Source organism: Carassius carassius, chromosome 30 (assembly GCF_963082965.1).
Source record: "Carassius carassius chromosome 30, fCarCar2.1, whole genome shotgun sequence".
In the NCBI taxonomy this organism is placed as follows: Eukaryota; Metazoa; Chordata; class Actinopteri; order Cypriniformes; family Cyprinidae; genus Carassius; species Carassius carassius.
The window spans coordinates 14,840,818-14,961,298 of NC_081784.1; the positions used below are offsets into that span (position 1 = coordinate 14,840,818).

At 36.3% G+C, this 120,481-nt stretch overlaps 6 protein-coding genes, 2 long non-coding RNA genes and 2 pseudogenes across 9 annotated transcripts; 7 read left to right on the top strand and 3 right to left on the bottom strand.

Annotated features, from left to right (window-relative positions):
- Positions 1-5,256: 5,256 nt before the first annotated feature.
- LOC132110709 (ras-related protein Rab-4A-like) lies at positions 5,257-13,346 on the top strand. The gene is made up of 8 exons (XM_059517547.1): positions 5,257-5,412; positions 5,853-5,933; positions 6,050-6,164; positions 7,905-7,967; positions 8,133-8,287; positions 10,330-10,425; positions 10,516-10,659; positions 12,068-13,346. The coding sequence occupies exons 1-7, from the start codon at positions 5,397-5,399 to the stop codon at positions 10,629-10,631; spliced, it is 642 nt and encodes a 213-aa protein (XP_059373530.1). The 5' UTR covers positions 5,257-5,396; the 3' UTR covers positions 10,632-10,659; positions 12,068-13,346.
- A 611-nt stretch (positions 13,347-13,957) lies between these two features.
- On the bottom strand, positions 13,958-18,067 carry LOC132110713 (centriole, cilia and spindle-associated protein-like). The gene is made up of 4 exons (XM_059517550.1): positions 17,943-18,067; positions 16,943-17,266; positions 15,858-16,141; positions 13,958-15,232 (listed from the first exon to the last, which is right to left on the bottom strand). The coding sequence occupies exons 2-4, from the start codon at positions 17,247-17,249 to the stop codon at positions 15,056-15,058; spliced, it is 768 nt and encodes a 255-aa protein (XP_059373533.1). The 5' UTR covers positions 17,250-17,266; positions 17,943-18,067; the 3' UTR covers positions 13,958-15,055.
- Positions 18,068-18,717: 650 nt separating this feature from the next.
- LOC132110711 (actin, alpha skeletal muscle 2-like) lies at positions 18,718-22,151 on the bottom strand. Its single transcript, XM_059517549.1, has 7 exons — positions 22,005-22,151; positions 20,781-20,920; positions 20,347-20,671; positions 20,083-20,244; positions 19,479-19,670; positions 19,216-19,397; positions 18,718-19,129 (listed from the first exon to the last, which is right to left on the bottom strand). The coding sequence occupies exons 2-7, from the start codon at positions 20,907-20,909 to the stop codon at positions 18,986-18,988; spliced, it is 1,134 nt and encodes a 377-aa protein (XP_059373532.1). The 5' UTR covers positions 20,910-20,920; positions 22,005-22,151; the 3' UTR covers positions 18,718-18,985.
- On the top strand, positions 21,741-24,941 carry LOC132110716 (uncharacterized). Its single transcript, XR_009424672.1, has 2 exons — positions 21,741-22,986; positions 24,405-24,941. It is a non-coding gene; the product is annotated as an uncharacterized LOC132110716 (long non-coding RNA).
- On the bottom strand, positions 23,386-30,238 carry LOC132110710 (ATP-binding cassette sub-family B member 10, mitochondrial-like). Its single transcript, XM_059517548.1, has 13 exons — positions 29,529-30,238; positions 28,975-29,175; positions 28,563-28,765; positions 28,133-28,267; positions 27,795-27,941; positions 27,520-27,655; positions 26,373-26,468; positions 26,054-26,263; positions 25,859-25,938; positions 25,591-25,771; positions 25,436-25,479; positions 25,311-25,345; positions 23,386-24,624 (listed from the first exon to the last, which is right to left on the bottom strand). Exons 1-13 carry the CDS (start codon positions 29,920-29,922, stop codon positions 24,372-24,374), a joined length of 2,115 nt encoding a protein of 704 aa, XP_059373531.1. The 5' UTR covers positions 29,923-30,238; the 3' UTR covers positions 23,386-24,371.
- LOC132110717 (uncharacterized) lies at positions 26,057-27,068 on the top strand. Its single transcript, XR_009424673.1, has 2 exons — positions 26,057-26,195; positions 26,676-27,068. It is a non-coding gene; the product is annotated as an uncharacterized LOC132110717 (long non-coding RNA).
- Positions 30,239-33,703: 3,465 nt separating the features above from the next.
- LOC132110715 (unhealthy ribosome biogenesis protein 2 homolog) lies at positions 33,704-35,242 on the top strand. Its single transcript, XM_059517551.1, has 4 exons — positions 33,704-33,829; positions 33,958-34,134; positions 34,768-34,832; positions 35,040-35,242. The coding sequence occupies exons 1-4, from the start codon at positions 33,704-33,706 to the stop codon at positions 35,122-35,124; spliced, it is 453 nt and encodes a 150-aa protein (XP_059373534.1). The 3' UTR covers positions 35,125-35,242.
- On the top strand, positions 35,162-36,000 carry LOC132110323 (unhealthy ribosome biogenesis protein 2 homolog; annotated as a pseudogene).
- LOC132110712 (unhealthy ribosome biogenesis protein 2 homolog) lies at positions 35,740-40,351 on the top strand (annotated as a pseudogene).
- Positions 40,352-50,940: 10,589 nt separating this feature from the next.
- Positions 50,941-118,454, top strand: LOC132110718 (polypeptide N-acetylgalactosaminyltransferase 2-like). 2 transcript variants are annotated; one of them, XM_059517552.1, is made up of 16 exons: positions 50,941-51,206; positions 88,038-88,125; positions 91,081-91,234; positions 103,304-103,402; positions 103,996-104,063; positions 104,481-104,546; positions 105,635-105,756; positions 108,146-108,233; positions 109,884-109,971; positions 111,336-111,439; positions 112,621-112,747; positions 113,371-113,463; positions 113,674-113,757; positions 114,091-114,235; positions 115,649-115,765; positions 115,853-118,454. In XM_059517552.1, exons 1-16 carry the CDS (start codon positions 51,111-51,113, stop codon positions 116,006-116,008), a joined length of 1,695 nt encoding a protein of 564 aa, XP_059373535.1. In that variant the 5' UTR covers positions 50,941-51,110; the 3' UTR covers positions 116,009-118,454. The 2 variants fall into 2 exon arrangements, with proteins under 2 accessions (XP_059373535.1, XP_059373537.1); XM_059517554.1 differs by having other exon boundaries at positions 50,942-51,206; positions 114,091-114,217.
- The last annotated feature ends 2,027 nt before the right edge of the window (positions 118,455-120,481 follow it).

A 120,481-nucleotide genomic window follows, 5' to 3' on the forward strand; every position in this document is an offset into this window, starting at 1 on the left:
AATCCCTTGCGTATATATTTCATCTTAGAAAGTTTTTTTCATCTACAGTCGAGGTCAAATGTTTTGGCAGTGACATAAATTTTTTTGTTTTGTAAAGTTTTCTGCTTAAGCTGTTGTGGTGTTGATTCACATTGTTTTTAGATTATTGTGTAGAGTAATCAGATGCATTTTAAATAATTGCTAAAAGCTTCATTGGCCCAAAAAATGTACTTTTCACAAAAAGACAAATTTCACAGTTTTTTGATCCTGACACAAAATGACCAGCTAACATTAACTGACTAATCATATCAGCAGCACAAGTGAAAGTGTGAATGAGTACTACTCGGGTAAAATCACTATCATATTAATAATATTGTAAGAGCAGACTGATTACTCTTGTTAGCAGTGGTTACTTTCAAAGAAACACATGCAGCCATCATAGCTTTGCATCAAAATGGCTTCACATGAAAGGAAACTGCTACAAAGAATATTGCACCTGAAAGAACCATTTACCAGATCATCAAGAACTTCAAGAAGAGAGGTTCGAATGAGTGAAGAAGTCTTCAGGACGTCCCAGAGTGTCCAGCAAGCAGCAGGACCGTCTTCTCCTGAGGAGTCATCTACAGAATCGTGTCTTCAGCAGTGCAGAGCTTGCTCAGGAATGGCAGCAGGTTTGTGTGAGAGCAAGACTTTGGACAACGACCTGGTGTCAAGAAGGGCAGCTAAGAAGCCACTTCTCTCCAAGAAAAACGTCTGAAATTCTGCAGGAAGTATAAGGATTTGACAGCAGAAGATTGGTGCAAAGTTATTTTCTCTGATGAAGCTCCCTTCCGACTGTTTGGGACATCTGGAAAATCGATTCTTCAGAGAAGAAAAGGTGAACGCTACCATGAGTCCTGTGATGTGCCAACAGTGAAGCATCCTGAGACCATCCATGTGTGGAGTTGCTTTTCAATCAAGGGAGTGGGCTTGCTCATAATTCTGCCCAAAAACACTGCCATGAATAAAGAATGGTTTCAAAACGTCCTGCAAGAGCGACTTTGTCCAACAATCCAAGAGCAATTTGGTGATGATCCATGCATTTTCCAGCATGATGGAGCACTATGTCACAAAGCAAGAATGATAAAGAAGTGGCTCGAAGATCATTACATTAAAATTTTGTGTCAATGGCCAGGCAACTCCCCGGATCTCAGTCCCACAGAGAACCTGAGGTCAGTCCTCAAAAGGTGAGTGGACAAGCAAAAGCCCAGAAATTGTGATCAACTCCAAGAATTAATAAGGCAAGAATGGATCGCCATCATTCAGGATTTGGCACAGAAGCTAATTATCAGCATGCCAGAGCGAATTGCAGAGGTTATGAAGAACAAGGGTCAACTCTGTAAATACTGATTAATTTTTTTTTAATTGCCAATAAAAGACTTTAAAACTTAAATGCTTATTGTTTATCAGTATACAATAGAAACATGTGGGAAAATATTGTACAAATACTGAAGCAGCAAACTTTGCAAAACACAAACTTTGTCACTGCCAAAAATTTTGGCCATTACTGTAAATATCATAACTCAGTTTTCTCTCTGATGACATATGCCAGACTTCTCCAATCATTTCACATCTGTCTTTATCTCTATCCATTTCACTCAAATGTAAGAAATGATCTGTTGCTACTTCCATTATATTGAAAAAATTTACAAAATAAATGCAAGCCACAAAGTGTTATTTTGTGAATTGAAAGTAATAGAAAAATACAATGAATACCAGAGAAGCAAAACATTTTAAATATTTTACTTATAATTTTTCCAAATCAAATCAGTTTTTTGAACATTCCTGTGTCTCAGTGGTAGAGCATTGCATTAGCAGCACAAAAGGTTGTGGGTATAGTTCCCAGGGAACACGCATACTGGTAAAAAAAAAAAAATGCATAGCCAATGTACAGTGTGTCTGATAAATGTAACGATTAATCTCACATCAAATCTTTTGAATCCGTTAACTACAAAGATCCTTACTGCAGGGTACATGGGCAATAGGTGGCCATGGGTGAAGTTGTGAAATCGCACCAAAGTGCACTATATGTGTCATTAACTGTATACATAATGAAGTGATTGAGTGGACAAGTGATTGATTTTGAAAGAAGCTTTTACTTTCTTGAACAAGTCAAACTTTTCTATGCAAACTTTCAAAGAAAGTAGTCCAATGACTTAACATCCAATACAGGGTTCATGTAAGCTTAGTGTCTAGCAGGGGCGGACTGGCCATCGGGAGCACCGGGACATTTCCCGGTGGCCTGGCGGTCATTCTGGCCTGCCGGCTGCCGCTGTGCAGCCGATCAGACTGACGTGCAATAGGCTGTTAATGTAGGCAACTGCGAATTAATTGACGGTTTTATGAATCTACGAATCAGTCGATCACGGAGTGAAAATGACACCACCACATGACCAAACATCAGCGAAGCACTGCCTAATCGGCTATATCCAGAGGCAGGCTTTATCTTAGAAAATCGCGCAAAAAATGGAGCGTAAACGCAAAGGAGGAGCAGAGAGGGAACATATAAAAAGGAGAAAAGCCATGGCCACAGACGCAGCATGTTGCTGCAAAATCCCAGCCATGTTCGCCAGTAAGGGAGCAGGTCGGTCAGAATTACATTTATATTTAGGGATGGGACGGTTCACTGAAAAAACCGAACCGTTCAGTTCACCACACACGGTTCGGCACGCGCTGAGACCGCTGTTCAACTTAAATCTGACAAAGCATCTGTAATATGGTTTACTATAAATAGCATGTAAAACAAACATGGTTCAGCTAATATATGTTTCTGCTGATGGAAGCGCATTCTGGATTCCCAGACATTACAACAGCGATGAAAAAAAAGAAACCTCTACAAATCATTCACTCTTGTTCAATACTAATACGAACACTGAATCAGTGCATTCTCTTAAAGTGACAGTCTTTATATTAATCGAACAGCAACAATAAAGAAATCACTCACTGCTATTGATTAAAAAACTTTTTTAACTTTAATAAAGAATAATCTTTAATTTATACTCCAAAATGCAATGCTGTTTTACATTTGATTACTTTATTTAATTTCTGTACCTAAAAACTAATGCAAGACCTACCTAAAAAAACCCTGAAAGTTAGTTTATTTTATTTGTATCTTTACTCTTTTGTATTTATTTGTGCTGTTGCTTGTAGTTAGAATATTCTTAATAATATGATAATATATATATATATATTTGAAAGTATAGTTTTTCCATAAACATAGCACATACAACGGTACCGAAACTGTGACTCTAAAACCGTGAAACAAACCGAACTGTGAAAAAGTTGAACTGTTCCACCCTAATATTTACATAATAATTTTGCAGATGGACGCTTTCATTCAAAGCGACTAACAATAGATAAAATCTATTTAAAAAACAATATTTTTTTAGTGCCAAAATTGACCAGAAATTGATTTTCCATTTCTAGTCTACAATATGTAGCCTCGTGTACAATGCTTATTTATTTTGAAGGTGACGAAGGAAGCAACAGTAGCACTAGTGCTGCTAGTGCTCCTGCTATTGAACAAGAGGGGGTGGACAGTTCAGCTTTTGAGTCAGAGCAGGAACCTTCAGCTAAAGTTTAAGCTATAAACAAAACGAAACATGCTGGCTATACTCTTAGAAAAATATGTGCTTTTATGATTTATAAGGTCATCAGTAGTAGGACTGTGATCATTGGGACATACAATTGATGGCTGCATAATTAATATAGATGATTGAAAGTGCTTATTTCATATTGCAGAGAAACTCAATGTGCAGAGTGAGAGAAAGGGGGATTAAGGGAAAGATGATAGAGACAGTGAATGCCTTGATACTTCTTGATGCTTCATTTGATTATTTTGCCCGTCCACAGTCTAAGGATTTTGATTTATTTTTTAAGTATAACCCAATTCAAACAACTGAAAGAGCCAAAGAGTTTAGCAGTCTGGTGGACACATGAATTGGCTGGTGGTGACTGCAGCAACAGAGGTGGCCTGGGGTGAAGTCAAATTCCCGGCCTGATTTACTGTCCCAGTCCGCCACTGGTGTCTAGTGAAACTTTTCTTCCTTTTCACCAAGTTAATCTGTCAAGCCTCTAAGTAGCTTTCGCCTTTTCTGGATACAACACAACGGTGTGGTTGTGATTTAGAGCGTGCTACTTAGTCCCAGAATTAAATCTTTAGCATTAGACTGTACAGAGGAGCCCTTTGAGATCAGATTCCTTGTTCAGTCATGTATCTTTGACATATATAGTGACCCAGGAAGGATCTAAAACAAACATGACATGTAAACATAGAAAAGAGATCTGTAGCCTATACGTCCTGATGCATTAGGCAGTGAATCCAGGACCAATGCACAGCAGTCTGGAGAAGAAATGTGGCACTTCTTCTGCAAACTGCCTCGTTCTTTGGTGTTGGAATGATATTAGATTTTCTAGAAGAGCTTCAAGTGTCTCAGCAGGAATGCATTGATGGCAGTAACAGTTGGCTCTCAAATAAGAACTCTCACACTTTTTTTTCCTGTTGATTTCAAATGAACTAATTTTTAATTGAAAGGAAAGCATGAACTGATTATACCATCATAAAAAGATTAAACAAAAATATTTTATTTAATACCCGTTGTTTCATATGCTCCACATTAAGTTTGTATTTATGTAAAAAAATCCATCAGTCATGAATGACATGCGGTCTACAAGTTATAGAGGGCAATTTACATCAACCATGAAGAACTGTTGACCAAGCATGCATAATATGCTTTCAAGTATGGAATCTGGATTTCATTTAGAAAGTTTTGACTCCACTACACTATTTTCCTGATCAATCCTGTGTAGTCTGTGTTGCAATTATGGATTCTGGGGTTTATGTAAGGGTAACGTACAATCACAATGATAAAATGTGTATATAAAAACAAAATACACTTTATTAGTTGTGAAAGGTACAAGGAGATCAGCCCTGTAAAATGAGTTTTAATCATCATGAGTTAGTGTATTTTTTTCAGAACAGATGCAACTCGTACATATGACTAGCATCACCTCTAGTGGTTACTTAAAAGAGCTTGGAGTTTTGCAGTAAACCAGATTTAAATAATGCATGAAGGTTTTAATAGAAATTGCACAAAAATACATTTTGATTTAAATACATTTCTGTCAAATACACCAACAACAAAAAATACAAAACATAATAAATAAAAAATAAATAAAAATCGTGCTTTTTTAAATTGTCATTTTGCAAGGAATCCTTGACTTTTACTTTGAAAATCTCAACAGGAAGTAGTTTCTACACAAACTTCCGACAAGGATGCGCGAAACCCTCGAAGAGATTTCCCTTTAGTTGATATCCTTGTTGATTTCCTTGAAAGACAGAAACACAGTGTAAACAGTCTAGAAACCCAGCGCCAGTCATGTCAGAGACATACGGTAGGGTGACTAATTTTCCTTTTCTCCTGCCACACTTCTTATCGACAGCATAGCGTAAATTTGAGCAGGTGTCCCGAGCTCATTTATCACAGTGTTTGCTTACAAGCTCTGCTCAGTGCCAGCAGCTATCTGTCTGCCATATGTTTCATCTGTCGACGCCATTCATATAAGTGTCTATTAATCTTTGATTAGTGAATTAATACAGTAATGACAATAACAGTTACTATAGAAAGGCCGTTATTTATTTGGATATAACTTGGGTGTCATGATATATGTCTTTGTATATATTATATTATATTATGACAGAGTGTTAATAGCCTGTAACGTTAGTCTGATTAATGTTTTATGTAGTACTATTCTTATACTTTTTAGTTTATTATGAGACTTCTGTGCACTTCTTGACAAAACATCTTAATTGTTTTTGTTTTCCTCCCCTCTAGATTTCCTGTTTAAGTTCCTTGTGATAGGAAATGCAGGGACTGGAAAATCTTGTCTGCTTCACAATTTTATAGAAAAAAGATGTATGTCAGTTTCTGTTTCTTCTGTCTTGCCATCAAACATTGAGAAACAAATCTATGAAATATCACAGTTGTCACTGTTCTGATGCTGATGTTTTTTGTCTTTCTTGTTCCTCCAGTCAAAGATGACTCGAATCACACTATCGGGGTTGAATTTGGCTCAAAGGTAATCAGTGTGGTCAATAAATCTGTCAAGCTCCAGATCTGGGACACAGCAGGACAGGAGCGTTTCAGGTGTGTTCATAGGGCTGTTTCCTATTTCTGTATCTGTTTCTCTATTGGATTGGCCATGTTGTAAGGACCACTGTAAGATTTGGCTTATGATGATCATTTCTAGATTTGTTCTCAGGCAGTCAGATGGTGGAGCATTTGGTGAGGGAGTGATTCAAGTCCAGATTGAATGTAGGAGTTTATAGTACCTTGTGCAGATTCATTTGTCAGTGCTATTAACATGCTCTTAATTTACACTGAACATTTGCCAGCAGCTTCCTTAGAACCAAAATAGCCTCAGTGCATTAAACCGCATTTTTATTTATTTATTTATATTTTGCTTTGTTTTGTGTATTTATACGTATCTTTGAGGCTTAAAAAAAAAAAAACTACAACTTTATTTTTATCTTTACTTTATCTTGAATTTAGTTATTTTTTAAAGCAACATTTTTTATTTTATATACATTAATTTTTTTATTATGTATATTATTATTATTTATTTTTTTAATTAATAGCTTTAGTTAACAATAGCAACACTGCACAGTGCCCCTGTGTGAAAGCTATTTTTCTTTCACTAGTAAAGTTAGAGTTATGTAACTTTATATAAAAAAACACAAGATAGCTTAAAGCAAAATATTATGCAGTTGGTGTCTTCTTCAGACAGCACTGAGAAGAGCTTTTGTTTTTTGTCTTTTATTTTTTTGCTCTGTTTGCTGCTGCAGCTCATTTTACACATATACATAAAATATTGTCTCGCATGTTTATTTCAGAATTATGAGGCTTACTACCTCATAACAGAAAATATGTTGTAGTCATTCAGTAAAACATGCTATAGTTGTTGAACAGAAGTGTGTCAGTCCAGCTAATGCTGTAGGAGGTCTGAGCCATACAGTCCTGCTATTGTGAGCAGATGTGATTTGACTAGCGTTCAATAAGAAGGCCCTATGATGTTATCTAGACCGCAGGATGGCTGATTGCTGATATAATACCAATATACAATCCAGAGTACTATTTAATGTCAGTAATGTGAATGTTTTAGCACTTACTTTGTTTTAGCACATGCATTTGCTTTCTTCAATCTAGTACTTTTCACAATTTAATTAATTCGAGATGAAAAATAAATCTCACCCTACATTTTTTCCCCCATTTATTATTCTGTTTGAAGTTAAATGTGTTTGTAAATGACAGTTCAGCCTTTAAGCAAGCATGTATTTAGCATTTACTCAAAATTAACTCAAATACACACTGTTACAAAGTTTGGTGTCAGTAAGATGTTTTTAAAGGATGCCTCTTATGCTCATCAAAGCTGCATTTATTTGATTAAAAATGCAGTAAAAAACAGCAATATTGTGAAATAGAATTAAAATTCACAATTAACTGTTTTCTAGTTTAATATATTTTAATATATTATTTATTCCCATGATAACCATGTTGAATTCAGCATCATTACTCCAGCCTTCAGTCTCAAATGATCCTTCAGAAGCCATTGTAATATGCTGATTTGGTGCTTATTACTGATTGATTTATTGCGTCTTTGCTGAATAAAAGGATTAAAATAATCCCAGCTTTTGAATGCAAATGTATTTGGGGAAAAAGAAGTATTATCTATTTCTGAAATGTATTGTGAATGCCAGTTTTCTCTAAAATGACCAAATATCAGCCACATAATTGTTTGGCTGGTATATTGGTTTATCACTAGATTTTACTGTCTGTTATCACAAACTTCTGCTGATGTTACAGAGGCTTAATTCTTGTTCTCCTCAGGTCTGTAACACGCAGCTACTACAGAGGGGCAGCAGGGGCTCTTCTCGTGTATGACATCACTAGGTAAAATCACATTTGTTTATCCAGTGCTTCTGCATAATATTGTGTATTGCTCTTTTTTTTCTTTAGATATTCATATATTTCTGGACATTTACCTAGAGCTATACTATGGTATGTGTTTTTAGATCCTGAAGTGTATTGATTTTTCACACATTCTGTCTCTGTTAGTCGAGAAACATACAACTCTCTGACCAACTGGCTGACCGATGCCAGGATGCTGGCCAGCCAGAACATAGTGATCATACTGTGTGGAAATAAGAAAGATCTGGATGCTGACCGTGAAGTCACCTTTCTGGAGGCCTCACGCTTCGCTCAAGAGAATGGTGCGTATATCAAACAAGCAGTTCCCGTCTGGTAACAACTGTAGTGAATTGTAATGGCACCCAAATAGTTGAATGGTTGCCATCAGAATGAGAGTTAAACAGCTGATAAAAGCATCACAATAACCCTAAAGTAATCCACATGACTCCAGTCCATCAGTTAACATCTGGTGAAGGGAAAAGCTGTGTGTTTGCAATAAACAAATCCATTATTAAGATGTTTTTAGCTTTCAGCTAATATACAAGTCTTCTATAATATCCTTTAAAGCAGCACTATGTAACTTTTGGCGCTCTAGCGGTTAATAAACAAAACTCCATGCATCCCGCGGAAGAACATTCTAACCGGAGCTACTTCGCTTAAGTTTCTGTCTATGGCGATTTACGCAGGTATGTGTTACTCAGCAGTGGTGACGACCCAAACAGGCTACAATATTCTGAAGATAAGCACTTAATATAAGTGTACAGTAGTAATTAGGGTTAAGATAAAAATATGGTTTGGAAGATGAATTCATGATGTACTCGCTCATTATATACATTTTGCAAATTTTAAACACAGAAAAAGTTAGATAGTGTTGCTTTAAAGGTATATACAGGTGCTTCTCAATAAATTAGAATGTTGTGGAAAAGTTCATTTGTTTCGGTAATTCAACGCAAATTGTAAAACTTGTGTATTAAATAAATTCAATGCACACAGACTGGAGTAGTTTAAGTCTTTGTTTCTTTTAATTGTGATGATTTTAGCTCACATTTAACAAAACCAACCAATTTACTATCTAAACCAATTAGAATATGATGACATGCCAATCAGCTAATCAACTCAAAACACTTGTAAAAAGGTTTCCTGAGCCTTCAGAATGGTCTCTCAGTTTGGTTCACTAGGCTACACAATCATGGGGAAGACTGCTGATCTGACTGTTGTTCAAAAGACAATCATTGACTCCCTTCACAAGGAGGGTAAGCCACAAAAATTCATTGCCAAAGAAGCTGTCTGTTCACAGAGTGCTGTATCCAAGCATGTTAACAGAGAGTTGAGTGAAAGGAAAAAGTGTGGAAGAAAAAGATCACAACCAACCGAGAGAACCGCAGCCTTATGAGGATGGTCAAGTGAAATCAAATCAAGAATTTGAGTGAACTTCACAAGGAATGGACTGAGGCTGGGGTCAAGGCATACAGATGTGTCAAGGAATTTGGCTACAGTTGTCATATTCCTCTTAAGCCACTCCTGAACCACAGACAACATCAGAGGCGTCTTACCTGGGCTAAGGAGAAGAAGAACTGGACTGTTGCCCAGTGGTCCAAAGTCCTCTTTTCAGATGAGAGCAAGTTTTGTATTTCATTTGAAAACAAAGGTCCTAGAGTCTGGAGGAAGGGTGGAGAAGCTCATAGCCCAAGTTGCTTGAAGTCCAGTGTTAAGTTTCCACAGTCTGTGATGATTTGGGGTCAAATTCCTCAGCAGTGCCACAAACTGATCACCTCCATGCCATGCCAAATAGAGGCAGTAATTACAGCAAAAGGAGCCCCTACCAAGTATTGAGTACATGTACAGTAAATTAACATACTTTCCAGAAGGCCAACAATTCACTAAATATTTTTTTTATTTTTATTATTAGTCTTATGAAGTTTTCTAATTTGTTGAGATAGTGATTTGGAGGGTTTTTGTTAAATGTGAGCCAAAATCATCACAATTAAATGACCCAAAGACTTAAACTACTTCAGTCTGTGTGCATTGAATTTATATAATACACGAGTTTTACAATTTGAGTTGAATTACTGAAATAAATGAACTGTTCCATGACATTCTAATTGTCATTGACATTCTATTGAGATGCACCTGTATATCTGCTTTCATATTGTAAGTGTACCACTAGAGGTCACTACAGGATAGTAATACTAACATAAACATGAAGAGCCCACTAGACTCACAACTGGCTGCCCTGAAATCACTAGGGCTTTTTCAGAGGCTAAACAGTGATTGGTTATTAGTAATTAAACAGATTGTTTATATCTATAATTGTAATTATAATTGTTTATATCTTTGCTTTCAGAGCTCATGTTTTTGGAGACCAGTGCTCTAACAGGGGAGAATGTGGAGGAAGCTTTTGTCCAGTGTGCTCGGAAAATCCTTAACAAGATAGAGTCAGGTACGAAAATACCAGTGCCAGTTTACTGTGGCTTATAAGCTTAGAAAAACATTTGAATCTAGCTGCTGTGCTTGTCATTTGGTTGTGTAGGAGAGCTGGACCCAGAGCGGATGGGTTCAGGAATCCAGTACGGAGATGCAGCGTTGCGGCAGCTGCGTTCTCCCAGACGGGCTCAAGCAGAGAGCGTGCAGGAGTGTGGCTGTTAACACTGATCCCAGTCAGCTGACCAACCAGGTGAAGGTCCAGAGGGTTTAGTTCCTCTTTCTACTTGCTTTTAAGATCCAAGGTTTTAATATTAAAAACTGTCCTGCGGGGTTTCTGTACCTTTTTTTAACACTGTGAAGTGCAATCATTTATGTTATGTTTATTATTTGATACTATTTTTCTACTTGTTGCTAATATTTTAACCTTGATATCTTAAAGAAAAAGGCTGATATGAGTGTGACAGTTTTAAAAGCATGAGAGTAAGAGAGTGCTGTTCTTCCTCCACTGACACTCTGTACCACTCACAACAGCAGCATCCACTAACAATAGCTGTGCTGCATTCAGACTTCATCAGATATTTTGTTTGATACTGATACATGTCTCAGAATATCCTTCCCTGCATTTTAGATTTAAGTGTCTTGTTCAGTGTGGTGAAGGTTATTTTCTGTTCAGTCTCCTTTTCATTTCAATAATTGAATCCTTAATCATTGAATAACTGATTTTATTTTTGTCTTGTGTCTTGTATACTTTTTCCTTTTAAATTTCATACATTGAGTCACTTAAATGTTACTAATGTAAGAATCTAAGGTGAAATTTAAAAAAATATATAGGTCTGAAAATATTAAGGTAACATATTTATGTGGTAATTGTTTGTAAAAAAAAAAATAATAATAATTTTATATAGATTGTTGCAATGAACTAAGTGAGATATCACAGAAAATACTTTACACAAACCTTTACTGGTTGTTTTTTTTGAACGAGGCCCAATTTTTCCAGTAACTTCATTGTGCATTAAATTCTGCTCAATAACACTTTACAGTTAGGTTCTTTATGTTAGCAAATGCAATACTTTTACAGCATTTACTAATCTTGATTCATGTTGATTTCTACATAAATTGCCACTCAAAAGTTAAAAAAACTTTTTTAACATTGATAATAAGAAATATATCTTGAGCTGCAAATCAGCATATAAGATTGATTTCAAATTTGACACTGAAGACTGGAGCATGATGCTTATAAAATTAGCTTTGACATCACAGAAATAAAATTCATTTTAAAATATATTATATATGCAGCATTGGTGAGTATAAGAGACTTCTTCCAAAAAACATAAAAAAATCGCACCAACCCCAAACTTTTGAACAGTGTATACTAATTCAGTTTTTACATTTACGGTTGTATAAAAAAAAATCATGTATTCGTAAATGAACCTAGATTATTATATGCTTTAAAAGTGTGGTTTCATAATGTGTTATCTAATGGTAATGAACTGAACTGTATTATAAAGTGATACCAAAATACTTCGTGAGACATCATTTTAGCTTTATTCAAAGGTTTTCCATACATTTTGTCTAAAAATCAGCACCTTTCACCGATGTCTGTAAAAGGATGTTGATAGCTGCCCCACAGCATCTCTGCTGTATTTGGCATGCCCTAGCAGGGAGGAGCTCTCTTCAAGAAGAGGTGCTATTTTTATCACTGACACCCACCAAATGCTGCTCAAGTTTGCCTCTGCACGCTTTACAAATGAGTGACAGTGATGCAGCACCAGCACACACACATACAAATGACCAAGTGTTTCACCTTCTCCAGGCCTTGTTGAGGACAAACAAGTCCTTCAAACCCCTTCACCCTCTTATCAGTCAAATGCCACATGAGAAACAGTGTCAGGGGAAAGGATATATTTAACTCCAGATCCTCCAAATGCTTTCCAGGGTTTCTGAGGGGCCTTATTTGGAATGCGAGCTAGAAATAGCAATCCGAGCTGATTAGGAAGCAGCTCCTTCAGTTTGTAGACTAGAAGAAAGGGCTCTGAAAAGACTGCCTATGTGATCACCTGCACTTTTTCTGTGTCCTTTGGCCAAGGCAGGTATTGTGAACATGAGGAGGACATCAGTGGGGAGTTTAACGTACGGCTCATCATGGTGGAGTGACTGTTTCCCTCACCTTACTTTTACTCCTGTTCTGACATGCTGGGGGACCCCCTGTGCTCCAGAAGGCTCTGGAGAATGTTTACTGCCCCCCTCGGGCTCAAGCCAAGACATCCGTGGCACCCAAAACCCTGAGGGTAGATAAAAGACCCGGCCCCTGTCCCTGAGAATACTGCACTGAGCCCCTGTCCTGCCTTTCCCTCTTCCATATGTAGATGTTGTGTAGAGAGTTTCTATTATCACCGTGGAGCATGTTTCATGGTTGCAGTGCTATGTCATATTCATAAATGATTATATAAAGCATATATATAGCTTGGGCATACTGCCTCTGTAAATCTTATCAATGGAGTTTATCGTGCATTATCTTGCTAGCACATTGTTTCCTTTTATTTGATTTTTTCTTTCCATGTGTATTATAAATTTTTTGGTTAGTATGTTTTAGGAAAGGATGCTATGTTTGTTTAAATTTAAGGGCCAGTGCACCCTTGCCTTCATAACGCACTGGAATACATTGTCAGAATGAACAGCTTCAAAATCAGTGTTTCATGCTCTATATTTATTGTAAAGCATTTTTGTGCTGCAGTCCCATTTTAAGGCGTCTGTTGGAATGGCACTATTTAAACTGATATATGGTTTCGAAAAGATTTTTTCGTTTTTTTTTCTTTCGAGGAAATGTATTTTCTTAATTTCCCTCAACTTGTCACCTGTACTTACATTTATATATTTTTAAGTGAACATATCTCAAATATGCTTGCACCGAAAATTAATGATAAATCAATGTGACCCGACTTCATAATGTGTCATTGTCTTTATATGAAGATTTTATGTTTGTAAAAATGTAAAATGGGAAAGTTGCCAGTAGTCATGATTAACGTTTGCACTGAATGGTAGTTGGTTCTTCGTTTTTAATTAACCTTGTGTCTACACTTTACATCGACCTAACAAAATAAAAAAATAAAAAATTCTGTAGCACTGATGTAAAGAATTCAAAACTTAATCAAATTTACAATTTAGCTGCTGAATGTAAACTCAGTGTTTGTAAAACAAAAGAGCTTGAAAAAAGCTTGTCTGGGCAAGCTCGCAGAATCCTGATGTCCTGGAACAGCGTGTTGTAATGAGTTGGCAATTAAAAAATCTGCCTTGTATATTGGTGAGTAAAAAGTTTCATATAATACTGCAGAAAGCTTGTGAACAAACTATCCTTACCTACAAACATGAGAACTACTTTTACATCCATAATACCCTTATATAACAAAACAAAAAAAATTATTTTACTTTAACATACTATTAACAGCAATGTTAAGACTGAAAACTGACAAATATACTACTAGACGGTGTCCTCGTAAAGAAAGTGTTAAAAAGCTATTATCACATTTACATCTCAGTTTCACAGGCAGTAATCTAAAATCTTAAACTTTAATACCCTTCAAAACTGCTTCCATAGCAGACAGTGGAATGGATATTAATCTCATAAATCTAGCTCATAAACATGGCTTCATTTTTTTAACCCTAACACCAACACTATTCACATAGTACATGCCATAAATCACCATTCAGATATGATATGGGAAAAAAATACCTGTACATTTGTTCATACAACACATTTGTTCAGAGATGAGTCAAAATTAGTTCAATACCATTATATAAATGGTGTACAAATATCCCAATATCATTTCTTAATAAATTACATAAAATACAAGAAATACCTGAGTGCTACTAAAAACCAAATATCATCACATTGAAAGTTATGCTTGATGGACAGCTAAAATTAATTTGGCTGTGTATGATCTCATTCAAACTTGATTTATAATTTTGCAGTGTATGTTTTATGCTTCAGATACCAGTGACTTTTTGATATTACTGTTTTGATACAATAAATACTACATGGAATGCACATTCAGTGTAAATACACAAGTAAAATATAATACATCTCATATCAAAGAAAGCAGATATTAATATAATAGATCGATTGCCAATTTGAGACTATCACAAATTACAAAGATTCATGTTGGCGCAAAAGATTTCTGTAAAAAACGGATTTCTTTATATTAAACCTAACTACTAACACAATGTAGATAATACACAACGTTACAATAAATAAAATTATGTGTCTATAATTGTCTGATAATTACTGAACATTTAGTAGTTGGCTAAGAGTGCAAAGAGACACTGGTAAATCGCATGGCCTGCACAGCTCACAAATCTACACAGCTCACAAATATCATGCAACAATGCAAGTGTTTGTTTAACAATTTGCCCTGAAGCATCAAATTATTGTGTTTTCATGTTTGATATGTACCAGTAAATACAACATATCCATGGTGTAAATAAACCCCTAAGAAAACTTGAGTTATAATTTATTGTGGCCCATTCTGGAAGACGGGAAGTGAGCTGGACAGATGCGCCAGTCATCTGCCATGTGCAGTATTTTGGTTCGATTAGTCTGAGAGGTTTAGACAGACGCTGACATTTTCAAAGGATTTCAGAAAGCAATACTATCGAGAACGAGCTGAAAAGCAGCGCATGTACTCTGTGATCCAGGGGTTGAAATCCGGGACAACCTTATTTCTGTTATTTTCGAAGTCAGCAGATCTGGCTCTTTGTTTGTCAGATCTCTTTATCTGTTTTTCCACCTCTCGTCGGGTTCTTGCTCGCATCGCTGACTCATGGATCTAGAAAGAAGAAACACTGCATGAAGTATGCATGAATAACGATAAGCAAATGAGTACTTAAAGGAATATTTTACCCAAAAATTATAATTCTGTCATCATTTACTTACAAAACATGACTGGACCAAATTGACTTTCAAAGATTTTTAAAATGATATAATCATATAATGACAGAGTTTTTCATTTTTGGGTGAATTATCCCTTTAAAGGAACACTCTAAAAAATAGGAAAAAATAGGCCCATTTTCCAACTCCCATAGCTTTAGCTTAGAAAAAAGCCTGAAAATAGTCCCCAGCAACTCTGCTATTGCTGCAACTACACCAAATAGCTGTGGACTATTTTCAGGCACTGCGTAATATCACTGTAATACTGCACCTGTGGTAAGACAGCAAAGTTCCTTGATCATTATTCCAGAATTAGAGTATATTTCCTAGCCATATTGGTTCCTAGTTTCTAGCCTATTTTTTTTTTTAAAGTGACGTGTTCCTTTAAAATCCCAATGATGAAAACTAAGTAATTGTTCATATCTATCTAAATGAACTATTTATGTTAACCAAATTGTAATAGTTTAATTATTTTACTATTTTTTACTGGTCAGATATGATATGCTTCCTGAAAGGATCCTCACCTCTGCAGTTGATGCTGCAGGACCAACATTATGGGTTTTCTTGGAAGCCATATCTGTCTGTCTCTCTCCCGCACCATACAGAGCAAAAGGGTGACGATTTTCTTTTTCAGGGTCTTTGGTTGCATGAGGCTTGACCTTCGATCTTGTATACTTGTGTGAGGGGAGGCGTTTGCTCTTTGGTGAGTTCAGGATATGTGTGTCAGTTTCTGGATTGAGAGCAGGAGAGCTTTCTCTGGCTCTCTCTCCCTCTTGATGACTCTGCTCAGCAACTCTGGCAACAAGCTCTGTTGATGAAAGAGAGATCTGCATGGAATCTGATATTTTGAAAAGTGTTTTAATAAAGTAGTTTTCATTAAGTACCACAGTTTATTGTCTTATGCCTTACCATTTAGTTTTCCATTGCATTTTGCACATTATTTAGCAAATTATGCTAAACTGTGCCAATTAACATATTTCAATAAGGTAAAGTGATCAGGTTCTGTAATATAAATGAGGTTTAGAGTGGGCTGAAAATTATCATTTTTAGCATTAAACTTAAGTGTCAATGATACTACAGCTGTAAAATCAATAAAAAGTATAAATCATATTTTTGTTACCACAAATATGAAATGTTAAAGGAAAATTAGAAATTCACAATGATTTTTTTAAATGTCAGTGCAAAATGAATAGAAGTACTAGAAAACCTATTAATTTTATATGATCAGGTTTTCATTTTAGTTTAAATTGAAGTAATTTTATGTACTTTTGTGACTTATAATTTTTTTATATATATTTCTATTTAGCTTTCATTTTAGTTTCAGTAATGTAATTACAGAAATCAATAACTTTATCAGTTCCTGAGGCAATTTTCGTTCAGGGTTTTAGAATTTAGACAAGATTTCAAATGTAAACAAAAAAATCTATTTTTCTAATTCAAAATTTCTATTTTCTAATACTTTTATAATTTATTTCAACCAACGAAAACTTTCTTTTTTTTAAAGATTTAGTTAACAACAGCATCACTAGAATACAAACTATTTTTATAAAAGATAGGAATAATTTAAAAGATTAAAATAATAGAGGATAGCCTGTATGTCGGATCTTACTGGTGTGTGCAGCGCCTCTGTCCAGATCTTCTTCTGCCGGTGGTTCTGGTGTCACACAAGCAGATCGTTCTGCTTTCTCATCATGGATCCTCTCAGGTTCAACTTTATTCCGACTTAGAGGAGTAGATGTACCACTGGAGCCTGTTTCGCTCCCCCATCCTCCCCAGATCCAGGGCTTGTGCGCTTGCTCCAACAGCCGTCTTGACAGTCTGTACTTCAGCAAATCCTCATAACACTTTGCGTAAGTGTCCCATTTCGGATCTTTAAATTTCTTCATGTATTCTGACCTAATTCGCTTCGTCACCATATTTCACTATCGTTCGACTGCAGAAAAAAAGAAATTGTACATCATACAGAGAATTAGTAGTCTACTGAAACTGAATTATGCATTTCTGAGCCCACTCTCTCTTGAATCCGCCCACTTCTCGCGGCAGACATTTAAACCAAATCACTATGGCAACAGAATTCTAATAGGCAAGTGAAAGCCAATCGCTGGCCAGCTGTGAATAGCGCTGCTTAAACACGCCCCCTTCACATACACACACCTACTTAAACTATGGCGTCATCTCAGAGATCTCCGAACCTCTTAACGTATTTATTTGTATATTAGGGTTTATAAGGTGACGCTAAACTTGAGTGATGACTTCAATAATAGTTAACTAATCCAAAATATACGAATAAGACATTAGCGAATTATAATACGTATAATATTTAATAGGTTGACATCGACAGTATGCTGAACGAGAAATGAAAGAGCTTGTAACATTAAGTGGTCAACGTTAAATATCAGCGTGTGACACAAGTAGCACCTGAACGAAATCAAACAGCGCGCGGTACAGTAGTTTAACGTTACACAGATGTTAAAGCTACATTCTTACGTCGACTAGTGTTTAAAGCGATTGTTGATGTGACAGCAGTGAGCGGAGGCGAGTTAAGTGTTGATTCACGCATAAACACCTGTCGACACTAATCTGAGCCGTTCTTGATCATGTTTACTTACCGTTTTGTTTTAGAGAAGGACGAGGGAAACAGATTGGCGCTTGTTGTCTGCAGACGTCGAGCTTGCGGTTGTAGCTCCGCCCAGCGGTGAAGACAAGACGCTGCAGATCACGAGAACACAGCAACAGGTGTTGTTGTCTACGGTTAAAGCTTGACCTCCCAAAGGAGGTAGAAGAAGAAGGTTGAGGGGGCTTAAATGTCTTTTTAAATTATACATATAACTATTTATATCTTTTGAAAAGCGTTCCGAACGGTCAAAACACGCTACATGCGCTAAATACATTTGAGAACATCACCATAGCAACAGATATCTATCAGACTGTCTGACTGTGTTTATGGTGCTTTTGCAGTATTGCTTATTAGCAAATTCACATGGCTAAACCAGATCAGCTCAAAACTCAAGTTATTTTTCAGAGTCACCTTTGACCTCAAAGAATTTAAACCATGCTTATTTTAGTTTGTCAAATTCTTAAATAAATTCTGTCAGTGCTTGAAAATTTTAATTAAAAAACATTCTAAAAAGGGTTTTAGGAGGGTTAAATGAGCCTGTGTGACAATTTGATGACTTAATTTTTCTAAAACAAAATAATTTGTACAATAAGCAAACTCCGCTGAGAACTTGACTGTATTAGCTTAGCTATGTTGTAATTAGAAAATAATTACAGTAGTGCAACTTACTTTTTCTAACTAGAAATTTCCTAGATTCCCGCTCTAGATCACTTTGCTCTAGTCTGCAGTCAAGTCTAACAATTTATTAACACAAACACGGCACAAAATCCAAATACCAAATGATAGACTTTAATAAATTAATTACTCTTTATGTACAGATTACAGTCTTGTGATTGATAACATGGTGTAATGGTCTTCTGTATCTTGATCGTGTCTGTTTGGACAATGCTGGGGCCTGCCTCATCGTGGTAATCCAGGGTATGTTCATTGAGTTACACATGGGTACAAAATAAATCTGTACCAAAGCTGTCCCGTAATGATGAATGTATTCTCCATTATTGCATATTCCACAGTAAATAGATGCAGATGATCGATTTAGAAGCACTTGCGGTGGACAATGCTGGGGCCTGCCTCATCATATTCCTGCTTCGTGATCCACATCTGCTGGAAGGTGGACAGGGAAGCCAAGATGGAGCCACCGATCCAAACAGAGTATTTACGCTCAGGTGGGGCAATGATCTGCCAGAATAAGGAGACACATGAACAGGTTAGTGATGCATTGTGGAGAATGGGACCATGTTAAAGGATAACCACAGATGCATTACCTTGATCTTCATTGTGCTGGGGGCCAGAGCAGTGATCTCCTTCTGCATACGGTCAGCAATACCTGGGTACATGGTGGTACCACCTGACAAGACATTGTTGGCATACAGGTCCTTCCTGATGTCAATGTCACACTTCATGATGCTGTTGTAGGCGGTCTCATGGATTCCAGCAGACTCCATGCCTGTTTAGAAACACTTTATTAATACAACTAGAAGCTGTATGGAAAATTCAGCACTTTATAATATTGTTTGTCTTTACGCACCAATGAAAGAAGGCTGGAAGAGGGTCTCTGGGCAACGGAAACGCTCGTTACCAATGGTGATGACCTGGCCGTCGGGCAACTCGTAGCTCTTCTCTAGGGAAGAGGAAGAGGCGGCAGTGGCCATCTCATTCTCAAAGTCCAGAGCCACATAGCACAGCTTCTCCTTGATGTCACGGACAATCTCACGCTCAGCTATAAACAGAGTTTTAAGTAAGTCAGTTGTTTCAAACATAGCAGAACACATAACAAATGGATGCGCCATTATAAAATTCTGGCCAATACAGACAAGCCAAAGGTTGTTGTTAATTATTAGAGTTTTTTTATTAAGATTTTATAAAAAAAAAAAAAAAAAAGCAAAAAGAGAATTGAGCATGCACAATTATCCAATATTACCTGATATACACTACCATTCAATTGTTTGGGGTAGGTAGGTGTTTTTAAAAGAAGTCTCCTATGCTTACCACAGCTGTATTTATTTAATCAAAAACTTTGAATGGCAGTGTATATCCAACAACGACCGACACAATAAATTAGTATCAGTCTGTATTACTTGAGATAAACAGAAGAATACCACACAGAAATGACTGAAACTGCATTTTCCTACCAGTTGTGACGAAAGAATAACCACGCTCGGTCAGGATCTTCATGAGGTAGTCGGTCAGATCGCGACCAGCCAGATCCAAACGCATGATGGCATGGGGCAGAGCGTAACCCTCATAGATGGGGACATTGTGGGACACACCATCACCAGAGTCCAGCACAATACCTAAAATATAGAAAGAAAATGGGTCAGAAAGAATTAGCACATTTTGTTATATACAACATATATGATTATTGTGAGTGTTTAATGTTAAAATGGTTGTCTCACCAGTGGTACGGCCAGAAGCATACAGGGACAGCACAGCCTGAATGGCCACATACATGGCTGGGACATTGAAGGTCTCAAACATGATCTGGGTCATCTTCTCACGGTTAGCCTTGGGGTTTAGAGGGGCCTCGGTCAGCAGAGTTGGGTGCTCCTCAGGGGCGACACGGAGCTCATTGTAGAAGGTGTGGTGCCAGATCTTCTCCATATCATCCCAGTTGGTAATGATACCGTGCTCAATGGGGTACTTCAAAGTGAGGATACCCCTCTTGCTCTGAGCTTCATCTCCGACGTATGAGTCCTTCTGACCCATACCCACCATGACACCCTGGAGGAAAAAATGGGTATTTTTAATGTCACAATATTTAAATGTTGCAATAGCTTATGCTTATCCATTTGAATGATATTTACAAAGGGCAAAATGCAGCTGAACAAACCTGGTGACGGGGGCGACCAACGATGGAGGGGAAGACAGCTCTGGGGGCGTCATCACCGGCAAAGCCAGCCTTGACCAGGCCTGAACCGTTGTCGCACACAAGGGCAGTAGTCTCGTCGTCGTCACACATCTTGTTAGAGTCTAATGAGGAACATATCAGTACACTGTCATGGCAGTCTCTAATTTTTTCATGATTTAGTGAATTGGTGGCTAATTTTATGAATTCATACAATCTCATTCACAGATTTTAGTACAAACTGCTTACACCCGCTGGTGGTTAGGTTTAGGGGTTGACCTCTATGCTTTATTTATAAAAATTATTATAAAAATCATATTTCTAATAATTATTATTTAAACAGTTTTCATATGAATCCCATCATATGAATTATTACAAAATCATACATAAATTGTAAAAATATTAAATTTTCTAATGAGATTGAGAACATTGACAATTATTGGATTGGTTGCAGCTTTATGCAAAAAGATCATTTAAATTAAGTGATGCACTCATCAATTTATACACTGCAAAAACTATTTTCATTGTTATTATAACGTCTTTATTTCCATTCATTAAACAGTATATAGTCATAATATTTTCTGTCCTTTGAACTTTATTTTGAGTTTTATGAGTCAGTTTCATTACTCATTTTCTGTCACAGTTTTTAACTTTATTTTTTTCATCAGTAATGCAATTCAAAATGTTTAAAAATTGCAATCATGACTGCAGTTATTATAGCAGATAACTTATTTGCTTATAAAATTTAAAATATAATGTTTAAGCTTGGTTGACCTTTTTTTGTGTACAACAAGGGTAAAGCAGTGTATATTGCAACCAGTGGCGGACTGGAACAGTAAATCAGGCCGGGAATTTGACTTCACCCCAGGCCACCTCTGTTGCTGCAGTCACCACCAGCCAATTCATGTGTCCACCATTCACTATATTTTACAGAAGTACACATTTATTTTCTAATATATGATTCTTACATGCTGTCACATTAAGTATACAAACGATCAACACTGCCAGTGAACAACTTCAAAATATACAAATCACATATTATAAATTAATTAATGAAAACATACTTTTGCTAGGCTATCTTATAACTTCTAGCAAACTCTTTATCTATATCTTGAAAGGCAACTAACATTTTATTTGAAGACAAATACAGTAGGTTAGTTGCCTTACACGTTTTTCTGTTGGTCACTAGTAGTGCATGGGTCGTCTTACCTTTCTCTGATGAAGCTCAGTGCATAATACAACCGCTAGTGGATCCAGTCACGGACTGACCGACCCATGAAAACCTTATATACTCTTCGTGTTTGTCCCCATGCGCATTATTGAGCTCATGTATGTTCAGTTGGACTTATTCCCATCCTTCAACCATATTAGGCCCTGGCAGGGTAAGCTAGGTTGACTTCCTAGTGAAGCGGCGTGTCTCCCACTGTCTCCAGGTTCATAGTTAGCATGACTGTCCTTTTATGGTTTGATAGTCTTGTTTCATTACTGGCCCGGCAGGATCTGTTTATGGTGTGTGGGCTGAACTGATGTTGCTACTAGCCTTGTCACACACTGGTTCGTAGTATATTTCTATCAATTGTAAAATAGCACGTCTAGAGATTTGTGCACAAAGCCAATATTCAGTGGCATCCTCATATAGTTTGCGCAGTGTTGGCAAAGCAAAACAGTATCTCAACAGTTGTATTAATTGTATTATAAGCGGTTTTTACAAGCTAATAAGTGATTCATTGGCGCAAAGGGTTGATATAAAAGCCTCCCCGGCCAAACATATTTCCAATAATCATAAACGAAGTCAAAATTAATTGTAGTATTGATATAAGCTTAGGATACTTAATATTCCTTTTATTTAGTTTCATTGATAACTTGATAGGTATTTATTTATTATTTTTCTCTGACCTCTATAGTGTAAATTCTATGAAAATATAAGTTTTAAAATAAGAAATTAGAAAAAAATAATAATCCGTTTTGTTTCGCAAATCTATTTGGTTTTTAAAGATTTTTATTTGAAAACAAGACAAAAAAAATACATTAAAAAAATGCTGATTATGGTTCTTTATTTATTTTTTCTCCAGTGCAGGGAGATGTGTGGCTGCCCAGCATACTTTACTCAAAAGAGGCCCGTCTGTGCGAGCAGATATCCTGCCATAGCTGGCCCTTGAGCTTATGTTGAGCTGAGTGGCAGTCACTGAGGGTAAGCAGCTTACTGCTTCAGCAAACAAAACAATCTGAGCTACAGTTTCCCTGCTTCAACCTAATCAACGATGGAGATTCAGTTTCTGAGGTTAAAGGTTAAGAGAATTACAATATGGGCAATTAATCGAACCACTTTACTAATTAGGTGTAGTAAAATTCATACTAATGTATGGACAATAACTATTTGAGACAGAATATAGATTACTAAAGTTAGTTGCTTGTATCGACAGTACTTCCAATTCTGATTGAGTTTTTACCTCTTTCATTTAACCCACTATAGCTCTCACTGTAGGATTCGAAAATAGCTAGCCATTTATTTTCAACTGTCAACAGCACCCTCTTTTGGCGACTAAAATAATTTAGATGTTATTATGACAGGCGTGTGGACAGGGCAGTGTTTTAAGTAATCAATGTTTCAAGGTAATTTATTAAGAGTACAGATAAAACAATAGAAAATAAACAAACAACAGTCAAACATATACATTTCACAAACTGACACCTAATAAGTTACCACACTAAGCATTAAAATCTTCTAAAATTCTGAATAAATTTAATCTTATCCAAATTATATATATGTATAAAAAATGTCCATTAAAATACCTCTGTCATAGTGTCTGTTCTCAAATACAATATATATCCTTTTTTTTTTTTTTTTTAGAATGGTCCATACTCCATACAGGTGCTCCTTCTAAAACAGCATCTTCATTACTGACACATAACAATGGCACTGTAACTGGGTAGGGGTTGGATTACATCCCAGTAAAATCTTTGAAGTTTATGATCTAGGCACGATTCACTGACATCTGTGTCATTACCAAAAGTGATAAGAAAGGACAGACACACCATTGTTTCTGTAATCACCCTCACAAAATGCTTCATTATCTATATTACTTATGAAACATATGCAGAATGAATTTGTGTACATGAAATGAATTTTCATAAACCATTCTTGTGTACATTTTCCAAATGAAACAAATGAAATGGTTTACTAAGGCCCTAGGTACACTTAAATAAACTTATTATCACCTGTTCCTTAATGAAGGACTGACATGATTTATTACAAGTAATGTAGTAGCATCAAGTAGCTTTCTCATATTTCAAATCGAAAAATCTGTGAAAGCATAAAACTATTTAAAAAGCAGTGTTTTTTGTAGCTCGGATGAGTATTAAATCATGTCTGCAACGTGTATGCTGTGACTGTCTGCCATTGTAATTAACAATGATAAGTATACAGCTGGTTTCCAGTTACTTGGCAGTTTATGATAAATAGCTACATTTCAGTCTTAGTTATTTCAGAGTGCTTAAAACACAATCAAACATATCAAAAACCTTTAAACATTTGAATTTATGTGCGCTCACTCTGTTGTCTTTAAATTACACCTATTAAGAGAGAGCATGTTTCTGTTTGGCCTGCAGGAAGGCCTGCTTCTCCATCAGTTTGCGGAAGAGCCCCTGGTCGTTGGCAAGGAGCTTGGTGTGGCTGCCGATCTCCATCACACGGTGCTGGTCCAGCACAGCCACGGCATCAGCGCTCTGGATGGTAGAGAGTCGGTGAGCGATGATCAACACGGTGCGACCTTGCATCAGCCTCTCTAATGCCTCCTGTACCAGAAACTCATTCTCTGCATCCAGAGCACTGAAACAGAGACCAGGGCACGTCTTATTATAAAGTTATTCTCATCGTGACATAAGACATTACTCTAGAAACAGACGCATTTTGTGGTTTCTATTTTTAAAGATTTCAAACATGAAGCGATGTTAATGTTAAAGTAAAAAAAAGAACATAAACTGCATTGTACATCTCAGGATAAATTAATGAAGGAGTTAATAGGTTGATAGTCTGACCAGTTTGAGAATTCGACAAGTTTGATCAATTCTTTTGTACAAAATCATGGCAAGAAGGTTGAATTGTAAAGATCGTACAGTACTATTCTTAATGAAATATGATAAAGTGATGATAAAGTCGAGTCTTTGACGTCTTTCTACAACCCTGAAATGATGATGTCAAGAAGACACTTTTTTTTTTGGAGTCATTAATTTTTTTAGAAATGGAAAAAGACTACCGGTATATAAAATATAAGATTTAGGATTTAGTTAAATATATGAGATTTTAGTAAAAGTATTAAAAGATATATATAAGAATAAGAGTAAAGACTAAAAATCTAGCTTTTACTTTGTAAAATGTATTTGCTAATACTATATAAAAAGTGAGAGGAATTTAGAAAGTTATTTGAGAAGATCTCAAAGACTCCTAATCTATTAGCTTTTTTTTTTTTAAGTATAAGTTAATTTGTAAGTTGAAATATTCAAACAACATCTCACCTTGTGGCTTCATCCAATAGCAGTATCTTTGGATTCTATGAAATGCACAAGAAGATAGATTTAGTGTTCCTTTGGTAAACAACAAATATTTAAAATTCAGTAAAGTACTATAGAGGACAGATTACCTTGAGCATGGCTCGTGCTATAGCAACTCTTTGTTTTTGTCCACCTGTCCCACAAATCAATGTAGTAATGCATAAATTGTCGGGTGAATTACAAACAGACAAATTTGTCCTGTTACAGACATACATTTTACAAAAGGACCAGAGGTTATTCATACCTGACAGCAATACCCCCTTCTCTCCAACCACTGTATCATAGCCCTTAGGGAATTCCTGGATGAAGTCATGAGCATTGGCTATCTGTGCTGCCCTGTAGATGTCTTCTACTGTGACCCGACTTGGGTCTGTCGCCCCATAAGCGATGTTCTCAGCAATAGAGCAGGAGAAAAGAACTGGCTCCTACAACAAACACATTCACACACAGAATTAAGTTAAATGGAGGCAGGAGATTGTCTGAATTTCTTTTTGCTTTTGGGCGTTTCTTACCTGGCTTACAGTACCGATGTGACTCCTCAGCCAGTAAGGATTCAAGTCTCGTATATCATGGCCATCAACAGTGACCACACCTACGTTTAAATCGAAACTACATATTTATTTATACATTTTCACTGCTGTTATATCTTACCTATCAACATACAAGGTATCAACATTTTACATTATGTTCTTACGTTCAGTTCTCACCTGAAGCAGGATCATAGAGCCGTAGCAACAGTGACACAAGTGTGGATTTGCCTGAACCACTGGATCCCACTACTGCCATTACTGACCCCGCTGGCACATACAGATTCAGATTTTGAAAGATGGGTGAATCCTTCCTCGTCGGGTATGCAAAACACACATTACAAAACTCCAGTTCTCCTTTTAACTGCTCTGGTTTTAACACAAGCCCCTCTAAAGAAGAAAAAGACATTTACGGCACTGCTGTTCACATGAAAAGTTAAATAATTTTTCATAGGAACTAATGTGCATTTTAGGCATTATTTTAGGAAATTCTTTTTACCACTGAGAGGAAATTCAGGTTTTCTGTCCATGAGTTCCCACAGACGAGTACCAGCACCAAGCCCCTTCATCAACTCTGAGTAGAATGAGCTGAAACCTTAAATTAATCCACAGAAAAATTACAAGTTGTACTTTTAAAAACTTCTACACAGGGCAAAAATTACAGCTATTACAGCAACTGGTTTCTACCTACGAATAAGACCCAGTGTGAGATGCTCAACCCCCACAAGAGTGGTTTCGTTGGGAAATCCCAGAACTGTGTTGAAAGAAACCTATTCTTTGTCTACTCTCATGTTGCACACAGACTACAAAAATTATAAAGCATGCCTTGGGACCACAGACTGTAAAAAAAGATTGACGAGGCAGCTCCAATTTCTTCCACTATAGAAAAGTGTCATCAACTGTGATCTTGCGAAAATAACGTCTTTTGGAGGCAGAGGCTGTGCAGCAGTGATCGTGAGGTGGAGCCGCCATATCAAAGTCCCGCCCAAGCTCCCGCAGACCCCATAGTAAGATCACAATCGTGACACCACACCCCACTTAAGAGATGATAAGAACTACCTAAAAATATGGAAACCATCTTTGGAAAAAGGCTTTTTTTACTTGTTTATTTATTTATTTAGTTCTACATTGTTTGCTCATTTAAAACTTTGTGTAATTTATTAGTCATTATAAAAATAAAGCATGCAATAAGCAAGTTTATATAATGGTATGACACGTGAAAATTTTAGGATTCTTTGATAAATAGAAAGTTTAAAAAACAGCATTTATTTGAAAAAGAAACCTTTTTTAACAGTATAAATGTGTTTGGTGTAGTGCTGTCAAATGATTAATCGCAATTAATTGCATCCCCAAAAATTTTTTGTTACATAATATATGTGTGTGTATTGTGTATATATTAAGACAGACATATACAGTATATATTTTGAAAATATTTACATGTATATATTTATTTTCATATATTAAATAAATATATTTAATATATAAAAACTTTTCTGAAATATATAAATGCAAGTGTGTGTATTTATATATACATAATAAGTATGCACAACACACACACATATATTATGTAACAAAAACTTTTATTTTAGATGCGATTAATCGCGATATATAGTGTATATTCAGTTTCTCTTTGTTAACATCCTCACCTGCGATGCTGATGCCCACCCAGAAGGCATACATGAGGAAAGAGGAGAGCTGCCCAATGGTCATAGCCTCACTGGCCATTAGCAGACCTCCCTTATACAACACACTCAGGATGATGACATTTCCACTCAGTCCTGTCTGTGAAAGAAATGAAAACATCAGAGCATACGGTACTAGACAAATAATCTTAAACTGACTTTCTGATTCTGAAAATGATTACCTATAATCATGCATACAAATTTTTTTTTCATATTTGTACAACAGTTAAGTATCTCACCACTCCATAGAATCCAGCAGAAAGCACAGCCTCTTTCTTAGCCAGTTCAAAAATATAGTCAACCTTTTCCGAGTACTTCTGCACCTCCGTCAGCTCTTTTCCAAAAGCCCGGACTGTCCGTATGTTGCTGATCCTCTCTTCTGCCAACTAGGAGATGCAGAGTAGCTACACAGTAAAATGATCCCTTGGCTACTTGATGTCTTTATGCTTACAATAGAGCAATGAATTCAGCAATCAAATGATAACTGTCGAAGGCTTACTTCCATAATCTATGTTTTTTATTGCACATCAATAAAACGTCCAATAAAGCCCCAACATAAGGAAACAAGACCTCTTACCTGTGTAGCCTCTGCCAACGCATCCTGTGTGCGCCTTGATATGGATCGTAAAAATTTACCAAAAATTACAGCCAGGCAGGCAATAGGAGGAACAACCATCAGCACAAAAGCTGCCAGGCTAGGTGACACATACAACTGAGGAAGAGAAAGATAAAGTTCAAGAATTGAATTAGTGAGTGATTAATGTAGATGCATTCTGACGTTCAAACATGAGACATATACTGTAATGTTCCATGAGGAAACATTAAAAGAAATCAAAGTGCATCAACATAAGAATCACTGTATTGCTGTTTATTCTGTTTTTAGAAACACATCAGGAAGTAATAAGAGGTAAGAAGGTCAAATGGTTGTAAAATGGTTAAAATGTGATATTCGAGGGAATTAGCTGCTGAAAAGTGAAGTGAATGTCAAACTAACATAAGCATCTCACCATCATGCCAACTCCGGCCCCTGCCTGGGCAAGGGAACGCAGCCCATCAGAAAGGTTGTCAGTGAGGCAGCGGCCGACTATGGTGGTGTCTGCCGAAAGACGGTTAATGAGCTCACCAGTTCGGGTCTTATCAAAGAATCCCACCTCCTGCTTCAGAATTGAGGAGAAAAGGGATTCGCGCAACTTTCGCACGATCTCTTGCCCTGTGAAAGTCGAGAAAGGCTTTTTAGACAGCGAGCATAGAAATGCATGCTGGTCAACACAATCAATCTGATGAAATTATTCTAATTTATCGATTTAATAAGACTGAACTAGACCCAAGCTTTACAAAACAAATAAATTCAATCAGTAAATACATATGTCCCTACTGCATTACAAATATTTTATTGGTTCACATGCATTGAGATTTCACCTGAGATTTGCATGAGGTAAACACGAGCAGCATTTGCAGCGCCCCCGCAGAGGAAGACCCCTGTTAGCATGATACAGAGGGAGGTAAGGGAGGAGGTGAAGTCCTCTGGGGGGCTTGTGTAGATAGTGTCGATCACTTTTCCCAGAAAAAATGGTGCAGACATAGTGACAGAGCTGGAGATCACCAGAAACCCCACGGCAGCTATGAGGACAATCAGAAGGTCATTTGCAAAATACTGTACATTAACAAAAGTGGATATTTCATTTACATTTTTTCTTTTTTATATTAATTTAAATAATATATATATATATATATATATATATATTTACAGAGTAGCTCTAATAACTAATATTTTGACACTAATATTAAGTTAACAGTAATATTGCAGCATATTTTGCTGTAAAGTGCTACCATTTGATATGATATTCAATATATATATATATATGCTTGTACATTTTTGTAAGGGATGTTAAACTCTACATTTGGATTAATCTCGGAAAACAGTCAGAACCAACCAAGTGCATTCAATAATACTAAATAACAGTTTGACTTGCCCGTTAGTCTCCATCGCTGAGGATACGCCAGCTCCATCAACTTCTTGACATCTTTTGAGGGAACATGTAACGAGTTTTCGGAGGTTTTAACTTTACTCTCCTGATTTACCACAGACTTTGCGGTTTGTTTGGAGTCCGTGGATGTGCTATAGAGAGAAACCGTGTGTCTGGAGTGTGTAGACACACTCTTGGGAGCAAACAATCCTCTGGTTCTGAGACAAGAGAGCCAGGACATGTTCCTTCCCTTATAGATGGGTGACACAAGGACATCAAACGATTGCCTTGAGGTCCGGTTAGGCAAATTATACAATGTATCATACCGACAGCAGGCGATGTTACACTGTTGCAGTTTCTGTACAGTAACTCGTGTCATTCGCAACATTGTCCCATACATTTGGAGAAGACGCCGACCAAAACAAAGTTTACGTCTCTTACCTAATCATTATCTGCTGAAACTTACTGAATAAAGTCAGATGACCAATGTATCGAGCGGTGCTGTAAACACTAGAGTATCTGGACTCACTCTTGACTGCATGACAGTAGGTTCACGTTAAAAAGACCGACTTGTTGCAGCCCGGGGTCGACGGTTACGGAGCATTATCTGTTCCTGACAGTCTACACATCCAGCCCTTGGTTGCGTTATCTTCACACACGCCCCGCGCGTTCACCGACAGCGCCCTGTCACAAAAACCTGCTGCACGACATCTGTCGGGCTTCACTCAATACAAAGTCAACAGTTGTTCCAGTGACAGAAAAGTGGCATTTAGAGTGTTATAAAACAGGAATAAAACGGTGACCCTGGTGATTTCCTTGACTTTCGAGGAAGCGAAGTGCTTCTACAGTGATGGACGATCTCTGTCATAGATGTTAACACGAAGGTGTCGCAGTGGGTTGTTCAATAGCACCGCCATCTTGGAAAGGTCACACGTTTTGAAGTAAATAATCCGTTTTCGTGTTTTAATACATTATTTATATATTCTGAAAGAAATAACTTTTAAATAATAATTTTATTTATTATGATTTAGTAACAAATATATTGTAGCCTAATTGTTTACAGGTTGCTGTATTGTAATTTATGACCTTTCTCGATTGCTTTAAATCTGAAGATTTAAAAAAAATCGGACCGTACGTTTATGATCATCTGTATTATTTACAGATAGCGTTTACCTAATACTCAGTTTTATGTTGACATTTATATCTATTGCAATATGCATAGCTGATCAACGTTTATGATAAACCTAAGAAATGCTGAATGTAGAAAATGCTGCCTGTTGCACATCTTACGGGTTGATATTGACCTTTCCAATATGGCGGACCTGCAAACGCCTCAACTAGGCTAATGCGAAATCTACTTATGCAGATCTATGATCTCCAACGAAACCTTTCTCAGACACGATAAGTCAAAAAAGTTTAATCGACCGACTTGGGAACGAGTGTTGCATCGGTTGAATTTATATCTCCACTTTACTCATTCTCTATTAATGGTGACCGAGATTTAGACTTTTAGTCATGATTTCATTATCATGTGTAGTTTGCTGTAATTTAATGGATTCTTTGGTCACAAGGTAATTTATACCTACATGTTAGCAAGATGACGTTTTAGATATTACTTGCTCCTGAAGCAATCCGCAGCGACAACACGTGTGTGATGAGATTGTAGCTATATACTGAAAGATTATCTCATTATATTAGAAAATGGCCTACTATAGCTCTTGTTATATTACGGTCCTTTTTATTAAATAAAATCTAACGTTCGAACGCTTTCTGAGATTGTGTCGATGTGATTCGCTAGGAACTGCCAGACATCTGCAAGTGTGCTTTAAATAATTTACATACAGAGGTTACTTTAATTTGTTTTTATGTGACTTTTGACGTGAAAAGTTAATGTTTATGAAAGACTAGTGTTCTCTGTAATAGCCATGTAGAAGAAAATAAATTATTATTATTATGCAATTGTTGATATTTATAGCATTATCAGTTTGGAGAATATCAACAGCAGTTCAGACTATGAAAAGACAATGCAGAAAAGCCGAGCGGATGTGGCGGAAGACAAAATTTAAAATTCACTATTGCATCTATAAAGATAGCCTTCATGCTTTTAATGTGAAACTAGTCACAGCTAGACAGAATTTCTTCTCAAACCTTATAAACAGTAATTTAAATAACACTCATACTCTTTTTGCCACTGTTGAGAGACTGACAAACCCCCCAAGTCAGATTCACAGTGAAATGCTCTCAGACAGCAAATGCAATGAGTTTGCATCCTTCTTTTCTGAGAAGATCATCAATATCAGGAAGCGATTAGCACATCCTCAAGTAATGCAGATCAGACAGATTAGGCCACAATATCAAAAAGATACTATGTCTATTTTTGTAGCAATTGATAGCAAAATTCTGGAAGACATAGTGCAGCACCTAAAATCGTCAACCTGCTATCTTGACACACTTCCCACATCTTTTTTCAAAAGTGTGCTTAACTGCTTAGTAGCAGATCTTTTAGAAGTGGTGAACGCTGCAGTTGTTAAGTCCCTCCTGAAAAGAGCAATCTTGATAACACCATTTTGAGCAATTTTAGACCAATATCTAATCTTCCTTTTATAGGCAAAATTATAGAAAAGGTAGTTTTTAATCAGCTGAACAAATACTTAAACTCAAATGGATACCTGGACAATTTTCAATCTGGTTTTCGAACGCATCACAGCACAGAGACAGCACTCATTAAGATAATAAATGATATTCGCTTAAATTGTGACTCTGGCAAAATATTGCTGGTATTGCTAGATCTCAGTGCTGCGTTTGACACTGTCTATCATAACATACTACTAGAGAGACTGGAAAACTGGGTCGGGCTTTCTGGGATGGTACTCAAATGGTTCAGGTCATACTTAAAAGGGAGAGGCTATTATGTAAGTCTAGGAGAGCATAAGTCTAAGTGGACGTCCATGACATGCGGAGTCCCACAAGGGTCAATTCTTGCACCGCTCTTGTTTAGCCTGTATATGCTCCCACTAAGTCTAATAATGAGAAAGAACCAAATAGCCTATCACAGCTATGCTGGTGATACACAGATTTACTTAGCCTTATCTCCAATGACTACAGCCCCATTGACTACAGCCCCATGAACATGTTCATGTTCATGCCTTTATCACCAGCAGGGTGGACTATTGTAATGGGCTCCTCACCGGCCTTCCCAAAAAGACGATTAGACAGCTGCAGCTCATCCAGAACACTGCTGCCAGTATTCTGACTAGGACCAGAAAATCTGAGCATATCACATCAGTCCTCAGGTCCTTACACTGGCTTCCAGTTACATTTAGGATTGATTTTAAAGTACTGTTATTCGTATATAAGTCACTAAATGACCTAGGACTGAAATATATTGCAGATATGCTCACTGAATATAACAGACCACTCAGATCATTAGGATTGTGTCAGTTAGAAATACCAAGGGTTCACACAAAACAGTTACTATGCCAGCCGCAGCTGGAATCAGCTTCCAGAAGAGATCAGATGTGCTAAAACACTAGTCACATTTAAATCTAGACTTAAAACTCATCTGTTTAGCTATGCATTTATTGAATGAGCACTGTGCAATGTCCGAACTGATAGCACTTTATTTTCACTGTTTATTTTTTTTTTATGTAAAATCATTTTCTAACTGTTTTAAATTCATTTTAAATAAGTAATTTTTTTAATAATTTCTAAAGTTTTAAAATTGCTTGTTTTATTCTTGTTATTATTTTTCTTCATTATTATTTTACTTTTTTTATGTAAAGCACTTTGAATTACCATTGTGTACGAAATGTGCTATATAAATAAACTTGCCTTGCCTTGCCTTACAGTATAATAATGCTTGATAGTTTTGTGGTCGAGATGGACGATAATGTATTTTCATCATCAAAACTAGAGATTTCTCACCTAAAGAACCTCATGGCTTTTATTTCAAAATGTTAGTAATTTATTCAAACTATATGTAAAGTAAGTTGTAAATACTGTTGTTGGGTTCTGTTCTTCATAGGCTACCAAATAGTGCCCTTTATTGGATGACCGATTAAGTTGTAAGGTGTGAATTATATTGGTCAAACTGCTTGTCTGTCTACCTCTAATTTCTATTAACATTTAATTGGTCTAAATATGTCTAAATATTGTTCCTTTAGACACATAGATATTTAGATATGGCTGGCATTTATACTGGCATCCATCTGAAACTGAAAAGCCCTAGTACACCTGGGCCAGACCAACTGAAACTTGCTCGATTTGAATGGATTTCAACACAGTGCCTTCTTCCTAATAAAGAGATGGTAAAGTATCTGATTGAAATATATACTCAGTCTACATGTTTTCGAGAGTATAAAAATAAAATTTTTAACCTGATATATCTAGCAAATTTATTTTAATATTTTTAAATTATTCTCTTTCCTTAACAAAGGTTCTGTTTGACTGGACAAGTCATGCCCTCACTTGTTTTTACAATAAGAAAGTGGACGTACCCTCGGAGGTGGTGGAGGGTTTATGGGCCTACCTTGATGATATCCTTCACAGCAGGAAACTTCAGAATGTGCTGAGTCAGAGAAAAACCATCAGCCTTCGCCTCACACGAGCACAGGTATTTACCAGTACTTCAGTTTTGCAAGAATTTCACTCAGACTCAAACTTGAAATTTCACTTCTCCTGAATATGTATAATAAAAGCATCACTATTTTTTTCACTTTTTTTTTTAATAATTCATTTAAATTCAAATTCAATTGAGTTTTATTCTCATTTGTAAGTCTTTTTAATTTAGTAGATTATGTTATGTTTTGTTTCATCAAAATTATTTGCATATTAGTAAAGTTTTTTTTGTCAGTGTTAACAAAGATAATCCATATCCTGATGATAGTTAATAAAGACTTTATCTAAAATGGGATGAAAAAAATTGATCAAAAATGAGAAGAAATACTACCATAAGAATGTGGTAACTTTTTTTTTTAAAGGAAAGAATATGGTTGTTTCAAATAACCTGAATATAGTCAAAATGAAGGTCAAGTTGTTAAAGGGATAGTTCAAAATGTGATGTTTATCTGCTTACCCCCATTTTTGTTGGCTAAAATTGGATGTCATTTTAGTCAGAGTAAAACTGACTAAAATGAATGAATATGACATGAAGGAAAATTGACTGAAGTTTTATAATTTTCACGTAGTTGTTTAAAAAAATGTCAAAATTAACACTGGATTCATCATTTGTTTTAATTTATTCTAGATTATCAATGACAGGATTTCGAACTGTTCTTCAGGACTCGAATCTGTCAGTTTCCACACAATTCTGTTGGCATCTTGACCTCCCCAGTGCTTTCTGTGACCTACACTGCTAAGTATGTGCTGTGAGTGGAGCTCGTGAGTCGACTCTGTGGTTTGTCCAGCATACAGCTCAGGCAGCAGAAATGTCTTTGAGGTTCTCCTTCTTGTTCTCAGCACCTACCTAACAGCAGGCAAATTCCAACTGAGTGCTCACCCAAGTAATCTTCTTCATCCTCTCCTCCTGCTCAGACACTTACTGAACGCTAGAGTATGGACTGAGAAGGATGACTTCAAGATTCGTCAGCATCTGAGCCAGTAAATCCGGAGCAAAGTGGAAGCTTTTCTTCAGTCAGCATTCTTCATCCCTGAACATCCCTCCCAGAGCTCTACTCACACTGAATCACCATATCCTGGAGCCATATTTAGATTAGCTCCTTTCAGCTGTGTGGGTTGATGCAGACAATATGGAAGTACGTGTTAGGAAAGCCAGAGAAGCACTTGTGTCTGCCGTCTTGCAGACTTATACCAAACTCCGACAGCTGCCTAAACTTATAGAAGATCTGCTTGATGTAGTGTGTCTGCCTGCAGCATATGAATTGAGTCCGCCATTGTTGCCCGAAATGATACAGAAGACCCTGAGTCAGTGTTTGCTAGACAATCCTTCAAACCGAAATCTTGAGATCTGTTGGCTTATTTAAAAAAAAAGATGCAGTGCTATCTTCTTCTTGAGTTTGCTTCTCTATGCTGTACTCTTCAGCTTTAAAACCCTGGATAACAGCATCCAATCATGAAGAAGACTCAGAATTTTATGATGGAGATGTTGAAGATAGTTGAAGACCTGTTGAAGCAGAACCTTGTCACCAAAAGTCCTTGGATGGAGAAGGTCCAAGAGATGACCCTTCTACTTACTCATACTTGTGTTGAGGTGGATACGCACTTCCAGATACACTGTTCTAAGTACACATCACCAGCTGCCTCACAGAGTTGCACTTTAGTGGACAAAGCCCTGACATTAAGGGACATGGACAGTCCACTTAGTAACTTTTTACAGAATCTCCTTGTGCTCCAAAAACTGAAGATACACTTGCTCAAACCATCTACTGAAACATCAGATGCATCAAAGATACAGAAAATGGCTCAGTTTATTCTAAAAAGGCAAGAACTTTCAATGATGCTTGACACCAGCCAGATCTGAGACTTTCAATTTTGTACGGTTAATGCCAACACTTATTTGACAGGCCACTGGTTTCTTGTTACCTCCAACCTTCCATTAATTGGCCCTCATCTCGAACCAAATGACACATCTGTTTTTGCACAATGCATATTGAAGTCTTTACTTCAGAGTTTGGATGCCTCTGGAAGCAATTTGGAGAACACTGGGATCTCTGTATCCTTAATATCCAGGTAATTACTCAAGAGTCTTGTTCTTTGTGAGCTCCCTGATATGTTCTCTGCTGTGATAAAGTGCATCATCAAGGAATATTTGGACTGCTTGGCTCATCACACGTTCAGTTAATCAGTCCTTCGTTATTGAAGCATGCTTTGCAAAGAAATGATCACAAGTTTCGGCAAGAACAAACAGCTGGATCAGACTCTGACTATTTTGTTAGAGAAGGCCACTTCTGTCATGGAGCCAGCCATACAGGCTGTGCTGATGCACAAGGGAAGTAGCTTGAGAAAGTCTATTTCTGTTGAAATGGTAACAGTCATGATCATGAGTGAACTAGCAAGAGCCTCAATCTCTGAAAATGATGGGCAGGGGAAAATATCCCACAAGCTTTTGCCAGCAGATCTTAAAGCAACTCATCCCAGCACCTCACCCTCTGGACTTTCTCATTTCATCAGTTCACTATCTCTCTGCATTCTACATGGCAGCGGAAAGCTCGATGCAACAGATCTCGAAGAACTCCATATTAAGATTTTCAGAGTATCCATGCGCTGCTGTCAGGTACAGCATCCTAAAACATTTTCAAAACATTGCCTTGACTTGAGTAAATTGATGCCCCACATTTTTCGGAACCCTCTGCCTGCTCTGTAAACAGTCTGTCAATCATTGCAGCAGGAATGTGGATGTCGTTGTCAGACGTGAAAGAGCTGGAGGGGCCAGTAAAGGAGCTGCTAAATTAGCTTTGTCCAGCTGTTCTCAAGAGCTGTTCCATCTATTACTGCGGATGCCCAGAGAGGGGCTTGTGCCAACAAAGATTGAAGGAGGCCACTGCACTGTAAGATTCGTGTAGTGTCATAGTGTAATAGTAACTACATGCAATAAATAACTTAATGCCATTCATTTGTTTACAGGCCTAAGACATTTATTATTATACAGTTTTATTTTGTTCAGTGTCATTTTTAAAAATCTACAGAACAAAGTCCCTAGCAGAGCTCCCATTATCAGTAAATGACACTATTTGCAATTTATTAGGAATTAAAGGCACAATATGTTAGATTTTTGTATTAAAATAATTGCATCGACTGTGGTGATGAAAACCCATGAACTCCCATGATTCCACACTCAGTCACAGCGTCATCAAACTTGTTTGTAAAACCCAGACAGGACACATAATAAAGTGAAGTAATTTGCATTCTTTATATCATGAAATTTAAATATAATTGAAATTAACCTGAAGTGCAATATCACCCATGAGTAACACACCATCTTTCATAGAAATGCAAACACAACAGCATCTTAATGCATGTACAATTAGATCCATAATGAGCTGGGAAAGTTGTTTTATTATTGAATTATTTCGGAGAATAGTTCAGCATTTGCATTTTCAGAGGGTTTTGATGCAATCTGAGAAATAGAATCTGTCTTTGTTTTTGCATAAATTAAGATATGAATGTCATTCAAACTAATTACTGAAACTAATAATCACATACAAGTATATTACTTAGTTTTCTTAGCTTATAAATCAACTAGTAATGATTAACCATCATTATTTAATTAAATGACAACCTTAGGTCTTATATTTAAAAGTCTACCACTTGTTTTGATATGCATTGTGTGTGTCTTCATTCTGTGAAGTAAAATGGATAATTGAAGTTGACATGAAAAGATTAAGTAAAGAAAAGTCCATAATTTTTTTTCTTTTTCAAAGCATAAGAGTTTCTAAGCATATTTGTAGTGTGTACTGATGATATGTTGTTTTTCTCTTTCACAAGAGGTTCTGTCTGCGGTAACATTTATAAAGCTACTTGCCTGTTGTCTGTTTCCAGAGCATTGCTCAAAGGCTTTTTGGCTCATCACCCCACAAATCATATCTACTCTCACTGTACGTAATTCAGTACCTGTTTTCAATTTGTGTCCCATTTGATGTTTTTCCCTGAATAAGATCAATCACATTTTGGTCGTACTAGTTTATTTTTAATGTGATTGTCTTCTCAAGATTAAAGTATCATGATTTCCTATTTTTTTATGTGTAAACTTCTGCATAATCTTTGGACATTGATTGATTAGGATTTAACAATTGAAAGGCAAATTGAGGGAAGTATTATCTCACAAAAACGCAAACAATATTACATGACCATTTAAAGCCAGTAAAGCCAGGAACAAGATTGCAGAACAAAGAAAAACAGTATTCAATTTAGACAACTTTACAGTTTAATTATCACACAAGGAAGAAGTGCTTTAACAAAAAAAATTAAACCCACCAGGTACATGGCACTGATTACTTCTTTATAGATGATTTCCTGGACTTGCTTAAATAAAAACCGAGGGACATTATGCAATAAATGCTGTAAAACTTTGCTTCTATAGAGCCTGTAACGTTCCTTTAAGGGCTCCTAGAGAGTTAGCTGGCAGTGAAAAAGCATGCAATAGCTTTGTAAAACATATCACATACCTCACCCACTGGCCCTGACTCTCTCTCTTGTCTTGATTTAGCATTAAAATTCATCTGCCTGGAAAAGTCAGGTTTCAAAGTCTTGTCTATGCCACTGAGTTCACTCAGAGAAGGACTGTGTGCCTGTCAGGTTACTTTCATCACTGTACTTTTCTTATCACTGTCAGAACTTGACATACTAGTGTCGGCGCTAGCAGAGTCAGAAGCTTTGTTAACCTTATGCTGTACACACATCTATACTAGTACACAAATAGAGAACAGGCTCTGTAATCGTCACACTTGTGATTCATATTTTATAGCACTGATCGTTTGCTCTGCAGTTGAAAAGTATTCTGTTAGAAAGTGATCTGATATTGTGCTACGGCTGAAGGTGTCTGCAGGATTTCTGGTAAATGTCAGCCTGGTTTGTAAGAGCTCTTGCATAAGATTTCTATTTCAAATCAATGCTTTCCTTTGAACTATCTGTTTATCAAAGCATCCTGGATCTTTTTTTTTATCATGATTTATACAAAAATATTAAGCACCACAACTGTTTTCAACATTGATATAGAAAGAAATGTTTCTGGAGTATGTAGTTTTAGAATACATTTTAGAATGATTTCTGAAGGATCATGTGACACTGGAGACTGAGTAATGGTGCTGAGAATTCAGCTTTGACATCACAGGATTAAATTACATTTGAAAATATATTAAAATTTAAAAAGGTTTTTATACTGTAATTGTATATCACAGTAAAAAAAAACATTGTTTCAAATATTTTGTATTGAAATATTTTGATCAAATAAATGCAGCCTTCTTTCAAAAACACTTTTTTTAACCAACCCCAAACTAACTAACCAACAAATTTATGACTATGATATTTCATGTTAATTTGTTTTATTTATTTTTTTCATATGACAATTCCTTCACCTTAACTGGCACTAATAACACAAAGGTTGTAGGTTTTTTTGTAGGAAAGTGTCTGCTAAATGCATACTGTAAATGAAATATCCCATTTCACGAGTTCACGCTTACATTTAATTCGCTGAGGTATGGTATGCATATTTGGCGTGCTGTCCGGGGAAGGGCTCCGAGCTCGGGAATGGCCCGAACCTAGAGTACCCCCTCTTACCCGTCTAGTTGTAAAGTGAACTCGAAGTGAGGAGATGGGGTGGAGGAGGGATGCGGATAAACAGTCAATGGATAGAGGTTAGTCAGCTGTATTTATACCATGGTATTGATTACTTGATTGTTGTTCACCGGTGTCGATTAGGCTAAGTATCTGACGCGCTTCTCCCGAACCTTGTTACTAAAACATCATTTCATGCTGCTGTTATTGTAGTCAACAAATTATTTCAAAAGTTTTTTGTCTACTTCAACTCATGACTGATCACCAGGTGTAAGATAAGCAGTACCTTTTGAGGAACATTACTATTGAATTTCACAGATTTCTTTTGCATTCTCCCTTGTTTTTAGTTTGTTATAAAGGAGTCCAGCAAGATCCCTTCTCTGACCCGTGTAGTGACGTTACCAGCTCTCGAGACCTTGACCGTCCTGCTCCAGCAGGGTGAAGCAAAGATCTCCGACCCACACCATGTCATTCTGGTTTTGGGCACACTACAGTTTTGCCTCTTGACAGTCATTCCAAGGAGGACTACATGCTGCTTTTGAGGCCATCCATGAAGCCCTGTTTGCAGTTATCCACTGCTACCCTCAGGTGAGTGTCCTGGGACTAGAGGGAGAGACAGATAAGAGCTTAAACTTGATAAAAGACATTTTAGTTTTGTATTATTTCAAGTTGAATTATATCCTTATATGTTTTAAATTGACTTAACAAATCAGCCAGAGGCTATTGAGGTTGAAACTGTTCGAGATATTATCAGTTTTTAAAGACGGTTCTCTGACATCTGTTTATCTACACTTGCTTTGGGAAATGTTCTTATTAATGTGGCTTTAAGGTTTTTTTTGTTTCATGAACACACCCAACATACTATGCAACAGAAGAAAAATAAATCCGTTAGCAAACACATTATATATCTGTTAGGAAATACAGTATGACATGCATTGTTACTCATACTGACTGTTTTTATTAAGTACAAAAGTAATTTGCTCTTATTGTGTACTTTAAAAATGGTGGATGTCATGGTAAATATGTACCATTAATCTGAATTGGTAAATTTGTTCCTTGAGATGCTTTTGAATAATGCTGATACTTCCATAGGTTTATGCAAAAAGGGGTATTACAGGCGAAAGCTGTTTGATGTTAGGAGTGAATGTTACAGTGCCCTGGAAAGGTGTTTAATTTGCACTTAATATGAGTGAAAATTAGAAAGTATTTTGGGAATTTGCCATGAATCCTGAGTGGAAGGAGCTCATGGTGTCCGGTAGGTAAGGAATGCTGGGACTGCACAAGATTTCAAAGTGTACAGGTTACTTTACCAGTGAAAGTAGAGGACTTGGTATAATCTCAACATGACCTCATGTTTGATATAGGCTCTCTTAAACTAAATGAGAGTGCACATTAGGAGTAAAATACAGTAAAAGTCTATTTTTAAATGATCAAGACATGCATGCTGAATAAATTGAAATCAGTTCTTTGAAACATCCACATAACTGAGTTTGATTTGAAATTGAATCAAACTTATCAGCTCTTATTTGTTTTTGCCACTAAAGTGTAAATCAGATTAATTCTGTCTTAAAGGGATAGCCCCCCCCCCAAAAAAAAAAAAAAATTCTGTCATCATTTACACACCGTCATGTTGTTCCAAAGCTGTTTGAGTTTCTATCTTTTATTGAACACAAAAGAAGATATTTTGAGAATTGTTGGGGTTCAGAAAGTTGCTGGTAGCAATTGACTTCCATAGTTTGGAAAAAAAAAAAATACTATGGACGTCTATAGCTACAGCAGCTGTTTGGTTAGACAGGATTTTCAATTTCCCCTTAAAGGCAGAGATCGACTGATTTTGGGAAAAAAACATCCCTTTGATACTCTCATAATTGAAACTTTACATGGTCGTGTCAAAACAACCTGATATTTAGGAAAGTTACTGGCCAAATAAAAAGCAATAAATCACTCATCACTTGTATCTTGCCTACATTTTTGCAAGAATTCAACTAATACGTCTTCTATTAAAATGTGGGGGGACTCTGACAGAGGTAAGCACACCTATAAAACCCAAGTTCAGAAGTGTTTATACGTATTTAAACATGATATACAGTTAAATCTCTTAAGCTCACCAAGTCTGCATTTACTTGCTTGTGCAGTAAAACAGTAATATTATAATTTAAAATAAATTATCTATTTGAATATATTTTAGTCCTGTGATGCAAAGCTGAATTTTCAGCATCATTTCTCCAGTCTTCAGTGTTACATGATCCTTCAGAAATCATTCTAATATAATGATTTGCTGCTCAAGAAACATTTCCTATCAATGTGGAAAGCATTGTGCTGCCTAATTTTTTTTTTTTGTTGTTGTGGAAACTGTGATTTAAAAAAAAAGAAATTATTTGAATAGAAAATTCAAAAGAACAGCATTTAATTGAAATAAAATTATTTTCTAACTGTATAAATTTCTTTACTGTCACTAATTGATCAATTAAATGCATTCTTGAATAAAATATTAACTTCTTTCTAAATGTCTTATTGACCCCAAACATTTGAACAGTAGTCTGTGTGTGTACAAAATTATATTGAGAGATTTATTCACCCTCTTTTTCTTAAATCCTGTTTATCTGACCTTTCTCCCTAATGAGGGTGTTATAGTAGATGAATGCCAGGGCTGAGTTTCTCCTGGCTGTTAATATTCTATTCATCACCTTTTACATAAGGCTTCTGTGCAAGGAAACAAATTTAACAGCAATTAATTCAAATGCCCTTTCTTGTCATCATGTCTGTTCTTATTGTTAGCTGTAGTGGATGAAAGAAAGTGGAAAGCACTTGATGCTGGCAAGTAATTATATTTGAAACTTGATAGGAAAAGTGTCCTATTCTCAAACAAAGATTCATTTATTGAGTATTAGTAGAGCCATATATCTCCTGATACTTTTCCATCTACACTAAATTCATTAATTGTGCAGAAAGATGTTGTTTGAGGTATGATTCTCCTAATGAGACAAGCACCTCGTGAGCTGTGTTCAGAGACAGACTCTTGTAGACTGTGGCTACGTGGGTTGAATTTCAGAGTGATGTGAAGGAGAAAGAATTCCATGAATTTGATCCCGAAGCTCGAGGCTCAGCACATTTTAACACTGAAGGCGTATCCTTTTTTTAATTGAGCACTCTTTTTATGACTTAAGATTTAAAACCTTTTTTTCAGTAGCATCGGTACATTCAGTCTTTCATTTCTCAGACTTTCATGTGACATCAAAGTTCAGTCAGAACTGGAATGTACAATTCAGATGTGAGGCAGTGTCAGTCTTATGGTGCTTTCTTAAAACATGAATTTGATGCTCACTCTTATTTATCTGGCAGATAATATGGCTTTGAAAAGACTTAACAAGGATTCTTATTTATAATATTTGAACGAACATAAAACGTATGTAAAATTAATGAAGAGCGAACAGAATATGTAATTAATGTGTTTGGCAATACTTGCATATACACCAGACAACAGTAAAATGTTAATAAATGTATTTCAAATAAATGTTTTTTTTTTTTTTTTTACTTCATATTCAACATAGAATCCTGAAAAAAATAGTGATGTTTCCACAAAAATATATTGCAGGACAACCATTTTTAACCTAAAACATAATAGATACTGAAATATGTGTCGTGACAAATTACACCCGTCTAAAGGCTTACAGATTTGACTTCTGGAGGTCATGCTAAGTTTTTTGAATTAGAGTTAATTATACGATTTTAATGAAATGCACCTATGGCATTAAGCATAATTAATCGCATACATTAACAGTTCTAATTAAAATATTACAATTACTTTGTGATGCCAATATTTGCTAGAATATTTTAGAAGAATCCTCTCTGTCATGAATCTTAAACCACACAATTATAGCTTGAGAGTTCATGCACTGGGACTTATCCGATGTCCTGCACTTTTGGCAGTAATGCTATTCTAACAGAGGTTATGTTAACTTTAAATTGAAGGTGAAACACACTGTCCAGTGTGATTTGAAGGCTAATTGTTTTTGTCAGCTTGAAGTGTGAAATCCGATTGACCTCTAACTGGCCTGAGACTCATGTTACTGCACTGAACAATCACATTGCAGATAAATGTTGTCATTGTATACTTTCATGCAGTTTCTTTCTTATTTCCTAGGTGACGCTTTAGCCAGAAATTAAGCCACATCTAACAGAGGGAATATACTGTGTCCTGGACCAATGTGTTGAACAAGACATTAAGTTTTTGAACACCACCCTTCAAATGGGTGTCAAGGAAGTGTTCAATTAACTGTACAATAGTTATACATGCTATCACAAATCTCAAAGGCAAGGGGAAGAAAAGTACACTGTCTAAAGTTTGCTTCTAATTTTTCTGTTACAATTAAGAATGTTTTTAGAAATGTTTAAATACATTACATTTATTCATTTAGCTGACGCTTTTATCCAAAGCGACTTACAATTGCTATATATGTCAGAGGTCGCACGCCTCTGGAGCAACTAGGGGTTAAGTGACTTGCTCAGAAATACATTGGTGTCTCACAGTGGATTCAAAACCGGGGTTTCTCACACCAAAGGCATGTGTCTTATCCACTGCGCCAACACCACCCATGTGAGACAAAAAAAATGAGACAATTTGAAATGTCATGCCAAATATTGTCTCATTTTGGATTTCATGAGAGCTACACATTCCAAAAAAGTTGGGACAAGTAGCAATAAGAGGCCGCAAAAAAGTTAAATGTACATATAAGGAACAGCTGGAGGACCAGTTTGCTACTTATTAGATCAATTGGCAACATGATTGCGTATAAAAAGAGCCTCTCAGAGTGGCAGTGTCTTTCAGAAGTCAAGATGGGCAGAGGATCACCAATTCCCCCAATGCTGTAGCGAAAAATAGTGGAGCAATTTCAGAAAGGAGTTTCTCAGAGAAAAATTGCAGAGTTTGAAGTTATCATCATCTACAGTACATAATATCATCCAAAGATTCAGAGAATCTGGAACAATCTCTGTGCGTAAGGGTCAGGATGCCTGTGATCTTCGGGCCCTTAAATGGCACTGCATCACAAACAGGAATGCTACTGTAATGGAAATCACAACATGGGCTCAGGAATACTTCCAGAAAACATTGTCGGTGAATACAATCCACCGTGCCATTCGCCATTACTGGCTAAAACTCTATAGGTCAAAAAAAGAAGCCATATCTAAATATGATCCATAAGCACAGGCGTTTTCTCTGGGCCAAGGCTCATTTAAAATTAACTGTGGCAAAGTGGAAAACTGTTCTGTGGTCAGACGAATCAAAATTTGAATTCTTTTAGGAAAACTGGGACGCCATGTCATCTGAACTAAAGAGGACAAGGACAACCCAAGATGTAATCAGCGCTCAGTTCAGAAACCTGCATCTCTGATGGTATGGGGTTGCATGAGTGCGTGCGGCATGGGCAGCTTACACATTTGGAAAGGCACCATCAATGCTGAAAGGTATATCCAAGTTCTAGAACAACATATGCCCCCATACAGACGTTGTCTCTTTCAGGGAAGACCTTGCATTTTCCAACATGACAATGCCAGACCACATGCTTCATCAATTACAAAATCATGGTTGCGTAGAAGAAGGATCCGGGTACTGAAATGGCCAGCCTACAGTCCAGATCTTTCACCCATAGAAAACATGTGGCGCATCATAAAGAGGAAGATGCGACAAAGAAGACCTAAGACAGTTGAGCAACTAGAAGCCTGTATTAGACAAGAATGGGACAATATTCCTATTCCTAAACTTGAACAACTTGTCTCCTCAGTCCCCAGACGTTTTCAGACTGTTATATAAAAAAAAAAAACGTGATGTACAGCCAAGTATGGTGACCCATACTCAGAATTTGTGTTCTGCATTTAACCCATCCAAAGTGCACACACACAGCAGTGAACACACACACACCCGGAGCAGTGGGCAGCCATTTATGCTGCAGCGCCTGGGGAGCAGTTGGGGGTTCGATGCCTTGCTCAAGGGGACCTACATTAAGTCGTGGTATTGCTGGCCAGAAACTCGAACCCACAACCTTAGGGTTAGGAGTTAAACTCTCTAACCACTGGGCCACGACTTCCCCCAAAAAAGAAGAGGGGATGCCACACAGTGGTAAACATGGCCTTGTCCCAACTTTTTTGAGATGTGTTGATGCCATGAAATTAAAAATCAACTTCTAAGGTTAAACATTTGATATGTAATCTTTGTTGTATTCTGAATAAAATATTGAAATTTATGTATATATGTGTGTGTGTTAGGAAATTGTGTTATTATTTACTCTCCCTCTTGACATTCTAAACTTGTACACAACATTATTTTGAAGAACACTGTGAATCAAATGGCAATGGAGACTACCGACTTCCACTGTATGGAGAAAATAAAAAGATAAAAATATCTTTGTGTTTCACACAAGAAAGTAATACAGTTTTGGAACAACACAAGGGTGAGTAAATTACATCGCTGCTGGTTTCACATCTTCCAGGACGTGGGACAAAACTCCCAATTTCAGGAATGGTGGTCACCCTACTAGAAAGTGATTACAAAAATTCCTAATAGCCGTTTTTAGACCTAGATGTTGTGTCTGGTGGGCAAACTGATAGTGGTGCTGTTTTACAATTAGTACACAGTCCTATAGGGCAGTCGTTTCCAACCTTGTTCCTGGAGCCCATCCAACACTCAGGTCATCAGCACATTAGTAGAGACTCCAAGATCTGAAACAAAGCCACTGGAAGGCAACCCTGCAAACTTAAGCCAAAAAAGCGTTATTGCTAATGCTATTTCTGCAGCTTTGATGATATGCAGACAAGAAGACCAGAGTTACTGTATGATTGGCTGAGGTGCTTCACATGATCCAGGTTAGCCATTTTTTTTTCCAATGGTGAGTACTACAGACTAGGGATGGGATGGTATGAAAATTTTATATCACGATTATAGTGACTAAAATTATCACGATTATCAATATTATCACGTTTTGTTGAAACGAGATGAAAGTGTTCAAAAATAGTTGATGCTCACACTGAAAACATTTCAGCAAGTTTTATATTTAATAATCAACAAACAACTAATAAAACAAGCAACTCTATGCACTTAATTTAAAGAAAGATTAAATTCTGTGGCATTTCCTTCCTTACAATGAAAAGTGTAGAAGCATAGAAAAGCATAGAAAAGTCACTGACTTTCGCCATTCCTTCTCGAAAAAAAACAAAAAAACATTGTGCGCTGCGCTTGCGTCAGACTGTTGCTGGCTGGACATGATTTAATAGCGAGTTATTAAAACCGCGATAATCAAACACGGTTTTAATGATAATTCATTTTTAAACGATATTACTAACCTTCAGCACATTTTATCACGGTTATCGATAAAACCGGTTATCGTCCCATCCCTACTACAGACCATCGCATCTCCTAATAAGACAATCTCTGCCTGAAATGAGTGTGTCAGACACTGGGGAAATGGAACCAGGGACATGGTTGGGAATTGGTGCTTTTGGGGACCTTGTTTGTATCATTGCTTGTTCACACTCATCAGATTCACAGAAGCTCTGCAGCAATCCCTGTATGAAGTTTCCCTAGCTTTCATTTCTTTTGTTCAGCAGGGTCAGGTAGAAATGGTGTCAGTAGGGGGTCTTGTATTAAAGGACTATAACAGGGTAGAAAGCATCCCAGGAGCTGGCAGGGATGATCAGTCCAGTGGCTGAGGGCCAAGTCTGTTGAAAAACAGATTTGCCTCATTAGCCCTAATGAATGCACAAATGTAGGACCTTAGATACAACAGACCACTGAATGTAGAGGGAAAAAGACATTTGCCCACAGTACATATATACAGACAGGTCATAAAACTAAACGATACAAGATGAAAATTTTCCTGTTCACAGTAAAAGTATGGATTTCCGTCTGAACTTTTGGATTACAATTAGATATGCACATATATCAAAGGTAATAATAACATGCATTGATGTGTATTTTATTATAGAGCTTGAATGTTATTTCTTAAGTTCTACCATATTTCATGTAAGGCTGTAAGTTTATTATCATAATAGTAAGCTAGCTTTATATTTGAGGTAGACTCGCTCCGTGAGAGTTGCTCAGTGTTGACACGTTTGGAAATGTGCAGCGATATAAATATGACCATTTGTCTTTTGAATCAAATTGTTTTCCAATGTTATTTTATTTTATTTTTTTCAGTCAAGGTTAAGAGTGGTCATTGACTTCATGTTGTTATAAAGTACAACAGCCAATTTTGAGAATACTGTTATTTCCCCATGGAGATGGAGTGTTCATAAAAACATGTTGACCTTTTATAGACACTAGATCTTTATTTTCCATAAACACCCTGTACGTTTTTGAAATTCACTCCAGGCTGTATCTCAGAATGGAAAACATCTTATTTGTAGGTGTTTTGTTCTTGACATATTTGTACAATGAAAATATGTCACCAGAATTAAAATTTTCTGCCTAAATGTCTAGTGAGGTTTATACTGAGGGATATTCGTGTGACATGAGAGAATAAAACATTTTTGTCGCCACCAACATGACAAAAGGGTAGGTCAGAATTATAATCATACAGCCTCACCTTCCATTTGTGTTTTTACTAGCTCTCTCAAGGGATCATGACTTCTAGAGAAAACCCTTACATCTGAAAATAGTGGAAGGGTGGGAGAGCAATAAAGCATTACAGACCTTTTGCAAAATATGGATGCCATAGGAAATTACATGCATTCTCCTGTTGTAAGCTACGAGCCAAATGTTCTCATGGTAAAGAGGTTGCCAAGTTTATGAGCAGGAAATGCACAACCACACAGTTACAGAATAATAATGTGATGTTAAATGATGTTATTGAGGCTTGTGTTATAGCTTTAGCCTAACCATTTTTATTAAGCACCAAATTTGCTAAATTAAAGACTTTTCTGTACAGGTCATTTGAGGTAGTTTTTTTCTGTTATGGAGGGAGACTGAGAGAATTATATTGTGATGTAAAATCATGGCAATTCAGTTCACTGTGATACAGAAAATGGTTCAAAACTTAAACTAAGGAAATTCTTTAACTTTGTGTCTGGGGACGATTTAGTCTACTGCCATTAAAAGATGACATTTGAAAGTCTTGATATTTAAAGCTACAGGTTATTTCATGTTTTTAGTAGATATATTTTACACATTCTTTCAGACATCATTTCAAATTTTCATATTCTTATAACCTATATATTGGTGTCATTTGTAAATAAATAAATAACCTGAACCATTTACCTTATTATGTTTAGGTGGTGTGAGTCTTGCGGAATAATGATTGAATCATCTATTTGTTATTTCATAAACTCAATCCCGCTCAACATACTCAATCCTAATCAATTTAAAGCATACTTACCACATCAACAGCTGTCCTGGAGGAATCTGAGGATAAGTGCTTTGTTCACGTTCAAAAAAGGGATTGAATGAGGAGCCAATTTGCCACTTGCCAACCCAAATCTTTAACTGTAGCACTGTGTGCACATAAGATCCAGTTTACAGTGTTTGTCACCATATGAAAGTAGGTCATTCAAGTGTTTCCTTGGAAGTGCAGCAGTGTTTCTAAATCAGCATCGTCCTTTATTAAAATTATCAGATGGCTCAAAAACATTTTGGATTTTAGGTCAAATTTTAATGAGTAATAAACTGAATAACCTAGTTTGTCTGTAGCTTACATTATTTATTACAGTATAGGCTATTGATAAAGTAAAGCATTTATCTATGCATTAGTTGACTTTTTTCTACAGGTTTTAAAAGACAAATCCCATTATGATGAATAAATAAATGTCATTATCAACCACCTAAAATCAGACAACAGACCAGTGTAGCTCATCTTGAAATCTCTGAAGGCCTCTCTCAACATTGAGATTCCAGCAGACATCCAGCATCAAAGTGTAAAACCGCTTTCATTCCAGTAGGAAAAAAAAATCTGAACCTTTTACTAAGCATCACACTTGGGCTGAGCAGTGGTGCTGACACACAGGACAGTAACTAAAGGGGTGAAGGGGAATGATTCAGGAGCAGTAGTTCTCAACCAGGGGCCCTCTGCAAACTTCTAGTGTGCCCAAATAAGTCTTAAAATGTTTTAAATTTAGTTACATTAACATAATCTTAGAGGAATAGTTCATCCCAAAATGAAAATTAGCTTAAAATATACTCACCATCAGAAGAGATTGTTTGTTCATTGGAACAGATTTAGAGAACTTTTAGTGTTATATTACTTGCTCACTTCTGGATCCTCTGCAGTGAATTGGTTCAATGAAAGATTGAATGAAAGAATCATTTTAATGAAAGAAAAATTCACCCAAAAATGTATATTTACTGATATTTTTCTTGTTGTTTTACTACTATTGCGATTCTATTACTTTTTTATTAATATTATATTTGTAAACATTTATTATTAATTATTTTATATTTAATAATTGTTGTGTTATTCTTATTTGTATTTTTTATATGTCTGTATAGTTTTTGCATTTTATTTGAGTTCTTTTAGTAGTATTTTTTTTTTTTTCATTTAACATGTTTCAATTTAATGTAATTAATCTGTATGGTTTTGGTTTTACTTCTAGTTAACTATAATGGTCCTCAAATATACTTTTGTGATTTAATCTACACTTTTTTTTTTACAGTTAAAATATAGGCCTACAAAAGATTGTATTCCAAGGTTTAGCTGTTTACCTGCACAAGTAGCAGGCACCATAAGTGTCATGTCATGAGCCTGGAATTATATCAATGCTGACACATTAACTTTTCATTACATCTTTTTCACCCATCAAACTCTTCAAATTTTCATTAAATACATTTTTGGTTGTTAATGACTTAATAAATTCTCATAAATACCCAGTTCAAAAGCATCTGCTAAAATTAATAAATGAATCATTAGTGAACAGCCTGGCAAATGACACGGTGCAGTGTGCACAATACAAGGAAGTCACACAAGGTTACACAAATGAGTACATCAGCGAAAAGTAAGCATGTTTTCATGTGACTTCCGTGAGGAGACCGAAACACTACAACAAAATGTATTTGTCAGAAATCCAGAATAAACCAAACAATGACTCCTCTGCGCATCTTGAGGTACAGGCTAACGATGGATGTCTCCACCACCACCCCTCCTCCGTCCACGTCTCCGCGGAACGTGATTGGATTAAAGTCGGTTACCCTTTCCCCTCTAACCCGGTGATGCTGGCTGTTTCCTGCTTCTTCGTCTATCCAACCGCTGCTGCTGGTGATTTCGTATTAGTTGAGGGCTGAAGCCACAGCGAGACGCAGAACGAGGACGTCCGTGGCTTAACACGGCAGAAACCCCGAGTCTACCCCACTGTATTATCCCATCCAAAATCACAGCAATGCGCAGGAAATCTAGGATATTATTATGTTTCGCTGTGCTTTGGGTTCTAGGCATAGCATATTACTTCTATTCGGGGACAACGCTGAGTCGAAAGGTAGGTTTTTCTGTTTGATTCATGTTGCATGCTGCTGGATCGGTGATATCATAAGTTTTTATTTGAGTCACTTTGTCGAAATATTTCGTTTGCAGATGAATGAGGATCATCAGTCATCACGGCGAGGCGAGAGAAGCTCGCACGTTTAAATAACCAAAGTGTTTTGCGTAGACTCACAAAGATAGTGCTGTGATTCAGTGCGAGACTATCAAATATCTGCGTTAGTCAAAGCCCATTATCTTATGCTTGATTCTAAAGGGATATTTGTTTCGAAGTCGTTTTAAAAAGCTTTGATACGCCGATTTTCTTAAGAGTGAGAGGGACCTGCTTGTACAAATACGAGCAGTTTCTCTTGCGAATGTTACAGGGAGTGATAACGCTACGATTAATACACCTTTTTTTGAAGATTAATATTTAGACTGGGACTTTTTACTGGTGGTAGGGACTATGATTTGAATGCGTTCACTGGATGACTCGTTCACAATGTGTCAGTGATTTTTTTCTGCAGTTTAACGTTACGTCGTTACGCCAGTAGGTGGCGACACAATAGAGTGTGTTTATGTTAGTCCTTGAATCATTCACGATCAAAACTTTTCTCATTTATTACAATTTATTTCATATTTCTATTGAATAATGAGATCTATAGGCATCTTAATAATGAGTTTACTTGTCATTAAACATATCTAAAGTGGAGTGATCAGTATGATTAGCGAATGCGCAAAATTTCCAGTGTCAGTTACTTCCAGCTATTTTAGCTGCGCAATAACAGTCTAGTCTAGTGTAGTTTTACTGTTTACTGTACTTTGTTTTTCTTCCATTTATCTATTGTAATGCCACCAACATTTGTGAGCTGCAACTGACTGTCATATAAAGAACCATAATAACCATAAAAAAACATAATAACCATAAAGACAAATACAATGAATTTTCATGTACAGTGATCTCTAGAAGCTGTATCATTCTCATTAATCATCACTTGACAGTGTGTAGCCTAGATATTGCACTCAGTTTTGAGTGAGGGTGATGTACCATGAAGCCACACATTTTTAGTAGCATACCGTACCATGTCTTGAAGGAAGTTTGCTGAAATTCTTTAACTCACAGCAAAATATTCAGCTCATGAACTTCTTTTTATATTAAATGACATGTATTGTCTTGAGGTTTTGTTGTGCTCTGTGCTTTGTTTCCATAGCTGTGCATCACCCACAGTCAGCCAACTCATTTTCTATTGTGAGTGCATTTGATATTGTGATCAAGGCACAATGAGGTGAATGGACCACTGCACATTTGGAAATTGCTCCTTTATGGCATTCTGAATGTGCATTACTGAATGTAATGCTATTGTTTTATAGTCTTGCACTGATCACAGTTTGTTGCGCACAAGTCGTTATTGTACTGTAATGTCTGTGGCACGAAACATGAAACATTGTGTTCTGTGTGCATGGCTACAGTAGAAATATACTGGACATCAAAGACTTTGCTGCTTAAGTCGTTTCTATACTATTGCTGCTTTTATCATAACCTAATAATGTATGAAGACGGCTGCTTCTGGATCCGTTTTTTAAAGCTTCATGTAGAGTAGCGTAAGCAAGTGGCTGAACAGCTGGTTTGCGCCCCGTCATCTGACTCGGGGCGCTTCATGTTGAATCTCTCTACATTGAACGAGACATCTATGCTGCTGTTTGGTGCAGCTTGTGTTTCTTTATATCCTTAAAATTACAAAATGAATTCATTTTAAATTGAAGTGACCTTTGCCTAGAGCTTTTGCATTTATTTTTGTGAGAACTATGTTAGTTACGCAATAGATTTAAACAGATGTCAAAGATAGTGTCTCAACAAGGAAATGAGTTTCTGAAACCAGTGAGGGTGGATGACAGCCCCGGGATGATGGTGGTGGTGGTGCACAGATGCTCATCATTACTGATTCTTGTACCTCAGTTATGCAAGGGTCAGATTCATGTTTTTCAGATTATTATCAGATTATTTTTTGGAGCTATTGCTGGCCTCAGATGCAGACGGGATAGGAAAACAGGAGGCTTTTATCTCCACAGAGAAATGCGTTTGATCTGAACACATTATTGACATGCTGATTGCTCTGCCCCTGTTGGCAGGATTACAGTGGCGGTGCTGGGATGGAGCCGAACTGCTTTCAGTCACTTGTTCAAATCAAAGCTTGTTAACATCAGGATGAACCAAAGTGCATGATGATTCGGTCAGCTCTCACAAAGCTGTGTGTGTCTTCGTTTTTTCTTTGTTTCGCCCTTTGATAACAGAGGAAAGTAAGTAATCAGTTGGTCTGATGAGTGTCTTACAGAAGGGGCCCTCATTTTTTGGTGACTGGAGACTGTGGGTTTCTCATTTTCTGATATGGTGGAGATGTTCAGCTAAATGAATCTGTGCAGTTAATTTTGAGTAGTGGTTGAACGATATTGAATAGTTTTTTTTATTTTAGTTTTGTTGCTGATACAGATTATTTAGAGAACAGGTGACTGATGACCGATATGAAGCAGATCTATATGATATCACACTATTTATTTTAAATTATTTATTAGACAGAACTGTTAATCGGAGTGTGTAAACTAATGAGGATGGAGAATCTGCCACACTCAGGCATTGGTGTTCCAAAAATAAACATTCCAACACATTGGCCAAACAGAAAAAACTTAACGGCCAACGTGATGACTCAAAAATGCCACATATTGGCAGATATAATAATAAATAATAATAATTCATTACATTTATATAGCACTTTTCTAGGCACTCGAAGCGATTTAAATGGACAGGGGGTATCTCCTCATCCACCACCAGGCTGCAGCATCCACCTGGATGATGCGACTGCAGCCATATTGCCCACCACACACCAGCTTTACTGGTGGAGAGGAGACAGAGTGATGAAGCCAATCAGCAGATATGGGGATTGTTAGGAGGCCATGATGGTCAGAGGCCAATCGCCGAATTTAGCCAGGATGCCGAGGTCACACCTCTACTCTTTTCGAAAGACATCCTGGAATTTTTAATGACCACAGAGAGTCAGGACCTCGGTTTAACGTCTCATCCGAAGGACGGTGCTTGTTGACAGTATAGTGTCACCATCACTACACTGGGGCGCTAGGACCCACACAGACCACAGGGTGAGCACCCCCTGCTGGCCTCACTAGCACCTCTTCCAGCAGCAACCTAGTTTTTTCGGGAGGTCTCCCATCCAGGTACTGACCAGGCTCAGCCCTGCTTAGCAGGATATATCGACTTTAGCGATATTTCAATTGACCACTACTTTTGTGGAAGATCAGTGTTAAAGTAAATGCCAAAGAGCCTTAATGTGACCCTGGACCACAAAACCAGTCTTAAGTTTCAATTTCTTCTGAATAAATAAGCTTTCCATTGATGTATGGTTTGTTAGGACAGGACAATATTTGGCAGCGATTCTGAGGAATCTAAGGGTGCAAAAAAATCTAAAAACTGAGAAAATTGCCTTTAAATTTGTCCAAATGAAGTTCTTAGCAATGCATATTACTAATCAAAAATTAAGTTTTTATATACAGTACAGACCAAAAGTTTGGACACACCTTCTCATTCAAAGAGTTTTCTTTATTTTCATGACTGTGAAAATTGTAGAGTCACACTGAAGGCATCAAGGGCTATTTGACCAAGAAGGAGAGTGAAGGCAAAAGGGCCAACAAGTGCTAAGCATCTCTCGGGGAACTCCTTCAAGACTGTTGGAAGACCATTTCAGGTGACTACCTCTTGAAGCTCATCAAGAGAATGCCAAGAGTGTGCAAAGCAGTAATCAAAGCAAAAAGTGGCTACTTTGAAGAACCTAGAATATGACATATTTTCAGTTGTTTCACACTTTTTTGTTATGTATATAATTCCACATGTGTTAATTCATAGTTTTGATGCCTTCAGTGTGACTCTACAATTTTCATAGTCATGAAAATAAAGAAAACTCTTTGAATGAGAAGGTGTGTCCAAACTTTTGGTCTGTACTGTATATATGGTAGGAAATTTTCAAAATATCTTCATGTAACATGATCTTTACTTAATATCCTAATGATTTTTGGCATAAAAGAAAAAACAACGATAATTCTGACTCATACAGTGTTTTTTTGGCTGTTGCTAAAAATATATCCTAGTGACTTAAGACTGGTTTTGTGGTCCAGGGTCACAAATGAAGTGCTTTGGTATCCCTGTCAGTTTCGTGTGGAAGAAGGTCCTGGACGTTGATAAATGAGGTTATATTTTACTCAACAGAGGGTGAATTGGTTTTTAAATTTGAAGGGCAATGTTAGAAGAGGCTTCTATCTCTTCCCTGAGATACTGTCTGCAAAAAACTCTTGAAAATCTGATGCTTTTGGAGCTCTTTGCCATGGGATGTTTTTCTTCCTCTTATCTACCAATTGAGCTTCAAAAGACCTCAATATTTTTTGGCAACTTTTAAGTTGGCAACCGGATTTCATGAGATTATGTTTTGTCTTCTTGTTGAATCAGCAGAGTTTATTTCCTGAGACTGAATCAGTGCCTTGTTTTAAACAGAGCTATGAACTAGTTATAAACTGACTGTGTAAGAGTTATAATGTTTTCACCTTTGATATGAGCTGACAAATCATATACTGTATGTGAGCTTTGCTTTTTTACGACCTGACCTTTGACAGGAACATGGTTGAATGTATCCATAAAGGTTTTTTAAAGACACTTCTCCTGAAAAGAGTCTTCTCTCTCTCTCTCTCTCTCGTGCTGTAACTTTGGATACAATGAATAACTGAGTGACCTCAATGGTCAGAGGTCATTGGTCAAGGTTTATGACCATGGAATTCCTCTTTCTCAGTTCACAGATGGAGACAAGGGCTTTAGCTGAAATAGTCATAGTGAATAGGCAAGTCATTAGTAAAAAAACAAAATGTGACAACTACCTGACTAACTATTAATAGGCAGTAATTAGGAGATTAAGGCAAAAGTTAATAGTTAATTAATAGCAAGAATCGGACCTTAAAATAAAGTGTGACCCCATTTTTTGATGTGCATTTAACATTATATATTATATTTACATTTATATAACATTATACTTATATTTATATAAAGTCCTGCTTTAAAATGCAAAATGTGATCTTTTACACCAGAACAATTATTGTCATGAATCATAGTTTTTTCCCAATTGTTAAAGTGATAACTCTTGACACGCAGTGATTACCTTTGAAGAATTGTCTTGTCCAAAGATTCAACATTTTTTACTGAGGTCTCTGTCAGTAGAGATTAATTTTCTGTAATATTTGGTAAGATAAAGGTCTCTGTGGGGATTTGCAGAAATCCTTTTCAATTCCAACAAATGCCTGTTCAGTTAGGGAGTGCGATATGAAAAAAATTATTATATCCCTGCTTACCACTTTAGTCTGTAACCACATTGTCAGAGACGATTTCTCATAATCTCTCTCCTTAGAATAGTTCTTTATCCCATCGTGCTTCCTTGTGAAATAAAGGTTCTGTTCATGTTCTCATTAAACGGCATATCCTGGTTGTTTTTAGATTATGATTGAGTCTGTTTGAGTGAACAGTGGAAGAAGCAGCACTATTTGGGTTTCAGTTCAGACTCACACAAAGGCTTGTCAGCACATGAAGTGAAATGTGAATGGCAAAATCCATAAAAAGATAGGATGAAATATGCACTAGCATAAGAAAATGAAGTTTAAAAACCTGGAACTTGCATCTTTGGACACCTTGACTAGCAAAGGCTCTGTAAATATAACATGTAGAGGTGAAGAGCGGCAAGCCTGTTTACCAAAAGGGCCAATGTCTAGAGAAATGCATCTCCAGCTGAATGTGTGATTAGAGAAAATCAATTATCCTCTGCAGGGTAGTCATCTTTCTGTGTTTTTCATGTTTGGTTTAGTCATCAGTCTCTCATGTCTCTGTGAAATATGTATAAGCCACTGCGAGATGTATATTAGTGCAATGCAAATGAGAGGAAATTAGCTTTTAATGTTAAGGGTCATTCATTCTTCAGCGGGCTTTAGATACTGGATATTTCCCTTGTGGCAACTTGGTGACATCATTCTATGTTATCTTTTATGATTAACACAGTCATCTGCCTTATATTGGTGCATGCTTAGATACCATAAAGAAAGTGTTTTCACGTGTTCTAGGGATCTTTACAGGAAACATATTTTGTTAAAGCACACAGTTCAGTGTTAGTTAGCCAGCTAAACTGTATTTATTTTCGTATTTTTTTGTTGGTAAATGATTGTTAAGCTTGTTTAACAGAGCAAGTTTTTGTTAGATGGGTGCATTTGTTTGACCATTGCACTTTTATTAACAGTGCCTTGCACATGACAGTGTTTTACAAACACTGCACTTGAGGTAAAACTAGGAAGTAAAATCAGCATTTCTAGACATTGCTTTTTTTTTTTTTAATCCACTCTCCTGTGTATCACGTTTTTAAAACCAAAAGATACACACTTTTATATTCATATGTATTTTAACTAGGGCTGTGAGATTAATCGAAATCGTCATAAAATCACGATTTGAGCGTACACAATTTCTAAATTGCTTTATAGCACGATTTTCCGCGGTACCGAGCTCCCACAGTATGCTCTCCGATCCAATCAGAATGCAATGCACCTAGCACAAGAACAGAACAGACTGGGCATATGCCTACGTAACTCCAGGTTCACACACTGTCTGTGATGCGCCTTTTTTCGGAGCCCATGTTAACGGATCAGAGCGTTCACACTTCACGTGGTAAAAGGTTAGAAATAGAAACGTGCTAAAATAATTAATATCAAGCTCATGAGCATAGAGAGAGTTGTGAGAGTTGTGCACAGGACACCATTTGAGTGAGAGGAGACACGTTTTAAGTGCTCACACTCTCTCCGGGCGAGAACAGCATGTATCTGAGCAAGCATGTCCGGTTTTGTGACAAAGCAAAGGAAATCTGTGTGCAACCGAGAGATTTGAGATTATTTTAATGTGCTTTCACGTTACAATAACGTGCTCTCGGTGCTGCTTCTGCACCACAAACACATACTGTATATGCACTGCAAACGGAGTACATGTGAACCTGTATAATGTATAACAAATCGATTTCAACACCCGAGGCACCGCTACAATGAGCTCTATGACCAATGCATGACAAAAAAGAAAAAAAAAATCACTGAACACGTGATTTTTTTTTTTTTTTTTTTTGCCATGTGTTTAGACATTTTGTCACACCTTTACTATAATGATTACTTTGACTTATGTCTGTTCTAGAGACATGTTACAACTTTTTGATAAAGCTCTAATTGGTTTTCTTTTGGATATGTTTCAAATTTATACTGAATGCATTTATGACTGTAAAGCATGTCTGTGTGTGTCAAAATCGTGATTTTAAAATCAAAATCGCAAAACTGATCAAAGAAATCGCAATAGTTTTTTTTTTTTTTTCATATTGCACAGCCCTAATTTTAACCTAAAATCTGATTCAATGTATACATTATGCATCAACTACCACGTTACATAAATGATTGCTTTTAGTACTGTTGGCAAACTGAACATTTTTGTGTCGTGATGATAACACATCTCTCTGTATCAGCTGCAGTTTTATCACTCTTCTGCTCCATCATGTCCAAGACAAAACAAAAACTGATTACTTGTTGTTGACAAGTGCTTTTTTTTAAGCCTACCCTTTCCCACCAGGCAATCTTAGTATGGAAAGTATGGAGCCTATAAAGGCAATATCTGTATTCTCTGAGGACATGTCTTGTGGTGCCAGGTGGGCCATATTTGTTGGGTGCATTCTCAAATGATTGGAGTAGAATGTAACATAAAAAAATACAGTAGCATTCTAAAGATATATTTGGCTGTGACTATTTAGAAGATTTGGCCACAAGAGCAACATAATCCTCTTCCATGCTTTGTAATAAAGATGAATATGCAGTCAAATGCAGTGAAGTGTGTCTCATTGTTCCTCATTGTTCCCAAGTTAATTGTTCAATTTAATATCAGGGAAAGATTCCTGATTTCATGTGTTCTTAGTGGTGCTGTGATTGTTTTTAACGATGATGTGTCTCTTAGAGAGTCATTTAGTGACATCGTATTCAGATTCAGTTTCTTGCGCTGTCACTGTTTGTGGAAACCAGTAACACATCTTGAGAATGAACATCTGCTTCATGTCTATGGCAGACACGTCTGCTCTGTCAGCTTGTGTTTGAAATATTGTAGCATGTTTCCCACATAGATTAAACAAAAATCGTCTGTGAGCGCTGAGCAGTCGGAGTTGTTTAGATGATATGTAGGGCCGGGTTATTCGTGTATCGAGATGTATACGCTAATGGGAAAACACTGTGAATATTGTCAGAGGGCATGAACGTGTTGAAGATGAGGATTTCTTAGCCAAGTGCTCTCCGGCTGTTTGCCACCTCAGCGTTTCAGAGAGACCAACAGACCAATCAAATTCTAGCCATATAATTTTAATGAGCTTGGGTTTTTGAATTGCCTCCAGTGATGTATCATCATATCAGCGAAAGACTTTACAATGCTGCTGATTAAAAGCTACGTTCATGCCATGGGAATGAGAAGATACGTGCACACCTTGCACTCAGAATGCATTTAGCTACATTAAAGTAAAAATCTCTTTATTTCCCATCACAAGAAGCGAGGCTTTATTGTGACTTAAAGTAAAAGTTCACACAAAAATACTCGGGCCATTCAAGATGTAGATGTGTTCGTTTCTTCACTGGAATAGATTTGGAGAAATGTAGCATTGCATCAGTTGCTCACCAATGAATCAATGAATCTTCTGCAGTGAATGGGTGCCGTCAGATTGAGAGTTCAAACAGCTGATAAAAACATCACAGTAATCCTCAAGACTCCAGTCCGTCTGTTAATGTCTTTTGAAATAAAAAGCTGGGTGTTTGTAAGAAAAAAAAAATCTAGCTTTAAAACATTGTTCATTTCACACCACTGGTTCCAGCAAAAATACAAGTTATCTGTCTATTATTCATAAAATTGCTATGCTAAGTATGTGACTGATGAGCTGGTAGATTATTCTCACCAGACGTTAGTCTGTTTAACATTGTAAGTGCCAGCTGACGTTCACTTTATTTGCTCCACAGCTTAAATTCGGCCTACAGGGCATGTAGTAAAAGAGCACCAGAGTCACCAGAAACAAGATTGAGCCATAGGAAGCCACCATCCACTCTGACTGACAGAAATCGATGGCAGCGGTGGACCTGAGTCACTGAAGCTGAGCTAGTTTTGTCAGCTTGTACGTTGCTCTTGTAGCCTGATTGAAAGAGTTTATTGAAAATGGCTTTCCATTTTTCAGAGCGATCATGTGCCTGCTCAGACATGCTGTATAGTTGATGTGATGCTTGAACTGAATTGCTTTTATTGATGCCACACTGTATAATTGAACTCTAACAACTTAGTCTATCATTTATCGGTACCACATTTCAAACTAAATTAAGAATACAACATGGTAATCATTCATTTGGCTTTGTAAAGCTCAGAAGCATTAATTACGTGCTAATTAACATGCAGTGGAGGGCAGACGGTGCTCAGAAACTGCTGACTGCAGTCCCTTGTCTTTCAGCCTAATGTTACCTTTCATGCATATGCAACCACGGACTCCTCTGAGAATTTTACCCCTTTCATTTCAAAGACTGAAGATAAAAACTTTTTGACTCTCGAGGGTAATTTAATTATTGTAATCTTTCCATTTTATCCATGAAAGAAAGGCGTTTAAGTACATTTACATGCAGTCAGACTAAATTCTGTTCATTAAGCAACCAAGCCAGCTTTTGTTTTTTTTTTTAAACTGGGCAATATGCACTAAACGACTGAGGGTCATACATTACCAGACTTTCAAGTCATTTTGAAAACCACAAACCTATGCGCACATGCCTTACTGTTAGGATATGCATGACAAATGACAACAACGTTCTAAAATCGGTTTGATATCCTATGACTGGATGGAATCATAGTCTCAAACTAAAAAAAGTAACCGTAAATTAGGCCAAAATCTGTATAAAATCATGTGGTGTATCCCAGCCTTGAAACAGTAATTTGTTTTGTAAACACTTGTGTCCAACTGAAATCATATTAGTCTTTGTGCCCGAATGTTCCAAAGGATGATAGAATTTTCATTTTTAGGCGAATTGTCACTTGCAAAAGTGTGATGTAACAAGTGGTTGATTGAATGAAGGCAGATCTAAATGTGAGCTTGCAGTCGATTGCAAGAGATTAGTAGGGTTTTTGAGGATGAAATTGTTCATTAAGTATTACAAGGTCAAAAGGAAAAAAAGCATGGTTACAAAGTAAAACCTGTATGGATATATTGTTCACAATAAGATTAATAACATGCTTTTATAAAAAATAAGATAAACTACCATCTCATGCTGACTGTAGCTTTATTTTAACTAAATGTCCTCTGTGTGTCTTTTCACTAATAAATCTTTTCCCATGCATGTTTTGACTTTGTAAATTAGAATAACTTGGTTAGACCTGTTTATGTGTCTGATTTAAATGAGCAGGCTCTTATTTGGATATCTTGTTCAGGGCCACGCCAGCTTTGCTTTTAGGGAGGTGCTGTATCCGGTTCACTGCTTATCTAATTATTAGCAGGCACATCCTGAGTCTTTGCTAGGTCTTTGGCTTCTATGAGTGCTCCACATGCATCTTCAATAACATTACAGACCAACCAATAAACCACTTGGCTTGGTCGAGCTGATCTCTGTCTGTTTTTTACCCTGACTGTGCCTGAGGGCTCTGGCTGTGTCTCATACCTGGCCTGTTTATTTACATGCCTTTTTAATGAAAGGTGAACATCTGTGCCATGAGTCTTCCCACCAGGCACAGATCAGTGAAGGACACAAGCTGAGATGAAAAGAAAAAGTTGTTCAGTTTGTTTTCTGTGTTGAAAACGGTTTGCAGGTTAATGTCAGTCGACAGCATTAGTTGTATAATGTTGATTTGCTAGAAAGAATATTTATATTGTTTCTTGAATTCTAATAATTATATAAAAAATACAATAAAAAAAAGCCAAAATGACAGTTTGACTAAGCCACTTACAATTGTAAATGTAAATGGTGGCAGCATCTAGAGAGTTTTAGACTAAATCGCAATACTTATTATTTTTTTTAAATGATCTGACTAAAATAATTAGAAAAGTCAGGAAAGCATGAAAATGCATTGGTCAGAGCTAAATGTTTGGGAATCTATCATCTGATGTAATCTATCACTGTTGTATCACTGATCTGTGAGTGTTGCCAGTGCATTAAAAGAGGGATGTTGGTGTCCGTAAAGGTGTACAAAACCTATATTTCTGGATGTTGTGTGTTTTTTTTTTTTGTCAGACATTATGAATGGATCCAGACAACAAAGTTTATGTTGTTCTTCTGATTCAAGACAAACAATCTATTTCATCAGTTGGCTTCACCACCCTTCTTGGTAATCTTGCATTAAAGCTGTGTCAGTGTTACTGGTTTTACAAGCTTTACCAACAGCAATTCAGTCATACTGTAATGTTGAAGTTTTATGACATTGCTATACTTGTAGTGGCTATAAACTATGTGCCTTTTGAATGATTGACTAGCGTTGTTTAGTTCTTGTTGTAAGTGCTTCACTGAAATAGCAGCTTTTACTTTAGTCACAAAATATATTTCAATTATAATCTACATGACACCACAATACTGTCTATAGAGCATTAAGAACATTCCTTTAAATATCAGCTAATGGATGCTTTGCATGATGGTGTATCTTAGTGGTGTAGTTTCATGGTTTTTGCATTATCATTCTTGCATTAAGCAATATAAATGAATGAAACTCAAAAGGCAATTGTGTAACTGGCTCAGTGTACTCTTTCTGTCAGGGTTGTGATTAATATTTTTGAGAGCTCCCCAGCTCTGCTAAGTAAGTTTTAGCATTGGGATGAGACAGATGGGTGAAGGACGACGGTGATGGTGAACTGATCTCAGCAGCCTTTAGATTGACACCCGGGCCTGCAGGGCAGCCAATTTGCACTTGTCTCCATATAAAAGTGACGGCCTTCTGGACGCCCAGTGCAGATTCACAGTCGACAGCTTCTCACCTTTTGCCGGAGCAGTTCACTGGCATGTCAGTGAGAGGTAGTCAAATTTTCTGACATGATGCCTCATTTTGTATGGCATAATTTTTTTTCCTGCATAACAGGTTTCATTCGTCTTGATAAGAGGATACATTGCTGAAAAATAGTTCAAGTGTCACTGCATTCACCAAGAGATTAGCAAGAGCTCTCGGTCGCATTATTATTTACTCACCCACATGTCATTCCAAACCTGTATGATTTTCTTTCTTTTACAGAGAAGATATTTTTTGTACATTGATAGAAAGTCGATGGGGTCCAAAATAACTTCATTAAAAATCCCCACTATATATATATAGTTTATTTATTTATTTATTTTTTTAAAAATCTTTTTGAGGTGAACTGTCTCTTTAAGATCTTCTAACCTTAGACTTTGCAGGGCCAGTCTCACACAAAACACCAGATTCCATACAACAGCACTGAAGTTAATAAACTGTACAAACACTATGATGAATGACATTACTACAAAATCTATAACGGAGAGTTCAACGTACTTCTTTTATTGACTGTGTCCAGCAAGGAAAATGTAGGTGACAGGTCAGGCAAAACGTAGATTTCTTAGTTGATACAGTAAATTGATTTTTTTTTTGACATTTTTTTTTCCAGTTGTTTATGCAATGTGACTTTAGTGATCTTACTACACAAAATAGCTAAAGCTACCAGCAGAAATTTGTCATGTCACTTCTCTGCTAAAATGAAGTCTCTTGGGTGAAATGCATAACATAACCTCAATGTCAGAGCGCTAACTGCCTTGCAAATTCGATCACGCTCAAACACCATCAGGCCAAGGACAACATTCAGCCTTGCAGTTTAAACTGTTGTTGTCACAAATCAGAATGAATGAAAACCCTTGAGACAAAAACACATTTTAAACTTTCTGTTCTAGTCATGACTTTTTCCATTTTAACCAAATTCGATTATTTACCATTGAAAAACCTCATATCTACAGTATAATTACTTTCCCTGATTAGACATGCAACACTTTCATTTCGCTTTTTTGTGCTTTTATGGAAATCCCAACTAATTGTTTAAGAATGGACAAATAGTTCAGTAATTATTTGTGGATGTTATTTCAAACTGAATTACTTTGCATGCATTTTTGGAAATTGAACGGATAAGCCAATAATTGACAACAGATTCACTGAGCATATAAATTGTCTAGAATGTGTTTAACTGCTTGCTTTTTAAGCGTTTCTTTTAGACCGGTTATGGCAACAGACTTTTGGAAGTTTACAAAATTTCTTATAGGTGTCCTTTACACGACTATAGGGCAGTAATCATCATAGTAAAGTCTATTCCCACAGAGTCATGTAACCTGTCACAAGTGTGTTGATTTAACTCTTTTTTTTTTTTTTTTTTTTTTTTTTTTTTTAATGAAATGTTTTAAATCACAGAAGTTAAATGTAGGTGTATTTTAAATATGCTTCTATTTCTTTAAAATCTAAACTGTTTCATTTAGCCTCATATTTTGTAAAATATTTTTTATTTAAAATATACATTATTTGTTATTATATAGGCTATTGTCCCATCTGATCTTTAGGTACCATCAGGAATCAAACCCTGCAAAACAGGAACTACTCTTGAAAGTTTCTGTAGTGCCTCAGGGATCCACAATGGACTTATCCTGATAATGTCACTGAGATTTTATTTGTTTACCCATTGTCATTGGACATTTGAAAATACTTTTAAAGTGGGGAAACACATAATGTACTAAAGCAATCACTAAGCAAAACCAAATTTCTTTCAAACAGTACTTTTAAGAAATATTATCTACAGACAAATGAATGAAACCGTAAGCCTTGGACTATATTTTGGTGTGAATGTTTTCTTCCACAGAAGCTCATTATAAAGAAAACCGCTTAACATTGCTTAATGTACCAAAGCAACAACCATGAAACTTGCTTCCAAACCTGAGTTGTCATAAACACCATCTGCATGCTTAAAATATCAGTTTAACCCTTGAAATCTGCCGTGAAGACAATGTGCTATGTTTGGAGATGGCGTGTGGTTGAAGTTGAAAACTGCAGCTTTTGACGTAAAATAAATGTATTTTAGCACTAGATAAAAATATATTGTAAAGTGTTTGAGATAGATTTTGGTTTTAGCAGGCTTTAGCAGTTTTAAAAATGATTTTAACTTTGAGATTTAACATTTTGGTTTATATATGCATTAGTTTGTCCTTTAACACCGTTTATGTTAATCAGATATAAAAATGTGTGGTCTTTCTATCTCGGTACATTTAGGCACAGTCAAGCTCATTTTTCTTATAACCAATTTTTATAGGTGGCAAGAATCTTAAAAAAAAAATTGTCTTTATGCTTTTTTTATGGGACATAATTTTCTTGGCAGGGAGTCCCTGGTCATTTATGCACTACATCAATATTTATCATTTTTCATGTTAAAAATCCAGTTTTTCGTGCTTTTTTTGAAGCTTTGATTGTGTTTACAGTGTGCAATATAACATGTGTTCATGTTTCGCGTGTAAAAAAAAACAGTATTTTTCACACAATTCACCTATCTGTATACCGCTGTTTTCACTGACATAATAACGGGCTGATGACTTCCTCGTTCTATGAAGTCCCTCCTTCAGAAATACGTAGCGAGTTCTGATTGTGCCAGCGGTTCCTGTGTTGTGATTCAACACCAGCTGAGCGCGTGCTGCCCTCCTGGAAACGCGCTATTGGGCTAGTTTTGAGAAGCAAGTGGGCAGGAGCATGTGCTGGAGATGTACTTATAATCACTGGAGCGTTTTTACTGACGAGATGTGCATGAAAATTGCAATGGTTTTTTTGCACAGCCTTAACATCTAGTTAACAAAGCTAAACAGCGTTGCCCTTTGTGTAATAAGTTACAGAAACTGTTAAACGCACCAACTTAAATAATAAAATACACTTACCGGTTGTGGTCCATAAACAACGCCTTCTCCAGACAAAGAGGGAACCGCTCCATCTTTCAAGAATAATCTTTGTGCGAATCCGGCATTAAACTCATTGAGATTGAGGAAGTTGAACTAACTAAAGTTTAAAACATGGGATCACGAAGAAGGGGACCTTTAAACGTTTGAATGTCCAATAGGGACTTTATATTTTTAAATCTCGATGACTGACACTGCTTATTCTGATTACCAAGCTAAATAAAGCCCAAACTGAAGGAGAAATTCAGTATATTTGACCAGATAATAAGGTGTGTGTGTTGAGTTTTGGGTCAAGATGATTGCAGCAAGTGTTGTGTGTTTTCTTGCAATCTCATTATGTTCTCCAGATTCACGTGATATCGGTCTTGGAAACTGGGCTTTAACTCAATCTGATTAAGTGAAATGAGATATTTAGGCAGAATGAGGAAAAGATAAGCTTCCATTTTAGTTGTTGAATTATTGAGGTATTGTACCACATTACACTGCTGCTGTGGTACTTTTAATGGCAGGTTTAGTCCTCAAGATATTCCTTCCCAAACCATTCCCACGTCAGGCCATAAAAAGTGCATGGAGATCATCATTCGGCATCTGCTGTGCAGAAATGTACTTTGTATTCATTTGTCTGACACTAAACTTCTGTTCCATATTAACCCATTTGTTCGCTGGCAAGATTTACATGCAGCACCACCTGCGTCCATGCGTAAAACTCGCCGCATTCTTCCTCATGTTTCAACTTGTTGTACAATTTTCTTCCTTTAAGTCATAGATTTTTAAATGTCTGTCCAGAAATGGTAAATGTTGAAGTTAGACGAAGGCTTTAAACAGATAGAGGGAGGGTTGTTGGTATTTTTGGCTTTTTATTTCACTATCACAAGAACCATTGGTCGTTTGCAATATGAAACCTTAGGAAGAGTTTTTTCTTCATAAAATTGAGAAACTCTGCTCAGAACCCCTCAGAAGTTTTTCCATGTATGGGAAGAATGTATTTTTAGCCTACAGTTTCCCCATCCCAAAGGCTTGGAGAGTGGGTGCCCCACTCCTGTCGAATGAGGTAATCATCCTTTAACAGTTAATGAGAATAAAACATAGCAAGCAACATGTTTTAACCCTTCATGTCTTGATGCCATTTCATTCCACATTATTTACATATTCTGTTCTGTAATGTCGCAAACACTGACAAGTGAAATGATCTAAAGGTTGAAATCTCCCTGTGCTGTTATACTAAATATCATCAGTCTTTGAACGCAGCTCGGCCAATAAGAATAGAGAACAGGAACTAAATATTGTATAAATTACAATATATCTGGAGCTGGAAGAGATGTTAATAGAACATGCCCTTGGTCTCAAGGCTATTATGCAGAACTATTACGCAGAAACGTAGTGTTTTTGTCAGGCTGGGACTGGGTCGTGCCCTTGCCCACAGCATGACAGAGGCAAGTTTGGAGGTTACTCCACCCTTCAGTGTCGTGATCCTTAGAAATGTTTTTTTTGATGAATAGTTCAAATTTTTTTCAATTAAAAAAAAATTCTTACCCATATGTGTGTGTGCTTCATATGGTTAAATGACAAAGCACTGAGCACAGTTTGCTGATTATGTGGTGAAACTCACTTGACCCATCTTACCCCGCTCTCCCCTACTTGAGAGATGTTTCTAATGTAAGACTGTTTCTGTCCCTCATAGGTGAGAAAGTTGAAGTGTGACATTAAATTTCTGCACAAGCGACTCTTCAGCCTGAAGTGCATTCGCGCTCTGCCGTCAGGATTTCTTTTTCCCCTGAGGACCTGTTTGGCATTCAAGGCAAAGGGAGACTAATTAAACATGACTGCCTTTTTTATTGTATGAGCGGACATATCATATCACGCTGTTTGAATGATCTAGTCTAAAGGAATCTCAGTATTTCTGCCTGCTCCTGTCCACTCGTGTAGCAGTTTTTGTTCGAGTAAAGTCTCTGAAGACGAAAGCCATTCAGATTCAAGACATGCTTTGTGTTCTTAATGTTTTGTTACTTGTTGTCATGATAGTGACTGGTAGGATTTACCCAGCTAACATTCGTTGTGCCCTGTTTATGATGAAATGTTTGGGAACAAAACAATGTTTAATGTTGTATATTGTTATGTATGTTTTATTCTCATTATTTTTTACCGTTTTTTATAACTACCAACCAAAATAACCACTGGATAAAGTCGAGATAATTTTGTTTTTAAGTACCCAGATAGCACACGTACGTCTGCAAGATGTCAGTTAAAGATCTCTTGATCTGGAAAGCATCTGCTGTCTACAAACGTCTGACAAACGTCTTTCAGATGTCAGTTTTACATACATTCTAAATCACAAACATCTTAAAGACATCTAATAGACATCTATTTGACATCTAAAAGGAAACTTCCTATAGACGTATTGCAGATGAGCAAACACGCTAAAAAATAGGTCTTGTAAATGCAGACGTCTCCAAGATGATTTTTTGTAGAACATCACAGTACTATGATATGTCAGATATGAGAATAGTAAGGTCTGTAGATTGGGAGTATGCGTTCAGAAAAAAAAATATATATATCCTAAACCTAATCTGCGGGGTAAAATTCCCCCAAATTAACCCATTTTGTGGACTAGGTTTGTACCCCTTTCTACAAATGTCATTTTTGTTAAAAATTGAATAACATGAAAACTTTTGTAAGTTCTTGGTCTGAGTTGAAGTGCTCAGGAGGGCTGAATTACAGTTTTGGTCAAACAGAATTATTGCAGACTCTTACAGGTCATATGAAATTAAACGTCTACTCAACAACAAAAATATTTCTTGACAATTTTTTATTGTTGATGTTATCGATAATGTCGACTAATCATTTCAGCCCTAATATAAACTGACAAACACATGCAAAATTATGTCAAGTGTCTTTCTTGGTTAGTATTTATGTAAACACAGTCGCTTTATATTAAACAAAGACCGTATATAGGCTATTAAGTGAATGTAAACAGTCGAGACAAACTCGTGTGTAATAGTAGGCCAGTGGTTTTCAACCTGAAAATGGTATTGCAGGTGGGCAGCAAATTAATATTAAAAGAAATAATAATATTGTTAATATATGTAAAAATTTCTGAGTCATAACATAATAACATCATTTCATATATATATATATATATATATATATATATATATATATATATATATATATATATATATATATATATATATATATATAAAATTAAATAACAAAAAAAATATTAAACTGTAACTATGCTTCCACTATCCGAGCTCGCTGATTGGTTTAAGAATGAGTCGCCAATTTATCTTAGATATTTTTGCTGCATATGCTACAGAACAACAGCAGTTGTGCCAAGCAGTGCCAGCCCGAGTTATTCATCCAAGTTATATGTTCATTGCTAGTTCATTCAATTAAGACAGTTAACAATCTAGCTTCTGAGTACTAAGTTATTAACCCAACAATAGCGGGGTCAGTTAGATTCAGAAGCACTCTGGGAACTTTGGAGTGGCTAATTTGTGGCGTGGCCTGTCTGTTATTACATGTCCTTGGATTTCATTTCAAGAACTGTAATTAATTATGATCAGCTGGTCTCTGAGTTTTCAGTCAGCAGTTGAGGCTTGAGTTGCGAACTGGTCCAATGAGTGCTTATACCTAGTCCCTCAGTTTCTCTGAATTCTCCATGGGATGAGAGTGAGCTACATGTAATTTTCTCTGTGTGTGCACCCAGCTTCTTTTATGAATACAAAACTCCAACATCAACTCCCTGGCATAGGGATGAGAGAATTCGGTTAGGGAGTTTTGGAAGTAGGTAAGTTTTCATGTGTACAAGACATGCACTCATTGCCAGAACACTGGTAAAAGAAAGATATTTACATATAGAGAAAAATTTGCATAATGAGCAAACGTCTCGGTGTAGTTTGCTTAAATAGCTTGTGAGCACCATATAAACACTTATCATTTTTGCCAATCTATTAAACTCATTAGAAAATAAATGTACAATAAATCATAAGCTACAACAACGTCAAAGAAAACTTGTATAAATATAAGGGAGACTGATATTGCACATCTACAAAGTCTGGAGTTTCACATAATTCCCAGTATTTTTCAGACCTGCCTGGTGTGTGTGTGTGTGTGTGTGTGTGTTGTTTATTTTTCTTTGCCAGTGACCTGATTGTGCCAGTTTGGGGCAGTGCATGTCAGACCTCCAGTTCCTCTCACACCTCAGAGACCTGGACAGTGGACAAACACAGTGGAGGACTCAAGGCTACACAATTGTCTCATTGAATGTCTTTCGCTCTGCTTGCAATCGAGCGTGACTTCTCACAGTTTGTTCTGCACAGGTTTTGCCCTCAAACCGTCAGCTGTGCCTGTTAGTCAGTCCTAAGCTGGATGCATACTGCATGATTTTTGATGAAATTAGTTGAGATTTCTTTCATTGTAGGGAGAAATCTGCTGTCTTTGAACGATTAGTGTGACATCATAATCAAATCAAAAGACCCTTTTTTTCTTTTCTTTTTTTCTCTCTCTAAATGTTTTGGTAAATTTTGAGCTTTGGCCTCCTTTGCTTCCATAATGAAAACATCCAAAATACACATTTAAGTGTTTGTTTTATTACACGTTATCAGTTTTGGCTGTGGATTTAGATTACAGTACATATCTTTCAAAGGCGGTTTTCTTAAATGTAGTTTTTTTTTCTACATGTACTAAGCCAAGAATCTCCACTTCAGTTGCATTCACACCAAACTTTCCCGTTTAATCTAAATTCAGAAGGCTTTTTTCAGAGGGGTTTGTATATGTATCATGCACCTTATTTGTACAACACTATTGCTAAAAACATGGTAATTTTTTTTGTCTCATGGCTGTTAACAGTATTTTTGATTTAAGTGATAAAAAGAAATAGTCAAAATCCCCACTGCAACCCCCCCCCCCCTTTAATATGTAAACGCAAAGCAAGAATTTTGAACCTGGCTTTATCCAAAGTTTAGATTTCCGTTCTGGACATGTATGCAAACTAGTGCATATCTGATTAGATCATTTGCATATTTAAGCAGCATATAATTTCAGAAAATCAAAATACAAAACTTTGCACCTGTTAGCATTACCTACTAGTTAAGTTTAAATAATAAAATTGCTTTAGATCCCTCTTTCACTCAGCCATGACAACTCTATAGAGTTTTTTTTTATTTCTTTCAAGAGTTTGCTTGGGATTATGTGGTGCTATTTCAATTTCGTGAGTCAGTGAAGATGTCAGAATGTGATACAATTGATGAAAAAAAATAAAAATGCTGTTAGTCTTGACCAAAGTCTGATATGTGATACAGTCTGATTATAATAGACTGTTGATATTGGACAGTTTGAGATCTCACTGGTGTTATCGTACCGTCTGACAAGGAACAAACATAAAGGGCAGGGGAAAAAGTAGCACGGCATATTTCTCCCGCGTCCTCCCCCACAATTCAGAACAGAGCAGGAGAGAATATCAAAACAGACTCCAGAACATTTGTATTCTCAGTTTGTGCAGTTTTGGTTCTTGTCAACACTACAGTGGGAACATCTGCTGAAAAACAGCGGCTCTCGTTTCACTGCCGAAGGTCTTTTTGAGGGCAAAGCACATTCCATGTTACAGGCACAATATAAAACGTGCTATTAAGGAATTTGTCATAGCTGTTGTTTGACATGGCCTGCTATTTTGCTCACAATATAGAGTTATGTTCATGAAAAGCGAACCACCTGCCCTGAACAGCAAGATAAGTGTTGGAAAAGAATCATGAGGGGTTTAAGGCCTCTTTTCTCATTAAAAATCTCCTCATGTTCCACTGAAACTATTAAACTGAAACTGTTGTGTCAATGTTTATATCATCATCTTTAAGCAATACCTGGCCTACTTCCTCAAGCTAACCATAACCGGGTTAGAATCTCAAAACGTAGACATTTACATAAAATATTATATATAATATTTTTCTTTCTTTATCTGTTAGTTTTTAATCTGTTTATTTATAAATTATTGTATTGAAAATGTAATTCCGTGGTGTTATTGAGTCAGACTTTCCAGTGTTTTCAGTCAATTTCCCAGACATTCTCTTGTTTGGTCTTCATTTATGGCTTGTGTAACCATGTTTTGCTTGTTTAATCATATCCAGAGCTGAATCATATTACAGAAGGTGAAATTGGTGCTGGGCTTTCTTTGAAATGAAGCCATTTGGTTTAGAAATTATAATAAACTACTGCTTTCTTGTTTTTTTATTATTTTACTTCAGCCTTCTGGTACAGTATGCGAAGTTAAAACACTGAGATCACTGGCTTTGAAGCAAGCGTCATCTGACTCTAGGACTGGAGGAAAGCCTGTATATTACCTCACACAAAGTACCATGGCAAACTTGTGTTTGCTTAAAATACCTAACATGTCCTTCAACATATTTTCATTCCAACCAAAAGGAGAATAGCTCAGCGAGTTGAAATTTTAAATAGATCGTTTTTTCCTTTAAGGCAAATGGAAAGTGTCCGGTTATTGTATCCCTGTAAACTATGGATCTGTTCACACAGGACACGTTCTGTGTCCTTTTATCCGTCTGCCCTGTTTTTCTTTGTAAACTTGCAACTGGAACAGGCGTCTTTGAATGTTTTGACTCGTTTTGTGCCATTAGTGCTACAATTTTCAGACTCATTGTCAGGTGAAAAAAACACATCACAGTATTTTTGGTTTACACAATAACACTTCCTTTGGAAAATTAACCTTATGTTACTATATTGTGTGTTCTAGAACAACTGGAGCACTTTTTTATTGACCAATCAACATCCAGGACCAGAATGATCGGTTTTATAATTTAGATTTGAAGCTTTTAGTATATTCTTAAACATTATCCAGTAGACCGAGAGCATGGAGTCTAACGTGTCTTCTCTTAATGTCCCTTTCTCTCCTGCTCTCCTGGTCTTGTATTTCCTTCAGCTTGCAGTTAAAGATGAGTGGGCTGGCTTGAGCGACAGTGAGGTTGGCCATTAATGCTCCTGCAACATTCAGCCGATTCCAGCACCTCGCTCGGACTTTTTATTGAGAAATTGGAAACAGTGGGTAGTCTGGTGGAATAACGCTGTGTAGACGCTTTCGTGGAGAATGTCTTTAGTCCAGGCCTTGGTAACCATGGTTACAGCCTCCTCTGCTTGCAGTAGACCCTGAGGAGTCATGGCTGTTTGATTCACCATTAGAAGAGCCGCCTGAAACGTAAATGCTGTAATGAATATCTGATTGGATTTCATTACATTTACGTGCACCGGACGTGGCTTTCAATAATCTCTAGTGTTTTGCTAGAGGTAATAAGATTTGCCATTGTTAGGGCTGATCATAACTGTTTGGTCGTATTGTGATTATTCACGATAACTGCGCATTAATGCACACTTTAACATAATGATGTTCTAATAAGTTATTTTAACCAAATTATTTTGTTAATAATTATTACTGTGGGAAAACAGTAATAAATAATTATGTTTTCAAATAAAAATGCCTCACACTAACATGCATTGTTTGTGAATTTACAAAATTCTGACAATCTCCACTTGTCCTGTCGATGACAGAATGTTCACTTTTGGGTAAACTATTACTTTTTATAGCAGATATTGTTGGTCAGCCCTTGTGAAAGTGTGTTTATATGATGTGTGAAAGTGAAAGTTGGCTTCCAAAAACAGTGTATGTAGAAAGTGGGCTAAAGTGAGCCCAAAAGAGAAATGCGGTTGGTATAGAAAAGAATCATCCCCCTTTTAAAATAATTACATTTGTTGCTTTGCAGCCTGAAATGAGGACTGACACAGTATTTGATTTATCCAGCTGTTTTCACTCAGTGCAACTTACAACATCCAAGTTACAGCCTTTAGTCTGTCGGGATATGCCTCTACTAACTTTGCACATCAATATTTGCCCGCTCTTCTTTGCAGAACTGTTCAAGTTCAGTTAAATTTGGTGAGTGTTTGTGGACTACAGTCTTCAAGTCATTCCACAGATTTTCAGTGGGGTTATTATTTTAAAAGGGGTCATTCTTTTCCATACCCACTGAATTTGTAAATTTATTCATATATTATTCATGAAATTCTATCCCTGTGCAATGTTTTCACAAACCCTCAAGGGAAACAAACATTTTTTGGTACTATTCCAAGTTCTATGTATATTAATGAATTCCGAATTTACATTACCATTGACAATTTCATTGTCAGCCTAAGTCATTGATTAGAAAGAACAAAAATAGACACTTCTAAGAATTGGAGTATGAAGAAATTAAGTAATGAAGCATTTGCAAAACCAGGATTATGCTTCCTCCAGAAGACATATGTAATGAATTAAACCTTTGTTATCGTCGGGAAGAAGGAGGCGGGAACCGGCGGACAATCAAATGAAACTTTAATTATTCAAAATAAACACAAAACAGCACACCAGCCCCTCACGGACGACTGGTGCGCACAAAATAAAACCAAAACACAACTAAAATCCCAGGCCTGGTCCTCTCTCGTCCTTCACTGTCGTCGCTCCAGTTTTATATCCTTCCATCTCCTACGTGGGACTCGAGACCGGCGGTGGGCCGCAGGTGCCACTGATTTGCCCAATCACTGCCGGCCTCACTCGTGTTCCCACGTCCCTCGGCCCCGCCCCACTCGCCACAACATAGCAGTAGCAAAAGTAGCAAATATCTCTATTGCCTGTTTCAGTTTCATAACACATGCTATTTAAGTTTCTTTTTACGTTTTTACTATTTGTCTGTATTTGGTATCAATAATTATTTAATTGCTAGAAGATAAATCATTTTCTGATAAAGGTATCAAAGGGTAATTTGTAGTGAATTTAAAGATCTCTGTAAATGGGACAGGATTTGTTATTAGAAGTGATTCTGTGTGAATTAGTACGTTTAATACTTTGATTATTGTTAAAAAAGTGAGCAAATTATTTTTATTTTTTTCTAAAAGAGAGATTTTTCTTCTGAGTTGCTTTTCACTGTAAATCGTGATCTTTTTGCTCCATTCTCGTGTGTTTGCTGGCGGCAATGGTTCAGTTAATGGTTGCAGTCCAGTATGGCAAAATGCGACTATGTCTGACTGCAGGGCTTTGTGGGGGATGTAGCCAGCAATTACATTTTAATGATTCTGAACTACTTCAGCAGTGACTATAATAACAGTTTGGCCAAAACTCTTTTAAGTACATCACCTTCACCCACATTCAGCTAAAGTTAAAGGCCTATCATGTGTCGTCTTCAATTTGTCATAAAATGTTTCATTTAGTATGTGTGTGTATATTATGCCACTTTCCTTTGTGTTTGAAATGTATGATTTATTTTGTCCAAAGAAAACCGACTTCTAGATGATTGTTTCTCTCATTTTTTTGTCATTTTGAGGTTTCTGTTTTCATTAGAGAGAGATTCCTTGTGTTTTTGTTCTATGCATGCATGCATCTGTTTTGTGTCGGCTAAATGTATGAAAGCACTGTGTTTTAAAGCATGCCCATTTTTACAGCATTATAATCAGTGTTGGGGAGTAACTAGTTACATGTAACGGCGTTACGTAATTTAATTACAAAATAAATGTAACAGTAATCAGTTACAGTTACTAAGAAAAAAATGAGTAATTAAATTAGTTACTTATGAAAATTGTAACGATTACAAAGAGGATTACATTTGAATATTTACACACATCCACATACAGCTTATACTTTCCCAAATTGCACTAAGACATATGGCCCATAATCTCCGAGACGCGGAAAACACATTCGTAGAATCGAGTCATAAAAATGGAATTCAGCCTATAACGCGGACGCAGTATGCCACATTTTGGACGAATAAATCAAAAGCAGGTCAGTACACTTGAATCAAAACCCGATATGGACTGATGTCTGTGAATATTAAGCCGCAAAAAGACTGAATATGAATCCTGCACATTCTGCGTGTCTGTGGAAATCAGGCGCTGACTGGACATCGGGAGAACCGGGACTATTCCCGGTGGCCTGGCAGACGATTTGGCCTTCTACTTTAATATTGTTATTGTGTAATTGCAGGGCGAATATACTAAAGCGATTATTTCCGAATCCGCCATTCGATAATTAAATTTCTAATAAATCATGAATCGGTTAGTCGTGACTGGCAATGGTTGGGCTCGCGCGCTCTCCGCGCCTCCATCGAACGGTTTGGATCAGACTCCGAGTAATCGATGCGAGAGAGAGAGACCGGAGTGACCTGTGTAAGCGCACAGCTGGAGAAGAGAAGCGACACTTCTGTTCAGGGTTTCAGGTGCAGGTCAGTTTCATCTGTAAAGATGCTAATGTAGTTTTGTCTTTGTTTACTTAGTCAAGCAGCAGCAGCACATTGCTCGCAATCACTCAAAATACTGTATAAACGACGTCATTATTATCTTTTGTAATGTTACAGTAGTAAGTTAGCAGACAAATCATCATATTTTATCATAGGTTTAGGGGGAGCTAGTGGATACAAAAACACAACCCTTAGGAAAATTAATATAGCCTATGGTATGGCACTAACCGTGGTTTAATTATGGAATTTGTAGTAAAAATAAATACAAGTGGTAATTAATTTGCCAAGGTTAAACCTGCATGGTGTAAAATGGTTGAAGATGATTAACAGTTGCAAATTAACATTCATTAGAAATTTATAAAAGTAATCAAAATGTACTCAAAAGTAATTAGTTACATTACTTTATTAAAGTAATTAAAAAAGTTACACTACTATTACATTTTAAATAGGGTAACTTGTAATCTGTAACCTATTACATTTCCAAAGTAACCTTCCCTACACTGATTATAATAGAGAGGCGCTGCTGTCAGTGGCTTTTCACTGAGCTCTGTATAATGCTGATGCATCAGAAATAAATTCAGGCTGACAGTCACTGGCAGTTTGATATGTAGCATGTTTTTGTAATTCAAGTGTATCAGAACAGAAGTGATTGTTTCTTTAATAGAAAATATCATGTTGGCATTTCACTTATTCTGTAATGATGCTTTGATGGGTTTTTTTAGTGGTGACACTTTGATTAGCATTTGTGTTTTCATTTAGCTTCTACTGTACAACTACTAAATCATATTCAGTGCCACAGTGTAACTTTATTCATTAATACATTGTTTAGCTGCATGCTTTCTTGGATTGCAGAGATGCCCTTTACCAAGACCTAAACCAATGCTATAAATGTGCAGGATGTTGCCATTTAGCAGTTTCTTTTCATCCAAAGCAATTTAGAGCAGACCTCTTGCTGAGACCCCTCAGGAACCTGAAGTTAACAGCTTTGTTCAGTGGCACAACTGTGGGAAGAACTCAGCACTGAACAATAACTGTGATCCAGAGCCAGTCGACAGAAATTTAACTAATTTGAAATGCATAGACGTTATTGTGCATTCTATTATTGTAAATATTGTAAAAAAAAAAAATTGTTCTTTGTTAAATATGGCAGCAGAGACACTAGTAATCTACTGTAATTATATGGTATGAATACTGTGAAATTGCTTTACAGTGTACGTATTACCATAAAAACAAAATACAGTATATTCCTTTTTTTCAGTAAAATACTGGCAGCAGAGATGCCAGCAATAAACTGTTATTCTGCGGTATTAATACTGTGACATTAATAAACAGCCATTTACTCTAAATAAATAAAAATACACACATGTACATGTTTCTGTGATTTATTTTATTTACTGTACACTCTTAAAAAAGTCAAAAAGGAACCCTAAAATTAAAAGTTCCTCGCATATATTCCTGTAATGAGCGCCAACAACAAGGACAAGCAAAGACTTACTTGTACCCAAACTCCTGTGGAACGTTCAGAACCTTTGGCCTTTAAATGAACATTGCATTGCATACTACTGTACAAAACCATAATACATAAATACAGTAGATTAGTGTTGAAAATGGGCTGTAAATTAACAGCAGTTGCTTACCTTAAATTATTTCCCAGAATGGATTGTTTTCTACATTATATTACGGTTGTAATTGAAAACACACAATGCTGTCAGAATTTTTTTTTTTTTACAATGCATTTTTGTATAAAACCTGTATTTTTCATAAAATAAACCTTTTTTTTCTGGCACATAAAAATACATTTTACAAATATTTTTTCTTTATATTAAATGTGTCGTCTCATGTTTTTTGTTTTGGGACAAGTCAAATTTGTAACTCTTTGACCTGACCTCTTCAGCGCCCTTATTATTAAACCAGTAGTGTTTGTTTTAGCAGCCACATCTTTATTCATTGGCTTGCACTGGCACGCATGCAACTTTGAATATTGTAATGCTGTGAGTCTTGTCGAATTCTTGCTTGAGTTAAATATTCTGGAAGGACACCTTAATTGTACCACCGTGGAGATGATTTTCTCTCTTGAGTAAGATTTGACGATGCTCTCCCTGTTCAGCTCTTTAATTTCTCTTCACAGTCTTCAAACGGAGAGGCTCTGAATTTTAAGCAAATAGAGTTGTCTGGATTTCTCTGTGCAAACCCTTATCAGCACTGGCATTTTAGCTACTTGATTGGGGTTTTGTGTACTTGGAGACTCTGAGTGTGTAAAATTAGCCTTCATTCAGCCACACTAACCTGACGGGTCTTGGTCAAATCCACTCACAGGTTCTAAGCGGCTCTCCTGCAGTGGGATGATGGGAATGAGGCTGTGGCCATGGGCTGTCAGTGCAAACAGGGTGCCGTGGTTGATCTCTTGGCAGGTAATTGCAGTAATTCTGTGATGCTGGGCTTGATTAGCAAGCTCTTTGTGGGTGGGAGAACAGAAGTTTTGGCTCTTCAAAGCATCTGTGCTCTGGCCAGGTGCTCTTCATTAGTTATCAGCCCTGGGCAGCATGCTAATGGTTTTTCCTCATTCCGTCAGAGTTACCAAGCATTGCTAATTAGGAATGGGTTCTCGATGGTTGACTAGTCATCCAACAACCAACTAGTAGATTAGTGAAGTGGTGTAATTTAATTTATTTTTCTGAAGCGAGCTGGGATTCTTTTTATTAGTATACCTACATTTTTAATATCTAATATATATTAATTCATATATACACTGTAAAAAAAATCCGTAAAATTAAGAAAAAAAAAAAGCCCAGCAGCTTTGGTTGCCAGAATTCTACTGTAAAAAAAATCTGGTAGGTTTTAGGTTTTACAGTTTTACATTAAATTTACAGTTAAATACCGTAATTTCATTAACTGATATAATGTTAATATACCAACCTATTGAAGTACTGAAATCTGTTTTGTACCTTTTGTAATACACTGATAACTACCAAAAGCAGGTGGTGATGAGAAAGTCACGTGATGAACCAAAGTCCATCACAAGCAGCAGTTATTTAAAAGAAAAAACATCAAATTCAAACAAAATTTTAAATGCAATGCAAAGAATTCTGGGAACATAAGTTTACGGTTAAAGTTTACAAAATTTAAATTAAATTTTACTGGAAAAATTACTGTTAACCATTTAAAGGTACAGGTTGTATGACCTGCCACGAGAGGGCGCACTACCAAAACAATAAAAATTGGGTTGTGTGATGACGCTAAGGAGGAGCTTGGAATGATGGGATTTGTTGTCTTCTACCCAACCGCTGACAGCCATCAATCAGACGGAAAGATAAATCATGGATTTAACGCGAGTTCAACGATTTGTGCGAGTAGATTACATAAAAGGAAATGCAAAGACACGATCAGACGCGTCCTCGTGTGGGTCTATAGGCGCGATGACCCGCTTTTAGCGTGTATGCCCCATGATACTTACTTGTTGATCGTTATAATAGCTTACATTATTTGTAAAGATACGAATCAAAACAAGTCACCTGTCGAGTAAAACACAAGCGAGATCGGCATCTCTTTCTAGTTGAAGTTTGTCGCATAACTCTCTCCATCTAGAAAATTCAATACCGATATTGATCCTCGCTCTTTCTCTCCTGTCCCAAACTCTTCTTTGGTCGTTTGGTTTGCCTGTACGTTTGTTTACGGGAGCTGTCCTTGTCGACAGAACCAGCAGCAGACGGTAAACAGTAATTATGTTCCATAAATAAGTAACACAATCCACCATAAAACGTGCAAGAAGAAGTAAATAAGGAACTGGCTGAAGCAATCTAGTGGTTTGTTGGAAGCTATATACTACTACTATATTTGTCCACGACGCTGTTGTCATGTGGTTTCTACATCAGTTAAGGCGGTAACAAAGGGGAACTAACGTCATTGACAGGCGACTAGGCCTACACTGCCCCGTGTAACTGTTTAGAATGGGAATTTTCTCATGATTTACAAGTAGTTGAAAACATTAGCGATATTGTTAGTAATCAGCTGGACAAAATATATAATACTAGTGGTTTTTGTATCTTATAATATCTTACAAATTGTACCTTCAACAGGTTTCTACTGTAGCATTTTCACATTTGCAGCAGTCTTGCTGTTTGATTAGTGTTTTTTTTCTCTAATAAATAATAACAAACGATAATGATATACTGTAAACAAACTCTTTCTTTAATTCTTTTTCTAGAAAATTCTATTTTTTTACTTTATGCCCCCCCCCCCACACACACACAAAATGATCACAAAGAACAAATGAAAAAAAAAAAGAAAGTTATTGTATAAAAAAAAAAAAAAAAAAGTGTTTTAAGTAAACAAATATATCTGGATAGATAGTGTCACATCATTGACGTAAACAAAAAAAGTTTATTTTTTTCGTATCTATAGAAATAACTATAAATCTAATTACACTTTCTCCTCTAGCAGAGAGCAGTTGTTGAACTAAGTTTTCAGCATGCTTGACTGTTTCAGTTGCCTTTGTTCCATCTAGTGTCTCAGCTTGTGTGTTATTGCATATTTCAGAGTGTAAGCTGGAGGAGTTGCACTGCCTTCTTAGGACTTTTATTTTAATATTTTTATAATATATATATATATATATATATATATATATATATATATATATATATATATATATATATATATATATATATATATATATATGTGTGTATATATATATATATATATATATATATATATATATATATATATATATATATATGTGTGTGTGTGTGTGTGTTTTAAGTTCGCCACACCTAGTCTAATGTTGTAAATCCAGCACAATGTAATTATAAGAGCTCCCAGCCAACTTTTTAGCCAGCATGCAAAGAGTATGGGTTGGCTTCAGCAAACACGAAAGTATGTCTCATGCCAATGATGCAAATTTTGGGAGCTAGAGTTTCAAATTCAGATCCAAAGATCTAGCATAATACATTACAGTCTACGCAGACGATGCAGCCCAAGCCTTATTACCTGAAAAGGAGAGAAAAGAAGTCTGTTTTTTACTTTATAAACCACCACCATACGCCCCATCACTGTGTCTGTCTTGGCATGATGCAAAACTCTGCGACTGAGGCTTAGTCATTAATAAACATCTGTTGAACTATTATTATCTTTTGTAATAGCAATTTCCAAATTCTGTTATTGGTTTCAAGATAAAAAATTGAGAGCTTTTTTAGGAGCTAGTACAAACATTATGTAATCGGCCAAGTAAGAGCAGTGTACAAACAATGGACCAGCTGTCCCACCATTATGCTTAATGCAGTTATAACCGTATGACATTAGTACAATGGAAAATTCTTGTGAAATTCTTCGAAAGTGTCATGAAGGAAACTGTTGATTTAAGCATAAGTCATATTGAAAAGGAACAGCTTCTGGTCTTCTTTGAAGGTCCACCTAGAGATAAAAGAAACATTTGGTTAGAAACTGATGAGACATGCATGCTTCATAAAGCAGTGATGCAATTCACCGAGTCATCAATGAGTCAATGGCATAGTTTGTATTTAAAGGTACAGTAACACACCTTAGGTACCAGATTTAGTTGGAGCCAGAGTGCTTGTGTGGTCTGACATATAATACTGTTATGTTTAAAAGTTAGGGGTCAGTAAGACATTCAATAATATTTCTATATAAAATAATCTTTTGAACTTTCTATTAATCAAAGAAAAAGAATCTATCTTGGTTTCAACAAAAGCTTTGTAAACCGTTTCCCGCTAGAAATGTTTCTTGAGCACCAAATAAGTGTTTTAGAATCATTTCTGAAGGATCATGTGACACTGAAGACTGGAGTAATACTGCTGAAAATTCACAGAAATAAATTAAATTTTAAAATATATTCAAATAGAAAACGGTTCTTTTAATTGTAATATTATTTTACACTGTTACTGTTGTTCTGTATTTGTATTAAGTAAATGCAGCCTGGGTCAGCAGAAGAGACTTTTCAAAAACATTAAAAAAAAAAAACCTTTTGAACAGTAGTGTATACCAGATTGTTGTTTTTAGTAAATGGCCCTCTGTGTTTATGTGTCTCTTATATTCAACTCTGGTATAATTGTCATTGGCTCAGAGACTTTATTGCATTTAGTCAAATTAAATATAAAAATATAGTCACTATGAGATGGTACACTACCGATTTGATGATTCAGTTCTTGGGGCACTGTAAGATTCTTAAATACAGTATATTAAATATGGGAAGTAATTTTGTGATGCTTTATGTGATGAGTAGTTCTTTCCCTAATAAAAGACACGGAGTCAGTCCTGTACTTTCTCCCCCACAATATTTCAATTAATTGTGATTTTAATTTAGCATCTGGAATACATATGGAGAAAAGAAGTGAGAAATACTTGTATAACATAGGATTCTGCTTCTGGGCTTGCAGTTTGTCGAAATGAAGCCGACTTGGCTTATACCACAAAACAAGTTAAGTGCGTTTGGTACATGTGCACTAGATTCAGTTATTTTGTATGATTTAATTAGATTAAAATAATTAAAGTAAGCCCAGTTTTCCAAATTGTCCAACTTAACAAATTTTTTTTTGTATATAGATTTTTCTGTACGCATTTATGTACGAATCCAATAATCCTTTCATGTCATGGAAATAAAATGGCTAATTAAATCAGCTTTCATTTTGGTTAATTTTGTAGGCTGACGATTTGAGAATGCCACACAGCTTATAAAAAATGTAAGAAGTTTTGAAATGGTGGACAGATTACAAAACCCTTCCTCAGTTTTAGTCTTTATTAAATTACAACTTACGCCAAACCCCCGCCGTCTTCATCAGAACTTAGAATCAATTTTATTCCTCTGTCAACTCTAAGATGAAGGTTTCCCATCACTGATCAAATTGAATCTTTAATTAAGCTCTGTTTCACCTGCTTGCAGTCAGAGGCCAGATGTGACTCATTTCATTCCCAGTTCACAGTATGACTGCAAGTCATACACACTCAGACACATGATGGAATGACACAGCTGGACAGAAAAAAAGCAGAGCAGAGCAAACCTCTTTGCCACAAAAACAACAGTTTAGGTCTGTCCATTACAGAGCCTTCTTTATAAGGTGAAATCACTTCTAGTTTTAATTTTCTTTGTTAATTTTTAAAGGCACCAGTGGACACTAAACAAAAGGACCAGTTTACCCAAAAATGAAGAAATTTCAATATTTACACAACCTCATGTCGAAGCACTGTAGTATTCCAAGCTTTGTGAAGCCATGTGTGCCATCTGAAATCTTAGTTGTACATTTTGGTTGAGCTGAACTTCAGAAATGTATTAATACTTAATCGAACTGATACATTGAAAACCTTTGCCAAGTTCTCAGATAATGTTGCTTCTATCATGAACATACTATGGAGATCTATTGTATGCCAAATGTAAAGATTTTCAGTGAATAACAATTTAAGGTTTGTTCTGTTCATAATACAGTGCCTACTTTTGTGCTTTTTAAAATACTTTTATGGTGCATTACAATTTTTGGAGCTCGAAATTAATCTAAAGAAACTTTTCCACTGTTTAGAACATTTAGTGCAATGTAAAGATTTGATGGCTATTAAAGGTTCTTACAAATTAAAAAAACTGTTCTCCCTTCCATGACAGCTACATGTCATGGAGTAAAACATTTGCATAATTTCCGACTGTTTTACGTTGGCTGGCAGTGAACAACTTTGGCCCCAACCTCAAACACTGTGGCTTGTTCATGTGGTAAACATCATGTTGAGATGACGCCGTGTCCCACACTGTGAAAGTAAATTTGTTGTATTTTCCCTGCCGAAAGATGAGGCTGCAAAGAATCAGTTGTTAAAATTATTTTTTTCTACTGTACCAAAGCAGTACAAGCCCAATCTTTTTTGTGTGTTTCCATCATTTTACTGACGACCGCTTCTCTAATCTCGGGGAGATCAACACGGGATTCAAAAAATGCTTGCTCTTACCCAGTTTATTTGGACCAGCTGCTCCACTGAATAACAACCTGTAAGTATGATCAATAATAGACCTTTATATTTTGGGCCATCTGACCAATTAGAGCAGAGAAGACTCACGAAAAGAGAGAATGAATCTTAGAACTGCTCCGAACAATTTGTTTGAGAATCATTGAAAAATGAGATATTAAATGCAAAAAATGAGAAAACAAAAGCATTTTTGTAACTTGCATGCATGTAAACCTTTTGTAGGAGGCTCCTAAAACAATATAAGAAAAGTTTAAAAATGGCATAATCGGGGCTCTTTAAGAGTCTACATGATGTCAACCGATACAAACATGCAGAGAAAACCTAGCTGGGCACAGCTGAATGTAGAGATTCAAAGAGCAGCTTGGAGCAGTATGCTAGAATGCATTAAATCTGTCCTCACCTGTGCAGTCAATAAGCTTCCCACCCAACAGTCAGTGGTTAAAGTAATGTGCTGATTCCCTTGCTAAATATGTTACATTTTGAAATAAATGAAAGATGTCTGTTAATTGTTTCAGTCTTCCTGTCTTGGCAGCACAGAGTAGACTTAACAAGATTATATTAGGAAATGTCAAGCGATATTTGTATTTTGAAGCAGTTTTTACCGCATTTAATATTTTGCCCTCACATATGGGTTTGTCAAAACGTAAGACGTTGTGCATTGAGCTGTGATGAAAAATGTTTTTGATTTGTTTTAACACCCAACCATGGATTGCAAGTGTGTGCCCTGCTCCTGTTGTAAACACAGCACTGTGGAAACCCATTTGTTCCACCCTGTAGCGCACAGTAATGAAGGGATAAAATAGTCATTTTATTTTGTGCTGAGGTGAATTGCATCTTCTACACGTTCCTTCCTGGCAGCTGATGATAACAGCGGTCGCTTGCGTAAAACATGTTACTCACAGAGATGCCATCCTCCCCTAATTTCTGCCTAAAGATTTTTAAATTAAAGGTTTTAATGATTGATGATGCTTCCTGTTCATGAATTTACTTTCTAGCATTGACCTTGTCATCATAACAGATTGGAGTTTAAATATGGCAACCAGTGAATTGACCAAAGAAGTGTTAAGAACTTAAGGAACATCATCATTTTTCTGTAGTTTTGCAATGAATGGGGTTTCTCACATTTGAAGGATGCATGAATTTATCCGTTAAAATTAGGTGCTTTAGGAAATTTTGATTTTGAAATATTTCTTAATATTTGATTTAAAAAATATTGCGAATTTTTTTTTTTGCAACCGTTTCAAAAAAGCACTCTAAATATTGTTTTAATTAGTGATTTAAAGCAATAACCTCAACATGAAAATGGTCAGTCAAATATTTTTTGTTATTGCAGTATCTTATATTGCAGTATCTGGTAACACGGAATGGTTCATCTTGATACCGTATAAACTACAGAAAAAATGGAAAAAACTTGACTTGTCCTCTGCCATACTGTAGAAAAGATCCAAGTTGATGTTACTTCAGGTGTAACAATTTTAGGGAATGTTTACCTTATATTATAATTTTTAACCTCTTTAAACAGACACAATTAAAATACATTTTACTACAATTAACTGACTATCAGCAGAGAATTGAAAATCAGCAGAATGTACATAGATTGCAAATTTTGTTTGTTCTGAGTGCTAAACTTGGTTATCTGGCATGTCATTGGCAGCGGCTCGTAATAGGTGATAAGCTGCAGAAGAAGACCAGCTGCTGAAGGGAAACTCTTGTGAAGCTTGGTTGGATGTTCTTCTGTTCTCAGCATTCTCTCACACCTGCTCCCTCGCCCTGCTGACCCAAGAGCCAGAATTCCCTATATGAAACACAATCTGGGTCAGTGAAAATTCTGGCTTTGCTTGAATATTCACCAAAGGTGTCATGGTGTTATTTTATCAGTGGGAATTCTAACATATTACTTGTTTTATATTAAAATCATTGATCCTTTCAGTGGCTCTAACATATTTGACACTGAATAGTTGATCTTCTTTTGTTTTTATGAGGGTCCTTTTGCTGACATTTTTATTTGAAACACTAACACTTAATATATGTGTATTAAATATTCACAGAGGCACATGGTTTTAATCCTCAGTCATGTTTTCCTAGGCTTGTGGACCAGACACTGGTCCAAGTGGGCTTTGGAAGTGGCTCCGCTAGCCCAGTCTGCCCTGCATGTCCAGACTGCACATTTATTTACTGCTAACCTTGGCAGAGGGTCGGTGTGAATTATTACTAGCTCTGTTTTGTCGTGTGGATGCTTGCTACTTATGGGCTTGGCCTTGACACGATTGACAGAATACCTGTATTTTCCAACATTTGTTATCAAGGAAGCTGAAATGAACTGACTGTTTTGTTGATGCCAGATCCTCCTGTAGACTGGGTTATCTTCACCATCTTTATGTTGGCTCATGTGCCCTGGTTTTGTGGGAATTGTGTCTGCTTAAGATTTCTTCTTGCGTTCATGGTCTGTTTGGTTTTCACAATACACAACTTTCTGTAGTTGGTACCAGTAGCAGTGGAATTTCATGATTTTTGATAGCAATTTAGATGCTGTAGCAATAAAATATGCTGAGGAAGATGAACATACTCCTTGTATAAAAGGTGTATATATATATATACTCACTCCTCCATGTTCGGTTACATACTGCTAATAATAAAATGTGGTGAAGGGAAAGAATAATAATAGCTTTGTGTCTAAAGATTATAGACTAGTCCAAAAGACTCACAGAACTCAAGGAAAAATCATCAGAAAGCACTCAAAATGGACTTTAATGAACATTTTTTTTTTTTTTACAAAACAGGGCCTCGGGTTTCCTGCTTGTCACTGAAATTACCGTAATCTTCATAATAGGCAAACAGTTATTTTCATTCATCTTTCTTGAACGTTGTGACAGCATTTGGGCACTAAATTGTTGTAGCTGGTGTTTGGTACTAATAATACTGTGAAAAGACTTTGTATAATTAAAATTTTACTTTTTAGCATTGATTTTTGACTTCCTTGCTCTGTAGTGAATATTAATTAGGGCCTACTCTTAATGAGGAATGTGTTCATATAAAAAAATACCTGTTATTTCATTTTGTTGAAGCAAACAAAATACAGATGTCCATCACTGGCATCTGTATTTGGCAAGCTTGTTCTTTTAAAAGAAGATTATAGTTGTTTTTAAAATGATTTTTTAAAAAGAGTTTTTTCCCACCTCAGTTGATTATCTGCTACTAGAATTTCCCTTAAAAGAAAATGAGTGGATATGATCAAATTCGCCAGGAGAAGAGATAAACAGCACAAGCTCCTGTTCATGAGATCCGTGGTTACTACAGCAACAGACTGAAATGAACTTTATTCATTATTAAAATGGGATTAATTCAATGTACTGTAAAATAAATTAGATTTGAAGTAATCTCGAGTTTTTAGGTTTGGACTAATTTGGCAAACTATCTTCTGGATGAAGAAAAATGTCAGATCAGGGTACTATGAATGATTTACTGCAGTACCAAAGTCAGCCACAGATTTACTACAACAGCCGTGGCCATTTGCTCTTTGGTTACTCTTTAATTTGTTGTTCAATTACCATTTCAACCCATGCATTATGCCTTTTTGCTCATGATCTGTTCTTCTCTTCTGGCAGGATGACTGGAGTGGCATTAATTCAAACAGAATTCAATCACACAGCAATGCTGATGACAAAGCCCATAGCCTAGAGACCCTTCCTCCAGGTAAGAACCAACCTGACAACCCATGTGCATAATCAGCTCATGTCAGGATTAGTCCGCTCTCATAATTCAAGATTTCTTTTTCCGTCCCAGATGAATAATGGAGCGTTTTGTTCTCAGGGAAATGCTCAAAGACGGACTTTAATGAACAGCTTGAACAAAACAGGGCATCAGGTTTTTCTTCTCCCGTAAACAGAACTAAACCTGAGGTTTGCTGCAGAAGTTGGTGTTGAACATTTCACTTGAGGGCAACTAAAAATGCAAGAGAGTGACTTTATGACTGGCCTGAAGACAAGAACTCAGTGTCTTCACTCTTCATTCCCTTCTGGAAATGTATTCCTTTGTGATCCAACTGAACTGGGCTGCTTAATACATTAAGCCTTAGATATTAACATATGCTTTTTATAGACTTCCTGCATTAAAAGCAGTATTGTAGTAAGGTTGTGAATGCATTATTTATTTAGCTCATTAGATGTCATGTCATGCAATAGCTCTGGAACTGAGGTCCAAGGAGAGCTGTTCTATTAAATTGGTCATAAACATCAGATTACATTTCATGTGTCGTTGCATGCCATACGATATGTTTCCTGTCTGTTGTTGTTCTCCCAGGTGCTGTTTCAGGGAATCATCAGTAGTTTCTTGTCTCCCTGTGTTACTCTTGTAACCTAGGTCACCCAAAAGATTTCCATCAAGTAGAACAGTCACCCAGGAGTACCAGATTTCATCTGTAATAATTAAGAGAACAGATTTAAAGTGATAGTGTGCCTAAAATTGCCATCTGCTCAGTCTTACATTGTTCCTGATTGTTTTTTCCCCCTCCTCCTTTCACAGAACATGGACATAAAAACAGGAGAACTAAATTGGTGTTTCTCAGTGTTCTCAGATGTTTTTCTCAGATGTCTCTGTAATTTTTAGTCTTAAATGTATATTAAATTTTGCAACCCAGCATTGATGTATGTGCTCACTCTGGGCAGGATTGTGGAATGGATCACATTACTGTGTGTAGTATTTCGACCTGGAAATAGGTGATGTTCACATTCTTCCTCCCACTCCCCAGCTAAAAGTGCATGCTGCGTGTCAGAGAGCACTTTGTCTAGAATTTTGCACTGTCAAGTGAAGTGTGGAGGTCGCACCTGAGACACTCTGTTCTCCTTTGAGCAGCTAATTAGTCTGATGACAGCCCCTACAGTTCTCTGCCGTGGGACAAGCTATCGACCATGCACAAGTAGGGTTTGTATTTTGTATGAGTGTTTTAGTGGTGTTGTACGTTATATTGGAAGTGCCAGACTTTGATTCTTTACTCTTGCTTTCTGTGGGCATCGTTTTGGCCTAAATTACAAACCTGAGCTCATGAGATGACATTTTTCAAATTTTTCTGTCCCAGCTATCGCAGAAGGCCAACTTTTACATTGTGGGACAGGGCTGTTATAAATGTGTCTGTCAAACTTTGGTGGATGAGTGCATTTGGTGTATTGCAGTTCAGGAATATTAACCTCAGCTTTCATTAACCTATGCGTCCTATATTACATCACTGTTGTGCACAGTGTGTAACGTTGATCTATTGGCGTCTATGCATTTTGATTTATCGGTCTTGTATTTTACAAAAAGAAAAGTGGCAGTATTTTTTGCTGATGAAAGTTTAACTTTTGAATTGCCCCAAAAGGCTTTAACAGAAACTCTTCATCTGCTTAAATAAATCTTTTATGCTGTCTTTGCATGTTCAACACGATTAGTTGGCAGTATTGAGCACACCATTAAAAGGTATATTTAATACCTTTCATGGACATTTATGGGTTTCATATTGTTGACAAATGATCACTGGTTATTACACTTCAGAGTATTTGGTTTCACTTAAAGAATTCTGGTTTGGAACCATTGGCCAAAATAAATGGACAAGGGTACACATTCTATCACAAAACAGAACTTATATTGTTGATTTCAAAATATATTGCTGGCCTTTATGAATTTCCTCAAGTCTGCATAATGTACCCTTACTTGAAATTCATACTGTAATGATTCTTTTTTTATCCACTAAAACGATTTTAAAATATATATTAAAAATGCATTTTAAAGACAACAACAATAATTAATTTGTTAAAGTCTTTGAAATGTTGTCTTTTGTTCATTAACAATTCCCATGGCTATGGTCTTGGCCTTTGAGTTGAAGTAAGCGTTCTGCTGGATAGCTGGGATCAGTGTCATGAAATTCTAACTCAGGTTGGTCCAATTATAATGCAGAAGACGCTTGCCTTTGCTAAATTAAATGCTTTTAGTCTTTCGTAATGATAGATAACAATCAAATTCTGCCAGAAGTTTCTGAGGTCTAAGTATCTTCCCAGCCATCTCTGCCATTCAATTCAATGAAAACGGCGACTGCTGCCATGTTACTGTAGGAGGTGACTAACATCAAAATGGAAAAACAGCATTTTTTGTTGAGAGGGAAAGCTAAGCTTGTGGTTGGGAAATCATTTAAACGCAGATTGTTATGGAATGGCTCCATTTGGCAGATATCCTGATGTATTATCATTTGGAAAATGTCTTTGACAGATTCACCTGAGTTGTAATCAACTAAAGATGTCTAGACAGCCCTTTCACGTTTTTTTTGGCAACTGTGATTTATATTGTAATAATGGGAAGCAGTGCATTCAGGATTTTTGTCTTTGCTAAAAGATATGCTTCTAAGAAACATGAGTATTTCATTCAAAAACACACAGTACACATTTGTTCTTTGTATTATAGTGTTTAAATTTATCTTTGGAAATGTACTTACTGACTATTATTCAGTTGGAAAGTAGCTAACTCATACAGTATGTTAAAATGATCAATCCACAGCATTTGATTCATTCATTCAGAAATGGCAAGAAAACAATTTATTGTTTTGTTTTTTGTTTCAATGATTTAGATGTCCTGTTTACTCAGACATCCAATGTTTAATCATCCGTTTGTCACATTTTTCAGGTAAGGTTAGGTGGCAGGACTTTGACCAGGACCTGTACGTGGGAGCTACAGCGGTGAGACCAGGGCAGGATCCCTACGCCCGCAACAAGTTCAACCAGGTTGAGAGTGACAAACTCAGAATGGACCGCAGTGTCCCTGACACCAGGCATGACCAGTAAGTCCCAGTCGAGTTTTTAGCTCAACTCATTCATTTAAAGTGCCCCTAATATGCCATTTTTTTTAAGGTTCCTAATATTGTTTAGGAATCTCCTACAATAGGTTTACTGCATGCAAGGTCAATTAATGCTTCAGTTTTCTCAAAATATGCTTTTAATTTCATCTAATATTTCATTAATTTGTTTGAAGCAGTTCTAAGAACTATTGGTCAACCGCGTACAGCATTTGTCGGAAACGATACGCCCATTGCCATAGTTCTGATTTTTGAACTCAAAAGAAAATATAAACATCTATTATTGATCATACTTACAGGTTGTTATTCAGTGGAGCAGCTGGTCCAAATAAACTGGGTAATGAGCCATCTTTGAAGAGCAAGCATTTTGTGAATCCCGTGTTGATCTCCCCGAGATTAGAGAAGCAGTCGTCAGTAAAATGATGGAAACACACAAAAAAGATTGGGCTTGTACTGCTTTGGTACAGTGGAAATTTTAACCACTGATTCTTTGCAGCCTCATCTTTTGGCAGGGAAAATACAACAAATTTACTTTCACAGTGTGGGACACGGCGTCTTCTCAACATGATGTTAACCACATGAACAAGCCACAGTGTTTGAGGGTGGGGTCAAAGTTGTTCACTGACAGCCAACGTAAAACATAGTCGGAGATTATGCAAATGTGTTATTCCGTGACATGTAGCCGTCAGGGAAGTGGGATTCGAATTCTTTCTTTCGGGAGACTATAACTTTATTTGTAGTGCACTTTCAGCTTTACAACTTTGAAGATTGTTTACATTCATTTAAAGTTACATGACACATTGCATGAATGACAGTATTTGAAATGGCATAATCGGAGCACTTTTAAAGGGGTCATGAACTGAGAAATCAAAATTCCCTTGGTCTTTTGACATATGAGATTATTGTACAATGAAAACATCCTGTAAGTTTCAGAATTCAAAACTTTCTTGATAGTCTAAAAACAGCTTATATTGAAGCAGATCTGTCAAAATGACAGGTTGTGGAATGTGCCACTTTATGACGTATAAGTGTGACCAAACACCGCCTCCGCAGAAGCCTCAACGCCTGCTTCTATATCACTGCCTGTTTAGCCCCGCCCACCGATTAATAACTAAATAACAAGATCGGCAAATGCAGGTCTACACAGAAGTCAAACAATAAAGATGACTCTGAAGACAAGAAATGTTGTGCAGTGCCAAGTTTGCAGCGCCTTCCTTCTGATCCCAACATTAGGAAAGAGTGGATGAAGTTTATTTTTCAATGAAGTTCCAGACCACATCAGTAAGAACTTGGTCCTTTGTTCACTTCATTTTACCGTGGATTTGTTTACAAACAAGGCACAATTCGACACGGGATTTTCAGAAAGATTGAAACTATAAGACGATGCTGTGCAACGACTGTATATAGGATCCGACAGTAATGTCGCACCACACAAGTGTGATTAACTGTTTTTATTATGTGATCACTAATGCTTTGTCTGTTATTACAGATCATTTTATATGTTCTGAGTATTTATGTTTTTTTTAACCAAAAACACACCATTTAAGAGGGATATAGGCTGTCAAACATACACAACTGTTATCCAGTTATACCAGTGGGCATTTACTTCCAAGTCTACAATCTGCCACACCATTCAAACAGATTGTAGGGGTCAACACAGGACTGAACACCCGTTGGGGGGGGTCAAAACAGGACAGAGAATAGTCTATTACTTTTAAAATGAATTTTTTTTAATGTAAAAATCTTAACATTATAAGTGTTGCTCAGGGAATGGAAAATAATTTTCTCCTGAGTGGGCATCTGAAGGAATGTCATATTTGCTGACGACACAAATAGGAATATCTGGGCACTCATTTTTTCCTCTCATAAATTGGCCTCTCACCACTCTCTGGATCAAATAATGTGTTGCACATATTTAGCAAAACCGTTCAGTTTGTACAGGTTTAGTGTTAAATGCTGTTAGATATCCACATTGTTTTCCATCACCAGTTTAATGTACTGCACCATTTTTTTCTTTTTTCTTTTTTTAAAAAAAATAAAAGGTCTGTAAAGGTTTTGAGTTCTTGGGCTACTTTTTGATGTTAGAAAAATGCTCGACCACCCACACTTACACCTCAGCAATGCCTTTTTCAGTGCTCACCAACCCGGTAATAAAATTACATTAGTACTGTTATTTTTTATCAATTGAATATATCCTTGCTGAATAAGAGTATTAATTTATTTCAAAACAAAGTAATCGTACTGACTGCAAACTTTTGAATGAAATCACATTCAGTTATGAACGTGATATTGCATAGCTTGTCAGTGTTAGTGTTTTTATTAATGCCTTCTAAATTTTTGTTAATACAGCACATAGCACTTGTCAACTACATGAATGTAACATGGCAAAGATTAATGCACTTTTGAAAGTTGAATGTAAGGGAGTTTAATCTCAGTTTAAAGTTTGACTAGTGCTATGTGCTGTATTGACAAAAATTTAAAAGGCATTTATAAAAACACTAACACTGACAAGCTTTGCAATATCGCATTCATAACTGAATGTGATTTCATCTTATGAACGCGATATAGTGTAGCTTGTCTGTGATATACGGCTCTGTGTATTAAATACATCTGAATAATTTCCATCTGAAACGTGATATAGATTTAGATGCAAAAAGGGAGACTGGCCTTTGTCGCGGTTTGGGAAAAAAAAGAGCAGTTCAAATGTGGCTTAACTCTCAAGTTTCTAAAAGCTTCAAAATCCTAAGAAGTATTATCTGGTCCCCTGAACGTAACTTCATTAGAGGTGCGCTTAGCTCAGACTGTATCGATTGCGTGAGAAAATGAGGTTTCCATCAAACACTCATGTTACTGCGGTGTTATAATGACTAGATGTAACTGTCTTTTATTGTGATTCAGACAGCCTAGATATCTTCACACAAAACATCTTGAGCATCTTCACCGGAAACATATTTCCCTTATCTCAGAGGGCTGATGTAAAAGCTATGGGAGGCTTGGTTGTGCTTGAACATAAATTGGTCCCACAGCCAGTCATTGTCTCAGAATTAGCTGCCATAAAAGCTATGATGAATTAGTGCTCTTTTTTTAACTACCTGATGTTAGGCTGAAACAGATTGCTCTGGATATGTCAAGGATGATATTTACAGGGTCACAGTGTGTCCTTAAAAATGTTTTAAATTCAGTTTTATTAAATGTATGGTCACAAGTTTTAAATTGTATATCAAAAGTCTTAATTATCATTTAAAGAGGTCTTACATTTGGGGACGGAAAAACAGGATTCGTGACGGACTAACGTGAGTATAAAACTTCAAAAGGCTATGATTGAATTTAATAAATGTGAGCGATAAATGTTAAATGTCAAAATACAGTGCTGTTGCACATTCTACAATCTGTGAATAGCAAGCATTTATGCCAAGCAATTACTCATTACTCACATCCCATCATCGGTTCTCTTTTAGCAGTTCAGTCGATGTACATACATTTACATTTATGCATTTAGCAGACGCTTTTATCCAAAGCGACTTACAGTGCATTCAGGCTATACATTTTTTTTTACCAGTATGTGTGTTCCCTGGGAATCCAACCCACAACCTTTTGCACTGCTAACGCAATGCTCTACCACTGAGTAACTGAATGACTCAGGATATTGGTTTATTTAGCATAAGAGGGAGTGTAAGGCACGTTTATAAACCAAATAACTTCAGTAATTTGTGGATTAGTGCGTACTGGAGATGCGAACAATTTCAAATGATTCCGTTCGATTTGGTGAACTTATATGAACTTATAAGATTCCGGTTAAATAGAAAGATTCATTCACGATCTGGACATCACTAGACGAGATGAAACCGATAAAACCCATTACAAACGAGGCATTTGTTGCATCCAGTTGGGACATAATTACTGATTATTATGACTTAAACTGTCTTTTTACGCATTGCGTTGCGTATCACGCTGCATAAACATAAAACCATGTCTGCATTTGTGATCTGAGAAAAAACAAACAATAGGGGTGTAACGGTTAGCAAAAATCACAGTTCGGTGCGTACCTCGGTTTTAAAGTCACAGTTCAGTTCATTTTCGGTACAGTAAGGGAAAGAAATGCAAACATTAAACTGCAGGTTGTTTATTACTATAAAGTTTTTTTTTTTTTAATTTTTTAATACTTTTTGATAAAATTTATATAAAATAAAAAAGAATAAGAAATAAAATACTGCTGAAAAGTTTTCCACTAAATCTCAAACCAATATCATATAATAAAATATAATGAAAAATATAAATAAATATGATTACAGTGCAGCATTACCAATCCCAGCTTGTAGGCCTGCTCATATTTAAAATAAAATATATAACTTTTCCAAAGTGTAAAGTCTGTTTAAATACCGACGGGAGCTGCGTTTGAATTACAATCGTTTTTTCCTAGTGGTAGTGAAGTTCACACACGCGTGATCCCTTTTGAAAACCTTAGGCCGGTGACACACTGGCATATTGCACCTGTCAAACATAGTCTATTTTGCCGTCAATACTGTTGACGGTGTCCTTTATCAGTAGGCTTTATATTTATGCTCAACATGAAGTATAGATATTGTTGTCATGAAGACAAGATCCTGGTCTGTCGGCGGTCTCCCTCAATGTCATCTACAGTAGCAGCAGCGCGCCAGCGCCGCGTCAGGCACGATTCTGGTGTGTAAAGACACAGAAAACGCGAAGCAGCCGTCACGCTCCTTACATGCAGCAGAAACGCCATGCTCACGCCACGCAGTCAGTGTGTTACCGGCCTTAGAATCAGCTGCAGGGCGGGATTTGCGCTGAACACGGAGACTTCCGCCTCTTAATATGTTCGTTTGGAAACACGAAAATGTACCTATGTTCCGCAATCAAAATATTGCATTCTGTCATTTGGTACACACGTGCACCGTACTGAAAGCCCTGTACCGAAACGGTCCGGTACGAATACACGTACCGTTACACCCCTAACAAACAAGCCTACTCTACACTGCTTAAAACTCGTGTTTGAATCATCATTGGCAAATTATTTAAATATAAATAACGTACTTACAGGCTGCGAGTCAGAAGCGCCGGACTGTCCTTTCAACGTTTGAACTGCCCCACTTTATAGAAACAGCTGTTGTGCCACAGATGCATTGCAGGCTACTGGTTTTGGAAACAGTCCTTATCCTCCATAAAATGCACAGCACACATCTGAATATTTGGGTTGGACTGTTCTGGAACAGTGTTGAAATACAACTTAACTACTGATTTCTAGTCCTGTCTTCTTTTGGAAGGCCAAACAAGTAGTTTCGCTTTCACAACGAAACACACAGCGACTCCATAACATGGCAGCGGCAGCAACAGAGAGAATAAAAGTTACGCCTTCTTTCTTTGCGTGAACATTTGGGCGGCGTTATGCAAATCTTCCCACATAGTGAGGAAGTGAAGTAGAGATGTGGGGGCGTGTTAGAATGAGACATTTTAGGGGGGTATGGATGAGTCTTAACTTTTATAAAGAATATCTCTTTGGATTTGAGACCGTAGCCTTTTCAACTTTACAGATCTTTTTTATGCACCAAGAGCTTGTAACACTCCAAAGAGAAAGGAAAAATTTTAATCTCATCATATGACCCCTTAAAAAACATACTATTATTTTTTCAGAAAACTCCAATATCAATTGGTTATTTTTTTATAGTATTGAGTATTTTTATATTTTTCCAGTTTTCCAGTTGACGATGTGCCTCAGTAAATATGTGCATTACTTAAGTAAAATAATCTAATATGCATTATTTTTTTAGAATTTTTAGAGTTTGTTCTTTGTGGACATGTGGTATTAATTTTATTTGTGCATGTTTTTTTTTTTTTAAAGATTGAGTTTTAAAAACTCTGCAGATACCCTGTGTTTTGCAATATATCAAAGGCTTTAGTTCAGAATGAATTTTGAATTTGTTGCTTGGGGGTTTGCCATTTTTAATGCTTTGGTTAAATCTGGTTTAATCGTGTTTTAGTTATATAACCATTGTGGACATGGGATTCATTGGTCTGTTAAAAGCTATATTGCGAAACATTGAGGAGTGTGTTCTCATCCTCTTTTCTTTCAAATATTCACTGCCATCGCCTCTGTCTGTGGTCCTTTTCCCAGCCTGCTTGTGACAGCCCAGTGTGTGGGGTGAAGGTGCAGAAGGTTTAGGTTGGCCATTGATTGCTGTCTTCCTCCACTGTTTCCACTGTAGGCCTGCAATGCAGGGCTGGGCTCCCAGGATTCACTGATTTACTGCTGACATGCAGGAAGACTTTGTCAAAAGATTGTTCTCTTGATGGTTCTCTTCTCAACACAAACAGGCTGTTTGGGAGATGCTGCCCTCTAAGGAAATTACCCTTCCATTGCACAGGGATGAGCTTGGTTGATTTAAAAAATAAAAATTAAAAATAAACCTTTACAAATAGTCCTTTGCTATGTATTGACCCCAAAAATCCCACACACATCTCTAACTTGTGGTGATCTGTGGTTACAGGAAGGAATGTTCATTGCTGGCGTGACTACGGCAGGTCACTTGAACACTTCAAGTTCCTGACTTGAAGGCTTCCATTTCTCACCTTCAGATGAGAATATGCAGTTTAAGAACTGGATGCTTGTTATTATTTCAAAAATCCAGCCCATAATTCCGTAATTCACTGGACAAGTTCTTGCATCCGTCTTGGCTGTTTTTAGATCGTTTTTCTAAATGAACCTGTGCCAGACCAACATATTTGAGTTGTGGCATTATTAAAATTACAATTTCAAATTGAAAACAAAACGCAAACTAAGATTTAAATACCACAGCTGAATTAAGGGCATCACATTATACCAACATTATTACAGTATGCATATATGTACAGCATAAAAAATCGGAGATCATTTTAGGATAGTTTTATTAATTTACTCTTTACCACTTATTCACAACACCATAAACCTTTGTTTGTCATGCTGATTGCTATGAATATTTATTAATATCAAGTGAGTGTTTCTGCCAGAGCTTTTAGAAAGCTGAACCAGCAATAAAAGCAATTATAATTGTTATTACTAATAATTATAAATATTAAGTTTAAGTGAGTTTTAGATTATGGAAAAGGCAATCTGAATGTAAAAAACAGGGAAAGTGAGCAGAAGACTGTCCAGTATTGTACAGTAAAAATCTAGTAACTTTAAATGGCTTATTATATATACTGTTTTGTCCAAATGAATGAATAATTAACACTAAAAACTAAAACCAGTTATTTTGAATTTAGACATCACAACCTTTTTTTTTTTTTGCATTACAATCTGGTAGAAGTTACAATGCATTTCAAGACGCGCCGTGTCATGTGCCATCTAGCGGTTTTAGTTCTCGTGATTGCATCCTGTGTGAACAGCTCCTGAGTCAAGAATATGGATGGAATTGTATATTCTGCTTTCTGGGAACAGAGCTTTAATTCACAATGCCCAGTAGCTGATATTTGCATCAATAAGCCGATAACAGATCTCTGAAATGAGAACCCCCTTTTTTTTTTTTTTGAATTTCTGGAGATGCATCAAGCAGCAAGGACATCTGCTCATCTTTTCTTTCTTCACTCTGTTGAGCATGACCTTTTAAGCCTGCCTGATTTTCAAAATCCCTCTGAACCGTCTGAGCTCTGGCCCTTTCTTGGAGAAAAACTGAGCTCTGGCTCTTTCTTGCTTTGGCTGGTGTCTGCCTGGCTTTTGGAAATATCTCACAGTGCTGCCAACCGCTGCAACTGGCAGAGCAGTCGTGAAGTCATGGACTGATGTCTCCATGAGCCACATAAGCAAACATTTGCCCACTGTTGTATGACTGCCACACAGGCTGTGTAATTAAGATGCGTTTCTCACTCACACTGCCCAGTCCTATTTCCACTCTTTGTGTCAACATTTCATATCGATTTGATCCCTCCAGGTCCAAAGTTTTATTTGTCACATTTGTACAATTGCAGTGAAATGTTTTGTCTGCCCACCTTCCATGAGTGTGCTTGGAAACTAAAAAAAGAAAAGAGAATACAACGCAAGAAAGGGGAAAACACTGGATATATTTGCAAAAGGACAAAGGTGCATTTTGATTACAAATTTGCCTTTCGAATGTTCATTACAGGTTGTGTAAAACCTGATGAACATGTTTTCCGTGTCTTGAGCTCCAGTGAAAGCAAGGGCATATATCCATCTGTTCGAAAAGTCACATCATCAAAGACATAAGCTTATTAGCTGATTTGAATAGAGACTTTAAAATGTAAGAAAATCAGTATTGCATACATATTTTATTTGACAGCATTTCTTTTTCACATTTTTCAAAATCACAGCTATGTCCATATTGAAATGAGTTTCAAATCCTAGATTTTGGAGCGGTCTCAGACATCTGGCTCCAGCTGTATGTGTGAGGGGGGGGGGGAGGTTTGTGTTGAGTACATAATGGTTGACATGTTTATTCTTAGGCATCGTAATCTCACGTCAGATGGATGTCTGTTTTTTAGTCACTTGGCAGGGGATGTTGCTGGCATGGCTTTCAAACGTTGTTGACTACAGTTTGGTTGGACAGAGTTCAAATCGAATTGTATATGGATGTGTGTTAGAGACAATGATGTGTGACCTGACCTGAACGGCGCTGAACTCAAACTATGAGATGTATTTATGTAAACGTAAAAATGTATTTATTAAAACTAGTTATGATAGTGAAATCTGAAATGCATTATGTTCTTTGCAGCAATTGTAGCATATTTGGTTGCAATTTGTTTTTTTTTGCTGGAGCAGAGCACAGTTGAATGATAGAAGAGCCTCTGACCGGGACCTTAATTGACTAGATGGATAGATAATATTTAATATTAGTATTAACTTGAAATTTTTAAACTGCTGCTAAGAGAAGGATTCAGAGAAATAACCTCAGATAGCTTCTTTCAGCAAAAACACAGAGCCTGAAGTATGAAGCTATTGATTAGCTATTCGGTGTTTCATGTTTTTATTACTAACAAAACTAGATGGAAGCAAATAATACAATTTAATCTTATTTATTTATTTGTTTATTATTAGTAAGGCTTATTGAATGATTATTGTATGACTAAATAGACCACCAAGACGAATTTAGTAAAATGCCAGTAAAATGGAAACTGGGAAGAAGAGAATCTAAAGTTAAGCTTTCTGTCATATTAGATAATTTAATGGTTTTTGCAGTGTTACAGGCATTGCACAGAAAATTAAATTGGGATGTGCAAGAGCATATTCATCACAATACATATTCAAAAAGGAATGCTTTAATATCCAAGAATTTGGCTTGCACTTGTTTGGATTAGATATGCAGCAGTTTTAAAATGCATGTGTCTATTCATTCTGATAAGCCGTGGAAGTTGTCTTTGGGTTGGTTGCTGTAAACATTTTTGGCTTGACCTGTGTTTTTCTGTGCAGCTTCATGTTAACGTCTTGTCACTATATGTCAGTCAGTTTCCCTCCTGGAGAGCTGTTGATGCTGCAGATGACATTATCCTTGTTGTAAGTAACTTTCATCATCGCTGAAGTGCGTGAGCTGCATTCCCGATGCAGACGTCACGTTCAGCTCAGAAGACACACAAACCATGCGTTTAAAACGGCTGCAAGACTTTTTAAAGGTCAGCACGTTCTATAGTTTATTTGCTGGAATACCAACCTTTTGTATTTTCTCCCAGAAGTGAGGAGAATTTGCCCTCTATGTTTTTGCACCATTACCTCCTAGTAAATTTACCCCAAACTAAAAGAATGAAGCACACTAGTCCTAAATCCTTCTGTTAAAAGCTTGTAATGAGGAACACATGCTCTTTGTTTACTCTTGAGAGACTCTGCTTCTGTTTTGTTACCCCTGATGGCAGCAGGCCACGTGTCTTATTGGAAATGTTTTTGGCGGGTGTAGTTGTTGTCTCGCTGAAGCCATAGCCTATGTCTAGTGTTCAGACCACACCAAAAAATAAAGGACCGACTTGCCAATGACGTAATGAATGATGTCTTTCTGCACATGATGTATTTCTTGTTTAGAACATTTTTTTTATTAATTATAACTGAGGTGAAGTGTTTTCCTTGCATTAATGCTGCTCATAAATCTACAGCAAGTGTACATTATAGTTTTAAAAATATTAGGGCTGTCATTTTATGAAATGTGTATCTGTGTGTGTTTGATTGTGTTTAAATAAAGCTATAACATTAGCAAGAACTATAGTCAAAATTATAAAAATTAATTTTATGCATTTCGAAGCATTACATAAATTTTCTAGCAATATTAATTTAATTAATATTTTTATTTTGCGATGCCATATTGTTGTCTATTCAATGCTTTTTTCATGCCATGTATTTCAATTATTCTCATTTTACTGCGATCTTCATTTTCCTCACCAAATATTTAAAATTATGGCTGTCAGTTTCACATTTGTGTGTGTGTGTGTGTGTTTTTTTTAAATAACACTATAAAATTAACAAAAATAAATATTTTATGGATAAAGGTTAATAAATATAGATTTTCTAAGTATTACATTTATTTTCTGTATTTATTAGTTTAATATATTTTTTTAATTGCAATGCTATTTGTCTATTCAGTGCTGTTATCATTGTTGTGTATTTGCAGAGAAATATGAAGATTCCAGTAAAAATTAAGATAATTCAAATATTGATGTTTAAAGTGCACATTAATGTTATATAAAATTATACAATGCCAAATTTTTCATGTTTGTGTTTTATATATGAAACTTATACTGTAAAGTTAACAAAAATGATTTTAGATATAAAAAATATAAATATTAATTGTATGCATTTTCTGAAAAATATTTAAAGTATCTATAAATATTTATGTAAATTTATATTTTTAACTTGCCTTTTTGTCGTCTGTTTTATGCTGTTGTCATTATGCAGTGTATTTACATTATCTTTGTTTTACTGCGATCATCACTTTTCAAATGTTGGTGTTTAATTACAGTTACTTAAATTAATTACAAATTTGGATTAGTTAAACAAAATCTTAAAACATAGTAGCTGGTATTCAGCACACTGAGACCAAACATTTATTCTGTTAGCTATTGACTTGAGCTGCAACAGTGGAAGTATTTGAGCGTTTATATGGTGCCATGCTGGGTGGTTGGAGGCCAGCGGAGGGAAGCGTGCCAGTGGGATATGCTCTAAAAAGTGCTTGTCTTCTAGTCAAAGCCTCCATTCTATTAATGGCCTACTGCACAGTAATTCCCTGCGAGACCTCCAGCAAACAGGGCTAGAAATGAGTGAGGAGTCAAGGAGAGTATAATGGTTGAAAGCCCCATACTTTTTCATTGCAAAGATTGATATGAATGTGATTTCTCTGGCTGTAATGGAATTAAATATGATGCCAAGTGTGTAGTATTAATGTCATGGATGACACTAATCTCATCCCTTTGCTGAAGTCAGTTTGGAATCTCTGATGGTGGGCTCTCAACCCTTATCTGTTGTTTAACAGCAGTATAGAAGGAATTGACCCCGATTCCCCTGCCAGTGATCCAGTGGCTACAAAATCGATGGAATCAGTGCAGAGGAAGCATTGTCCACCCTTATCCTCGATGAAAGGTGCTACCGGAGGATTAGCCCCATAGCTGTCAAATTAAAACCTCTGTGATCTAAACCGTGTGGGTGTGTGTTACTGAAACCTTTATCGTGTGCATGTTTGGAGACTCAAGTCCAGACTGTTTAAGCATGCATGACCTCCAGTCAATCTCAGCCTCAGAGAAGCATTAAATAAACGTGTGCTTTGAGCTTCTCTGAGGGCATGAGACTGCATGCAGGTGTAGCACTAGCAGTGTGACAATGGGTTTTCACTGTGTACTAGACTTCTACATTTTCTGAAGAAATACTGGTTTGTCCACATCAAACTTGCTACCATGATACTAAGTGTTGGATGGTTTTAGGTGGTTACTAGGTTATTGCTTACTAGCCCATGTCAAATAAACTCACGTCAAACCCTCTATAATATAGGGTGTGTCCCTCCGTAGGGTTAGTGGTTTTTAATATAAGAGGAAGTGTATTTTTCTTAATATATATTATCTTTTTCTGTCTCTCAGTTGCCGTCACAAACAGTGGAGGACAGATCTTTCTGCATCCAGTGTGATTATCACTTTCCACAACGAGGCCCGTTCAGCCCTGCTGCGCACTGTGGTCAGGTGGGACGCCCCATGTTGAATAACAGTTTTCACTGCATTACCAGTGAATTTTCACTATCTTTGGTGCTAACTTCGATATAGCAAAACTCTTATTGAACACACTCTTCTATTTAAAATATGAATATAACAAATGTGTAGTATTTCTTAATCAAGTAAACACCGTTTAAAGTTTTAAAAAAGTAAGCCAAGTACAACACTTTATTTGTTGTCAATTTTTGTAATTCAGTATTGCTAATGTATATAGTGGTGAATACAGAATACTTTGCCACATATACAGTACACTTAAGTAAAGAACTACACTACTGTAGTTATGCTCACCATGGCTCACCATTTATTTGATCAAAAATAAAGTAAAGTACAGTAAAAACAGTAATATTGTGAAATATCATTACAAGAAACATTAAAAACATAGCTTTACTGTCACTTTTGATTATTCTTGCTGATTAAAAGTGTTGATTTCACATTTTACTAACCCTAAACTTTTGAATGAAAGTGTACCTCTGGCATATCAGCTAAGATCTAGACTAAAATCTCTCTCTCTACACTTCTTAACATACCAATCCATTCAACCCTTCCTCTTTCCCTGTCTTCAGTGTGTTGAAGAAGAGTCCTCCTCATCTGGTCAAAGAGATCATATTGGTGGATGACTACAGTGACAACCGTAAGTGTTTTGAACTTAAAACCCCCAATCAAACTAAATGGTGCAGAACTACTATATATAAATCATCTCACAACCATATATAGTCTGTTTCGTGCGCATCATGTTATTTGGTCAGTTTTTCTTATTTTATCATCGCGCACACATCCTTTCTCAACATGAATCATACATCTGAATAGCAGAACATGACAACATTGCAACTGAGATTTGCATGATTGTATAAAGTGTGTCAGCATGACACCAGCCATGCTCCCGAGTCCTTAACCCATCACACTTCTTGTTTTTTGGATGCCAAACCTCTAGTTAGCCTCTTGTTTTAATCAAATCATCACCTGAAGAAAAGAATTCAAATGCTGGTGCTAAAACTAATGCATTGCCCTGAACACTTGAGATGACACAATGTTTTCTCTGGGCTTTCAGCTGAAGATGGTGCTTTACTTGGGAAAATCGAGAAAGTCAGAGTGCTACGGAACGATCGTCGAGAGGGTGAGTGATTTCTAACCCTCTGAATGACCATAACATTGTGAATCCAAATTATGCCCAAGTTAATATGTGAAGACCAGTGGGTCTTTACTGGCAGCTCTTGTTTGGTCATTAAAATTTTAGCATCTGTTAAAACTAGCAGAAGTTTTACTGTTGTGACTAATTGTGATCAGCCTCAGCATGAAATCATTAAAAGCACTGCATACTTCTTAGGTGCAAATATGGAGACAATAAAAGAAGAGAAAAGCAAATGGTCTGTTATGAGCTGGAGTGTATTTTTGGAAGGAGTTTTATATCTCTTGTCAAGCAAAAAATGCTTGACATAAGCCACTAAATAAGCTTTCACTCATTATATCTTAGATATACTATTTTTTTCTTATTTTGTGCCTTGTGGCCATACAGTATATGAGATCTAAATACATTGGTATGGTGAAAGTCATGTTTTGTTTTGATGTAAGTTTTTTCATTTTTATAATTTTTTGTTTGTTTGTTTGATTTTTATTTGGTGTGTTTGTGCTATTTTTAAGTTGTTTTTTTTTTTTCAAGTAATTATAACATATAGTTATAAAATAAGTAAATTACTAGCAATGTACAAATTTATGGTTATTTTGGGTGTCTAACAATGTTATAAAGTATTCAAATAGACATTCATAAATAAATAAAATAATAATTAAATGTAAAATGAAATGCGCGATTAGATGATGATCCTGTCAGAGGTTCTTCATTTCCCTATTATGGCTTAACTTTGTGTTCATGTTCAAAAGATGGTTTTTGTCTACTTTAACGTGTGTATATATATATATATATATATATATATATATATATTTGCTTCAGACAGAACTGATGTAATACCTCACCAATAATAGACATAATTAACGGGCATCATATCATTACTTTTTCCAAAATGTCATTACCAAATTTGTGAAGTACTCAAAATGCCAAAAAGCCTTTTGACATCTGTATGTTAGACTATCATTATGGTTCCCTGCACACTTGTGTCTAGATCATTAAGTCAAAATACAGGGAGAACAACCTTGTGCGTATTTCAGATTGCATCAGTGCTTTGAGTCTCAATGTTCCCTGTGTTTCAGGTTTGATGCGATCCCGAGTCAGAGGGGCGGATGCGGCCACAGCCAGTGTACTAACCTTCCTTGACAGCCACTGCGAGTGTAACGAACACTGGTTGGAGCCCCTGCTAGAAAGGGTTGCTGAGGTCAGCCATGTTTTTCTTTCTAGCAGCAAAACATTGGGTCTTATGGTTCTTAGATTTGGCAAATTATCCATTGCTTTTGGAGGCTATATTCACACATGCTCATTACAGCCGTGGACATTTAGCAGCTCACTGCAATTGCCAATGTCAGGCCAAGATGATAGAATGCCTATGTAGATGAGTAGATGAAAAGTTGTTTTTTCTCTGGCTGCCTGTCTCGATGCACAAACTTTACTTGCAGTGCTGTATCATTATACCTGTTTGTATCCGATCCTGCTGACGACTGCCAGCAATCCTCAAACAAGCCGTAAAAAACTGTGGAGGGAAACTAGTGTCATTCAACACTGTGTTAGTAAAGAACATAGATAAGACCGCAGTGTGTGTGCACAGGTGTTTTTAAATTGTGGATGTGCAGGTCCGTTCTAGATCAGGATTGGATTGACCTAAAAGAAATACTTGCTTCAGTTGTGTCTGTAGGCACATGTAATTACTCTGAAATTGTCTCAAGGCTTTTGACTTACAAAATAAATAAAAGGGACAAAGTAAAAGACACTTAAAGTATAAATTATAGGCATAAATAGTAGTAAGAAGTTTCATAACCCCATTTATATTGTTACAGTAGGTGTCTTATTTTTCATTTTGATGACCCAGATAAGCACATGATCAATTTTTGGAGTTAGTGACCCCAGAATTTATACAAGTGCAAGTCATTATGATGATTATACAGAGCATGAATTAAATGTTGTCCTACTTCTGGAGAAGTATCTCCACACAGAGCTTACATTGAAGCTACATCCACTTGTAGCTACACTTGTCATTGGTCGTCATTGATGAGTTCTTCCGGCTTTATATCAGTATTCACCCAAACACAAATTACTTTCAGTCAGTACAGTGAATTTCCTTTCTGTATATTGCCAAAAACATCTCAAAAACATATTTTTGAAGACATTGATTTTCTACTAACATATTACTGAACATGTTTTCATTAAACTATTAATTACAAAAACGTTTTAGTTTAGGCAAAAATTGCATCATGCTTAATTTGAAAAAAATTAGCACATTATCAGTGGTGAGCAAAAAACAACCACAAAACAGTACGTGAAAGGTTTTAATTTACAACGCATAAATGTATTTGAAAAAATATATTTCAAACACTGTCATGTTACAGTCTTTACTTTACTGCATAAAGCATATTTTGAATATTAGGAATATTATAGAGTAATTTAAAGACCACTTAATTTATAAAATATATGCAGTATTGTTGTATTAATTAGGCAATAGTGATGAACAGCTCACTTGAAAACAAATTTGAATATTTTTGTTTCATTCATTGAATAGTTTGCATTGTGTGCGAACTGCATTTTTGCTACACTAGAAGAGTGTTCTCAGATTTGTTTTGAGACTGCCGTATCAGTCTTTTCCCAATTTCTAGACGTACAGAAATAAGGTATATACCATTAGATGATGATACATAAATATGTTCCAAAAATGTTAAGAATTGTGTCAGCTGTGAATTGTGGCCCTGTTTTGTAACCAAGCAATTTGTTGCCACCAAAAAAATTGTTGTGATCAATTTTAAAGTATCAGCTATTGTTAAGCATAGTTTTTACCCATATCTAGAGAATGTTAATTATTATTGAGTTGCTTTATACAAACATTGGTATTCTGCTCCGTTGGGCCTCTCTCGGTTAAAAAAAGTTTCACAGGAACCATCATTTTATCCAAATAGTCATTTGCTGTTTCAAAATGTTTAATGCAAGAAGTAAAATACAGTGAAAATGTAGAATTTAGAAATAATTAAGGCATGTTTTTATTCATCAGAACAATTTGTCGTTCACTAAATTAACTGAAGACAGATATTTAATGATTTGAATGTACTAATATAACAAACCATAATTACTGTACCTAGATGCATATAAAATTGCCTTGTGGAAACATTGCAGCACGGTGACAATTGAATTTGTTAATTCAGAGGTGGAGCCACAGTTGGGATGATTTAATTCTTCAGGGTATCCCAGAGTTGTCATGATGAATATTGGAAGATCTCTAAGAAGCAATACATTTATATTTAGTGTTAAATTCTCCACGCCTGCCACGTAGAGTTGATTGTCAGTCTTTTCTGGAGTGTTTAACTCGGCACTCAACTGTAAATACTCCAGTGATGTGTCAGCGAAAGTCACGAGATTAACGGGCTTTTTCTAGGTATTTCTGATGGATTTGCCATGATTCGTAACGGCAGAGCAGTGCACATTTTTTTAATTCTAGTTTAATTTGACTGTTTCTATCACATCCATCTTAAGATTGCATTGTAGCACAGATGCATTGAGAATTCATCTCTTTTCATATGCTTGTACTGTCAGCCCAGCCTCACAACATTTGTTGTTCTCGGCAGGATAAGACTCGGGTCGTGTCACCCATCATAGATGTCATCAACATGGATAATTTCCAGTATGTGGGGGCATCTGCAGATCTTAAAGGAGGTAAAATCTCTTTCATCAGCTCCTATTTTATCATAACATAATTCAGTCACCATCCAGAGCCTATTCCTTTAAATTGTGTGCATGTGTGTGATATGATTGCATCCATTCATGCATGTACAGTATTTGTGTGTGTTTATGGACAATACAGCACATGGCATTTGTTATATTTCATGTGCAGGGCTATATTCTTTGTGTGGTACTGTATGTTAAAATGCATGTTTGGAGTGGAAGCAATACAGAGAGAATTTCTGGAGGCAGTGCAATGTGCAGAAGAGTGAAAGAGCATGATGAATCTCAAAAAGATGAAGTGTCATTTTAGAATGGAAACCATTTGATTTTTGATCTCTGAGTAGAATATCTTTTCCTCTAAGACTTGGGAGGTGTCTGGGTGCAGTGGTAAATAATTTGGAAATGGATATATCCATGTTGGTATCACTGTATTCTATAAAGCAGCATGGGTTATAAATGTCATTTTATTTATATTGGTTTTTCTCAGCATATTTTGGTTGAAGGTGTGCTTGTTAACTTGCATTCAGACTTTGTCTAGCATTTTCTTCTTTCCTTTATAATATGTTCAGAATGGAATAATAGCACAGGGCTGCATACTGTGCACAGTATTCAGTGTGTGCTACTTTAAAAAAAAGTAGTATGTAAATCAGTAGCAAAACATTTTAAATAGTAGGATGCTACATTTTTGTCTCTTTGGTATACTGCATCTTGAATTTGGGGATTAAAATGGTTATTTACAGTTCTCACAACTGTTTTACTTCTATTAATTCAGCAAACAGTTAAAATGCAAACTCCATTTAAACATATTGTAGAATTTTTCTCTATATTTAAGAAAATTTGAAATCAAGTCATCATTTCTATTTTTTTATTCTTTTTTTAATATTTGAATATTTATTTTTTTCTTAATATTCATAATATATTATAATATTTATTTTTGTAATTTTAGTGATAGTTATTTTTATTAGATTTTAAGTAGTTCTGTTTAGCTTTGTTTATATTTAGTGTTTGTAATTGTAGTTTTTCATGTAACGTTTTTAATTTAATTGTAATTTTCTCTCATTCCACATGTTCAGCTTACAAAACATAACCTTCTTATTTGCATAGAGCACTATATTATGATTGTTTTCTTTCTTGTTTGCATTTATTTAACCATCTAAAGCTACCAAGTGTCAGATTTTATGTTGATTCCTGTGTACAGCAGACAGAAAACAAGAGGCATTTGTAAAATAAGACTTGCCAACTGCAGGGTTTAAAGGATACAGCATTAACACAGAACCAAAGCCTAAACCCCACGATTACTTACAACTTTAAGACTATTCTTTTGCTGTCTGGCAAGCTGTGGTATTTCCTACTGGAAATGCAAAATACGGTTTTAATCCAGTTTTGTGTGGAATGTCTTTTGGTGAAAAGAAATGTTACATGAAAACATTTGAATACTGTGCACAGCACACATGCTGCATACTGACAGGGTAGTTTGATTGTATGCTATTCTGAACAAAGCCTCAGTCTTTTTATTAGAGAAATTGCAGTATTAAGTAATATGTCCCCTTATTCCCTTCCCTGACACATGGCTGACAAAGGCATTGAACATGCATTTAAAATCAGATTTCATCTCTAATGTAATGTCTAATCTGTATCCAGGTTTTGATTGGAATCTAGTTTTTAAATGGGACTACATGACCCTGGAACAAAGACGAGCACGGCAAGGAAACCCCATTGCTCCTATCAAGTAAGCATTCGTCTCTCTTCTTAAATATTTGTGTTTCAAATGTTTTGGATCATGAACCAGTGAGTCGGTGATGGATTATTGACAGATGACTACTTTTCATTCTTCTCACACTGTTCTCTAATTAATTCAGTCGACTGTATGATGTATAGACTCTCTCGAAACAGAACTCAAGCTATAGGTGTGCAGTCTGTTTTTTATGTATTACTTTTATTAAAGTTTTTTTCTATATATATTGTGACCTTGGACCACAAAGCCAGTCTTAAGTTGCGGGTATATTTGTAGTAATAGCCAAAAATACATTGTATGGGTCACAATTATGGATTTTTCTTTTATGCCAAAAAATCATTCGGATTTTTAGTAAAGATCATGTTACATGAAGATATTTTATACAATTTCTTCTGTAAATATAACAAAACTTCACTTTGGATTAGTAATATGCATTGCTAAGAACTTAATTTGGACAACTTTAAAGGTGATTTTCTCCTTATTTAGATTTTTTTGCACCCTCAGATTCCAGATTTTCAGACATTTATATTGGCCATATATTTTCCTATCATAGCAACATCAACGGAAAGCTAATTTATGCAGCTTCCAGAATATATATAAATCTCAATTTCGAGAAATTGACCCTTATGACCAGGGTCCAGGTCCAGGGTCACTATTAATATTTATAGCTTTGTTTTAGTTTTTGTAATTTTAGTACTTCATCTTAATCTTATTTCACTTAGTTGCAAAGTCGACATTCAAAATTTTTTGTCCAATATTTATAATGTCTTTTTTTTTTTTTGCTTCATTTCATTGACAATTTTTTTTTTGTTATTTACGTGTTAAGACGTGTTTTTAAGAGTTATTTTTGATGATTTTCTTGTCCAAATTCTATGTTCTCAAACATGACATGTGGTAAACTAATGTGCAGAATCCTATTTAAATGCACATAAGATCTGCCCCCAAATGTTATCTCTGCTGTCAACAAGGAAAAGAATCCCCTAAAGTTCTTTGAATAACGAAATAAGTTACCCCATGTGGTAGCATGCTTGCTTGTTTGTAAAAGGTCTGTCTTCCAGGGAATGACTCGAATCATTAACAGCTAAAGGTGAGAGGGACAGAGAAAGGAAGGTGTGAAGGGACCGAAATGGGGGATTGTATGGAGGGTGTGTTGCTGTGATGTGAAATCTCAATCACCGTGCAGCAAGTGCATTAAAAGCACATTAACATAATAAACACATCACCAGTATCTCAGATAACTGCTTAGTATATGTTTTATAGAAAGTAAGTTCTATGAAGTGTAGAAAGTTCTGAACAAGTCCAAGATTTGGTTTGATTTGATCTCAGTTTTCATATTTTGTGATGCTTGTGTTCTCCAGGACTCCCATGATTGCCGGTGGCCTCTTTGTAATGGATAAGGACTACTTTGAGGAGCTGGGAAAGTACGACATGATGATGGACGTGTGGGGCGGTGAGAATCTTGGTGAGTGGATGCTTTTTTTCTCTAAATGCCCTGCATTTCTTCTGAATGGAGCTAACTGACTTAAGACATAGTGGATCCTTTCAGTGTGACCTTTATTGATTTTGTCGTCGATTTTCCTATTCTAAGTGGCCCCAAAAAAATATTTGGACACATATTACATTATATATATATATATATATATATATATACTGTATACTATATATATATATATATATATATATATATATATACTGTATATATATATACTATATATATATATATACTGTATATATATATATATATATATATATATATATATACTGTATATATATATACTATATATATATATATACTGTATGTATATATATATATATATATATATATACTGTATATATATACTATATATATATATATACTGTATATATATATATATATATATATATATAATATATATATATATATATATATATATATACTGTATATAAGGGAAACAGAATAAGTAAATTTATCTAATGCACCCATTTTATTTTATATCAAAGTAATTTGAATGTACATTTCATTGTAATTGCTATTAACTACTTTAAAGAATTATCTATTTATAAGGGCCTGAAGGCAGAGTGAATTCATACATCCACTACAATTATTGAAAAAATTATTCATAAATCTGCAAATGAGATCATGATACTTCTGTCATTATATTGTATTGATTGTAATGCCTTACTCAGACAAAATGTAATGTGTCCATCTAAGGGGCAATTCAGGTCACCACTGAAGAACTACTGCTGTTTTATAATATTAGCAATGAGACTTGAACAGAAAACTGCAGTGTAAGACTCAGTGAGGTAGATTTTTTCAGGTTTTGTCGTAATGTGTGTGGCGTGATGGGTTCTGAAAGAAAATCCTGACTCATTTCCCAAACACAGCACTTTTCTCAGCTTTGCTGCTTGTGGAAAAGTCTACAACAGTTCCAGAAATTATCCATCAGCCTGGAATAAAGTTGCATTTTGCATGTGAGTGTGTGTCTAAAGTTTGCAAAGACCAAGAAGTTTCACAAAGCAGGGTTTTTGTGTTTTTGTTTTTTTGAATATAACATATGTGCAATTATGAGTTTTGCTTTATTTTCCCATTTACATTTATGAGCTGGTTGCTTGTGTGTTCTGTGATGGATTTTATTCATCTCTGGCTGCTGTTGTGGTCTTCAGAGATCTCGTTCCGGGTCTGGCAGTGTGGAGGGAGTCTGGAGATCATTCCCTGCAGTCGAGTCGGTCATGTCTTCAGGAAACAGCATCCATACACTTTCCCAGGGGGCAGCGGAACTGTTTTTGCCAGGTGTCCACCGAATTATATTATGTAATCATTTGAAAGTTTGGGATTAGTTATTTTTTTTCTTTTTAAGAAATTAATACTTTTATCCAGAAAAGATGCAATAAACTGAACTGTATTTTATTGTAGTGTAGTGTTTTTTATTGCATTACTTTTTATATTATGTTACATGATATGGTGTGGTTCTTCCAGAGTTAGAGTTTGCGCTATCCAGTTTATAATCACCGTTTCAGGATAGATAACTCTAGTCAGGATTGTTGTAACCCTGCTAGATGTTATATTCCTGAGTATCCAGATTGAGAATTGTTAGAGTAGCTAACGAACACAATTCTTATTAATCTTTAATTTTATGATTGCTCAAGCAACATGAGTCCTTATTATTCTGGTTCATGTACTCCATCCAGTGGGTGAATGCAGTACTGCAGTCGCTGATATGTGAGCTGTTGTGAAGTAGTGCAGTTGAAATATAAAGTGGCATTTTCATAGTTATAAAACACCCAGTAATGTGCCGCAGAAGATCTGTTATTATTGAAGTAAGATTAATCAATAATGTTAACATGTTATGGTCATTAGCAGAACATTATATAAAATCTACTTTTATTCTCATCTGCTTGTGTTTGTCTTTGCAGGAACACAAGGCGAGCGGCAGAGGTTTGGATGGACGATTTTAAGAACTTCTACTACGCTGCTGTGCCCTCAGCCCGTAATGTACCCTATGGCAAGTAAGTGTTTATTTGTCTTAATTTAGAAATATTGCTAAGGGAAAGGTTTGGAATATCGAATAGTACATTTGCTTTCTTCAACATGAGAAGAAGTTATTTTCTCACTTCCAAGGCCATGAGAGGCCACGAATTTCAGACTTGGCTAGTTTCTGTTTCTGTTTCGAACCTCCAAATGAACTCCATATGACTAGGTTTCCTCTTCAATTGCAGCATTCAGAGCAGGCTGGAAATGAAGAAGAGGTTGGGCTGCAAACCATTTAAATGGTACCTGGAGAACGTCTATCCTGAGCTACGGTGAGTGTCTGACCTGAGCGTAATCAAAATAGCTGTTGGATCACTTTGGCCCTGTTTACACCTGCTTTTTTATGTTCTGTGATGTTTTGTGCATAAATATGTATGAGCTGTTTGTTTTTCTGTACAAGACTGGCTGTTTAAAACCTTTTGTTTGGAACAATTTTTGATGAAGTGTGAACACAGCCTTTAACTCATTCTTACGAAGTTTAAATGTGCAGGCATTTTTTAAATCTAGACATGTACATTTTAAGTAAATAAGCTTTTATTAAAGCCCACTACCAGTAGTGCAGGTGGCATAGTTGGTACTGAACTTGTTGTTTCTGTCTTGTTTAGGGTCCCTGATCATCAGGACATAGCCTTTGGAGCATTACAACAGGGTCAGAACTGTCTGGACACACTGGGACACTTTGCTGATGGTGTGGTGGGGGTTTACGAGTGCCACAACGCAGGGGGCAATCAGGTACCAATCAGATCTCAGGTACTGAACAGTCTTATGTCAGGTGTGGCAGCAGAGCACTGGGTGATGGACTTGGCAGTGACTTTGGGTCAGTTTAAAGGAACTTGTGAAGGGTGAATGATGTATAGATGAGGGCCACACAGTAGTTTCTAGATTCACTGTAAACCCTAATAAGTTCACAGAACTCAAAAAAAATATTTTGTAACGGATTACACGAAAAAATTTAAGTGATGTTTTTAAATGTTTTAAGTTTACATAAAATTAAAAATTACATTTCCAGTTGCCTTAAATTATCTGTTATCTTATAAATATTGATATTTCTCAACTTATAATTAGAGAGTAATTCACTCAAAATTGTGCAACATTAATATTGTACAGTGTTATTAGATTTTAAATGAATTGTAATATACTTTAAAATGCTATGATGACAGTTGAAATTTTCAGCATCCATCACTTGAGTCTTCAATGTCACATGATCCTTCAGAAATCCATTCATTCTAATATTCAGAATTCTTACATTATTATAAGTAATGTGGATGTTATATTAATTTAGATTTATATAGCATTATATATTAATAAACTACTTATTATTTTCACCATTTTAAACACTTTTGCATCTTAATATGAGCTCACAAAAAAAATGACATAATTATAAAAAAAATTGCAGCATGTTTTTGGGTGTATTATAGCATATCACACCACATAGCAAACTTATCCATGTACATTTCTGAAAATATCTTCCTCTCACCAAGCCGTTTTTGTGTTTAAAGGTACAATTTGTAAGATATTTGCAGTAAAATATCCAAAAACCACTAGGCTAGTGTTATATATTTTGTCCAGCTGATTACTAACAATATCGCTAATGTTTTCAACTACTTGTAAATAATGAGAAAATTCCCATTCTAAACAGTGACACAGGGCAGTGCAGTCGCCTGTCGATGACGTTAGTTACCCTTTGTTACCGCCTTTACTGATGTAGAAAGTCGTGGACAAAAGCGGAAGTAGCTTCGCGACAAACTTCAACTAGAAAGAGATAGCGATCCCGCTTGTGTTTTAGTATTAATGGGTACACACGCCAAACGCAGTACATCGCGTCTCTAGACCCGCGCGAGGATGCGTCTGATCCATAGTCTGATCGCGTCTTTGCATTTACTTTGTATGTAATCTACTCACTCAAATCGTTGAACTCGTGTTAAATCCATGATTTATCTTTCCGTCTGATTGATGGCCATCAGCAGTTGGGTAGAAGACAACAATTCCCATCATTCCAAGCTCCTCCTTAGCGTCATCAAACCACACGATTGTTATTGTTTTGGTAGTGCGCCCTCTAGTGGCAGGTCCTACAACCTGTACCTTTAAGTTCCTGTGTAGATTTATGTTGGTGTATTTTCTGAAAATGCTCCCTGCTTACCTTACCATGTTCTTAATGAACAGGAATGGGCCCTGACTAAAGACAAATCAGTCAAACACATGGACCTGTGCCTGACGGTGGATCGCACCGCTGGCTCACAGATCAAACTGCAGGGCTGCAGGGAGAACGACAGCAGACAGGTGAGCATGCTGTGCTCAAAGCAGGGGTTTAGAGGAGACGCCGCTGCTCAGATTTTCAACATCATCATCATTATGTTTCCTTTGCAGAAATGGGAGCAGATTGACAACAACTCCAAACTGCGGCATGTGGGCAGCAATCTGTGCTTGGACAGCCGGAGCGCGCGGAGTGGCGGCCTGACGGTGGAGGTGTGCAGCCCGTCGCTCACCCAGCAGTGGAAGTTCACTCTCAACCTCCAGCCGTAGCTTGTCACGCCAATCTCAGCCCTCCCATTCTCGCCCTCGGACAGCCCGTGCTGGGCATGCACTCGCCCCTCAGAGATAATTGCTGCCCGGATACAGACTCAGGGCCGCCACGATGCGGTTCAGTGGTCCTTGAGGGCCACGGGGCAATGAAAACACAAACAAGATGATGAATATTTCCATCTAACTATATACCTCACTGTTTCATCTGTTGTCCAGCTCTTGGAAGTGAATCTTAAGTGTCTAAACTGTATCGAAACCGGTTTTTTTCTTCTTCTTGTTTTCCGATGCAAAGGATCTGTTTTTCTTCTTTCCTAATTTTCACCTTTTCATGTCTCATTTTCTTGAAATCCAGGATTTATTTTTTATTTTTTATTTTTTTTTTTTTTACTAAGGACATCTTTTGTTGTTTTATTTTTTTTTGTCACGTTACCAAAATTGTTGAATGTAAATGACATGTTGTATGGAGGCTCCCTTCATGCGCTGTGATTGGACTGGATTCTAGTTTGGGTTTGGTTTAATTTCTGAGCTCATGGGATTGAGGGGAGGGCTCGTTTGTTGTGTGCACCGTCTCAGACGCACTTGGACTGTGGAGGACAGCGGCAGCCTTGTGTTTTTCGGCTTGCGGTGCTCATGCAAAAAGAGCAGGAAAAAAAGAGCGACCTTTTTTGTTGTTTTCTAGATTCTGTTAAATTGTCAATCTGTTTGTTTCTGTTAAAGGTGCAATGTGTAAAGATTCAAGCCGCTTCCCTTAAGGGCCCCTGGTGTGTTCTGAAGGAGAACGAGACATTGTATAGAGCGTGACTGCTTGATTCACATACTGTAGCACTGGCTGCTAACAAATCAGTATCTAAAACATGTCTTCAAACACCAACAACTGTTTCTCAGCCACTTTTGTCACACTATTCATTTATTTCTTAATTCTATGTAGCCTTTTTTTCTTCGCCAAGTGTATTATGTCAAATAATCATGTTAATAACCTGGTAACTCCAAGCAGAGGCTGATCAGAAGCTCTTGTCCTGCTTTCTTGGATTTCGAGCAAAGTTGGATGTGTATTACTCCTCATCTTTGTGCAGTACATGATCTGGATCATATCATGGGCATTAGGAAAGCTTCTTTCCTGCATCCTTTAAGTCCTGGATGTTTTATTCTCAAGATCAGTTATGATCCTCAGCAGCTATGGCCAAACATGGCACATCATATCACTACTTGAGCATCCTCTTTCTATGGTTAAAAGTTGCTGCCTTTGTTATCCATGATACTGTAAGGAAAATGTGTGTGTGTGTGTGTGTGTGTGAATGGGTTTCTAAGCAGCTTTCAAAGAAGTGTGCATTAGAGAAGCATCTGAACTCACAAAGAAGAAACGTAACACTGTTCGTGAGTGTCCTTTTAATTAGCATCTTATTCATGCCCCACAAATACTTTTTCACATCCAAACCTTGTGAATCTTTATGGTACTTCAGTTGATTTTAACAGAACTAGTGTTACTGTAAATCCAACAGACAAAAAAGCCTGTGATATGTGAAACAGATCAGTTAACCCACCTGCATTTCATGTATAATGCCGTAGCAATTCTGACTAACTTATTGTAGGCTAGGGAATCCTGACTAAATGAGTCCCTGACTGGCTTTCAGTCAACTCTCCTCATGTATCAGCAGTAAGTGTTATGTTAATCTTAGACTTGCATATGTTGGGTTTGTCTGCACCACCCTATATTGTCCTATAAATAACAGTTCTCCATCAGTGAGTATGAAGACGGTAAAAGTCTCTACGTTTCAGAGTCTGGGTGGAGATTATGTGGCCTTTAGGAAGAAAATTGTTCCACCTACCTGCATTTTGTTCTCTGCATTCTGTAGCTTCTTGGGGTTCCTGTAGTCAATGATTTTTCTGGACAGGAAAGCAGAGGTAGATGTGGACTGCACTTTTGCCAATGAATCACCTTTCTCCAGTTTAGAAGAAGCCAATGAAATGATGTAAAGTTTGGGCTTTGAATGATGGGCTTTTTAAAGAACTCAACCAGATTCAGAGCAATACATTATGGCTAATTTTGGAATTGGATGAAATGTTTACATAGCACAGTGTGCCAAAGTCATTTGCCGTTTGACTGAAACATGGAAACACTTCTATTCCAGACTAGGACAGTTTCATAGTAAATGAAGGACATGTGACCCCACCTTTTATGTCTCTTTGGTTTCCTTAAAAGCCAGTTTTAGAAAGATCTTGATGTTGCATTAAATGGCAAAGGAAACCGCATGGGGTCAACAGTAATAGTGTATATGTGTGTATATACAGTATGTATGTCCATGCATGTACAGTTACACATTCAGTTGCAATTATAGTGATTTGGTCAACTGTACAGCGCTTGTATTTGTTCAGTGTTTTATAGATATTGCAAAAGTTTCAATGACGAAAAATAATTAACTTAAAAAAAATAAATATAATATACATATCAAGTGTCCCAAGTGTTTTCACGTATGGTGCATTAACAAAACTAATTAAATATTTTTGCATCAAAATGCAATCTACTACTAGGACCCTCAGAATTTTTGTATTGTTATTTGTATTTAGTGTATTACACTAAAAAAAGTATTTAATAAATGAAAATTAAATGCAGTACAAACTACTGTTTATATATATATATATATATATATATATATATATATATATATATATATATATATATTCTCTGTAATGAGAATTTCAGGACAGAATGTGCATATGTCCTAAAAATGTCACAATGCAAAAAAAGAAAGAAAGAAAAAAAGGAACTAGGGTTCCAATAGTACTTACAGAGAGAGATCTTTTCTTTTTCTATTTGATAAAAAAAATTTGACCTGGACAATTCTTTGTGAGATTCTAGTAATAGTGCAATGAATGTTGCAACCAATTACTGTTAGGGGGAAAAAGTATGTATAAATAACATTTATTAGTGTGCAAATTTGTGTTAACTCACATAGACGCAGAGAGGTGAAGCACGGGTCAGTTTGATGACTGGACATACAGTGAAGGTGAACATTACAGATAACACGTATACTCTTACATTCACCTGAATCATTTCAACATTCACAGTGAGAAGACAAGTGAAGGAACACCAAGCATTAAACGGCAAGACACTGCACATTCACAACATTCATACATGAAAACAGATACATGTCCAACACTGGGTTCTTGTTATGTGGACCAGATATTGAGAAATTTGTTCCAGTCAGTGAGACTGTATAGTTGTCATAGCGGTTTTGTTATTAAAAGAACAGTTTGTTTTTACCTGCTATAATGCCACACAAAGCTGGCCCTAAAATATAGCACAATGTTAGTGGCAGAAACTTTGCTTATTGGAAGGTTTTTATTCTAATGTACTGCACTGGCAAGGGCTTTAATTTAAAGTCTCTGTTCTGGCTTACAGATTATGTTCTTGGCAGAGAGGTTCATAGCACCCGGTCTGTTCTCCTACATTATACTGCACTACAGTAGATGTTGTAGTTACAAAACCCTGAGGTCACCCTAGATAAGGTCAAACATCTCTCTAACGCCATTATACTTCACTGTCTGCCTGATTAAAATAATTAATTAATTCCCACTGAAGTGCAGATCGAACCCAGAAGATGTTCTGGAAAACACGGATATACAATCTCAAAATCATCTGCTGCATTTTATATTAGATAAGCACAGGCGGCAGTTTTCGCCTGAAGGGTATTTGTTAGTATATTGACTACAGTATGTAGATAAGTAGTACAAAAATATTACAATGAAGTGAAATCAAACTTTGCATCATTCATGACCAAAAATAAAAAATTATGTTTATGAGCACACCTTTATAATATATAATGCAACATTGCTTCTGTATTGATTTAAAAGAGATGCAGGTATAAAATATGGCATATATATAGTTAATTACTGCAGCTGACATTTTTTTTTTTGTACAGATTTGTATAGACTGAATGTGAAGCCTTAAAATAATGTTTTAAGTGATGTGCAGTGATAAACATCCTAATTGGTTTGTTAGTGTGCAGCGTTTCACTCAGTGAAAAGAAAAACAGCAGGTGATGGCACAGTAAATAAGAAATGAAGAGCCAAGGAAATAAACATGGCGAGTAAATCATGACAAATTCTCTTACAATAGTACATCTGTTCTTTACAGTGCTCGTTATCTAGTATGAGTAGGGATACAGTGGGAGATGTCAGACTAAAAATATTACCTGAGGGAAATTAATCTGCTTCAGTTCTTTGAAGGAACAAATTATGCCATGGGCTGCGACTGTACCGTCATTACCACAGTTACAACATAGCAACATGGAGAATTGATCTTTGATAGCTTCTGGAACAGTGAAACACCACATAAATCCACCCACTTACAGGTGGAGAGAAATTCTAGTTAAAGTCTTTTATAATTTCATTATTCATAATTTCATTATTTATTCTTTTTTTTTTTTTAGCTGACACTTTTATCCAAAGCAACTTACAATTGCTATATATGTC

Excerpts from the sequence above, each read along its gene's own strand:
- LOC132110709 (XM_059517547.1), top strand. Across the intron at positions 6,165-7,904 it reads GCAGGACAGGAGCGTTTCAG|GTCTGTAACACGCAGCTACT; the intron begins GTGTGTTCATAG and ends TGTTCTCCTCAG. Across the intron at positions 10,426-10,515 it reads CCTTAACAAGATAGAGTCAG|GAGAGCTGGACCCAGAGCGG; the intron begins GTACGAAAATAC and ends TTGGTTGTGTAG.
- LOC132110710 (XM_059517548.1), bottom strand. The coding sequence starts at position 29,922 with ATGTATGGGACAATGTTGCGAATGACACGAGTTACTGTACAGAAACTG. Across the intron at positions 27,656-27,794 it reads CTGCTGGATTCTATGGAGTG|ACAGGACTGAGTGGAAATGT; the intron begins GTGAGATACTTA and ends TTTCTTTCACAG. Across the intron at positions 26,469-27,519 it reads GGTGGGCATCAGCATCGCAG|GTTTCAGCTCATTCTACTCA; the intron begins GTGAGGATGTTA and ends GATTAATTTAAG.
- LOC132110713 (XM_059517550.1), bottom strand. The coding sequence starts at position 17,249 with ATGGTGACGAAGCGAATTAGGTCAGAATACATGAAGAAATTTAAAGAT. Across the intron at positions 16,142-16,942 it reads CAGAGGCGCTGCACACACCA|AGCTTGTTGCCAGAGTTGCT; the intron begins GTAAGATCCGAC and ends TTTCATCAACAG. Across the intron at positions 15,233-15,857 it reads CTGCAGCATCAACTGCAGAG|ATCCATGAGTCAGCGATGCG; the intron begins GTGAGGATCCTT and ends TCTTCTTTCTAG.
- LOC132110718 (XM_059517552.1), top strand. The coding sequence starts at position 51,111 with ATGCGCAGGAAATCTAGGATATTATTATGTTTCGCTGTGCTTTGGGTT. Across the intron at positions 104,064-104,480 it reads GGATGACTACAGTGACAACC|CTGAAGATGGTGCTTTACTT; the intron begins GTAAGTGTTTTG and ends CTGGGCTTTCAG. Across the intron at positions 114,236-115,648 it reads AGGTACCAATCAGATCTCAG|GAATGGGCCCTGACTAAAGA; the intron begins GTACTGAACAGT and ends CTTAATGAACAG.
- LOC132110711 (XM_059517549.1), bottom strand. The coding sequence starts at position 20,909 with ATGTGTGACGACGACGAGACTACTGCCCTTGTGTGCGACAACGGTTCA. Across the intron at positions 20,245-20,346 it reads TGCTTCTGGCCGTACCACTG|GTATTGTGCTGGACTCTGGT; the intron begins GTGAGACAACCA and ends TCTATATTTTAG. Across the intron at positions 19,130-19,215 it reads CCAGCACAATGAAGATCAAG|ATCATTGCCCCACCTGAGCG; the intron begins GTAATGCATCTG and ends TTATTCTGGCAG.
- LOC132110715 (XM_059517551.1), top strand. The coding sequence starts at position 33,704 with ATGGCTGGCATTTATACTGGCATCCATCTGAAACTGAAAAGCCCTAGT. Across the intron at positions 33,830-33,957 it reads TTCTTCCTAATAAAGAGATG|GTTCTGTTTGACTGGACAAG; the intron begins GTAAAGTATCTG and ends TCCTTAACAAAG. Across the intron at positions 34,833-35,039 it reads GTCAGTTTCCACACAATTCT|TCTCCTCCTGCTCAGACACT; the intron begins GTTGGCATCTTG and ends TCTTCTTCATCC.